The 144179-nt window shown below is 38.8% G+C and overlaps 1 long non-coding RNA gene across 1 annotated transcript; it reads left to right on the forward strand.

Moving 5' to 3' along the window:
* Positions 1 to 11751: 11751 nt before the first annotated feature.
* Positions 11752 to 101203, forward strand: LOC122452873. Its single transcript, XR_006272875.1, has 4 exons — positions 11752 to 11933; positions 54806 to 54880; positions 100878 to 101003; positions 101096 to 101203. It is a non-coding gene; the product is annotated as an uncharacterized LOC122452873 (long non-coding RNA).
* The last annotated feature ends 42976 nt before the right edge of the window (positions 101204 to 144179 follow it).

Here is a 144179-nt window from a genome sequence, read left to right on the forward strand (position 1 = left end):
AAAGTATATATATATGTATAACTGAATCACTTTGCTGTACATCACAAATTAACACAACATTGTAAATCAACTACATTTCATTTAAAAAAAAGATGAATGAGATTAGATACCCTACATCCATCCATCCATCCTTAGCTAACTGTGTGTTAGGCATTGCATTAGGTACTCAGTTCAGTTCAGTTCAGTCGCTCAGTCGTGTCTGACTCTTAGGTACCAGAGGTATAATAATGAGAAAGCAGTCATGCTTTCTGCTCTCACTGAGGTTACGGACTAGTGTGGAGACAGATGAATGCGTATTACAGCATAGTATAGTGACTGCTGTGAAAGCAGCACTCAAACCCATGATCTGTATATAAGTGACCTTCCCCAAACTTAAATCCGATTTTGTTCTTCCCTATTTGAAATTCTGCAGTGGCTCACAGTTCTGGCTTCAGGGTGAAATGCAAGATCTATCGCATGACCTCACAGGATCTTTCATTATCTGCCCCTGGCCATTTCTCCATCCTCATCTCATCTTTCACCATGATGTTGGCCCTCCCTCTTCTTCCATCCATTCACAGGGAACTATCTGGAGTTATTTAAAGACCTTGTTATTTCAAGACTTAGAGATTTAATACTTTTTGCCACCGACTTAATACTTTTTGCGACCTCTGCCCTCCTCCATCTGGCCATCTCCAGCTCACTCATTAGCCTATTCTACCACCATTATGGCTCAAGCACCAAATAGTAAATATACCATGCCAGTATCTTTATGGTTTGTTGAGAAATCGGCTGTTAATGGGCTTTACCTGATTGCTCTAATAACCCTCCCTCCTCCCCTGCCCCACCCCTTGTTAGAGTTTATGCCTTTGCTTTCTGGCTTCCATAGCTCCCTGCATTTTTCTTTGCCTTGCTGGGTTTGCAGTGTTTGTGGCCAGTACAGTGCAGAGAAATGACTCAGGCTTCCACTTCTCTCGGCTCACGTGGTCAGATACAGTGCTGTGCCCCCATCTCAGGCCATCCGGAGTTTCTATGCTCTTCCCCTGCTCATTCTTAATCCTGCTAACCTTTTTGCATTTTATATGCATGACGATGTGGTCAGAGTGACAGAAATCTACCCGGCATGAGATGGTGAATCGGCTGTCTGTACTGACTGAATCGTTGGGCATCTCCTGATGAATCTGTTTTCCTGCCCACGTGGATAGCTTCAGTAAAGGCAGTGGGCAGACAGGGACTTGGGAATGGGGAACACAGTGATTAAATTGGGGCCATTGATATGAAAGTTTAAGAGTTTCAGGTCATCAACTCAGGTATGGATGCCTGAGAAAAAAGTCAGAGAAAGGGAGAGAGGACATGGGTAATCTGGGCCATAATTAAACTTGCCAACAAAATGAAGGCCTAATATTCTAATATCCACATTTAATAACCTTGTACTTATAATCTTATCATTTATGTGATCAGCAAAAACTGAAAGAACTATTTACAAAGCCCAAACCACCTGCCATCTCTTGATTTCTAAACAGACATTGCCTTAAAAAAAAATGCAGACCTTGTTCCATATCTGAACCAGAGTCCTAAAATGGAAACTGTTTGCAAATACAAAAGTAATCTTTTCATTTAAAAGTGAGGGCTCTCTAGGGAGCATATCAGTCATTGGTGAAAAGCCAGTAGGACACAGTAGTGCGGAAGACTTACTAGTCTGCTGTTTGCAGATATCTTCTGATTTCCAGGCAATACAGCGAGACCTTTGCCGATTCAGCCTGGTTGCGATTTTTCCGCCCGCGGTTGGTCTTTCATTGTTTTAATCAGTAGTTCCTTTGTAGTTTCCTTTCGAAGGAGGTAAGGCTGTGAGTCAAAACTTTAACCTTTTGCTTATAGTTCAGAATCGTGATGTGAAGAATAAAGTCTCTCTTTCAACATACCTGTCTACTTGATTGGAATTCTTCTGAGCAAACTTAGAAGATCACAAAGCCCCTTTAGTTACTAAGTGAACAAAGCAACATTCAGAACAGTGTGTGTTTGTGTATATATGTGACTCTATACACATATATTAAAAACTCAGTCCCTTGTGTATCAAGAAGAAGGGGAACTAATATTCAGTTTTATGTGCTTGTTTTTGTGTTAATAATAAAATATGGGATAAAATAAAATAATAAAAATGTGGGAAAGATTGAAAAGAAACTATTAAAGGTAATTACTGACAGGGGTTGGAGGTAATGATATCGCAAGAACTGGGTGTGTATGTGTTTTTTTATCACACTGATAAAAAAAACATGAAACATGGTATATACCACTTTCTTCAAAACTGAAGTAAAATAATGGGAAAGCGAAGTCCTTTCAGTGCTAAAACACGTTAGTGGTGTGTCTGTTTTCAGGGGATGTTACATCTGTTGAGCAGTGTAGAGTGTTCCAATCACTCTAGAAAAAGTTGCTGTGTTCAGAGTGCCAACCCCATGCCAGTGCCTTCAGATGCTTGCTTCATTTATCTCCTCAGCAGTCCTTCTAGGAAGCTGATAATGTTCATGTTTTTGCATGAAGAGACCAAGCCTTGAAAACATTAACTGACCAAACTGAGATCAGAAACTTCAGGTGTCAGAACCTGCATCTTGTGGTTTCAGACCTAGTGTCTGTCCCCTACACTGAACTGCCCACACCTCCGCTATTGCAGTTGTGATGATTATATCCAGGGTCCAAAGTACAAATCTATTCAGTAAACATGTATTCAATGCTGACCATGGACTGGGCAGAGTGGCAATCCCTTGTGATTCAAGAAAAACAAGAGTAGTGAAGACAGACAAGGAAATAATGGCACCTAGTACTAGGCCAAAAGTGCTTTTAATGGAATGAAGCACAGAGGGTGGCATCCCAGAAAGAACTTTTGATTGAACTGTGGAAGCTCATGGCAGTTTTCCCAGAGATGAGTCTTGGAGGACGCATGGTATTTAGTCAGGAGGAAAGGGGTCAAGTGTACTCCAGGCAGAGGGAACAACATGTACAAAAACACACAGTTTTGAAAGAGCACTATCCCTTTGAGGAATTGAATAGTCAATAGTTGGGCATGTCTAGACCATAGAATAGTGGACAGAAATTAGGCCAGAAAAGGAATGGGTCTTATAAGTCACACTAACATATTTGAACTTCATCCTGTAGCAGTGGGAGACCATAAAGAATTTTTAATAAAGGAGTGAAAAGATTAAACTCAGAGCTTAGAAAAATCACTCTGACAGGAGCCTGTAAATTGATTTTCTGTTTTAAAATTTTTATTTATTTATTTTTGGCTTTGCTGGGTCTTCATTGCTGTGCACGGGCTTTCTCGCAGTGAGCAGGGGCTGCTCTTTGCCGTGGAGTGTGGTCTTCTCATTGCGGTGGCTTCTTTTGTTGCAGAGCATGGGTTCTAACCGTGTAGGCTCAAAGGTTGTGGTGCACAGGCTTTTGTTCCTCTGAGGCATGTGGAATCCTCCCAGACCAGGGAATGAACCCATGTTCCCTGCACTGGCAGTCACAGTCTTATCCACTGTAGCACCAGGGAAGTCCTAAAAACTGATTTTTAGTTTCTGAAAATTGAAGTACAATTGATTCACAATATTGTGTTAATTTCAGGCGTACAACAACGTGATTCAGTTATACACACACATATATGGATATATCTATGTTTGGGGGTTTCCATTATAGTTTATTATAAGATATTGAATATAGTTCTCTGTGCTATGTAATAAATCCTTGTTTATCTAGAGACTATGAAGTGAAATGCAGCCAGGTATGATGTTGGACAACTGGTTGAGAGAATGTCATATATTTTATTGTTTCTAGATGCATATATATACAAATATATATATATATATAGTTAATCATGTTTTCTGACATTGGGAAACATCTTACAGTCAATGGTATGTCATAATTTAATTGGCAGTTTTATTTTCTCTCTTATTGGCCCCCAAACACCAATATGTCTTATCACTGATGGGTCTCAAGTTAGATGAAATATACTGATCTAGGCAAGAGGTAATTAAGGGTCCTACCCATTTTCCTGGTTATGGGATAGTAAAGAGGGGAAAGAATTGAGTGGTATTTAGATTTTGATATGGTGCTAAATATTTATTAAGTAAAAAAAGAAATGTGCAGAACACTACAAGTTGTGGAATAAAAGCTAGGGGCGTATGTGTGTGTGTTGGGGGTAGAATACACACACAGATTTCTGGAGATGCATGTCTCTAGAATGATGCAAAAGAAACTAGCAACATTGCTTCCAGAGAGAGGCTGAGGGACGACAGAAGAAAAACTTTCCACTGTGTTCCATTTTATACCTGTATTTTGAAGTATAATATATGTATTATACTCTTGAAAGATTAAAAAAAGAAGGTGCCTGATAGGAGAAATTGATGAATTTATTGACAGAATGGGATAGGAGATAAAGGAGAGAGAATGTTTTATATTTCATGTTTTATTCTTTTAATGATTCTCTAGGTCTAATTTTTAAAACAACTTTATTGAAATATGACTTATATACTATAAATTTATCCATTTTAAATGAACAATCCAATGATTTCTAATAAGCTTGCTGAGGTGTGTAACCATTTCCACAATAGTTTTAGAACATTTTCATCCTCACACTCATTTAATTAATCACCATTCCCATCCCAGCTCCAGACAACCACTCAAGTCTGTTTTTAAGGTTTTACCTTTTTTTGGGCATTTCCTATAAGTGAAATCAGATAATATATGGTGTTCTGTGTCTGGGTCTTTTCACTTAGTATAATGCTTTTTAGGTTTATAAATGTTACCATGTCTTTCAGATGTATTTCATTCTTTTTTATGGCTGAATAACATGCTATTATGTGATATACCACACTTTGTTTATCCATTCACCAGTGCGTGGGTGCGAAGTCCCTTCAGTGGTGTCCGGCTCTTTGCGATCCTATGTACCATAGTCCATTATGTTCCTCTGTCCTTGGGATTCTCCAGGCAAGAATACTGGAGTGGATTGCCAAGCGCTCCTCCAGGAGATCTTCCTGACCCAGGGATCGAACCTGCATATCTTACATCTCTTGCATCGGCAGGCAGGTTCTTTACCACAGTGCCACCTGGGAAGCCCCATTCAGCAGTAGACGGACATTTTGGTTGTTTCTATTTTTTTGCTATTATTAATAAAGCTATTTTGAACACTCATGTTCAAGTCTTTGTGTGAGAGTATTGTTTCACTTCTCTTGGGTAGACACCTTGGAACAGAACTGCTGTGTTGAATGGAAAATTAATATTTAACTGGTAAGAAACTATCAAATTGCCTTCCAGAGAGGCTGTATCATTTTATATCCTCATCAACAATGTATGAGGTTTCTAGCTTCTTCACATCTTCATCAATACTTGTCATTGTCTATCTTTTTGACAGACATGATCCTAATGGGTGTGAAGTGATACCTCATTATGTGTTTGATTTGCATTTCCCTAATGACTAATTATTATTGAGAACATTTTCACATGCTTGTAGGCTATTTATATACATCGTCTTTTGTGAAATGTCCATTTACATCTTTTGCTCATTTTAAAACTGAGTTGTCTTCTTTTTGAGCTGTTAGCGTTCTTTGTACCCTTAACTTTAATTTGGCTAAAGATACTTGTCTGCCAGTAAGGAGACTCATTTCTCTATCCATTCCTGAAAATCTTAAATTCCTATACCTTTTAGAGGGCACTTCGAAAATTTCCCCTATTTACTTTGAGTTTATTTCCAAGAGAACACAGGGATCATTCATTAAAATTGGTCACAACTCTTTCTCACTGCAGACTCAATAAGAATTATAATATAAATTTTTGTATTACTTTCATTTTGGTAATGCTTCCAAAGCTCTTAACTATCTTCATAATCATTTTCACAGTCAGACTGAATTTAATCTAGTTGAGCTATGTCTTACTTTGCTGTGCTCCAAAGGACACTGACTGTATGGAATTAGGAAACAGGTCACTCTAAATGATCACAGAAGTAGCTACCTTTAGTAAACTAAATATAAAGGCTGTGTCAATGTTAAGCTATATTTCAGTTTTATATCTCATGCTTTATCTGACTTAAATATTAATCTTTTAGTAAAATATATTTTAATGCTCTGTGATAAAATAACCACCAAAGAAGCCTTTTGATTTTTAATTCCCCCTGATGGATAATTTTTTTCTTTTATTTTTCCTTCTAAAGTAATCACACATTGCAGAGTCTCTACCCCAATTCTCTTAAAACCTCTCTCTCTCACACACATATCTCCTAGGTTTCACATGGTTAGGGGTAGAAAAATTCCTCTGCCTACACCAAAGGTGGGAGAAATTTTGAATGCAAGTGGCCTAGGTTGGCAGGCCAGGTTCAGTAGAAAAAAAGGCCCTGCTCTTAGATTTGTCTTGACTGGTCTGTGGCACATGCTTTAAATACTGTTAGAAGGGTCAATTGGCTCCAGAGGCAGCAACTGGCCGCTTGTGGTCATAATTCAGACCTCAAGCATATTTGGTTGGGCCCACAGAGTGCAGTTTGCCTGTTTGATTTTTGAACCAACACTTAAAATGCAGGAGATTTAAAATAAAAAAGGCAATAAAAATGGGAAGATCTGGCCATACTGGCCTTATTTTCACCTATGACCAACTGGATGGCTCTGAGTGATGTGCTGTACTTCTTTTGGCTGGGACGTTTGTTTTCACTTTTGCTACAGACTACTTGGCGCTTTCTGTTGTTTCCCTGCTTTGAGACAAAAGTTCTAGGGGCTGTTAAAACTAGAATTTCCCCAACTAGCCTGCTTGCTCATTTCATTATTTGTATGATTCCTACAAGGCATTTATGTTTGTAAATGTATTTGTTTTCTATGGATGCTGTAACAAATAACTGCAAACTTGTTTCCCTTAAAACAATATGAATGTATTCACAGTTCTGCAGGCAGAAAATCTGAGATCAAAGATGTCAGCAGGGCCCGTACTCCCAGTAGAGGCTCTGGAGAAGAACCTTTTTCTCACCTCTTCCAGCTTCTGGTGGCTCCAGGAGATTCGTGGCTTGTGGCTGCATCACTCCTCTTCTGCCTCCATCTCTGTAGAGGCTATCCTCATCTCCCTGTGTCTCTTTTCTCTATGTTTCTTACAAGGATAGTTGTCATTGGATAAAAGGACTGCTTGGATCACCCAGGACGATCTCATCTCCAGATCTTAACTTTTTTCCAAAAGAGTTCATATTCCCAGGTTCTGAGGATTAGGATGTGGTCATATTTTTTTAGGGATTATAAATACCACTACAGTAATCAAACTGGAAGATCCTGGAGGACATTCAAACAGGATGGGGAGTTAACGGCTGGTGCCATCTATCAGGATAAAGAAATAGAATGAGGACAAGACTGTAGAGAGCATTTCTGCCTCAGGTCTCAGTGTAACAAGGGAATCAGACAGCCTTAAATCTGGGCTACCTACCCTTCAGCAAGTTGAATTGACAGACACTAAGTTTCAGAGATTCATCAGTTTCACCTTGGCTTAACTATACTAGTTTAATTGGCTGCTTGACCTTGACAATGATGATGTTAACTAGGTATGTGATCTACCATCTGTGTAAGCTTTCAGTTGCCTAAAACTATAAGAATCATTGAAAAGGTAAAACAAATATGATGAATATTTTAATTAACTTACAGCCAAGTCTCTTTTTTTCCTGCTCAGTGGAAAGATCGTGGGAGAAGAGATGTGAAACTAGGTAATACATAAAAATAGGTACTCACAGGCTAGTTCCTGGGGGGCAGGCAGCTCTGCCACATCTCATGAGTACCAGAAAGCCAATCCTCTCAGAAAGCTCCTAGTTGTCTAATTTCTTGGGGTCATAGAAAGGGTATAAAGGGCTTCAGGGATAGTTCTAGAGGCTTCAGTTGAAACAGTCAGAAATATGGGGAAAATTGAGGCAGATTAAATGTGAGGAGTAAAAACTGCACACAATCCGTCTAGAATCTAGAATTTTTTCTAGTGCCTGTTTACAGATTTCTTGGTGTCTCACTTATAGAGAAAACTTGTATGAGTGTGTGTGTGTTAAAGAGGGGTGCCTGGGAAACCATACTTCGTCTCCCCAAGAGCCAGACCTTCACTGAGCAGTTATATTGAATGCTCAGACACACATAGCTGGGAGAGTTTAGCGTTCCCCTGCAGAGAGTGGGGGTTTTCTTAGAAGGAGCATGGTAACCAGGGCAGCGAGAAGCCCTGGAGGCTGGTCAGAGGCTAACCCAAACAGCTTTGCTTAATTCAGGGCTACTGCTGGGGGCTAGGGGGAGCGGCTGGCAGAGAGAGGCGTCTGACATTCTTGCCTGCTGACATCAAGCTACAAAACTGCTGCCCTCTGGTGAGTCAACGGCAAAAGGCCCACATCGTCCGAGATCAGCTGACCAATCAGAGAAGATGGTGCCACACCTCAGAAATCTTTCCAACCCTCAGCATTCTGCAGCCTTCAAATAGTTCCTTCCAGAGAAAGAATGCAGAAATGATTAAACTCGTAAGCAGCATAGAATCTACAATAATTACAAGATAAACTCCATGTTCACTTTTAAAGTAATTTAGGACAGCCAGCACCCTGGTTTTCACTCATTTTAAAAATATTTAAACTTTCCCTTTTATGCTGAGGCAAGAGGGCATACTGAAGGACCCACAGGGGCTTTGAGGTCTTCTGGATATTAAAATTGAGATGTGCTGGAATGACATTGACATCCCTGGCTGGCATTAAGTTCCAACTGGAACTCAGCCAGCATATCTAGATTTTTTTAGTGTTATAATTAGAATTTTATGTATACATTTGTATATATGTAAGTTCTATGGTGAAAATGAAAGTTAAGTGTAGACTATCTCTTCTCATCTTATTTTTTAAAAATTTATTTATTTTATTCATTTGGTTGCATCAGGTCTTAGTTAAGGCTTGTGGGATCTTAGTTTCCCAACCAGGGATAGAACCCGTATCCCCTGCACTGCAAGCTGGATTGTTAACCACTGGACTACCAGGCAAGTCCCCTCTTCTCATCTTATTAATCAAGTTTGTATTGCTGTTTAGTAATTCCTCTCAATTTCTCTCTGTTGAGCAGAAGTCAGTGGGGCAATGTCATGCACGAGGCCAGAGGTGAACTATTTGCTTAGTGCAGCACAAACCTGCTTGTCAGCTAAGAGCAGAGTCCCTTCCACAGTGTTGCCACCATATGGCACTGGCATATTGTGGAGTCCATAAAAGGGACTGACATTGTAAAAGATTAACTGGTTTTATTTGGCAAGGTCAGGTATCTGGATGGCATGCTATAAAATGGCTAGAAGAAGGAAGGGAATCTGTAGTTGGAGGCCACCTGAGATTTTGGCACTGGCTTTCCTTACAGTCCTGCCATCTGATTTGGATTTCAGGGGTAAAAAGTTTTACTTAGTCAAGTGAGGATGCTCTCTGCATGGCCGTGGTACGACAGCAACACTAGGAAGGGAAAGAAGAATTGGACTGGAAGAAAAGCATGCACTCAGCACTAGGACTGCTTCCCACAGGGTGGGAGATCTCTATCAATTTTTCCTCTCTGCCGTGTGGACAAAAAGAGTTGAAGGGAGGCTAGATTATGCATACTTATTCACTCATTTGTTCATTCATTTATTCAATTAATAAAAATATTTCTTGCATATCCTAGGTAGCAAGCATGAGAATATACTGTTCTTTTTCAAAAGAGGAAGCAGAGAAAGAAATAGATAATTTCAATTAAACACATTTAGTTTTCTAATAACAGCAACATGTATTGAACTCTTATTAAATACCAGGAACTTTGCTTGGAGCTATAAACCCTTAGATTACCAATATAGGGGTTTGGTCATTACTTCCTTTTGGAGGATCAAAGGTTGAAGAGATTAACTCCTACAGCTTGGAAGCAGTGAACCAAGGACTTGACACTTGGTTCTTAACCACACATTTCCAGATTTGGGGAAAGATGACTAAAACTACAACAAAACTACCCTACAATGACTCTTGAAAGCAAAATAACTCTCTAAATGAGGATATAGTTGGGCTGGCTAGGGCGTTAGGGGCTGGTGGTGATTAGTAGGCAGAGGCAGCTGCATATTTGAAGGCCATGGGAGATGTGTTGTCAGGGGAAATGAAAATGATTAAATAGTGTTGGAGGTTTCTGTGGGTGATCTGGTTTTTTTATTGGTGCATAACAAAACATTCCCAAACTTAGTGGCTTAAAGAATCATGATCATTTCGCTAGTTCGCAGATCTGCAAGTTGGTCAGGGTTTGGTGGGGACAGCCCCTTTATAGTCTATGCAGTGATTGCTGGGGCTGCTTTAAGTATGCCTGAACAACTGGGGCTTCTTAAGAATTTGAATCTTTCTGTGATCACTTCATGTAGTGTCTCAGACACAGCAGCTTCAAGGAACTGAACTTACATGGAAGCCTAGGGCTCTAAGGCGTGTGCTCCAAAAGAGACTGCCAGATGGAAGGCATGTTGCCTTTTATGACCTAGCCTCAGAAATCATATAGCCTGACTTATCCCAGACCTCATTAGTTGAGGCAGTCAAAAGATCCTGCCCAGGTTCAAGTGGAGGGGACACAGACTGGACAAATAGCAAGGTTCTGGAAAAGCATAGGGACAGAAGTACTGTTGCAAACTTTTTTCTTTTGGGGGAGTGGTGGGGCGGAAATAGAGGAGGATAAAAGGCAGCATAGTTGGTCCTAAAGAGTAGAGTTGGATTATGATGCGCTTGGATTCAACGATGGGCTTCACACTTATTAGCTGGGTAACTTTGGCCAAGGTGCTTAACTTTCTTGAGCCTCAGTTTTCTCATCTGTAAAATGAGGAAGCTAGGACTGATCTTACAGAATTACTAATGATTAAGAATATATGTAAATCATTTGGCATTGGGAGTTGGCACATATTTCATAAGACCTGTGATTACTGATGGGCTAGTAGCAAGAGAGAGAATTGCAGAGGGAGAAGGGGTCATGTGGGGGGAGGGTTTTCATAGCTAATAGTAAGCTGGTGAAACTATAATAGTACTCATAGCCCAAAAGTTACTGAAAACTAGCCACAGTGCTAAGCTCTTTCAAAGGCGTATCTCACTGAATCTTCACAACAAACCTATGGTGAAGGACTGTTGTGACCCCGTTTTATAGATGAAGATATTCAGGATCAAAGAGGTTAAGTAATGTTCCTAAGTTGGTAAGTAGCAATGACAGGATATGAATCAAGGTGATTGTGTTACCAAAGCCTATACTAGGACAGTTGGGATTTTAACCTGAAGGCTATTGGAAACTACTAAAAATTTTTAAACTTGGCAGTCCTGTGGTCAAAGTTGCTCCATAGACATCAGCATGGAAAACAGGAAGGAACATTTAACAGATGATTGCTCTAGTTCAGGTGAGAAATACTGAGACATGTAAAATATTGAAGATAAAAGTAGTGTGGGAGACACGAGAAATGGAGGAGGTCCTGTGAAGGTAGTGGCAGTCAGCCTTGATTTTTGATTGGATGTGGAAAGAAGGAGAGGGAATTTCTGTTATCATTCGTCAGCCCTGAGTGCAGGCACTGGCATGTGCGATATTACTCAGGGCTCTAAGGAGAGAAAGAAAACAACCCCCCGGGTGCCTTCTAACCTAAAGCATATTTCCTAAGTCCTTCCACTCTCAGTCTAGACTGAAAACAAACAAAACAGACTCCTCTTGAAGCTCTCAGATCTCTCACCTTGCAATTCTAGCTTTCAAATTCCACGCCAAGCTTCCTTTCCCACACCCTAAACCCTTGTCCTGGGGATTACAATGATCTTTTGTGTGTACTAGGTGATTGTTCCTTCCACATCAGGGGCCTTGGGAGGATGACCTAAGGCTGCTTTCTCCTGTCCTTACTTCCTCCACACAGTGCTGTAACTACACATGCAATCAGCTGGTTGTTATAAAGGATGCTGACCAGTGCTGTGATGTTGTCTTCAGGAAGCAGGGGGATCTCCAAACAAGGTACTTACTGACTGTGTCATTTAGCTTCATGTGAATTTCCTTTAGAGGGACAATATGTGCTTTGAAAGACAGAGACAGAATATGTGTCATTAGATAAGGCATTCCAGGTCTCTGATTAAGGACTTTTATCTATTGCTGGGTCAAGGTCTGAGAAATAAACTGGCCCTTGATGAAAACTAAAACAAGTGAAGAAACCAACGGACAACCCCCTAAACCTAGTTTTTCTGTATTAAAACATGTCTTTTCAAATTACTTCCTTAAAATTGGAATAATTTTTGAGATTAAAAAATATTGCCATAATCTTTTGTGATAGATATATTTACTCTTATTTACTTGTTTGTGTCGCCTCCTTCTCTGTTTCCTTTATAATAGGATTAATTTCTGAAAAGTAACTTTATTCTGATGCTACATTTTGAGTAAATTACTGCCTCTCTCAATGAACAATGGAGGCTGGCATTTGACTGAACAGCTTTTGTCCACTGACTGGAATATTTAGGTATAGTGGGAGCTCCATTTAACTCAGGGTTTCTGACAATAAATCACTTGAGGAGAGAGGATTGCTCTCATTGTTTGAACACTTGTCTATGCACGTTGCTTGGTCATTTACTAGATAGTTATTAAGTCTGCCATTTGTTGTCAGTCGCTGAAGGTGTAAGCTAGCACAGGTGTACCAGCGCATGAGGTCACTAGCTGCACACACAGTTTGGTCACAATCTTGCTTTAGGATCTCCAATCCCTTCCCTTAATAATCAAGCAGGCTTAAACTTGGCTTTGCCCACTAAATTGTTCATTTTGAGAAATCATCCACTGCACCTCAATTACAATTTAATGTTTTTTTATTTATAAAGAACAACAACAAAAAAACCGAGCTATTTTATGATTTAGAAACTTCCCCTAAATGGGAGTTTCCAATGAAACATTAAATTGGTGAATGGCAACGAGTGAACAACTAATGCGGTCAGACTTTCTTGTTAGGAAAGTATGAAAGTATGTTATTATGAGCACTGTAGAGTGGCAACAGATTAGAATATAAAAGTTAGAGAAGGGTCTAGTTTCTGCCTAGAGGTCTTTTTGATTGTTTAATAAAAAGCTCCCAAACCATCAAACATCAGACAACAAAAGGCACATTTTCATAATCTAAGCAATTTTCCCATTAATTAAACCTTATGTTTAGGAGATTACTTTTCTTTTGTCCCAGAAGGAAACCTCTTGCTTGGGACAGCTTCAACAATTTAACCACATTTTCCAAGCATATAGGGCAAATAAGAGGCAATCATTCATCGGTTATAAAGATAAGCCAGGGAATGGGAATACTTTTGTAGGTCACGTCACCTGATAGAAACTTTGGACTGATCCTTTCCTGGTTCAAGAGTTCAACTATAAGACCTACTTTCCCTATCAGCTGGCTCAGGCTGATAAGGTCCTGAAGTAAGCAAGATTTTTTATGACTTCTATTTAATTGTCTGTGTGATATAGGGTTGGGGGTTAGTCTGCACAGAGTTACTTCTCATTGGTCTGTTTTTCTTTTGAATAAATCATGGTCTCCCTGACTGGACAAGGTACAAGCAGTTTGAGTAAATACTTTTCATCAAATTTCTATTAGCCAGTACAGAGCCTTTATCCCTAACAGGTTTCCTGTAAGTACTATTGAAGAAAATAATTATAAACTTAGCCTTAGATTGTTGATTGGTTAGGGACAAACATAATTCAAGAGCAGAATAAGTAAGAGCAAGTATTGTATTGTATATGCCCATCAAGTGGATTAGTTGGAGGTGATGGAGACAAGGGTAAAGTTGAAGGTGCCAGAGCTCACTGAAATTGCAAATGAGATGTTATCTGCTATTAGAATGAGCTGAGCCTGTCTTCTTCCCAGGAATTTGGCTCAAAAGGAGTTCATAAAAAGGTGTTATCCCCAAAGTGGTATGCTAGGCCTGTAACCTAGGGAAGTTTCAATGGATTCCAGTCCTATGCTCCTTTGAAAGGAACTAGGTGTTTCTGATCTCTCTTAGTTTCCCTTCTATTCCCATCCTCCTACCATCTTTCCTGCTATTTGGTCTGGTGAACATCAATAGTAGAATGTTTTTTGCAGCTTCCATCTTAACTTGTGTTCTAGATCTGAGTGTGTCACAAACTCATTGTTGACCTTGAAGAAGTCAATTAACGTCCCTGAGCTTTAGCTTCTTCAGCTAAACAACAACAAATAACTGTACAACAAATAACTGGATGAGATGATGGTCAAGGTGCTTTACTAATTCTATGATTTTATTATTCTTTGACTAGACCCTAGTTAGAATACCTTAAGTTCAATACTTAATCCTCTAATAAGATGCAGATATTAATCAATCACTTTTTCTTTAAAGATTGGGCTTAATTCTCTGGTATTAGGTAACTAAACACCTCATATTCATTAGTAGAGATATCCATTAGGTACCTGATATTTAATCAAGCAGAATGCTCACCTGTGGCTGAGAATCTAAGATTCCCTCTGGCATAATCCCTTGGGTTTAGTGAAGGTTAAAAGCCATCAGGTTTCATTTTCTAAGAGGACTGTGCTTCTAACATAGATGTTCAAGTACTTTGGAATATAATAGTGTAAACAGATGAAAACACACTGTTTGGTATTTTCTTCTTCTAAGTGGTAAAAACATCTCCATGTCATAACATCATTATGGCTCCTATCACTTATTGAGAGCTTACTATATGCTAAACTGCGGCTAAACATCTATGATCTTGTTTAGTTCTTAAAATGTGGTGACAGTGAAAGTTGCTTAGTCGTGTCTGACTCTTTGTGACCCCATGGACTGTAGCCTGCCAGGCTTCTCTGTCCATGGAATTCTCCAGGCAAGAATACTGGAGTGGGTAGCCGTTCCCTTATCCAGGGGATCTTCAAAACCCAGGGATTGAACCCAGGTCTCCTACATTGCAGGCAGATTCTTTACTGTCTGAACCACTTTACTAATACTTTTGTTTTGAAATTATCATGTATATATGATTATCATAAATACATAAAATATGTAGAAGAATTAGAAAGCAAATACCCTATACACATTTCTTAGTTTAAAAAATATAACTTTATCAGTCCTTAGGTGTCCCTGTGTGCCCTCTCCACTGACATTCCCCTCTTACCTCTAAAAGCAAACACTATTCTGGATTTTGTGTAAATCATTACCTTGATTTTCTTTAGTTTTCCATCCCTGTATGTATCCCTAGATTTAGTTGTTCTTGTTTTAGAACTTGATGGAAATGGATTCCTATAGAATGTATTCTTCTAGAATGTACTAGTTTCTCAATATCTTATTTTGAGGTTTATCATTATTGATGTGCAAAGCTATATTCATTGTTATTATTGAATAATATTCCACTGGATGACTTTGCTACAATAATTTATTCTACTGTTGGTGGATATTTGAGTTGTTTTCATTTTATTTATTTTTTGGCATTATGAACAATGTGGTTTTGAATATTCTTATACATGCCTGGTGTGTATAAGTACATATATACATATACATATACAACATATATATGTGTATATATGTGTATGTGTCTGTCTTAGAATGTATCTTAGAACACACTAGAAAACCAAGGCCCACAGTCACCAAACAACTCAGAGTGATAAAGGTCAGAGTGATGAGGACAAAGTATGAACCAGAAGTCTGTTGTCAGAGTTTGTGTCCTTAGCCACAACACTCTGTGGATCCCCACTTTAAGGCCATGGGGAATTTAAGTCACTTGCTCAAACAGCAGAGACTCAACAAAGTTCAACCTAACTAATGCTTTTCATTATTTCTGTATCATCTAAAGCGCATATGATTCATATGTGAAACTAACCAATCACAGATGAATGAAATTATATTGGGTTGGCCAAAAAGTTCATTTGGGTTTTGCTGTTACACTGTACGGAACAACTCGGATGAACTTTTTGGCCAACCCAATACTCAGCACCCTTATCTCTTCTTTACAAAGGATCAGATGTCAAAATGTAAAAATATAATTTCATATTATCCATATATATTTGACATGAAATTATTATAGTATTTTTCTTTTAAGAATATGAATAGAGATGAAAAGAAAAGCAGGTTTTTTAGTGGAATAGTTCTCCCTCTCTGTCTCAGCCTGCCAAATCTCTTTAGCAATATGTAGCACTTGTAAACATTTAAGTTCACTGTCAGTTAAAGATATGCAAAAGTAGGTGTACTACATAAGGGAGACATATATCTAATACATGTTTATGATGTGACACTGACAGAATATAGGCTGCTATAATCAAGAGAGCAGCAATAACTTAAAAGTTCTTTTATATGTGCAAAGCATTTGGGAAGGAGTATTTGGTGTAGTGAGCAAAAACAAGCAAGCAAGTACAGCAGCTGGTGATATGAAAGGAATCAAACTGTAAGCCCTGCTGAATCACCAGTGTCCTGGAGACACTTGAATAAGTTTCCTTGCTAGAGGTTTTTCCCGCTACATGATGATAAATGTTCTCAAGGAAAAATGAAATGAAGTTTCTCCGTTCTGTGAGTCACATCTCTCTTGGTTGCAAATGACTGAACTCATCTTGAACTTGTTTAGGTAAAATGAGAAATACTGATTCATGGAATGTCATGAAGACTTGAACAATCAAACCATGGGAACTTCAGGGATGCAGCTGGATGGTCCAGAAAAACTGAAATATCTGGTCAAAAACTCCTGGGGACTCTCTTTCCAGAAGTTCCTGCTGCTTCTCTCTCTGCAATGGCTCCTTCTTTTTCTCTGGAGATTGGTTTCTTCTGCATGGCAAGAAACACTGCTATCACACTTCCCGAGTTCTACATCCTGCAACTTCTACTATGGGTGATGGATTAAATTACACTTTCTTCAGTGAAAAGTTAAAAATTACCAGGGGAGGGAGATTTGTTGCCTCAGCTGGGAGATTTTGTCCATTTCTAGACCAGTTTACTGTTCTCTGGGGAAGGGAGGATGGAGTTATAGATGAACATGGACATTTTCTCAGAACCACTTGGTTTGACTGGGGGAAGAGCATTTCCAAAAGAATGGGAGTAAAATTTATAGAGAGAGGTACAGTGGACAGATAAAATAATAGTTTTTCACTAGTTTAAACAATCCCCATGATATTTTCAGTATTTTATAAAGAGGGTAAAAAATGCTCCCAAACCATGACAACAAATTTAATCTTGTCACATTTTCTCTTTGAATTATTTTACATATAATCTACCTGAAATATTTTCAAACAAACAATCAACATGAGGAAATGGGTGTTCTGGCTTCTTGAAAATGAGTTCTGATGCAAAGAATTAACTTTCTGATTTATGCTCTCTAACTACGCAAAACCCTGCAGCTAGTAAGCAAGAAACTCCAAAGTAAAAAAAAAAGTAGTTATTTTAAAAGGCTCCAGCCCACATATATCAACTAAACTATCCATGTTTCTGAAAGACAGTGAAATCTCTCTAAATTCTCAAATTGGCTTTTGGTCTTAATGTAGCATCAGATACGCAAATTAATAACTTCAGACCCTGATTATTCTTATCACCACTCCCACCATCCAGTCCTCTGAGAAGCAGGTGCTAAGATGAGATTAGACATGCAAGGGATTTGCTGAAGGAGGCCTTGTGGGAGAAAATGAGGTGGGAGCTGGTGGAGGCTGGGAGGGCTGACAGAGCACAATGCAGGACTGATCCCTGTGAGGGAGAGAGGCAGGGAAGGCAAGGAAGAAAGACCTGAAGAGTTCAATTCTGAGAAAGTTCTGGCAAGGCTATCTGGAGTCCTTAAGCTAAAGTTGCCCACCGGAGGAATCCTGCATCTTCCAGGAATGGGCCTGCCTTAGCAGCACGGCTGTGCTTAGTCATGGCTGGGGGCAGCCACAGAAAGCATGGCCTCGGAACAAATGTGGTGATGAATTTCAGAGGGCAGCAGCTGGAACCATCAGCCTACTATGTTTCCTGCAGTGGCTACCATAATTACTATCCTGGCAATCCGTTTTCTGGTACATCCACGGGATAAGGTTCTCCTCTTTCATCCCTTCAAATGCTAGGTCATTGAAAGGCTAGGTCATTCAAATTCATGTGGCCTCTCTGACTGACTGAATACTTTCCATTCATCACATTTTACCTTATTTAAAAATACTTTTACTAATTAACCCAAATCACCATTGTCATCCTGATTGCTCCTTCTGTCTCCTTGTAAATACTTTTGTAAGGCATGCACCGGAGCCTGGATCCCAAACCTCTAATCTTCAGTGAGCAACCAGAAGTGAATACAGATTCCTAACAAATATAGCAGACAAAAAATTTCATTAGTAGGAACTTGGATTTGGACCCCAAATTCTTTTGGGATTTCCTTAATGGGCAAAATGGACAACTGATCTGAGTCACAAGGACTCCTTTTTGCACGTGGTCTGACACTGATGTGGGAGAAGACTTACATTCTATTGTCTATGATTCCTTTAGTTTGGTTTCTTCTTGTCTTTTTAAGGGGAGGGAAGAGCAGGAAAGCTGTCCCTTAGAGTGACTGTACATTGCACAAGTTAAAAAGAAGCACTATTAACATTGCCAGGACAACAATCATAACCAGGATGGTTCTGAGAAAATTGGATTAAAAGCTCACTCTAAGGTCTCTCTTCTCAAGAGTGAAGGAGACTTGAACCTCTTATCTCACCTAGCACGTGGTAAGAAAGAGAGCAGTGCAATACTTTAAGAGAAATGTCTGAAAAGAGAGATGCAGAAAGAAAGAATTTTTATCAATTTTTCCTTTTCAAGATATGACACTTCTTGGAACTCCCAGCTCACAGAGGTGATTTTGTTCCAGAGCTCTTCCTTGTTGGGGCAAAGATGGGAAAAGTGGGTGGGCCATCAAGGGGTGGGTGGGGGTTGTGCTCCCTTCAAGGCTTTTCCAGTGTCATTTCTAAATGGTTATCATCTTGGACCATATGTACTTGGGGATTCTTGGTTGTTTTCCAGGGTAAACAGGACACATCTTGAAAGGCACTTTTTTCCCCAGTAATTTGAGGGGAAAATTCTTTTATATTAAATCAAACCCAGATATATACTGGTGGATTAGAATGTGAAATTCATCTGGATAAATCATGAGACTTCAAAGATGTACTGTCCTTAGGGGCCACTTTATACTCCTGTTTAGATCTTCCTGTAAGTATTATTATTCACTATTCTAAGCTATTATATCTTATCAGAGAAGTTTGAGAAGACCTACCCAAGAAATTAGAGTGTGTCTTCAACATTCTTTCAGCTCTTCTGTCTCTTTCCAAAATTGGATGACATTGGATAGTACCAGCTTCCTACAGTTTTGACAGCCATTTGAGGATATTATTATAATTGATAATGCAGTCCGGATTATCCAAAGTGTAACAAGACTCAAGGCAGCCAGAATGCCCCAGGATAGATGGAAATGGGTTGTAAGTAGGTGTGGAGATGAGCCACAGTTTAGTCCTTCAAGAGTATTTATTGAATGCCTGTGTACCAGCAGCTCTTTTGGAAAGTGTGACACAGCAGAGAACAAGCCAGATAAAGAGCTTCTTCTCACACAACGTAACAAACCCGAGAGAGAACAGATATTGATAAAAACTAATACATAAGAAAATAAAGCATTCCAATAGTTTTAACTGATGGGGTGAAAATAAAGCAGGAAAGTGTTCTAGCCTCTATGGTGTGGTTATACAGTGACAGCTTCTCTGAGAGAGTGACATTTGATCTTAGACCTAAATAAAGAGAAATAAGCAGTCAGTCGGATGAAAATGAGAGAAGAGTCATTCAGGAAGTAGCAATGGTGAGTGCAAAGAAATGGAGACAACTGGACCTGTTGGAGTGACAGAGAGGACGCCTGCGTGTGGGGCACAGTGGATGAAGGGGAGCTTAGTTGTAGAGAAGGGCTGGGGCTCAATCTCACAGAAAACAGTTTGGCTAACATTCTAACTACATTGAAAACTTACTGGAAGGCCTTAGCTGGGGAATGTCATCGCTGTCCAAATTACCCAAATAGTAAAACCATCTCTTCCTGAATTACTTGGCAAAAAAGGATATTATGGCTATGGATATACATGACAATTAAGTGGAACATGGAAGAAGGGCCTCCAATTAAAATTGACCTCACTTCACCATGGGAGGAAGATGAAATGATAGCTAGCAATGTTTAAAGGATGTAAAGATGACTTTCAATAATGAATAAAATGTTAAATTTTATTATGGAGAAGAATGTTGTGTATGTTATACAATCCAAAAGGAATTCTCATTCAGAATAACTGGAAAAAAGTCTAGGATGTTTACAACAATGAGCCTTTTAAGATAAATGGAAAATTCACATATCTAGAGCCTGACTTCTAAAGAGCTCAGACTTCATTGTATATAATATGTTAGGAAATTTTGTTTATTTATAATTTAACCTGCTTGAGTCAAAATCACAAGGAAGTTTAAGGAATCTGAGTAACATTTAAAATGACCACTTAAATAGATTCAAAGTCGAGAGTATCATCACAGTTTTTCTTTGACATGATCACCCCTCCTCCCCATGATATTAAATAAGAGGAGGGGGTGAACTGTGACCTGAACTCTAACCTGCAATCATGTTTCCAAGGAAAGAGAAGTGAGATGGGAAAAACAAAAACAAAAATCACCAAAACTCATTTAGAAACTCATGAAAGGCAGAGTAGAGTTTGCACATATCAGACCGATTTGCCTTGGCGTGTGAATCATTTAACAGGAAAAAACATGGACTGACTCAGCTTGAGTGAGCTCTTTCTGTCTCTGCTGAGGTCCTCGCTTAGTGTGGCCCCTGTCGCTCTCTCAGACCTTGCTTCCCTCCTCCTTTCTCACTGGAGAGAAACAGGAAGTGTTGTTTATTAATAAGCCTGACCAGGGTCACACCCAAGGCAGTATCAGGGCTTTACCTCTCCTGGGCTTGGGGAGAGGTTCAAAGATCAGGGATATGCTCCTGGTTAGAATGAGAGGCAAGGCCAGACTCCAGAAAATAAACTCACAGCTGGTACTTGACATAGACCCTAGATGACTTAGAGTGTATCTGCCTGTGTGACAGCTCACCGGTTCCTCCCAATCCTCTGGTGACACTTTCTCCCTTGTAACAGAGAGACAGCTGGCACCTCAACCGAGAAGCAGCTTGCCTAAGACCAGGGCGGGGGAGCAGCACTTGGATCTAGACTTTCTGACTCCTACAGTTGTGTCATCTTCCATTTATCACTACACCTTGGGAGACGTTTACAAGACAGAGGAGAGTTGCCCAGCGTGGGGTCTCCTAGCTCGCTTGTCATGAGCTGTTCTTTCCCTTTGGCCTTTCAGTTGTACCTCATGGCTACCTTCAGTCAGCTCCTGGACTGGGGTCATCTCTGTCTGACATAGGTTGAGCCACATTAAACTTGAATAAGGGGAGGGGGGTGAGGGAGAGAGAGAGAATGCCTGACATTTTATGACAGGTTCCCTACCTCACCCCACCCCACTCCTTCTCAACAGGGAGAAAGTACCAAAAGAACATTATTGTTCTGAGGGGCATAACAAACTCAATGGGTATTACCTAGCCTGAAAAATCTTAGCGATGTCAAAAAGCCACTTGAGACAACAAGGCACCAGCTCTTCTGTCCTCATTCCTTATCAGTCCTTGGCTTTGGGAAGAGGAACTTTCTGAAAGAAGGACCTTTGTGGAGGAAAAAAGGAGGGGAAGGTGTGTGCACTCTCGGCTCTGAAACAAATCAGTGACAAGTTGTTCCACAGACTGACAACTTTCCCCTCATCTTTCTAGCAGTTGTACATCTCATTGTCAGAGACATAGAGGAAAAGTAATGGTTAAGTATATAATGTAATCCCTGAAGTACATTGACCATCACATAGCTCCAACCATACTAAAATTGTCCTCGTGATTCCAACTCAATTGTGGTCTGTGATCCAACAGGTAAATGACCTCACTGAGAAAATTCACTGGTCATGGTGACTTTGGCTTTCTTAGCATACATGAATTTGTTATGTTCATTTTCTTCACACCAAATACTTAGTACAGAGTTAAGTGGATTGGGAAATCTCATGAAAACCATTAACCTAAACAGTTCCTGTTTACAGGCATATCGGACCATTGTGATCAGTAACTTGCTTTGAGAAAGCCATGGGCACTGGAGTCAGGTTGGGGGAGGTTTGAATCCTCAGGCTACCAGAGTTACACTCTATGGCAATGGGAAATTTACATAACATTTCTGTGCCTCAGTTTCCTCATTAAACATGGGTGTAATTGTGCAAACCTCATAGGATTACTGTGAGGCTCAAGTGCAAAATAATTAGTGCACCCTGCCTGGTACTGTTAAAATGACACCAAAGATAATGCAGATGTTCTCTTAACACATAATTGCAATTTTGCTTACTCAAGGCCAAGTATCTTAATAGAATTGAATTTTCCAAACAAAATGAAGTCTCCAGGATGTCAAAACCATAGCTTTGTTGCTCCCTCATTTATACGCCACTGCTTTTAAACAGGCCAGCAAACCCCAGCTGATGACTCAAGACTTTTCAGTAGGTATACATTATGCTGACCTCACCCTCATGTGCCCTCAGGCTTTCACTCATAAAATCGTGGGAGCAAAGAAGTGTGTTGGTGAGAAATAAATGAGGAAGAACAAGGACAAAAAAAAGTGTCATGAGTTTATTCACTGGTAATATTTATTATACAGTGATCATTCTTCAGATGTATTTGCTCTCTGTTCAACTGTAACTATGGGAGAAATACCATTGCTCAACAGCTGTCTTGGTCTCTTACCAGGATCTGTGAGGTACAGGTGTCTAAGGGTGCCTTCAAAATACTGTGCCATTCCTGCACTGAAGCTTTCATGATGGGTGCCAGACTGAGTTAGTCATGATTGAAAGACAGAGCCATCTTTATTTTAGACTTGTTGTTCATAATAAAATAAATTCCCTTACGGCATCATGTTCTTGGGATCTTTACCCAGCAGAGCTTTTCAGTGGGCTTAAAACTTAGGAAAAGAATTAAAATGATAACCAGTATTGCAGTCTCTGTAGACCTCAAGTCTCAGTGTGGCAGCATGAACATTAGCTTCAGCTCAAGCTTTGGGCTCAGTCAGACTTCCACTCAAATCCTGGTTGAAATTTGCTATATGACCTTGACACTGGTATTGAACTCTGTGAGGATATTATCTCAGAAATATGGGCAATAAACTCTTCTCCTGAAGAGGTAGTGAGAACTCAGTGAGATTGATAAACTGATCTGTATTGTAGGTGTTCAACAAATGTGAACGCCTTTGTTTTATTCTTTCCTTATCTCTTTCTTCTTAGTCATGTAGTGCCATTTGCGAGTCCAGCTTTTATAGGCCTAAGTTATTTTGTTCACAGCAAGTCAGACACTGGAGGAGACACAAGCTATTTGAGAACTTTGAAGCTTTCTGCTAAATGAAGGCCAGAGATCAGAATCAGTATTTGTACTTTGCAGTACATGGGTCAGGAAATCAGGTTCACTGAGACCGTGGGGGATCCTAATGAGTGTTTCCCAATGAAAATATGAAGCCTATGGAAATGCTTCGTTGGATGTCGAGGGCTCTGGATTGTATGGTATTACCATCACTACTGTCACCACTTATGTTTTCCTTCACATTCTGCAGGTTAGGAATTGAGATCTAGTAAGACAAAAATTGATTTTCCTGAGCATATATATCATTCTCATCCTCTTTCTAGCAGCAAATATAGTGTTTACCTAGTGCCAACTACTGATCTAGACACTTTATATGTATCACCAGTAATTCTGGTAAATGGTAATCTTCATAATAACCTTATGAGGTGGTTACTATTATCCCATCTTACAGATGAAAAAGCAGAAGCACAAAGAGGTGCTGGGATTGTCAACTGGCTGGGATTTGAACCAGGCAATGTGATTCCAGAGTGATCATTTTGACAATGTGGCACTAGTGGTAAAGAACCCTCTTGCCAATGCAGAAGATGTTATAGACATGGTTTTGATCCCTGGGTCAGGAAGAATCCCTGGAGGAGGGCATGGCAACCCACTCCAGTATTCTTGCCTGGAGAATCCCATGCACAGAGGAGCCTGGCAGACTATAGTCCATAAGGTTGCAAAGAGTTGGGCACAAATGAAGCAAATTATCACACAATGCACTTGGTATGTGTATGTGTATGGAGTACACACACAGACTTAAAAATAAATATGGGCTCAGATGATGAATACAGTTTTCTTGTATGTTTCCTTTTTTTTTTTTTTTTTTTGGCTTATGGGATCTTAGATCCCCAACCAAAGATCCAACACACACCTCCTGCAATCAAAGCAGAGTCCTAACCACTAGATTTCAACAGAATTCCCTGTTTGAGTCTTTCTTCACTTCACAACATATTCTAGTTTACTACTTAACTATTTCAAAAGTTTTTTTTTTTAATGTGGATCATTTTTTAAGAGTTTTTATTGAATTTGTTACAATATATATATGGATGTGCTCAGTCATGTTTGACTCTTTGAGACCCCATGGACTGAAGCCCATCGGGCTTCTCCGTCTGTGGGATTTCCCAGGCAAGAATACTGGAATGGGTTGCCATTTCCTGCTCCAGGGGATCTTCCAGATCCAGGGATCAAACCTACGTTTCTTGTGTCACCTGCATTAGCAGATGGGTTCTTTACCACTGCACCATCTGGGGAAACATTTGTTATAATATTATTTCTGTTTTATGTTCTGGCTGAGAGGCTTGTGGGACAAGGATTGAACCTGCATCCGCTGCATCAGAAGGTGAAGTCTTAACCACTGGACCATCATGGAAGCCCTTATTACTTAACTTTTGAGAATGTTTTAAAAATTAAAATGATTCACATTATATGTATTGGTTACATAAAAAGAGGAAATAGCTGCTAAAGTCAACCAAATTAATTTAGAGATAGCTTTGAGATATTTTCCTATGAGGCTGATGATGGCGGAGGTGAAAAGTAGATAGAAGGTTTGTTCCAAAAGAATTACAAGACATATCTTCTATAGTCAAATTGAGTAGAGAAATGAAAACAAAGTCAAGTCCAGTTGAAGTTCAGGAAGAGAGGTGAATTTACACTGAACAGGTAAGAGCTTCAGGTGAGAGATGGGACTGGAGGAGGCCTCAAGAGGTGGGAGAGGCTAAAGAGTTGGCATGTGCTAATTTTAAGTAGACCGAGGACCCAGAAATAGTGTCAGATGAGAAATGGATAAGGAAATCCCCAAAGCCCAAGCATGTTTAAGTTAGAGAAGAAAAGAATCAGCTAGATACAAAGGTTTACTTTTAATATTTTATGGTTGTCATGTGGCAAGGGGATTAGATTATCTATGTTGTTCTAGGGGACAGAAGTAGGGAAAATGTATGCAAGTAGAAGGTGGAAGATTTAAAATCAAAATGGAGAAGAACCTTCCAATATCAACTATAATATAGTATAATAACAACAAGAACAAAAAGGATTACCTTTGCAATCATATTCCTCTTGATCCATAGATAGATATGTAAACAGAGACAGGATTACTGGTAACATTGTAGAGGGAGATAAACCAAACTGCATAACAATAAATACTATATCATATTCCCATTTTAAATATGTTCTGAATATTCATTGAAAGGCCTGATGCTGAAGCTGACACTCCAATACTTTGACCACCTGATGAGAAGAACTGACTCACTGGAAAAGACCCTGATGCTGGGAAAGATTGAAGGCAGGACAGAGGATGAGATGGTTGGATGGCATCACCAACTCAATGGACATGAGTTCGAGCAAGCCCTGGGAGATGGTGAAGGACAGGGAAGCCTGGCATGTTGCAATTCATGGGGTTGCAAAGAGTCGGACATGACTGAATGACTGAACTGATATGTATCATAAGCATGTAAAAATACTCCAAACTCAAACACTTGCCTTGTGTAATCACTTTTCTAATTTTTAATGAATATATATTAAATAAAAATTTAGAACAACATACAATATATATTTTTTTAATTCAGGAAATCTTAGGAAGGTTAATTACATTTCAGTTCACTTCAGTCACTCAGTCGTGTCCAACTCTTTGCGACCCCATGGACTGCAGCACGCTAGGCGTCCCTGTACATCCCCAACTCCTAAATTCATGTTCATTGAGTCGGTAATGCCATTCAACCATCTCATCCTCTGTCGTCCCCTTCTTCTGCTGCCTTCAATCTTTCCCAGCCTGTGGGTCTTTTCAAATGAGTTAGCTCTTTGCACCGGGTGACCAAAGTATTGGAGTTTCGGCTTCAGCATCAGTCCTTCCAATGAACACCCAGGACTGATCTCCTTTAGGATGGACTGGTTAGATCTCCTTCCAGTCCAAGGGACTCTCAAAAGTCTCCTCAAACACCACAGTTCAAAAGCATCAATTTTCTGGTGTTCAGCTTTTTATAGTTCAACTCTCATATCCATACATGACTACTGGAAAAACCATAGCTTTGACTAGACGGACCTTTGTTGGTGAAGTAATGTCTCTGCTTTTTAATATGCCGCCTAGGTTGTTCATAGTTTTCCTTCCAAGGAAAATTCCAATGGATTTTGGCAATTTGATCTGTGGTTCCTCTGCCTTTTCTAAAACCAGCTTGAAGATCTGGAAGTTCATGGTTCATATATTGCTGAAGCCTGGCTTGGAGAATTTTGAGCATTACTTTACTAGCATGTGAGATGAGTGCAATTGTGCAGTAGTTTGAGCACTCTTTGGCATTGCATTTCTTTGGGATTGGAATGAAAACTGACCTTTTCCAGTCCTGTGGCCACTGCTGAGTTTTCCACATTTGTTGGCATATTGAGTGCAGCACTTTCACAGCGTCATCTTTCAGGATTTGAAATAGCTCAACTGGAATTCCATCACCTCCACTAGCTTTGTTCGTAGTGATGCTTCCTAAGGTCCACTTGACTTCACATTCCAGGATGTCTGGCTCTTGGTGAGTGATCACACCATCGTGATTATCTGGGTCGTGAAGATCTTTTTTGTATAGTTCTTCTGTGTATTCTTGCCACCTCTTCTTAATATCTTCTGCTTCTGTTAGGTCCCTACCATTTCTGTCCTTTATTGCGCCCATCTTTGCATGAAATGTTCCCTTGGTATCTCTCATTTTCTTGAAGAGATTGCTAGTCTTTCCCATTCTATTGTTTTCCTCTATTTCTCTGCACTGATCACTGAGGAAGGCTTTCTTCTCTCTCCTGGCTATTCTTTGGAACTCTGCATTCAAATGGGAATATCTTTCCTTTTCTCCTTTGCTTTTGGCTTCTCTTCTTTTCACAGCTATTTGTAAGGCCTCTTCAGAGAGCCATTTTGCTTTTTTGCATTTCTTTTTCTTGGGGATGTTATTGGTCCCTGTCATTTACTGAAGTCTTAACCAAACGCCAAGATTTGACTTCATCTCTGACTTAAAGTCTAATCTTTTTTTTTTTTTTTTCCTTCAGGAAACCACAATCCTACCTTTTATGGAATTAAGAAGGGAAAAAGTAGACAAGATGTGGAGGTAGTAGGTATACAATAATATGTTGTAGGAGCTTAGGAGCATTTCAACAGCAAATAGCAGATTTGGGGAGTATAACAAGAAAGTGATAAAGGAGACAGTTAAGTCAGTTGGAACTGAATGGTGACCAAGCAGGGCTGCTGATGGCTGAGCAGCCAGGGTGTGACCATCCTAGCAAGCTGCAGATGCGGAATCAAGATAGAGTGTGGCCTTCCTCCTTAAAGTCCTTATAAGAAACAAAAATGTCCACCATCCAATATTACGCTTAATTGTGTCTTCCCTGATAGCTCAGTTGGTAAAGAATCTGCCTGCAATGTAGGAGACCCCATTTCGATTCCTGGGTCAGGAAGGTCTGCTGGAGAAGGGATAGGCTACCCACTTCAGTATTCTCGGGCTTCCCTTGTGGCTCAGCTGGTAAAGATTCCGCCTGCAATGTGGGAGACCTGGGTTTGATCCCTGGAGAAGGGAAAGGCTACCCACTCCAGTATTTTGGCCTGGAGAATTCCATGAACTGTGTAGGCTGAGGTAGCAAAGAGTCAGACACCGACTGAGCAGCTTTCACTTTGTATCTTTTAAGCTACTTTGTTTTTTAGTAATTTCTTATCCTTTAAGAATAGTTATTCTTTTGAAACAAAAAAATACTTTCTGTCTTCTTTTTCGATGTAAATTAGAAGTCATATTTGTTATGTGGGAATAGACATGGTCCAGGCTACTTGGGTCCAGAGTGGAATCTAGCTGTGTTAGTGTCAGAAGTGGTCTTAGCTGAGTTAGAACCTGACACCACTATTTACATAACAACGGTGGTCTGCCTCCAAGGTAGAGTGAGGTGTTTTACAATCACCAGCTTTAAGAGTTGCAGCTATAAAATAATCAATCTTTTAAAGCAAACATACCACAATGTCTACATCCAAAAGCAACTTGTCCTTCAGAGCTGTGACCTTGGGGAGCTTTTCACATATATTGGCATAAAATATTTAAACTCTTTACTGAAAACATCCTTTGGGCCCTCTTTCTCTCTTTCTACCTCTCTCTCTCTCTCTCTCTTACACACACACAGTATTTTAAGGTATACTTCATTTTTAACCAAAATGTTTTATCTTGCTTGATAACCAATGTTATTTCCCAGAGAACTGGCTGTGAATGTCTCTGGCTATTAGAAAAATCAAATCCATCATTAAAAGACTATTACCACCAAAGAGGGAAAAGGTAATGTGCTGACTACAGAGACCATATCCAAAGAAGAGCTGCAAAGATATTTGGAATATTGGTAGTATCCTTAGTATAAGAGAATAGCCTTATAAGATGCTGGCTTAAAACTCAACATTCAAAAAACTAAGATCATGGCATCTGGTCCCATCACTTCATGGCAAATAGATGGGAAAACAACGGAAACAGAGACAGGCTTTATTTTCTTGGACTCCAAAATCACTGCAGATGGTAACTGCAGCCATGAAATTAAAAGACGCTTGCTCCTTGGAAGAAAAGCTGTGACCAACCTAGACAGCATATTAAAAAGCAGAGACATTACCAACAAAGGTCTGTCTAATGAAAGCAATGGTTTTTCCAGTAGTCATGTATGGATGTGAGAGTTGGACCATAAAGAAGGCTGAGCACCGAAGAATTGATGCTTTTGAACTGTGATATTGAAGACTTGAGAGTCCCTTGGGCTGCAAGGAGATCTTACCAGTCCATCCTAAAGGAGATCAGTCCTGAGTACTCATTGGAAGGACTGATGCTGAAGCTGAAGCTCTAATACTTTAGCCACTTGATGAGAAGAGCTGACTCATTAGAAAATTCCCTGAAGCTGAGAAAGATTGAAGGCAAGAGAAGGGGATGACAGGATGAAACAGTTGGATGGCATCACTGATGCAATGAACATGAGTTTGAGCAAGCCCTGGGAGATGGTGAAGGACAGGGAAGCCTGGCATGCTGCAGTCCATGGGGTCATGAAAAGTTGCACATAACTGAATGACTAAACCAACAAAGATGCTATTTTGAAGGATATATTTAAAGGTGTAATTATTCAAATATTTATAAAATGAAAACTAATCAAATTCACTTCGTAGTCCAACTTGTTTAGGGCACTTTTCATGGTATCATTTCATTCCTGATCAATGATCACTACCCTCTTGTTGCTTCTCTCACTGAAAACATGATCAATAGTTCCACACCCAGAGGTAAGGAAGATATATGGTAAATCTATGTTGGTGAAGATATGAAAAAGCAGTCACATTTATACACTCACTGTAGGAAGTGTGTATTGGAGAAACTTTGGAAGGGTAAGTTAAGAATATCAAAATTCAAAATGCACTTACTGTTCTATCCAACAATTGTGATTTGAGCCTTATGTTTCTATAGATATGTTCAAAAATATATACAGACATATATGCAAATTAAGTTTCTTAATATTCAGGAAATATTAAGAACAAACCAAATATCTACCAATAGGGAAATTGATCAATAAATTATGGTATATCTGAAGAATAGAATAATACACAACAATGGAAATAGTAAAATACTTTTTATATGCAGATCTGTAAGACATATTGTTAAAAAGCCAAGTAAAAAACTATTTATATTTCTCAATTTAGGAAAAATCACATACATGTATGTCTATATTCATGATAAATATCTGGAAGTGTACATAAGAAAATGTGATGGCAGTTACTTTGGGGGAATAAAATAAAAGGTCTATTATAGGTGAGAAAATAACTTTTTACTGTATACTTTCTTGTATGTTTAATTTTGTTTAATCATGTGCATTATTCTTTTCAAAATAATAAAAGCAATTTTAAAAGATGAAATATACAGTGGAGGAATGTATTGATGAAGATATGGTTGAGAACAAGATTTAATCTTCTTTCAAAAGTGTAGAACTAAATTTTGATTCTTGTTTTTGGGTGTACTTTGGTGGAGGGGAAGATGTGAGTTCTGGGAAGTACTGAAAACAGTGATCAAATCAGAATGTGAAAGAAGTGTCATAGACTTTTATTTGAAGGTGAGTACTGAGCCTAGAAATATGACATTTTGTGTCAAATCTTTCACACTGCCTGATCTCTTTTAAACACTAAACAAACAAGAAATTCTTATTTTTGGACACTTGACCAATTATTAGCTTTTTGGTACTAGACGTTTTCTTTAAAAGTAAAGTAGGTGTGCCTGGGACATTGTCACATAGTAAATATTATGGATGAATTAGTTTCATTAAATTACCTCCCTCTCTTGGTTTAGTGGTGAGATGCTGAGTTTATGAGAGCTTTAATGAGGAAAGAAAGGAGGTCATTTTAGAGGAAAGGATGGATTGGGGGGCACTTCTGTATTTGGGGGCTAAGCTTGGAGGGCATTTAGTGTCCTGCATAGAGCCACTGAGGATCTTGGGTAGAGAGGGGGGAAAAGAAATACAGTGAGGAAGGGAGGCAGGAGGAACAGTTTTGACCCCATCTTGTTTTTAACAAGGGTGGGTTATCAAGGCGAAGGATTGTGGATTCACTGAACGAGATGCTGAACAATGAAAACTCTCTGTGGGGCACTTGAAACTAAAGTGAGATGGCTTTCAACAGCAGAAGCCTTTTATCTACTTTTCTAGTCTCTAGTATGAAAGAGAACTGGGTTCAAAAAAGGGTTAGGACTTACAACTGATTAGCCTTGGGTGAATTATTTAATCCTTTCATGCCTCAATTTCCTCATTTGGAAAATGCTGATCACATTACCTCATGGAATATTTCTAAACTAAGATATAATACAAAAAAATTTTCTGATTCCTATCATTTTATTGGCTCAATACATATTTTGTTATATCGGAAGAACTTCTTGCTTACAAACTTGGTATTGTTTTATATGTCATTGTTTACTTCCAGTGTAGTATAAGTATTATTATTTTTGTTATTACTATCATTCCTTACAGAGTATCTAGTGTGTTTTAAACCTTGGTTTAAGTGTTTTATCTGAAACATTTCTAAACCTAATAGCAATTTTGGGGGCATGGTCTAGCCCATTTTGTAGATGAGAAAACTGAAGGTCAGAGAGGTTAATTAAGGGAATAAGCAGGAAGTTCAAGTTTTTACTTTCTTCCAGATAACTGGAGGCATAAGGCAATGAAACAGATTCCAGAGTGACAAGGAGCAGCATTCGTTTGGTTAATAGGCTGCAAAGCGTGAAACTCTGGGAGACCCACAGACTCTGGAGGAAAACTATGTTTGAGAGCTGGGAAGACTGAACGATCTGCTCATCATTAGACACAAGTTAGAGAGAGGCAGATATATGGCTATTAGACTGAGCTGAGAGATATCATGGAAGGGAGGAAGAGGATGCTGAGAGATTTCTGGAAGTGCTGAGAGTTACAGCCAACAGGGAGACAGGATAGGATAAGATAGGGCAGACCTCTTCAGGATGTGGAGTATGGCTGGTACATTGTCCTTTTTCCTTACTCTTCATTATTCTTTGAAATATTGTTTTACCTTGGTTAGATGTTAAACACTTCTTGTTGCTTAGTAAGGCTAATTACAAACACTAAAATTTCATTTTTTTACATGTAATTTCTAGAGGATTGTAAGATTTCCAGTGTTCCATGGTTTTCCATATTTCCCTGCCCTTATTGATTTATAAAATGATTTGAAATTATTGTCCCTTTTAGAGTTTCAAGAGAGAAACTGTACTCAAGGTACTTGGAAAAGAGCCGTCTCTAGGTAACAAAGAGCTACCCTTTTCTAGTTTCAAGTTCAGAGAAGCAAAACTGTCCAGTTTTCATAGGTATCAAATTGGAGCTGAGCTGACTTTAAATGATTTTTCTCTTTCATCTATAATAAATAATGGTGCTTTGAGCAATGCATGTTTACTGGTAACAAATTCCACCAATGGGTGTGGTGCACAGTTGAGCATTGTGGACTATGCAGCTTCTGCTATTGTCTGCAGCCTTTCCTCTCTTGTCTCAGAGACTCATGCTTTCTCAGGCCAGGGCAGTGGCAGGTCCAGATAAATGTCTGGGTTTTCTCACTCCAAGGCTGAGGTGGTGGGGGTGGTTGTGGAGCTGTCTTTCTGGCATGGATTCTATTGTGGGGAAAGTCTATCTTTAAAAGAAATAGTAAACTGGGGCAACCAGTCTCATCAATTAAATGATTTCCTTGCTGATATGAGGTGAGGAAAAGATGAATAGCTTTTGGGGAAACAAACTGTGAGGATATAAGGGCAGAAGAAAAATGAGAAGATAACATTGAGAAAATGAGATAGATGAAGTGCAAAGGTAGATAGTTCCCTTTTTCAATTTGGAATGCAGACAGTGACATAATCTTTTCTTTCCAAATCAATAAAGCCCTAGTGTCTGTTCTGCTCTGGGAGCACCAGTGATTTTATTGAGCCCCCTAAATAAAGATAGCCAACTTACGTAAGTGTTCTAAATCTCATCTTGCGGTGAGAGGCCTGAAAAATTATAATATCCATAGTCAATATTTGTAGTGTGTGCCTAAGAAGTGGTGCTCTTGAAGAGCATTAAGGCCTGTCTTGGTCACCTTATGTTATGGGCATGTTTCTCTGTGAATGTTGTGTCCTGGCACCAGCTTACCTGATTTTTCTTAACAAAACTACAGGCCATCTTTGAGAAATAGTCAACCTAGGTAATGGGAAAATACACTCATTTGCAACATTTAATTTATGTATATCTAAGTCAGTATCCACCACAAAATGCTTTGGATACTAACAATACCTTGTCCTTTGTTTCATTCCACTATGATGATGAAAAATGTGGTGGTCGGGGAATGGTTGGTTTGGGTTGTTCTGGGTGTGGGTCTGCTTCTTCAGGTCATTTGGGATTTGGTTCACCTGCTGAACTGTGTCAGTGTCAAGAGTGCTGGGTCACATTCTGCATTGTCCAGGATTTAGGGGTCACTTTCTTGAATCAATGCTGATTTTCTCATGTAGAATTCTGTCTCCTTTGACAATTGTTCCAAATGTATCTTCTCAAATATAGACTCTTCAACTGTACTCAAATGTATCTTAGCTTTGAATTATCTAGATAAGTGATATGCTGGAGGTGAGATTCCTGTTATTCAAAGGTGATTTGCAAATTGTCTGGATCAATGTGCCTGCACAGGTTGACTGTGACAGGGTCTGTGTTGGGAAGGGCTTTGGAGATATCTGTGGCTTTTGATGGAAGGACGTTTCCTATTGAGAATCACCTAATCTTTAAAACTCTTTAGTCTGTCTGAGTCCCATGTTGCCTCCCAGACTGATCAGCCTTCCTGAAGACTGTCCTACTACTTTGTAAAGATTTTGCCATTTTAAAAGCCATATAAATGTGTAATCTCTCTCTTACACACACAAACACACAATGATGAATGATGAATGACTAGTGGAAATTCATGAAGAAATAGATTCTTAAGCACTTCCTAATTGTCAAGAACATTTTACCTATATCCTCTCATTTACCAACTTTTAAATATAGATATATCTTTAAAAAAATTAATTAATTAATTTTAATTGGAGGTTAATTACTTTACAATATTGTGGTGCTCTTGCCATACGTAGACATGAATCTGCCATGGGTATACTTGTGTCCCTCCATCCCAGATCCCCCTCCCACCTCTCTTCCATTCCATCCCTCAGGGTTGTCCCAGTGCACCAGCTTTGAGTGCCCTGTTTCATGCATCTCACTTGGACTGGTCATCTATTTCACATATGCTAATATATATGTTTCAATGCTATTCTCTCAAATCGTCCCACCCTCACCTTCTCCCACAGAGTCCAAAAGTCTGTTCTATACAACTGTGTCTCTTTTGCTGTCTTGTATATGGGGTCAACATTACCAACTTTCTAAATACCATATATATGTGTTAATACACTGTATTGGTGTTTTTCTTTCTGACTTACTTCACTCTGTATAATAGGCTCCAGTTTCATCTACCTCATTAGAATTGACTCAAATGTGTTCTTTTAAATAGCTGAGTAATATTCCATTGTGTGTATGAACCACAAATTTCTTATCCATTCAACTGCCAATGGATGTCTAGGTTGCTTCCATGTCCTAGCTATTGTAAACAGTGCTGTGATGAACACTGGGGTACACGTGTCTCTTTCACTTCTAGTTTCCTTGGTGTGTATGCCCAGGAGTGGGATTGCTGGGTCATATGGCAGTTCTATTTCCAGTTTTTTAGTGAATCCCCACATTGTTCTCCATAGTGGCTGTACTAGTTTGCATTCCCACCAACAGTGTAAGAGGGTTCCCTTTTCTCCACACCCTCTCTAGCATTTATTGTTTGTAGACTTTTTGATAGCAGCCATTCTGACTGGCGGGAGATGGTACCTCATTGTGGTTTTGATTTGCAGTTCTCTGATAATGAGTGATGTTGAGCATCTTTTCATGAGTTTGTTAGCCATCTGTATGTCTTCTTTGGAGAAATGTCTGTTTAGTTCTTTGGGCCATTTTTTGACTGGGTCATTTATTTTTCTGGTATTGAGCTGTATGAGCTGCTTGTATATTTTTGAGATTAATTCTTTGTCAGTTGCTTCACTTGCTATTATTTTTTCCCATTCTGAAAGCTGTCTTTTCATCTTGCTTATAGTTTCCTTCATTGCGCAAAAGCTTTTAAGTTTAATTAGTTCCCATTTGTTTATTTTTGCTTCTATTTCCAATATTCTGGGAGGTGGGTCATAGAGGATCCTGCTGTGATTTATTTCAGAGAGTGTTTTGCCTATGTTTTCCTCTAGGAGATTTTTAGTTTCTGGTCTTACATTTAGATCCTTAATCCATTTTAGTTTATTTTTGTGTATGGTGTTAGAAAGTGTTCTAGTTTCATTCTTTTACAGGTGGTTGACCAGCTTTCCCAGCACCACTTGTTAAAGAGATTGTTTTTTCTCTGTTGTATAATTTTGCATCCTTTCTCAAAGATAAGGTGTCCATAGGTGCATGGATTTATCTCTGGGCTTTCTATTTTGTTCCATTGGGCTATATTTTTCTCTTTGTGCCAGTACCATACTGTCTTGATGACTGTAACTTTGTCGTATAGTCTGAAGTCAGGGAGGTTGATTCCTCCAGTTCCATTCTTCTTTCTCAATATTGCTTTGTATTTCCATACAAAATGTGAAATTATTTGTTCTAGTTCTGTGAAAAACACTGTTGGTAGCTTGATAGGGATTGCATGGAATCTATAGATTGCTTTGGGTCAGTTCAGTTCAGTTCAGTTCAGTCAGTTGTGGCTGACTCTTTGCGAGCCCATGGACTGCAAAATATCAGGCCTGCCTGTCCATCACCAACTCCTGGAGTTTACACAAACTCATGTCCACTGAGTCAGTGATGCAACCCAACCATCTCATCCTCTGTCGTCCCTTTCTCCTCCTGCCTTCTTTCTTTCCCAGCATCAGGGTCTTTCCAGTGAGTCAGTTCTTTGCATCAGGTGGCCAAAGTATTGGAGTTTCAGCTTCAGCATCAGAACTTCCAATGAACACTCAGGACTGATCTCCTTTAGGATGGACTGGTTGGATCTCCTTGCAGTCCAAGGGACTCTCAAGAGTCTCCTCCAACACCATACTTCAAAAGCATCAGTTCTTCAGCACTCAGATTTCTTTATAGTCCAACTATTACATCCATACAAGACTACTGGAAAAACCTTAGCTTTGACTAGACAGACCTTTGTTGGCAAAGTAATGTCTCTGCTTTTTAATATGCTGTCTAGGTTGGTCATAACTTTCCTTCCAAGGAGCAGTGTCTTTTAACTTCATGGCTGCAATCACCATATGCAGTGATTTTGGAGCCCCACAAAATAAAGTCAGTCACTGTTTCCACTGTTTTCCCATCTATTTCCCATGAAGTGATGGGGCCAGGTGCCATGATGTTAGTTTTCTGAATGTTAAGCTTTAAGCCAACTTTTTCACTCTCCTCTTTCACTTTCATCAAGAGGCTCTTTAGATCTTCTTCACCTTCTGCCATAAGAGTGGTGGCATCTCCATACCTGAGGTTCTAGATATTTCCCCCGGCAATCTTGATTCCAGCTTGTGCTTCCTCCAGCCCAGCGTTTCTCATGATGTACTCTGCATATAAGTTAAATAAGCAGGGTGACAATATGCAGCCTTGATGTACACCTTTTCCTGTTTGGAACCAGTCTGTTGTTCCATACCAAGTTTTAACTGTTGCTTCCTGACCGGCATACAGGTTTCTCAAGAGGCAGGTCAGGTGGTCTGGTATTCCCATCTCTTTCAGAATTTTCCACAGTTTCTTGTGATCCACACAGTCAAAGGCTTTGGCATGGTCAATAAAGCAGAAATAGATGTTTTTCTGGAACTCTCTAGCTTTTTTGATGATCCAATGGATGTTGGCATTTTGATCTCTGGTTCCTCTACCTTTTCTAAAACCAGCTTGAACATTTGGAAGTTCACAGTTCATGTATTGCTGAAGCCTGGCTTGGAGAATTTTGAGCATCACTTTACTAGCATGTGAGATGAGTGCAATTGTGCAGTAGTTTGAGCATTCTTTGGGATTGCCTTTCTTTGGGATTGGAATGAAAACTGACCTTTTCCAGTCCTGTGGCCACTGCTGAGTTTTCCAAATTTGTTGGCATATTGAGTGCAGCACTTTCACAGCGTCATCTTTCAGGATTTGAAATAGCTCAACTGGAATTCCATCCCCTTCACTAGCTTTGCTCATAGAGATGCTTCCTAAGGGCCACTTGACTTCACATTCCAGGACGTCTGGCTCTCAATGAGTGATCACACCATCGTGATTATCTGGGTCATGAAGATCTTTTTGTATAATTCTTCTGTGTATTCTTGCCGCCTCTTTTTAATATCTTCTGCTTCTGTTAGGTCCATACCATTTCTGTCCTTTATTGTGCCCATCTTTACATGAAATGTTCCCTTGGTATCTCTCATTTTCTTGAAGAGATCGCTAGTCTTTCCCATCCTATTGTTTTCCTCTATTTCTTTGCACTGATCACTGAGGAAGGCTTTCTTCTCTCTCTTGGCTATTCTTTGGAACTCTGCATTCAAATGGGAATATCTTTCCTTTTCTCCTTTGCTTTTGGCTTCTCTTCTTTTCACAGCTATTTGTAAGGCTTCCTCAGAGAGCCATTTTGCCATTTTGCATTTCTTTTCCTTGGGGATGGTCTTGATCACTGCCTCCTGTACAATGTAATGAACCTCTGTCCAAAGTTCATCAGGCACTCTATCATATCTAACCCCTTAAACCTATTTCTCACTTACACTGTATAATCATAAGGGATTTGATTTAGGTCATACCTGAATGGTCTAGTGGTTTTCTCTACTTTCTTCAGTTTTAAGTCTGAATTTGGCAACAAAGAGCTCATGATCTAAGCCACAATCAGCTCCTGGTCTTGTTTTTGCTGACTGTATAAAGCTTCTCCATCTTTGGCTGCAAAGAATATAATCAATCTGATTTTGGTGTTGGCCATCTGGTGATGTCCATGTGTAGAGTCTTCTCTTGTGTTGTTGAAAGAGGGTGTTTGCTACAACCAATGTGTTCTCTTGGCAAGAGTCTATTAGCCTTTGCCCTGCTTCATTCCATACTCCAAGGCCAAATTTGCCTGTTACTCCAGGTGTTTCTTGACATCCTACTTTTGCATTCCAGTCCCCTATAAATGAAAATGACATCTTTTTTTGGGATTAGTTCTAAAAGGTCTTATAGGTCTTCATAGAACCATTCAACTTCAGCTTCTTCAGTGTTACTGGTTGGGGCATAGACTTGGATTACTGTGATATTGAATGGTTTGCCTTGGAAATGAACAGAAGATCATTCTGTCATTTTTGAGATTGCATCCAAGTAATGCATTTCGGACTCTTTTGTTAACTATGATGGCTACTCCATTTGTTCTAAGGGATTCCTGACTGCAGTAGTAGATATACAGGTCATCTGAGTTAAATCCACCTATTCCAGTCCATTTTAACTTGCTGATTCCTAAAATGTCGAGGTTCACTCTTGCTATCTCCTGTTTGACCACTTCCAATTTACCTTGATTCATGGACCTAACATTCCAGGTTCGTATGCAGTATTGCTCTTTACAGCATTGGACCTTGCTTCTATCACCAGTCCCATTAACAACTGGGTGTTGTTTTTGCTTTCGGTCCCTCTCTTCATTCTTTCTGAAGTTATTTCTCCACTGATCTCCAGTAGCATATTGGGCACCTAGTGACCTGGGGAGTTCATCTTTCAGTGTCCTATCTTTTGCCTTTTCATACTGCTCATGGGTATGGTGCTTTGGGTAGTATACTCATTTTCACTATATTGATTCTTCTGACCCACAAACATGGTATATTTCTCCATTTATTTGTGTCATCTTTGATTTTTTTCATCATTGTTTTATAGTTTTCTATATATTGGTCTTTTGTTTCTTTAGGTAGATTTATTCCTAAGTATTTTATTCTTTTCATCACAATGGTGAATGGGATTGTTTCCTTAATTTCTGTTTTCTCATTGTTACTGTATAGGAATGCAAGGGATTTCTGTGTATTAATTTTATATCTTGCAGCTTTACTATATTCATTGATTAGCTCTAGTAATTTTCTGGTGGTGTCTTTAGGGTTTTATATGTAGAGGATCATTTCATCTGCAAACAGTGAGAGCTTTACTTCTTCTTTTCCAATCTGGATTACTTTTATTTCTTTTCCTTCTCTGATTGTTGTGGCTAAAACATCCAAAACTATGTTCAATGGTAGTGGTGAAAGTAGGTACCCTTGTCTTGTTCCTGACTTTAGGGAAAATGCTTTCAATTTTTCACCATTGAGGATAATGTTTGCTGTGCATTTATCATATATGGTTTTTATTATGTTGAGGTATGTTCCTTCTATGCCTGCTTTCTGGAGAGTTTTTATCATAAATAGGTGTTGAATTTTGTCAAAGGCTTTCTTTGCATCTATTGAGACAATCATATGGCTTTTATCTTTCAATTTGTTAATGTGGTGTACACATTGATTGATTTGTGAATATTGAAGAATCCTTGCATTCCTGGGATAAAGCCCACTTGGTCATGATGCATGATCTTTTTAATATGTTCTTGGATTCTGTTTGCTAGAATTTTGTTGAGGAGTTTTGCATCTATGTTCATCAGTGATATTGGCCTGTAGTTTTATTTTCTTATGGCATCTTTGTCTGGTTTTGGTATTAGGGTGATGGTGGCCTCACAGTCCTGAATATTCATTGGAAGGACTGATGTTGAAACTGAAACTCCAGTACTCTGGCCACCTGCTGCGAAGAACTGACTCATTTGAAAAGACCCTTATGCTGGGAAATATTGAAGGCGGGAGAAGGGGATGAGAGAGGATGAGAAGGTTGGATGGCATCACTGACTCAATGGACATGAGTCTGAGTAAACTCTGGGAGTTGGTGATGGACAGGGAGGCCTGGCATGCTGCAGTCCATGGGGTTGCAAAGAGTTAGACACAGCTGAATGACTGAAGTGAACTGAACTGGCCTCATAGAATGAGTTTGGGAGTTTATCCTCCTCTGCAATTTTCTGGAAGAGTTTGAGTAGGATAGGTGTTAACTCTTCTCTACATTTTTGGTAGAATTCACCTGTGAAGCCATCTGGTCCTGGGCTTTTGTTTGTTGTAAGATTTTTGATTACAGTTTTAATTTCCATGCTTTTGATGGGTTTAAATATAGTTATATCTTATCTTAGAGGCAAGGCAACTTAGGTTCTGAAATGTGAAGTAACTTGCCAAGACTATATGTCTTGGGGCCTGCTATGTCTGACACCTGAGAGCCCATACTCTTAATTAGTCTCTGTGCTTGACTTTAGTTAATGTGCAACTGTTCAGTGATTGCATTAAATTTGTGATGCTGCTTTCATCATAGTAAAAGCATTAATAATCACACAACACACACAGCATGACAATTTGCAGTGGATTCTGGCAAGGTCACTGATTCAGAGTCAGAACCTCACATTTGTATTGTGTTTGTCAAACTCAAATAAGTGAAGTTTTAATATCTGAGGAAAACCAAAGTGATCTTTATTTAATATATGACATAGCAAATTCTTAATTTCACGTATTTCAGTCAGTCTCTGTGCCCACTATTCTTCAAGTTTTAGAAAGTGGAGAATTTAAAAGTCCTTTTGAGAATTATTCGAAGGATAAGGGTTGATTAGGTATTTCTTTCCAAGGCAACAGCTTCTTAGTGAGAGAGTGGAGATGATAATTCAGGTCCTTAACAGAGAGCTCATTGTCCTTTCTAAAACACCAAAGAATCTGGTGAAGAATCTGTCTAAAGATATGGGTTCCTCATCTATTAATAGTCCTTCTATTAATAATGTTCAGTGACTGGATATCCTTGGCTCTTGCTGGTATTTTGGAGAACTGAAAATATTTTCAAAGCTATATCCAGAAAGTCTTCAGTGTTTCTCAAATACGTTATGTGGTAAGCAACTGAAACTATGGCAGGCAGGAAGGAAATAAACATGAAGAATCTATTATTTGCCAGACGTATCAGAATGTCCTTTACATATAATGACTTTGTGAGGCTGATATTAACTCCACTTTACAAGGGATAAAAAGTCTGAGAAATTAGTCATTTCCTGTAAATTATATGGACAGAAGGATTTGAATCTAGTCTGTCTACCACCAAAGTCTTCACACTTTTCTTTACCTGGCCTCCATCTTGGTTGAAAATTAAATATATAGCTTTTTATGTCTGGATCACCTGAACAAAACAATTGGGTACTCTCTCACTGAAGTAGCTCACACTAAAAATAAATACCCTTCTTCCTCCCATGAGCTTCCCAAGTTTGAAGAGAGGAACTCAGGATCTCTGCTAAACCTGAGTGCTTCCTAGAGTAATCTGAACTCAGAGACTCTAGTTAAGATCACTTTCCCCCCCTTTCTGAGACTGTCCCACTGATCTCTTATAAAATTTTGAAGTTTTATATGATAGAGATTTTCAAGCATACACTAAAGTAGAGGAAATAGCATTGTGAAAAAACTGGGTACGTTGACCTGGCTCCAATATTATCTGCCCTGATTTTATGCTCTGTATAATACTGCCATAAATTATGGTGTGTCTGTCTCTGGTGGTTAGCCTTGGGTTCTTCCCCCAGGACAGGATGAATGTTTTTCCTTTCAATACCAAGTCTTAATGGTGACTAGCACCAACATTTTAAAAAGCACAATATGTGAGATAACAATAACTCAGCTATCAGAATAAGATACAGTAGGGATGTAAATATTTCACCTTGAAAAGAAAGCAAAGTCAGGAGAAGTGTGTAAAGACTGAAAATTAGGAATGTGAAAACAAAAGATCATTATAGCTATTCTGTTCCCATGAGTGTATGTATATTGGTTTCATTGAAGGTTGGGAAGGACAGTAAAAGGGCACAATGATCAGGTTAAGACCACTGGATTACCTGAGAGACATAATTATCTTTGGTTACATGGAGTGTCTGTCTGCGTTGGGTACTATATCTGCCCTGAGAGAAATAGAGACTTAGGAAAGAAATTTGTTACATTATTTTTCAATTATCCACCAAAATGCTTGGGAACATTGGACTATGAAAGATAGAAGATAATAAAAAGCATTTGTATTCGACTTTGGAATGTACTGCTGTACTTACAATTGTCTAAGGGGTGTGTCTATCTGGCAAGTCTCTTCACAGAACAGGAGGCCATTCTGTTACAACTAGGGCCTGTTGGAGCTGTTTTCTTGTTTCCTTTAGCTACATGTCTCTTTCTGACTCTCTCTGTCTATTTCTGTCTGTCACTCTTGTGTTACCTTAATGACAGGGTTTTAAAAGGTCCTAGTCTTATAAAGTAATGCTCAAAATTCTCCAGGCCAGGCTTCAGCAATACAGAACCATGAACTTCCAGATGTTCAAGCTGGTTTTAGAAAAGGCAGAGGAACCAGAGATCAAATTGCCAATGTCCGCTGGATCATCGAAAAAGCAAGAGAGTTCCAGAAAAACATCTATTTCTGCTTTATTGACTATGCCAAAGCCTTTGACAGTGTGGATCACAATAAACTGTGGAAAATTCTGAAAGAGATGGGAATACCAGACCACCTGACCTGCCTCTTGAGAAACCTGTATGCCGGTCAGGAAGCAACAGTTAGAACTGGACATGGACCAACAGACTGGTTCCAAATAGGAAAAGGAGTATGTCAAGGCTGTATATTGTCACACTGCTTATTTAACTTCTATGCAGAGTACATCATGAGAAATGCTGGGCTGGAGGAAGCACAAGCTGGAATCAAGATTGCCGGGAGAAATATCAATAACCTCAGATATGCAGATGACACCACCCTTATGGCAGAAAGTGAAGACAAACTAAAAAGCCTCTTGATGAAAGTGAAAGAGGAGAGTGAAAAAGTTGGCTTAAAGCTCAACATTCAGAAAACTAAGATCATGGCATCTGGTCCCATCACCTCATGGGAAAGAGATGGGGAGACAGTGGAAACAGTGTTAGACTTTATTTTTTTGGGCTCCAAAATCACTGCAGATGGTGATTGCAGCCATGAAATTAAAAGATGCTTACTCTTTGGAAGCAAAGTTATGACCAACCTAGATAGCCTATTAAAAAGCAGAGACATTACTTTGCCAACAAAGGTCTGTCTGTTCAAGGCTATGGTTTTTCCAGTGGTCATGTATGGATGTGAGAGTTGGACTGTGAAGAAAGCTGAGTGCCGAAAAATTGATGCTTTTGAACTGTGGTGTTGGAGAAGACTCTTGAGAGTCCCTTGGACTGCAAGAAGATCCAACCAGTCCATCCTAAAGGAGATTAGTCCTGGGTATTCATTGGAAGGACTGATGCTGAAGCTGAAACTCCAGTACTTTGGCCACTTCATGCGAAGAGCTGACTCATTGGAAGAGACCCTCATGCTGGGAGGGATTGGGGGCAGGAGGAGAAAGGGACAACAGAGGATGAGATGGCTGGATGGCATCACTGACTCGATGGACATGAGTTTGAGTGGACTCCAGGAGTTGGTGATGGACAGGGGGGCCTGGCGTGCTGCAATTCATGGGGTCGCAAAGAGTCGGACATGACTGAGCAACTGAACTGAACTGAACTGAGTCTTATAGACATAGCTTTCAAATATTAATATTAACAAAGTTGCAACTAAATAGATGAGATTTGGAGAGTTAAGCTTGGATTTTCCAAGTCAAGTCTGTCTTCAAACAATTACTAGGGGATGGCAACCCACTTCAGTATTCTGGCCTGGAGAATCTCATGGACAAAGGAGCCTGGTGGGCTACAGTCCATGGGGTCGCAAACAGTCGGACATGACTGAGCGACTAACACACTTTAGACACCATGAGCTTTCTGGACCATTTTCTATGTCCACAGGGGTTCCAGTTCTATCAACAGTATCCCTCCAGATTTGGTTCTCACATGATAGTAAGTCTATTTCCCCCCTGTTTCATGTGCTGACCTCTTCCACCCTGGTACTGGGAAGATTTTTCTCCTGATATTGTCCTCATAACAAATTCTGGTAAATGAAGATAAGGTCTTCTCTAAGAAAACTGCCCTGTGTTTGCTAATGATCTCAATCCTGAATCTCATGAATGGCTAGTGCACAACTGTAAATTAAATTAAGTGAACCAAAAGGTAAAAGTCTTTAACTTGGATGGGAAAGACTTCCTGCAAGGACCAGTCAGAGAAGAGTTAATGCAGCAGCTGGGACTACTGTCAAAAGAAAGAAAACACTCTGTGCACATTGTCATGAATTTGCCAGCAAAGGCTATTGAGTTTCTCAGCACTTTCAAAGCACTCTTAGATGGACAGCCATGTGGCAGTGAACTCCTTCCCATTGTGCACTGTTACAGCTTTTCCAAAGATGCTAATCGAGCTAAGGATGTTCAGCAACAAGCTGGAACTGTGTTAGGCATCTCCTTGGAGGCATGCAGTTCAGTTCACCTAGTAAGAAAAGTGGCCCCTAACAAGGAAATGTTATGCATCTCTTTTTGGATTCCTGCTGCTATACTTTACAAGAATCAGACTATAAATTGAAACAATCATGAAGATCCACCTCTTCAATGCCAGAGGACAGATAAAGAATTTTAAGAAGAAAAAACACAAATTGCTTCAGTCACTTAATTGGAAATATTTTCTCCATTTCCTCACTAGACTTTGTGAAAGTAAACTATCATTTGTATGATTTCTAATATTTTAGCATTCAGTTACTTTGAACCCTTTTATTTTACCCTAGCTGGCTTCCCTGGTGGCTCAGATGGTAAAGAATCTGCCTGCAATGTGGGGGACCTAGGTTTGATCCCTGCATCATGAAGATCCTCTGGTGAAGGGAATGGCAACCCACTCTAGTATTCTTGCCTGGAGAATCCCATAGGCAGAGGTGCCTGGCAGGCTACAGTCCATGGGGTTGCAAAGAGTCAGACATGACTGAGCGACTAACACACTAAGAACAATAGCCTGGGGCTTTCCAGGTGGCTCTGTGGTAAAGAATCTGCCTGCCAATGCAGGAGACATGGGTTCAATCCCTGCCTCAGGAATATCCCCTAAAGAAGGAAATGGCAATCGCTCCAGTATTCTTACCTGGGAAACCCCATGGACAGAGGAGTCTAGCAGGCTACAGTCCATGGGCTAGCAAAGAGTTGGAGACAACTTAGTGACTAAATAGCAGCAGCAAGAACAATAGCCTAGTACATTGCATAGGTGTCTATATTTATGCACCCCAAGTTGGAAGGAAAACAACTTGTCTTAACTTGCCTGTAAATTTAAAAAAATCTTGAATTCAAAAACTTGCCTGTAAATTCAAAAACCCCAAACAAATCAGTCCTGTATTTCACTTGTGTAGACCTGGCATGCTTTTATCTGAGGACTCAATCTATTAAAAAAGCAAAGCACAAGACTTACACATACAGTGATTTTCCCACCCTGAGTCAACTGGTACTGTTCTCATTTCAATGCTTCTATTCCTTTGCCAATAAGTGTATGCAATCGGTGGGAGCATTTGTTCAGATTTCAGTTCAAGTAGTGCAGTCACCATACTTACAGGATGATACAAAGTTATATGAATTACTTTGCCTTTGCACTGAAAAGAATTGCCTTTGTGTTGGTGAAATACTAGAAAAGACAATAATAATAACCAGTATTGATTTGTTCTCTACCAGCACTGTACTGAATGCTTGCTTTACTTTCATTACCTTATTTTGTCTTCGCAGTATCCCCATTAGGTATTAATAAATTGTTATAGTCTTCACTTTATAGGTAGGGGCACTGAGGCTTAATGGAATCAGTTAACTTGATTTCCAGTAGTTAGAGCAGAGCTGGAATTTGAGTATAGGCAGAATAGCTCCAGAGCTCAAATCTTACACATACCCACAGAACCACTTCTGAAAGTAGGATGCTTAATCACTCAGTCATGTCTGACTCTTTGCCACCTCATGGACTATAGCCCGCCAGGCTCCTCTGTCCAAGGAAATTTTCAGGCAAGAATACTGGAGTGGGTTGCCATTTCCTCCGCCAGGGGATCTTCCTGACCCAGAAATCGAACCTGAGTCTCCTGCAACTCCTGCATTAGCAGGTGGATTCTTTACCACTGAGCAACCTGGGAAGCCTCTGAATGTAGACCCAAGGCAAAATATCTTTGAGTAGAGGAGCAGCATGTGAAAGTGAAGCTGTAGTGGTTATGTGACATAGACATAAACAAGGTTGATTGGGGTTAATCAGAATGGGCTCAGTGTGCAAGATCAGCGAAGGAGGTAAAGGTCATGGGAAATTAGTGGTAGAGAGGAGAGGAAGGGTAGTCAGGGGTAAGTTAGATCAAGGTGGAGGGCCTTCAAGGTCTAAGAAAGAAGTTGGGGACAAGAGATGACACTGGAAACATCTCTAGGCTACTAGTCAGTTTAAGAGAAATAGTGGTCTATTGCTTTACTTTTTAGTAGCAACATTCTTACCATATAGACTAATGAGAAGCTATATGATACATATAATATATATAATATACTGTTTATGTTCCATTTCTGTGATAGGTTAGAACTGGATTCTAACTTTCTTTCTTTCTTTTTTAAAGATTATTTACTTTTGGGCTGTGCTAGGTCCTCACTGCTGCTCACAGGCTTTCTCTAGTTGCAATGAGCGGGGGCTACTCTTCGTTGCGGTGTGTGGGCTTCTCATTGTGGTGGCTTCTTTTGTCACCTAGTGGAGCATGGACTCTAGGGTGCTGGGCTTCAGTTGCGTCACGTGGGCTCAGTAGTGGCTTGCAGGCTCTAGAGAGCTGGCTCAGTAGTTGAGGTGCACGGTCTTAGCTGCTCTTAGACGGGATCTTCCCAGACCAGGGATTGAACCCATGCTCCTGCACTGGACCACCAGGGGAGTCCTGGATCTAAATTTCTTTCCTGAGGTTCTGATCAGAGAAGTTTTCTTCCTATTGTACTTTTCTTCTAAACACCTGAAACTTACTGAAGAAAGTGAAACATGCCTCTGCTTTTGACTTTGATGACTAACATTCACTGCCATTCTAAAAAGTGACAAATTTTCCTTTTTTTAAAGTCTTGTTTGAAAGTACATTAGGCATGTGTATAAAGATAATAACCATGAAAGTATGAAGGTGTCCCCTGTAGTTAGTCCTATGATATTTTACCATTTAACGTGTACTTGACCTTCAATAAAGGGGTTTATCTCTTACGGTTTTATTAGAGTAGATAACTTATCTTCTGTTTCAGGTACATTTTTCCTTGGTGCTAGGGTAATTGATACTAAGGCAGAATGTTAATACTTAAAAAAAAAAACTAAGTAGGAAAGAATAATCTTTGCAAGTAGGAAATGTGGTATATAATTGTATTTAGAGTTGAATCATATTTTAAAATATATTCTATAATATAAGCCTAGCACATTAAAAAATCACTTTACCAAACTCTTTAATAATAGCTGCTTGCCCTTAAAATCTTGGACTATGCCACAGAGGACAGGTTATTATGCTTTTAATTGTAGAGCCTTCTGATCATATGAATTCTTTTCATGTTTCATTGTAGTCCAATAAAACATTATACTTCAAAGGAAAAATGCTATGAATTTATAGTGCTTTTAGAATTCTAAAATCTGTTTCCTATTTTGTTGATTAAGACAGAAGAGCATTGATTGTGAATAAAGAACATGCTATGTTGAAAAGAAAATTAAGGATTCTGATGTTTCTCTGCCAGATAGCACAAAAACTAAGAACACCACAGGAATTTTTCAACATTATTAACCTCCTGACAATGTGTGGGTCGTATAAAGGACAAATGAATGTTTTGGAGGGACTGAGAATGCCAATTTTAACAGACTGTCCAATGACTGTAGATAAATATTTGTGTTCCTGGGGATTATTTGATTTTTATCAAAGCAAATTGAATTGGAAACATGGCATGTATTAAGTCATTGGTACTTATTGTCTAATTCTTTTTCCCATAGAAGTTTCTATGCACTGAAAGAGCACTAAGTCATCAGTTAGACATACCATGTAATGATCCTTATCATATCCAGACAAAATAAAAGCCTTTTAAGAAGCTACTTCACAAGACAACTGCATAGCTTTCCTCACAGGAACTTGTTAAACAAATAACGATTATTAAAGCTATTGGGTCAATCGCTTACACCAGTTTAACAAGAACAATTCCAAGATGTCTAGCCTATTCCACATTCCATGTGACTAACTATGGTATCCAGAGCTTGGAAAATATCCAGGCAACTCACAGTAGCTTTTCTTAAATGCTTTGTAGACACTGGATTTTAAGGAAAGTAGTAAAATTAAGTTTACAGAGGAGAGTCTTCAAGGCATACCCACTGTCAATGCTATAAATGGTCTCAACTGTATCAAGAAGTTGTTTAAAAGCACCCAAAGCTGAAAATGTTACAGATTTAGCTCCTATCTATATCAGAGTTGGCAAGTGCATAAATCCTAATTGCTGATGTGGAGGTTTATTGTATCCAGTGAGATGAGTACATGGGGGTTTGCACAAGCCTCTAATAGAGAGGGTACTGTGAGTTGGAATGACTAGCTTTTAAAAATGTGTCACATTAACCCCTTGCTTATTTTTATCGTCATGCCACTATCAGGGTAGAAACAGAAGGAAGATTTAGAGTGGAAAGACAACAGATGAGAAAGACAGGAAATCAGTCCTTGTCTAAGGAGGATTTGGGCAGCTTTGGGGTCATTCTGTGTTTGTACTCTAAAACAGTAAGAACAGCATTTATTGTAATAACACGGAAGAGGTCAAATTCAGAAATAGTAAGTGAGAAGACCAATTGATACTCTAGGTCCCTTTTCTTGAAAACAGAGTCTGGAACACAAAACTTTGAAACTAAGTTAAATGCCCAAGATAAGAGATTTTAGAATACTGTGTCAGTGATCTAAATCCAGGCAAAAAAAATCTGGGTCACAGAACCACGGGCCTAGGACACCAGCACTAATAGGCAACACAGTCAACTGTTTCTACATTTCCTGCTTAGAGTCCAAACTTCTGAAGATTTTGAAAGATCTGAGCCCAAAGTTTTCTTTTTTCATTTGATTCATATTTATTAGATACTTATTACATATCAGGCACTGTATGCACAGCAGAGACTATTACTGAACTAGGCAGACATACTATCTCTTTTTAAAAGAGACACACAATAAATCAGGAAATGTAGAAATGGACAAATGACTCTAGAAGAAATAAAGGGCTTGATAAGTTTGAGAATGGAAGGAAGTTATTTTAGATAGGATGGCCAGAGAAAACATCTCCAAAAAGTGATATTGGAGAGTGAGAGGGAAGTTTGAGAATGAGCCGACTTTTGAGGAACTGGAAGAAGAACCTAGTGGAATGTCCTGGAGGTTAAAAAATAAGAGGTCTGGTTAAAAAAGGTCTTGGTTGAAAAAAAAAAAAGAGGTGGGTTTTGAAGATAGTGAGCGCAGGTGAGATGGGGGGATAGAAAAGTTGACAAGAGCTAGCCTATACAGTTAGAAGAGAAAAGCTTTTTGTTAGAATAAGGCATGTGCCAAGTAGTTTAAGAACTGACTTGAGATAATATGCTATTTTTATAAACTAAAAGATAGATCATGAGGGACTGAATATTCCACCTAAGAAGCCCACACATTATGAAGAGTTTAATAAGGAACTTTCTAAAAGTAGAGATGCACATATGAGGCAGACCGCTGGTACTGGATCGTGGTGTTCAAGTGAGTTTCTGAAGAAACTCAAACTTAAAAATCAACTCCAGGGCAAAACACTGCCATTCAAAACAGCGGTGGTGGAAGCCAGAGGTTTTTTCCTTTGGATGATGAAACTGTTCTACAAAAGACAGTAGGGCAGGATGGTGAGTCACCCAGCGTGGGCTGGTGTGAGGCAGAGCATTATGTGGCTAAACCTGAAAGGCACATGAATGGGGGACAAAGGAAGGACAGAAAATCTGCTCTTCATGCTTCTGCCGTTTACTGGGAAAACATGCTCTAAAAGTAGCTGCTGGTGTCAGAAGGAAGAGGCGTGTGAAGCCAACCTGACCCAAATCTGACTGTTAGCAAGCCTTGGAGATCCCCAGAGAACCTGCAGACTTGTGAGCAAGTAAAATGCTTTCCAATGTAGGTCGCTGAGATTTGTGGTGGGTGTCACCCAGCACTATTAGAGTGGGAACCTCATTAATAACAGGTTGATGGTCCAGCCAGAGTAGAACACACCTTGTCTCTAATCCAGTAATCCATAGCAATCTAGTGTTCCTACTAAATTAGCCTGCTATTCATCTGTGCATTCACCACATATTTATCATATATTTAATACGGAAAACAGAACAACAGCAGCAGCAAAGTTCAGACAGACTATGGTGTCTGCCTTTGCAAAGAAACTATTTCTAGTGAAGGAAGTGGACAAAAACAAGTAAATTTAAACCTAATCTAATGTGAAACTCTTATAATAGCACACATGTCCTTCTGAGAGAGAATAATAGATGGGGTGAAGGACAGGAGATGACGACCTTGGTGGTGGCCAGGGTGGGGCTCTTTGAGGTGACGGTGGAGCTGACCAAGCACATCTTTCTCTCGCTTGAACGGTCTCAGATAATGGTTTCATTTTTTTCATTTTTCTAAACGTATGTAGTGTCAGCCCAACTGTGTGCCTTTGCTCTAGGCTAACTAGTTATCCATGGTTTGCATTCTGTGTGTTCAGAGCTACTGAGCTGTTTTGCAAGTTTGTAGAAAGAAAGGCTGAAAAAGGCTTCATTTTCCCTTTTCCAAAGGGAGCAATTACTTACTCTCACTAGAACAACAAACTTAGGTCCTAGGTTGTGAATGAAATTTGATTTCTCTCAGGTGAGAAGTATTCTGTATATGGCAAATCCAGAGAAAAATGTGATTTTAGCAATACTGCAGGGACTGTGGTCAGCATGGAGCTCATAAAGGCCTTTGTTTTCCATGTTTTCCTTGGCCCCGTGAGAAGCCTGGAGCAGCTCACACACCCATCTGTATCCATATTAGTGGGACTGAAAAGTGCTGACACAGGATTGCAGATCAGGGCCGGTGGCTTGCCAGGGTAAACTTGTGTAATACACTGTACATCCCTCCGAACAACAGTGGTTCTTTTGTCACTTAAACAGAGGCTATTAGAACATGAGTCATTAAAAGAGCTTTAGAAAAATAGGCAACATTTTCCAATATTGTGGCTTTAGGCGATCCCTATAAAGTATCAGAAGCTCTGGAAGAGGTGAAGCATTTTCATGAGTAACTAACAGTGGATTCAGAATCCTAATCTGAATTGATTAAAAGCAAGTAATATTTTAAAATGTAATTTCTGAATGTCAAAGAAGCCCATTATTATGGAGAACTGGATGAAGATTAACCAGAATAATTTTTGAATGTACATAAATAACACGAATAAGAATACTTTCAAATCTTAAACGGGTCTGGGAAATTCTAGCTTACTGATAAAATACAAACTCAAATAAATGACTTTAGGATTTTTCTCATTTTTAATACATGCAACAGTGGAGTTGTAGGAATGAGGAAGGGAAAAAGTCCTTATTCCGCCTTTCAAGAAAAAAATCTGGTTAATATTTTAATGCTGTTTCTGCTAGCATTTTTTTTTAAATCACAAATGCTTTTTTACATAGTTGAATTCATAAAGTTCAGTTCAGTCACTCAGTTGTGTCCGACTCTTTGCGAACCTGTGAATCGCAGCATGCCAGGCCTCCCTGTCCATCACCAACTCCCGGAGCCTACTCAAACTCAAGGCCATCGCATTGGTGATGCCATCCAACCATCTCATCTTCTGTCGTTCCCTTCTCCTCCTGCCTTCAATCTTTCCCAGCATCAGGGTCTTTTCAGTGAGTCAGTTCTTTTCATCAGGTGGCCAAAGTATTGGAGTTTCAGCTTTAGCATCAGTCCTTCCAATGGATATTCAGGACTGATTTCCTTTAGGATGGACTGGTTGGATCTCCTTGCAGTCCAAGGGACTCTCAAGAGTCTTCTCCAACACCACAGTTCAAAAGCATCAATCTTCAGCACTTAGCTTTCTTTCTAGTCCAACTCTCACATCCATACATGACTATTGGAAAAACCATAGCTTTGACTAGATGGACCTTTGTTGGCAAATTAATGTCTCTGCTTTTTAATATGCTGTCTAGCTTGGTCATAACTTTTCTTCCAAGGAGCAAACGTCTTTTAATTTCATGGCTGCAGTCACCATAGGCAGTGATTTTGGAGCCCCCCCCCCCCCCCCAAATAAAGTCTGTCACTGTTTCTGGTGTTTCCCCATCTATTAGCCATGACGTGATGGGACCAGATGCCATGATCATAGTTTTCTGAATGTTGAGTTTTTAAGCCAGCTTTTTCACTCTCCTCTTTCACTTTCATCAAGAGGCTCGTTAGTTCTTCTTCACTTTCTGCCATAAGGGTGGTGTCATCTGTGTAACTGAGGTTATTGATATTTCTCCCAGAAATCTTGACTCCAGCTTGTGCTTCATCCAGCCCGGCTTTCTCATGATGTACTCTGCACATAAGTTAAACAAGCAGGGTGACAATATACAGCCTTGATGTACTCCTTTCTGATTTGAAACCAGTCTGTTGTTCCACGTCTAGTTCTAACTTTGCTTCTTGACTTGCATACAGATTTCTCAGGTGGCAGGTCAAGTGGTCTGGTATTCCCATCTCTTGAAGAATTTTCCAGTTTGTTGTGATCCACACTGTCAAAGGCTTTGGCATAGTCAATAAAGCAAAAGTAGATGTTTTTCTGGAACTCTTGCTTTTTCGATGATCCAACAGATGTAGGCAACTTGATCTCTAGTTCCTCTGCCTTTTTTAAACCCAGCTTGAGCATTTGGAAATTCAGGGTTCACGTACTGTTGAAGCCTGGCTTGGAGAAATTTGAGCATTACTTTGCTACCATGTGAGATGAGTGCAATTGTGAGGAATTCATAAGGTACGTGTAATTTTGCTTCATGCATTTTCTTTCACTATGTTATTCCTTAGGAGAGACCACAGGTTGGCAAATTATGGGCCAAATCTGGTGCACTGTCTGTTTTGACGGAACACAGCCACTCTCATTAACTTCCAGAATTGTCTATGGCTGCTGTCATGCTTCAGGGAGAGTTGAGTATTTGCAACAGAGCCTATGGGGCCCACAAAGCCAAAAAATATTTGCATGCCAGCTCTTTCCAAAAACAGCTTACCAACCCTGAGGATAACTATTAGAGTCACATGTGAACAACATTTTAAGGCTCTTGTAAACATAAACTAAAAGTTTATGTATCTATGGGCACTTTTCCTAGAATTTGTCTGATGAGACTACTGTTTGTCTGTAACCAGCTATACATATACATTAAATATAAATATACGCAATTTTAGAATTTAATAGGCAATAGTATTGTATCTCTTTTATGCTTTAATTTTTATTTATTTGAGTAGCAGTGAAAATAATTTCCCATTGCTTTTTAAGCACTTTCATTTCCTTCTCTCTCAATTGCTTTCTCTTGGCTATGGCCCATTTTGAAACAGAGATATCCTTTCAAAAGTAAATTTGCAAGGGCTCTATATCAATTTAGAATATCAACTCATTTATTGTTTTCACTTTGAATATGTTTTCTAGGTTTTGCTTTTTTTCCCTTTGAGAACCTATTTTGAAACTTTTGAGTTATTTAATCAATATAAAATTTGCTCTGTGAGTTATTTCAAAGCTTCTGAGTTTTAAGTTTCTCTAGTATATCATGTTTAGGAAGTATCTTGTTATTTTTTAATAAAAATTACTTTTTAATCCAGGCATCATCAACAAGCAAGCAACAAAATTTTATTATGGACTATAGGCCTAAGGATGGAGAAGGCAATGGCACCCCACTCCAGTACTCTTGCCTGGAAACTTCCATGGACGGAGGAGCCTGGTGGGCTGCAGGCCATGGGGTTGCAATGAGTTGGACACGACTGAGCGACTTCACATTTACTTTTCACTTTTATGCATTGGAGAAGGAAATGGCAACCCACTCCCAGGGATGGGGTCAAACAGAGTTGGACACGACTGTGACTTAGCAGCAGCAGCAGCAGCAGGCCTAAGGAACCCTAAATTGATACTACATTGTTGGCATGTTGCAATTACCTAAAACAGTCTAGATTTTTTCACAAACTGAAAAGATGAATAAAAGAGAATTTAATAATATACAAAATTCCACTACCAGAAAAAATACATATATAAGAAAAAGGATTCTAAGTCTCAGATAATAACTCCACTTGTTTCAATGAGTCAATATATAAAGAAATTCTTCTTCAAAGAATTATAATATCTCTTTGAAGTCAGTTTAATGAGATTTTGTCAATAGTTATAAAAAACCTTTTTTTAAATAAAATTTGGGTATCTATTTAAATAATTTTCAACATGATACTGATTTCACATCACAATAAAATGAGCCTAATGAAAAAAAATTTTTTTAATGGAAAAGGATTTATATTTAAATTTATCAAATGTCTTTTCAGTGTGTGCTGAAATAGATTTTTTAATCTATTTTTATAGATCTATTTTAAGATCTATTTTCATAAATAGATTTTTTAGGAAAAATTTTGGGCTTGCAGAAAAATTGCAATGATAGTACAAAGAGTTCCCGTAAACCCCACATTCAGTTTCTCGATTATTAATATCTTACATTAGAATTGTATGTTTATTACAATTAATGAACCAATATCAGTACATTATCATTAAAGTCTATATCATTAAAGTCTATGGCTGATTCATATCAATGTATGACAAAACCCACTGAAATGTTGTGAAGTAATTAGCCTCCAACTAATTAAAAAAAAAAAAGTCTATATTTTATTTGCTTTCTCTAGTTTTTATCTGATATTGTTTTTGTTTCAGGATCTCATCCAGAATGATGCATTACATTTAGTTATCAAGTCTCTTTGGCTTTTCTTGGCTGTAATAGGTTCTCAGACTTTCCTTGATTTTATAACTTTGACAGTTTTTTTAAAGGAACGTTGATTGGATATTTTATCAGATGCCCCTCTATTAGAATTGGCCTGTTTTTTTTTTTTTTCAGAGCTGGGCTGAGTTTATGGAATTTGGGAGGAAGATCATGGAAGTAAATGAGCATTTTCATCACATCGTGTCAAGGGTACATACTATCAAATGACATATCATTGTTGATATCGACCCTGACTACCTGCTGGGGTTGTGCTTGTCATGTTCTTTCATTGTCAAGCTACTCTTTTTTCCTCCTTTGCATACTGTATCTTTAGAAAGACGTTTCTATGTGCAGTTCACATTGAAGGAATGGGTGGAAAAAGTTAAACTCACAGAAACAGAAAAGTAAAAAAACAGTTGTCAGGGGTTGGAGGATGGGGACATAGAGATGGATAAAAGCGTATAAACTTTCAGTTTTAAGATGAGTAAAATTTGAGACTAATGTAAAACATTGTGACTATGGTTGTTAGTATTAAATTGTATAACTAAAATTTGATAACAGAGTAGAACTTAAATGTTCTCACCAAAATCAGAAAATGATAAATATCTGAGGTATTGGATATATTAATTAACTACGGGGGGGGGGTGAATCCTTTCTCTCTCTCTATGTATATATATACATACATATGTGTGTATATGTGTATATATATATATATATACATATATATATAAAATCACCATAATGTACACTTTAAATATCTTAGTTTAAGATGTCAATTATACCTCAAAAAAGATGAAATTTAAAAACTCAAAACATTAAAAAATAAATAAAAAGGAATATGGAGTTATTTTCCTTTTCCTTGAGGATGGAGTACTTACATAAATTATTTGGAATTTTCCTGCGTGGAATATTTTTTTCTACTTCGGCATTTATTTATTTATTCAATCATTTCTTTATAACAGTATGTACTCATGAATATTTATTACACTTTGAGTTATAATCTAACACTTCTATTTATTTTGTAGCTCAAATTGTTTCAGATTTGGCTATTGGGAGTTCTTTCAGTTGGCTCCTGTATTTCTTTGACATACCTCTGTCAACATAGGGCTTTTTGCTTGTTTGTTCTGTGTTTTAGAGAACTTTCTTAATTTCTGGCACAACAAGAAGCTCCAAGTCTATCTTGCATATTTGCTGCCTTAGCAATAGAATCAGCCATTTCTCCAAGGAGCTCCAATTTCCTTATAATTAGTTTCCTTTTATTAGAAAGCAAGATCTGATCATTAGACATGGTTATTGCTACTAGGTGCAGTTGCTTCTAGGACCCCTCAGCTGACAGGGCAAGGTAATGCATGTGTATCTACTAAGCTGTATAACACACACATATATAAATATTTCTATATGTAACCCACTGGTATCAAAAGTAACCTAAATGTAAGTTTATACATACATTTCTAACTCTAATCCATTACCCTTTGTATGTTTTAGTTTCCTCTTGTTAATCTATATGCTCCCACTCCAACAATGGGAAACCTTGCTCCCATGATCTGCCAATTACACCATACATGTATCAGAACTGTTAACCCAAGATCCTTGTGGAAAACAACTTTATCAAGTAGCATAGAGTGTATATGTGCAATATCCTTCATGTCAAGTCTTAAAGATTCCACTCATTCCAGTTATTTGGTCTGTCCACTAACTTTTAATTATTCTACTGCATTTTCTAATAAGACTTACTTCCTGTTCCTGCTTGTTAGTCTTGAAATTGACATGATGGTAAAGAGAACAGGTGGTATCTGTGAGAGATTTTCAAATTTCTTGAGGTCATGAAGTATGTATGTGGACATATTTATAATAAAGCCTTCAGTTCAGTTCAGTTCAGTTCAGTTGCTCAGCCGTGTCCAACTCTTTGTGACCCCATGAATTGCAGCTGGATATTAGATTGCAGATAACAAATGGTATGAAAAATGTTTATGTAGAGTGAATCCTACCAACATGAGTCAAGAAGTAAGGTTGGTTGGAAGTTGTAGGCTTCATAATAAAATATTTCTCGTCCTTTAAATTTGTTGTCATCAGCAAAATGAGTGCAATCTCTCTACCATTAACTTTCTGCCAAGGCTATTGCTTATATTACATGTTATAATGTAAAGATACATGTGGGATTTAGTCTCAGAAATCAGGTAATGCAAATATCAAAACAAATATCACAGACATCTCACGCTAAGTCATATTATGAAATGCTCCACAAAATTCCAATGAACAAACAGTTTGATTATCAGTGAAGTGTCTGGCTTTCCTGAAGTAATCCTCACATTAAAAATGTTAATAAGGGTAATATAAAATTATAAATTAACTATATTTCAATAAAAATTTTAAAATGTTAATAAGAAAATGTGAATATATGTGATTCTGAGATAGCACATTTCAAAATCATCCCCTCAAATTTCCTATCATCTCATATTGAAATATAAAAATGACACAAAGATAATAATTTAGAAAATGAAAGTGCAAAATCATACCAATTCCTCCTCTACGCACCTCCTTGGATATAACCACAGTGAACACATGAGTTTATTTTTTCTCTATCTATATACCATGACTGGCCTCATGAACCATTCACTAGCCTAAATTTGAAACCACATTGATTCCATCAATGAACTATTACCATTAAATGACTTGTAACAGCTAAAAGCTGATACTTCGTTATAATATCTTTGATCAAATTATCAGTGTGAAGTTTTTCTCAACTTTAATTTATTATTTCAAATCACTCATTAATTCTAGCCTTCTCCCATCCCCACTAACACTGCAAAATTAGCTATAGGTTAGGACCCCAAAATTGTCTCCTGTCCTTCATCATCCCATTCTCTTCCTACTTCATCCTCCTCAGTATTTCCAGTGTAATTTTCCTGCAATACAAACATAATTATGTCTGTTCTACTTAAAAGTCTTTGATATTTGCTATGTTTTACCAAATTCAGTCCAAATTACCTGAGAAGCTTTTAAGGCTGTACCATAGCCTTTGGACCCTAGTTCACATCTTCTCAGCCTCACCTCTGATTCCAGCCTGGATGAAATTGGCATTCTGGCTTTGACTCATCTCAACAGAATCTCATCTCAAATGGACACAATGTGTTTTTTACTTTTTGCTCTAGGACTTCTCCAGTGCCATAGCTGGGAATGGGATTCTACTTGTTTGAGCTCACTCATGGAGCCCCCAAATTTATGAAAGTTAACTCTGAGGGAAATCCTCAATTTCTGAGGGATGAAATCAGCTCTGAGACATTTTGAGCTGGTGTTTCTTAGAGGCCAGAATTAAGCCAGAGGGTCTCAAAGCTGTGATATCAAAAGTACACCTTTATTGAGACTTTTCCTCCTTCCCTCATTCTCTCTGGTTCCCTATTTGTGCTGTGGGATTATCTCCTGGACAGAGGCTTTGATTTTTGGTAGAATCAAAGCTGAGACATATATTATTAGATTCTCACTGGAGGTAAATTAGGATGAGAAGATGTCAGAAACTGAAGCTTTGGGCAATTTGATATAGCTAAAGCATCAGCAAGGTGTAGGTCAATCATTAGCATTTTCTGGTGCTCACATGACCAGTGATAATGGTGAATGGAAATTTCAGCAACCATGGCCTGAAATTAGCCAAGGGCTGAAGATAGCCAAGGGCTCAACCTGCTTGGGGATGAAGGTAGGTATCATTCCATGGGGATAGAAACCTAGACAAATAGGTCTGATAACTTCAAGGTCAGTTTCAGCAGTGAAGACTACAGCTTGTTCCATTAATCTTTATCTATAAAGTCACTTGTGAAGATTATGGCTGGCCATCACCTTGAAGACTGAGAGGCAGATGGGACTTTTTACAGGGCATAGCTGTATCTGAGCGGTACAGAGGATACAGATTGCTTCTGAATTCCTAACTCACTTAGTCTTAGTCTTATCTCTGATGTCAACACACATTAGTTTGGCTTACCTCATGCTGACATCTTCTTTCAAGTACTGGATGTTTTGTACTTTTGCCTTCAGGTTTTTCCAGTGCTACAGTTGCCTCTGGGAAGCCTTCTGTTCGATCAGGCATGCTGAGTCTGGAAGTATATAGAAATTTATTTAACCCAAAGTAGATCTCAATTAATGAGGAAAATGAGCTATAGACAAAAGACATCAATCCTCAGGTACACAGTTCCAAAAGATATTCTACATCCTCTTTAGACGATTCCATGCAGGTTTGCGTACCAGTTGCTTGCAATAGTGATTTGAATAATGCATCTGTGTTTGCTTTTTGCACTGTTCCTCACTCCTGCTCTCTACATACAAGTTTTTACCTGAGGCACTACCTTTGGGAAAACTTGGGCTAAAAAAAAAGTCCTTAAATCCCAATATGGCTCTATCATCTATTTTCTACCCTTCTTGAAGACCTGAACATCTTGACAGGATAGCATAACCTGTGTGTTTCCTTTTTTGATCTAAGAAATAGTGAAAATGGACATCAATTATTTTTTACTTTAAAGAAGTAGCTGTATGTTTGGTTTTGGGAAATACAATGCATTATTTTTAATATTTGCTATTTCCTGGAATCTAAATCATGGAATATACTATAAACAACATTTACAGGTGAAGAAACTGAGGATCAGATCTGAAGAGTAATTGTTCAAGAATACTATGGTACTGCAACCAGTTTTTCCTTTCATGTTTTTGCTCTCTTAATAATATTAGATTGTTTCATCAATTAGTAAGTGAATCTTCAAGTCAGACTTACCCCAGAGTCACCTGATCCTTATTAACTATCTTTTTCGTCAGTTGTACAAACTTGTCATTTCATTCTGGTAACCAAAGCTCTTATAATTCACAAAAGATTTGGGAAGCAGCTACCACTGAGTTCAGCCTTTCACCGACATTCCTTCTACAAAGGCCCAACTAAACATTGGATCAGTTCAGTTCAGTTCAGTTGCTCAACTGTGTCTGACTCTTTGTGACCCCTTGGACTGCAGCATGCCAGGCCTCCCTGTCCATCACCAACTCCTGGAATTTACACAAACTCATGTCCATTGAGTCAGTGATGCCATCCAACTATCTCATCCTCTGTTGTCCCCTTCTCCTCCCACCTTCAATCTTTCCCAGCATCAGGGTCTATTCAAATGAGTCAGTTCTTTGCATCAGGTAGCCAAAGTATTGGAGTTTCAGCTTCAGCATCAGTCCTTCCAATGAACACCCAGGACTGATCTCCTTTAGGACGGACTGGTTGGATCTCCTTGCAGTCCAAGGGACTCTCAAGAGTCTTCTCCAACACCACAGTTCAAAAGCATTAATTCTTTGGCACTCAGCTTTCTTTCTAGTCCAACTCTCACATCCATACATGACTACTGGAAAAACCACAGCTTTGACTAGATGAACCTTTGTTGGCAAAGTAATGTCTCTGCTTTTTAATATGCCGTCTAGATTGGATATAACTTTTCTTCCAAGGAGCAAGTGTCTTTTAATTTCATGGCCGCAGTCACCATCTGCAGTGATTTTGGAGCCCCCCAAAATAAAGTCTGTCACTGTTTTCACTGTTTCCCCATCTATTAGCCATGAAGTGATGGGACCAGATGCCATGACTGTAGTTTTCTGAATGTTGAGTTTTAAGCCAACTTTTTCACTCTCCGCTAAAAGCAACAGTTAGAACTGGACATGGAACAACAGACTGGTTCCAAATCGGGAAAGGAGTACGTCAAGGCTGTATATTGTCACCTTGTTTATTTAACTTATATGCAGAGTACATCATGAGAAATACTGGAATGGATGAAGCACAAGCTGGAATTAAGATTTCTGGGAGAGAGATCAATAACCTCAGCTATGCAGATCACACCACACTTATGCCAGAAAGTGAAGAATTAAAGAGTCTCTTGATGAAATCACAGAAACACTGGATAGTACCAAGTACTCTCTCCTAGGTGCTCTGGCCTAGATAGTGGTAGATGGTAGCTGGTAGAAGCTGTAGCAATTTACCCACAGCTCCTGCTCCTCCAGATCACCTGCTGGGTGATTCCCCTATTCTGGCTTCTTCAGGGTCAACCCTCCCCTGAAGTCTAGCTCTCTCAATTGACCCTATAAATTTATATAGGTATTGGGTTGACCCCAAAATTTGTTTGGGTTTTTCCATAAGATGTTGGATTTCCAACCCAATATATGCAGTATAGGTAGATGCAGGAATCATCTACACAAGATCTTTTTCATTCTAATAGGTTGTGTGTCTTGTAATGATCTGCTTGTGGGTAAGGACTGAATGTTAAAAGTTTTGACTCTTTAGAACCTAGCAGAGTGCTTCAGGACTTAGTAATCAATCATTTAATTCTATTAGACAAAGGAAATTCCTCAAATCATGAACTTTATACCAACATCATCAAAGTTCTAATGATAAGCTAGCTCATTCTAGGCATGTTCTGGGTAGTGACACTACGGGAGTAATTTTAAAACTTGGAATAAACATAATACAATTATACATTATGGTTACAATGATGTATGTATATGTAATTAGGAGCAAGAACAAAAAGTTAAAATAGGCTGTTCTAGTGCAGTAAGGTTAATGAATAATTTTTTATTTCTTTTGCTTTCTAAAAACATTATTTTCAAAGGATAGTGAAATAAATATAAGGTTGGAGGAAGAAAACTTGGAAAAAAATGATAGAAGAGTATGACAATAACTAAAAAGCTATAATAAAGACAGTTATAAATCAAGTGGTTTCTGGCTTACAGAATCTGAAAAGAGCCTTGTTGGTTGGTCTATGAAGGTTGGTTGATCTATGAAGGATGATGACCATCTCATTAAGGGACCAAGTTAGAGGCATAGGCTTAGGTTACAGTGTGAGGGATTTAGATAAGAGAAAAGGAAAAATTTTCAGACAGTGAGATTTGATAGACACTGGAATGTGTAACTGGGGAAGCTTGTGGAATTTCCTTCTCTAGAGGTTTTTTAAAAATAGAACAGCATCTCATCTGCCTGAAGGATGGACTCTGTTTGACCTCTCAGAGTATCCACTGAACCCAGAAGGTACACACACCTTAGAGAAGAACGTGAGCTTGAATTATCCTGGGTAGCTTGGAAAATAAAAATAGGGTGAATAAATTTCATGTTTAATTTGATTTATATATATCATATATGTAAATTACAATAGCTATAGTTCTTTCTTTTCCTGTCAGTTGGATATTTCAGTTTTTAAGGCCTGGAGTTTAGGGCTTAAGAAAAAATATTGGAGGGAGAGAAGGAAGAACTTATCTTACTTTAGAGCCTATTTTTATAGGGAATAGTTAAGGAGAAAAAAAACATTTTGGATATTTTGATTTTGAGTTCACTCCCTATTTTAAATAATTTTTTGAAAAAACATCAGCCTTTCTGTTGGCTTAAATATTTTTAGTGTAAAATTTAAAAATATAACTTAGTCTACATGTTTCTGTTAGTGATTTTGGCAGAACTAGTATTCCAAACTGGAAGAGGTTCTCTGTATTTAATTTCCTCTCCGGAAGTTTACCTTCAGAAGTCCAAGTGTGAGGTCAAGCCTTGGGTTGCCGGAAATGTAATGTCCTTTACTGTCTGAGCACCCAGACAGCACTTAATGAAACATCCTACTTTGTGGACATTGGTAAGGATTAAAGTGCTTTAACTATTTCCTCTTATTTTGTGATTTCTATATTCAGCCTTCTAAGATTCAAATATAATTATATGTAAGTAAGAGCTATATTCTTACTTATGTTCTCTATATTCAGCTATAACTGCAGATTTCTAGTTACAGGTGACATTCCTCTTTTCTTTCCTAAAAACCAAAATGTTCCGCAGGTCAAAAGGAATGTAAGTTGTAGAACTCATTATATACCTCAAGCAAAAACAATTCCAGGGTATTCTAAACTTGATTTCTTTCCAACTCTGTTTTGTTGACCTGAGGACACTTAGAGTTTAAAGCAGTGAACCATTTTCTCATATTCATAGAGCTCTTCATATTTGTCAGACGGCTTACTCAGTTAATATCTAATTTGATTGTAATAAGAACTTCATGAATGTCACGATCTTATAGATAAGAAGATGGAATCTCAATAGGGAGATGTCACTTGCCCAAGATCACAAAACTTGCAAATGTAGAGTTGGAACACTTCTGATTTCAAAGCCTGTGTCTTTTCCATTGTATGCTGTCTGTGAAAAATCTTTGCTTTCCTGGGGTTTTATTTTTTCACCATTGATGAGCTCTTTCCCTCTGATTTATTCTGAACCAAATTATACTGAGACCATTACATAATGTTATTATCACCAAATAGAAAATCATTCTATCATTCTCATGGAATAAAATCAAAGGTTTAAAAATTTTTTTTGCCAGTCCACATATAAGTCATGTAAATTCTGATGGAGATTACAACCTGTCCTAATTCATACTAGCTATTGATTATTAAGCAGCATTTGCTTTTATTACAGAACTTACTTTATTATGTCAGTTTCTAACAGTGTTGAACACAATTTCTACATCCCCAGCTCTCTGTCCTGGGTGTCTTCAGGGTACACTGGCTTTATTTCCTTCTCTAACATTTCGGAAGTTTGTTTAATACTGACTCAGAGGAAGCATTCTAGCTGAGTCCTCACATGGTGTTGTTTACAGCTCCGGAGTGCACATAATAGATAAGCTACTGATTTCCACAAGACCCCCCGCACTTCCTGGGTGTGTGGGTGTGTGTGCTTGCGCCTGTGAATTAAGATTGTGCAATCTCCCGGGTAGCTGCATCAAGTTGCAAAGTCATTTCACATCTCTTCAACATTTCTCTAGCAAGCCTAATTTCATAAACCAAAAACCATTGTATTTCATAGGAGGTGTGCTGGTAACTGATAATTAACACTGCAAACCCCATGAGTTTACAACAAGATCAAACCTGATATTGAGGCAAGGAGTAGAGAAATTTGCCTAAGGAAATATTGTGAAATAAAGTTGCAAATGGCCATAGATGAACAATGTTCCATCTGCGGGATTTCTTTCCTTGATCATAATTATAACCACTACTTATAGGGAGCCTAGTTATATGGCAAGAACTTTGTTAGGTCAGTATCATTTTATTTGATTCTAATGCTTACCCTGAAAGATAAATATAGCTAAAGCAATTTTATGGAAGATGACCAGAGAATTCAAATAATGTGTCCTATGTTGCCCTGATCTCTCTTTGGTTCCTTTTTTGATGTTACTCTGGATGAACTTTAATTGTAGGTTACATAAGGTATAGTAGAATTTATTAGAAGAACTGCCTCTGTATATTAAGGGGTTTGGGCTAAAGATGTTTGGGAAATGATGGTAGTGGGCTGAGAATATATCCATCAAACTCTTGAATACTTCAGAGAAGGTGGATCTAAGGCAGAAAAGTCACATAGAACTCAGACCATTTTCATGTGGAGATAGACTACACGTACATGGCTGTGCATATAATCTGTCTTGGGCATAGTTCTAAAGTGACTAAATCCACCACGAACAAGTCCCAAACATTAAAAATCCAGAAGCAGATTTTCTTTAACCAATAACTGAGCAACATTTATTATCTCAAGATTGTGCTCGCCAAATTTAGGCATTCTCTGTGACTCTTAGTTTTTAAAAGCCATCATAATTTTTTCCCTTTGTTTTCTCTTTCCAGCTGCTGCTGCTTCTGAATTATGAGGCTTGCCATACTTCTCTTCTTCAGTGGATAGTTTTATTTCTGCAAAGTGCATAGAATGAAGTTGTAGACTGCAGGCACTGAAAGACCTAAATGAATGTGTAAGAATGACCACCAGGCACCAGGCGTGGGTGTATTTATCCGTTTGTCTCATTACTAAGAGGTTTTAGTTCCAAAAAATATCCGGAAGGATTTAGTTTTGGGGAAGTAGGGAGGGAGAAGGAGTGGAGTAAGATTTTTAAATTTTTAAACAATTTATTTGAGCTTCCTATTGATATATTCTATTTTCTTTACATCAGAATCAGAATTTTTTAAGGGACTCTTAAAGATTTTCAAACCAGTGTCCACAGGCATTAGAGAGTTGATTTTGGAAGTTTTTAGTATGTTAACAAAAAGGCATTTTATTTCAAAGATAATTGGAAATTGCAAAGTTTAAATGCAAGTTATTAAAACAACAATTAAGACATTTTGTGGCCTAGAAACACGCTGGTCTTGGTGGCACAAGCTCTGCTCCATTCGCAAGCTGATCCGTTTACATACGGCTAGCCAAAAAGTTTGCTTTACATTGCATCATACAGAAAAACCCGAACAAACTTTTTGGCTCACTCAATAGTTTTAGCTGATATTTTCCTTGCCAAGGAGGTCATGTGTTTTTCATTGATAGAGGAAAAACGAAGCCACTTTCTCTCTTTGCAGAGCCAGCGTAGGACAGCGGTAAAAATATTCAGTTCTAGAGTCAGACTGCTGGGGTTAAAATCAAAGCTCTGCCTCTATCAAATTCTGTGGCCTTGGCAAGTTAATTAACCTCTCTGTGCTGCTGTTTTATTTGTATTATTAAAACAGGGATGGTAATAAAATGACCTATTGTGCAGGATTATTATGAAGATTAAAATGAAAAAATCATGATAAGCATTTGACACATGAGATCAATACATGTAATTCTTCAAAATTTACATTTAGTCATATTCACCTTTTTCTGGTGCACAGTCCTATGACTTTTAATACATGCATATTATAATCACCAACACAACAAGGAGCAGAATAATTTCAATACCCAAAGAATTCACTTATGCTGCCTCCTTCTAGTCAGATGCTAGTGACACTCCCCTCTCTCCTCCAGATCCTAACCCCTGGCTACAACGGATGTGTCTTATGTCCCTGTGGTTTTGCCCTTTCTCAAAATGTCATATAAATGGGATCATACTGTATGTGACCTTTTGAGACTGAAATTTTTCATTTAGCATGATGCCTTTGTGGTACAATCTGATTTATACAGAATCTTATCTGAAGGGCTGACTTCATGGAAAAAGGATTAGGTGAGAAGTTTTTGTTTTTTTTTAAAGGATCATTAAAGGGAAGAAAAGCTCAGATTAATCTTATCCAAAAGGAGAGTTTGGCTTAGTAAGAGAAAGGAAATTTTCAGAGTTATCAAAATAGGATACACCTTTAAGAAGAAATTCTTTCCCTGCTATTAGGGTCTAGAGACCTAAGTCAAAAAGCCACTTGGAAGGGCTGGTATAGAAATATATGAGTCAAATATGAATTAACTGAGACGAAAGTGTGTTTGGGTATGGAGGCTTGGAATGGGGTAAGGTGTTGGAAGGTAACAAACAATCCCAAATAATCAGTGAATGTAATCATACTAGCTCTGTATCTTACAGGTGCAAATTAACTATTGTTTGGTACAGAGGGGACTTGGACCTTAATCACTTCCATGGCTGACCTGTATAACTGGGCAGGTTAGGTAGCTGCTATTATGAAACAGAGAAGTAATCTTAACCAGGATTGGAAGAGAGAATGCAGTGGGGTGGGTGGGGGAAATAGCATGGAGGCTGAACAGATAAAGCTGCAACTGGTGAGGCTGGAGTTGGAGGTCAGTGTCAACTGGTGCCAGGGGCAGCAATTATCATATGCTACAAATATCATGTGCCTTCTAATTTACACAGACACACATACACATATTATGCATATGAACGTGTTTTTAATTTGATCTATCTTTATTCTGTAAATCAGCTAACTTGCTCCTAGAAAATGTAATGTTAACCATATTAACTACAGTTTTCTGGGCATATACCAGGGTCATTTATATGCTATTTAATTTAATCCTTGAGTCAAGACTCTGCAGGAGAAATAACTTTTTCCATTTGATAGATGAGGAAATTGAGGTTCTGAGATGTGAAGTGACTTATCCAGAGAAACAGAGACAGTGAATGAAGGCACAGTCAGATTTTGTTGTGTCTGTTTAGAGCTTTGCCTTTGCTGGGCTTTTTCTTTACTCTGGTTTCACATGATGAGAGTGTTTGGACTTGGAATCTATTTGAAAATCCATGATCTATTTTTAAATATGAGGTGACAAAATATCTTATATTTTAAAGTGTATTCTATAATGACACTTTCTCTTTGAATGTTTGTTGTTATTTTTTAGTGGTGATGATACCTTTCAACCACAGTTACCAATTGAGCTTAGTAAGAAGTTTAGGAAAGGAACAATAAACTATGAAAAAGTCTGAGAATCAGAAGACCTAAGTTAAAACTCCAGTTCTATTCCTTATAACTGCCTGAGCTCTCTCAGCTTTGTGTCCTTTGGTGAATTTAAAGTGATAATACAGGGATTCCCTGCTGGTTCAGTGGTGAAGAATCCACCCGCCAATGCAGGAGACACGGGTTCAATCCCTGTTCTGAGAAGATCCCACATGCCTCAGAGAAACTAAGGCTGTGTACCACACCTATTGAGACTGTGCTCTAGAACCTGGGGGCTACAACTACTGAGCCCATGTGCCTCAACTAGAGAGAAGCAGGCGTGCCCTAGAGCCCGTGTTCTGCAACAAGAGAAGCCGCTACAATAAGTCTGCACACCACAGCTAGAGAGTTGCCCCTGCTTGCCACAACTAGAGAAAAGCTGGCACAGCGATGAAGACCCAGCACAACCAAAAGTAAATAAATAAAAACTTTTAAATCATGATAATACCAATTTCCCAGGGTTATTATCTGATTTAAATGAGGAAATGTATGGGTAAAGGCATAGCTATGCTTATCACATGGTAGGCATTTAATAGAAGTTTGAGAAATTAGATGAAAATATAAAGGACTTCTAATTTCAAGACTTAAAGCATAAGAATAAAAGATTTATTTACTTCAGTTATAGTCAATTTGGGGCTCTGGTCTATGCTTGGTGATTGTAGAGTAGACTATACACGGCTATTTTGTTTATATTCAACTAAATATTATGGATATAAGTATAAATTTACTATAGTTAGATCAACAAGGTATACATTGAATGAATTAAATTTAAGTATGGGATGATATATAGATTTCCATGATAGTTCACACCTAAAGATATAATAAACTTTACACCAATCTTCTCTCCTTTTAATTGTGCTCATATTGAAATTAATAAATACCTCGAGAGATCTCATTACTAAAAGTGAAAAAAGCCAAGCTGGGCTGAGAATTTAATTGTACTGCTATAGTAAAGTAGATATGCTTTTCCCTTAAACCTCTTCTCTCTGATTTGAAAGATATGTAAATATGAGTAGTCAAGAAATCTATGTTCCACTAGAATTCAATGCTCATAAATTTTACTGGCGGTAGCTGTATGAGGCTGTATTATTCACTTTAAGACTGGCATTTTCTGCTGGAGAGGGTGTGGAGAAAAGGGAACCCTCTTACACTGTTGGTGGGAATGCAAACTAGTACAGCCACTATGGAGAACAGTGTGGAGATTCCTTAAAAGACTGGAAATAGAACTGCCATATGACCCAGCAATCCCACTCCTGGGCATACACACCGAGGAAACCAGAATTGAAAGAGACACGTGCACCCCAATGTTCATCGCAGAACTGTTTATAATAGCCAGGACATGGAAGCAACCTAGATGCCCATCAGCAGATGAATGGATAAGGAAGCTATGGTACATATACACCATGGAATATTACTCAGCCGTTAAAAAGAATTCATTTGAATCAGTTCTAATGAGATGGATGAAACTGGAGCCCATTATACAGAGTGAAGTAAGCCAGAAAGAAAAACACCAATACAGTATACTAGCACATATATATGGAATTTAAAAAGATGGTAACGATAACCCTATATGCAAGACAGAAAAAGAGACACAGATGTATAGAACAGACTTTTGGACTCTATGGGAGAAGGCAAGGGTGGGATGATCTGAGAGAATAGCATTGAAACATGTATATTATCAGATGTGAAACAGATCACCAGTCCAGGTTGGATGCATGAGACAAGTGCTCGGGGCTGGTGCACTGGGATGACCCAGAGGGATGGGGTGGGGAGGGAGGTAGGAGGGGTGTTCAGGATGGGGAACACATGTAAATCCATGGCTGATTCATGTCAATGTATGGCAAAACCCACTACAATATTGTAAAGTAATTAGCCTCCAACTAATAAAAATAATTGGGTCAAAAAAAAAAAAAAAAGACTAGCATTTTCCACCTTTCTAGTAGCACTTTTTATGCTATTCATTTGAAGTTCAGTTCTACTCACCAAGTATATTTATTGAAAGCTTGCTCCTACTCGCGTTCTACATGCTAGAACTTGTTGACAACAGGGAGGAAGCCAGGCACATCAAGTGAGGACAGAAGTTTGGGAAGCCAGCTAGGAATCAGCGCCCGGCTGGGTGAAAGAGAAGACAGCCAGCGTGGGTAAAACTGGGGATTGATGATTATGAGAGCAGGGCTGTCAGCGGTAGGTAGCCACAAAGTTGTTAACGCAGGAGGAGGGAGGGCAAGCACTCCGAAGTACTGCTGGCAACCTGGCCGCTTCCCCAAGTCCCAGCTGCGTTTCACCCCTCCTTCCTGAACTGAGGCAAGGGTTGTGGGTCTCTCCATCTTTTTAAAGGCACAGACCACAGCTTCCGATACCAAGGAGAGTTTATACAGAGCTCGCTTGTTGAAAGTATCTTTAAAGATCATTTTAAGCGCAGTATCTGACCCATTTGTTTACAGCTGTGGTGGGGATTTTTTCCTCTTCTACTTAGAATGCTTTAATATACAGGTGAAGCCAAGTCTGTAGGTAGTTGCCAAGAGGCACAAAGTAATGAAGCTAGATTTTCATCTATCCCATACGTCAATCAAATTGACCATACCGGATTGAAATTAATTGAAAATGTTTAATTCCATTAATGATGTAGAATTTCAAAAAGCCAAAGAAAGTCTTTTGTGTGTTTTTTTTAAACCCACTTCAGCATAACTGGCAGACTGAATAATACCCATTTGTATTAAAAGTGGACATCTTTACTGCAGAAATTACTGAAAAAAACATGTCAAGTATCTTCAGCATCTTCCCAATGAAATCATTGTTACTTTTTTTAAAGTACTCTGGGCATTGTCAACATTTAATTTAAAAATACACTGTGTTTTATGTTTTATAAGGATGTCTCACATGGTGTAGATGTTTTTATGTTCATTTTGCAATGGAGGAGACAGAATCAGAGAAGTTAAGTGCTTCATCCAAGAACACACAGCCAGTAAATAAATAAAACCAGACTGTGAATCTTTGTATACTGACTCCAGAGTCTTTGCTCTCTTTTCTATAGCACACAGACTTTGTGTAGATGCTAACAAAATGCTGGATGATATAGATGACACACTCTATCTGATAAAAATCTACTGTATACATTATATACCCTCTTCTTGTTTCTCTCATTTCTTATCTAGTTAGTTTAACAAGTATATTCACTAGGTACAAAGTCATAATAATATGGTATAGGCACAAAATTCAACAGTAAGAGGGAGCCATGTTACCAAGAGAACCAGGAACATATGAGAGTACTCTATGGAGAGACTTATTATGTGTCAGATGGTATATTAAAAGAAACAAAATTTAAATGAAGAAGAAAAAAAATGATTGGCTTATTATTTCGGAAACAATAAAGTAAGCCTATAACTCATGCCTACCAAGGTGAAATCTAGATAAAAATTTTAAAAAGTAGTCATTTAAAAAAAACTTATGAGAAAGTGAATCTACCTCATCTTAGGGAGGACAAGAATTTTTAAGCTTGAACATAATGAAAGAAAGCATAGACCAAAGTCTATAGATTTGATTACATAAAAATTCATTTCTGAATATTCAAAACATAAAATAAAAATCAAATAAAGGAGAAATATTTGTCATCAGATTAAGAGGAGCTGTTATTTAAAAACACCTTACAATCAAAGAACAAAAGTCACTAAGACTTAAATAAAAAATGGACAATGAATATAACCAGACAATTCGGTGAAGAAGAAATACATGACTAATTACAGTTAAAAGATTTCAACCCATTTCTTGAGAAGACATTAACTGAAACAATATACCCTTATCTATCAAAATAGGATGAATGTTTTAAAATGTATTTTCAGTTTGATGATGGTCTGGTGAGATGGACACATACATATTAGTGCAGTTAATAAACTGGTACAGACTTTCTGGAGAGCACTTAAAATTTTTTTTCTGAGAACCTCAAAGAAGCTCATGCCATTGACCCCATAGTTTTCTTCCTAGGAATATATTCTGTGGTTTCAGTAAAAATTTCAAAGTTATACACACAAAAAGATTTTTATATAAATATTCTAGAATTTTTTTTTATTATGGAAAATTTTATACCAAAATAAAGATACAGAAAATATTACAAATCTCTATGTACCCATTATCCAGTTTCAACAGTTGGTGATATTTTCCTAGTCTTGTTTCATCTATTTCTGCTCTATTTCTGTCCCTGGTTTCCTCTCTTTTTTCTCCAGGAGTATTTTAAAGCAAATCCAAGAAATCTTATTTTCTTTGTAAATACCTGAATATGATAAAATCTATAAAAATTATTCAAAGGTTGTTATTAAGTCTAAGAGAATTGAACAGGTTTTATGCTAAAATTTCTTCATTGTCCCAAGAATGTTATTCTCCTGTTTTCTTCACATTAGAATTCAAAAGAGGTCTGCACAATGCATATGTTGACATTATGTCTCATAAGTTTCTTCTAATGTATAACAGTTGCCCCCTTCCTCTTTCCCCTTTATTTATTTGATAAATAAAATAGGTTATCTGTCCTGTAGAATGTCCCTCATTCTAGATTTAGCTGTTGTTTGCTTCATGGTTTCATTCATTTTTTTTCTAGCCCACTTATTTCCTGTAAAGTTGTACTTAGGGAGAGGCTGATAGAGAAAGGCTCATTTTTATTTTTATTTTTTGGCAAGAGTACTGTATGTGTGGTGTTTTGTACTTCCTGCTGTATCATGCATGCATAAAATTTCTGGTTGCCCCACTTTTACTGATGATTTGTAGGTTCTGGTGAGGACTCCCTTTATTTTTATCAGTTTCCGTATTGATTTTTTACATAGTTGCTAGTTATAACTTTCATTAATGATCATTGCCTACATTAATAATTTCATTAGATTTTTTTTATCAAAGTATAGTTTTTTTACAATATTAGTTTCACGTATGCAACATAGTGATTCAGTATTTTAAAGAATACACTCCATTAAAAGTTATTACAAAATAAAAAGGTTAAAAAGAGTTATTACAAGATAATGACTATAATTCCCTGTATACAGTATATCCTTGTTGTTTATCTATTTTATATATGGTAGTTTGTATCTTAATTCCATACCACTAATTTGCCTCTCCCCTTTGGTAACTATTTTGTTTTCTAAAGATATATGCACCCAAATGTTCTTTAGAATACAAAATGATATTTTTCTAATTCTGCCAATTCTTTTGCATTAATTAACTAGAAATTTTCTACAGAGATAAACCTCTCTTTTTCAACAATTTGGTTACCCTAAAGTAATTCATGCAGGACAGGTATGATACATGCTTGATTCTTTCTCTTATTTATCAATTTTCAGAGTAATGTGTTAATGCTCTTGCTACTTCCATTCCTTGGTTTATAATGGTGCGGTCTAGAAACAACATAAATGTCCAGCAGTAGAAGATAACCTGTGATATATTTGTGCTATAAAACTGCAATCTTTAAATGTAAAAGAATGTTTAATAATATAGAAAAATATTTCAGATGAAATATTAATTGTAAAAGGACATAGAAATATACATGTAGCATGATCCAAATATCTATAATACATACATTGCAAAGTCCTATTCAGTCTCAAATATTAGCATGATGACCATAGGATAGTGAGTTCTAGGGTCTTAAAATTTCTACATTTATTTTCCATAGAACTTCCTATGCAATACATTACTTTTGTCATGGTAGGGGAGTTTGAAGGAGAATGGATATATGTTTATGAATGGATACACATATATATATGTGTATATACATATATACATATATCAGTTCAGTTCAGTTCAGTCACTCAGTCATGTCCGACTCTTTGTGATCCCATGAATTACAGCATGCCACCCTCCCTGTCCATCACCAACTCCCGGAGTTTACTCAAACTCATGTCCAACGAGTCAGTGATGCTATCCAGCCATCTCATCCTCTGTCGTCCCCTTCTCCTCCTGCCCCCAATCCCTCCCAGCATCAGGGTCTTTTCCAGTGAGTCAACTCTTCGCATGAGGTAGCCAAAGTGTTGGAGTTTCAGCTTCAGCATCAGTCCTTCCAATGAACACCCAGGACTGATCTCCTTTAGGATGGACTGGTTGGATCTCCTTGCAGTCCAAGGGACTCTCAAGAGTCTTCTCCAACACCACAGTTCAAAAGCATCAATTTTTCGGCACTCAGCTTTCTTCACAGTCCAACTCTCACATCCATACATGACCACTGGAAACACCATAGCCTTGACTAGATGGACCTTTGTGGGCAAAGTAATGTCTCTGATTTTTAATATGCTATCTAGGTTGGACATAACTTTCCTTCCAAGGAGTAAGTGTCTTTTAATTTCATGGCTTCAATCACCATCTGCAATCACCATCTGTAGTGATTTTGGAGCCTAAAAGTCTGACACTGTTTCCACTGTCTCCCCATCTATTTCCCATGAAGTGATGAGACCAGATGCCATGATCTTAGTTTTCTGAATGTTGAGCTTTAAGCCAACTTTTTCACTCTCCTCTTTCACTTTCATCAAGAGGATTTTTAGTTCCTCTTCATTTTCTGCCATAAGGGTGGTGTCATCTGCATATCTGAGGTTATTGACATTCCTCCCGGCAATCTTGATTCCAGCTTGTGCTTCTTCCAGCCCAGCTTTTCTCATGATATACTCTGCATATAAGTTAAATAAGCAGGGTGACAATATATAGCCTTGACGTATTCCTTTCCCAATTTGGAACCAGTCTGTTGTTCCATGTCCAGTTCTAACTGTTGCTTCCTGACCTGCATACAGATTTCTCAGGAGGCAGGTCAGGTGGTCTGGTATTCCCATCTCTTTAAGAATTTTCCACAGTTTATTGTGATCCACACACTCAAAGGCTTTGGCATAGTCAATAAAGCAGAAGTAGATGTTTTTCTGGAACTCTTGCTTTTTTGATGATCCAATGAATGTTGGCAATTTGATCTCTGGTTCCTTTGCCTTTTCTAATTCCAGTTTGAACATCTGGAAGTTCACGGTTCACATACTGCTGAAGTCTGGCTTGGAGAATTTTGAGCATTACTTTGCTAGCGTGTGAGATGAGTGCAATTGTGTGGTAGTTTGAACATTCTTTGGCATTGCCTTTCTTTGGGATTGGAATGAAAATTGACCTTCTCTAGTCCTGTGGCCACTGCTGAGTTTTCCAAATTGTCTGGCCTATTGAGTACAGCACTTTCACAGCATCATCTTTCAGGATTTTAAATAGCTCAACTGGAATTTCATCACCTCCATTAGCTTTGTTCATAGTGATGCTTTCTAAGGCCCACTTGACTTCACATTCCAGGATGTCTGGCTCTAGGTGAGTGATCACACCATTGTGATTATCTGGGTCATGAAGATCTTTTTGTATAGTTCTTCTGTGTATTCTTGCCACCTCTTCTTAATATCTTCTGCTTCTGTTAGGTCCATACCATTTCTGTCCTTTATCAAGCCCGTCTTTGCATGAAATGTTCCCTTGGTTTCTCTCATTTTCGTGAAGAGATCTCTAGTCTTTCCCATTCTGTTGTTTTCCTCTATTTCTTTGCATTGATCGCTGAGGAAGGCTTTCTTATCTCTCCTGGCTATTCTTTGGAACTCTGCATTCAGATGGGTATATCTTTCATTTTCTCCTTTGCTTTTCACGTCTCTTCTTTTCACAGCTATTTGTAAGGCCTCCTCAGACAACCATTTTGCCTTTTTGCATTTCTTTTCCATGGGGATGGTCTTGATCACTGCCTCCTGTACAATGTCACGAACCTCTGTCCAAAGTTCATCAGGCACTCTATCATATCTAGTCCCTCAAACCTATTTCTCACTTCCACTGTATAATCATAAGGGATTTGATTTAGGTCATACCTGAATGGTCTAGTGGTTTTCTCTACTTTCTTCAGTTTAAGTCTGAATTTGGCAATAAGGAGTTCATGATGTGAGCCACAGTCAGCTCCTGGTCTTGTTTTTTGCTGACTGCGTAGAGCTTCTCCATCTTTGGCTGCAAAGAATATAATCAATCTGATTTCGGTGTTGGCCATCTGGTGATGTCCATGTGTAGAGTCTTCTCTTGTGTTGCTGGAAGAGGGTGTTTGCTATGACCAGTGCGTTCTCTTGGCAAGAGTCTATTAGCCTTTGCCCTGCTTCATTCCATACTCCAAGGCCAAATTTGCCTGTTACTCCAGGTGTTTCTTGACATCCTACTTTTGCATTCCAGTCCCCCATAATGAAAAGGACATCTTTTTTTGGGATTAGTTCTAAAAGGTCTTATAGATCTTCATAGAACCGTTCAACTTCAGCTTCTTCAGTGTTACTGGTTGGGGCATAGACTTGGATTACTGTGATATTGAATGGTTTGCCTTGGAAGCCAAGAGATCATTCTGTCATTTTTGAGATTGCATCCAAGTACTGCATTTCAGACTCTTTTGTTGACTATGATGGCTACTCCATTTCTTCTAAGGGATTCCTGCCCACAGTAGTAGATATACTGGTCATCTGAGTTAAATTCACCCATTCCAGTCCATTTTAGTTCGCTGATTCCTAGTATGTCAACGTTCACTCTTGCCATCTCCTGTTTGACCAATTCCAATTTGCCTTGATTCATGGACCTAACATTCCAGGTTCCTATGAAATATTACTCTTTACAGCATCGAACCTTGCTTTTATCACCAGTCACATCCACAACTGGGTAATGTTTTTGCTCTGGCTCCATACCTTCATTCTTTCTGGAGTTATTTCTCCACTGATCTCTAGTAGCATATTGGGCACCTACCAATCTGGGGAGCTGCTCTTTCAGTATCATATCATTTTGCCTTCTCATACTGTTCATGGGGTTCTCAAGGCAAGAATACTGAAGTGGTTTGCCATTCCCTTCTCCAGTGGACCACATTCTGTCAGACCTCTCCACCATGACCCGTCTTGGGTGGCCCCACATGGCAGGGCTTATTTTCATTGAGTTAGACACAGCTGTGGTCCTGTGATCAGATTGGCTAGTTTTCTGTGACTATGGTTTCAGTGTGCCTGCTCTCTGATGCCCTCTCGCAACACCTACCGTCTTACTTAGGTTTCTCTTACCTTGGACGTGGGGTATCTCCTCACGGCTGCCCCTCCTGACCTTGAACGTGGAGTAGCTCCTCTCGGCCCTCCGGCGCCCGCGCAGCCGCAGCTCCTTGGACGTGGGGTTGCTCCTCTCGGCTGCAGCCCCTGACCTATATATATATATATTGTGTGTGTGTATATATATAATCTGACTTAAAAAAAGAAAATGTGAATTTATTTAAAGGAAAGGTCTCTGGGAAAGTCATACTTGAAGAAAATTATGGCTGGTGATCTAAATTCTGGCTTTGACTTCTATTGTAACTTTGGATCTTCCTTCCTGCATCTAAATGAGTCTTTACGGAGCTAACCAAACAATTGTAGGGATTCTAAATGTGTTAAGTTCTGTAGACTACTTTTTCTGTTAAACATAACACTCTCTGTTGACTCACATAGTCAGTAGAAAGAGGTCTATTAAAGTTGAGTCATGCTCAACTTAATTTGATCAATTCAGAAGACGGCCAAACTGAATTTCCTGGTTTTGTTTCTTGCACATGGTGGTGGTGGTGGTGGTGGTGTGTGTGTGTGTGTGTGTGTGTGTGTGTGTGTGTGGTGTGTGTGGTGTGTGTGGTGTGTGTGTGTGTGGTGTGTATGCGTGTCTGTTTTATCAACTGGTCCAGTGGTTTGTATTAGATTAACAAATGGACCACAGTCTCAAGATTGCATTTCTCATTAAGGCCTATTTAACATAAAATTTGTTTGTTGCTTGGTTTCAAGATGAGTGAAAGGGAGCAGACACACTGTCTTTGATTTTGACAAGTTCTCAGTGATCCCCTAGAAAGTACTTGTTTCTACAGGGACCTCCCTGAGGCCTAGTTTCTACTTCTGTAAAATGGGGATTAGATGGTTTGACTCATAGGATTGTTTCCAGCACAATGTACGTAAAACTCTTGGCACAGTCCTCAGCAATAAGCAGGTGCTCAACAATGCTGGTTTACTCTTCTCAAAGAGAAAGTGAAGCAGTCTTTTCTCCTTTTAATATATTCTAATATTAGAGAGCAGATCCTGGGCTAGACTCAAGTCCATCTCCACTCTTGGCTTTGGGCAAGTGATATAAATGCAAGTTTTGTCCCTCAGTTTCCTTATATGAAAATATGGATAATAATACTTCCTATTTATAGCCTGCTATGCATATCAAATGAGTTAGTTAGAGTGCTTAGAATGTTTTCTGCCCCAGCTCAGGAACTATATGGTATAAATTTTTATCTTTATTTTCTGCCTAAAGGAATGAAATTTCCAAGTCCAAAGTTTAAGGCATTTCCCCTTTGGATGATGCGTGAGATACACTGACCACTTCTTACTTTTTACTTCTCTTTTACTAGGTCTTATATAGACCTTCTTTCTTCTGTTGATATATTTAATACAGTCACATAATCAGGTCAAAGTTTCATCCTGTGATTATAATTGATTAGAATTATGTGAGGTTTATCCCCCTTTTCTTGTTCCTTTTCCTCACTGCTGTTGCGGTGGTTTGGTGGTGGTGGGCAGCGTCATGTGACCCTGAAGTATAGTGTTATAAACACCCTGTTGGACTTTCATGCAGCCCAACTTTCTACACACTCATTTTATGACTAATCTTTTGTTGGAAAATTTCTACAGATTTCTGCTTCTGTTATGGGACATTTTATTACTGTCTCAAAAGGTAAACAGTGTACAATGCTTAGTGAGGGGTGTGAATGGAATATCCCAAGTTCTTTCCAACATGTTGACAACAGAGGATTACTAGGTTTAGGACTAGGATGCTGAATAACTCATACACAGGGACAAATCACATGGCCAGATTACTCAGGAATAGGACAGCTTAAATAGTGCATAGGAACCTCAGATACCAAAAGGGAACATTATTCTCAGATTGTAGGGACTGTGTCAGGAAACGTTTTCCACTCACACTGAAAAAAATAATAGAGCCAAAGTAGATATACCCTCTATGGCAGTAACCAAAGAGATATTTTTAAATGTGTTGCTAATGGGACCAAGGAGCATCCTGGGTGGCTCAGTGGTAAAGAATCTGCCTGTCAATATAGTAGTCGCAGGTTCAATCCCTGGGTTGGGAAGATCCCCTGGAGAAGGAAATGGTAATCCACTCCAGTATTCTTACCTGGGAAATCCCATGGACAGAGGAGTCTGGTGGGCTACAGTCCATGGGGCTGCAAAAGAATCAGACACCACTGAGCAACTAAACAACAACAACAAATGAGAGCAAGGCATCTTCTCTATTTATTTATAGGCACCAGAGTGTTTTTCAAATTGCATCAAAGTGACCAGGGTGTATACCCTAGAAAAACAGGACAGTAAGTATTGCATCACATCTAGGGAAACGTTGTACTGTGAAAACAGCTGGAGTTATAGAAAGTGAGTTTGAAGATATGAGCGCCAATGGTTAAAACCTTCTCACTAGGCAGCCAGCAGTCCTCAGAGTAGAAAGTAATCTGATATGGAGGGTAGACCCCAGTTGTCTGGGCAGAAATATCTAGTACGGGCTAGAACAATCTACTTAGACACTTTTCTGAAACTATTAAAAGCATCTATTCCCAGCTGTTTTAGTTCTGTGTTCACAAGGGCACAGACTAGGGCATTCTTTTTTCCATTGACTGTTCAAGCCCAAGAGAAGGAAGTGATTTGGTAAATGCTTGATGCTGGTTATCTTGTGAGATGAACCTTCTGTCTGGGGGCAGAAAACACAGGGCCTTGTGAGCCACGCTAAAGATGTTGGGGGCTGGAAAGCCATTTGTGGGTTTTATAAATAAGGAAGTGAGAGAAAATGTGGTGCTATTTATAGATTTATAAAATATGAAATCAGAAAAAAATCATCTACTTTAGCTATTTAAATTTAAGAGTCACTTGACTTCCATTCATGAAAACTTTGGAAACACTCAAAGATAGTGTATTAGTCAGGGTTCTCCAGAGAAGCAGACCAATAGGATATATATATATATATATACACACATATATATATATATAATACATATTTCACATTAAGATTATATATGTCTAAAATTTATACATTCAATTATTTACATATATGTATTTACATATTTTTACAAATATTTACAATATTTACATTTATATATATATAACTGGATTGGCTCTTGTGATTGTGAGGAGCAAGCCAGCAGTCTGGAAATTGAGATAAGAGTTGATGTTATAACTTTGAGTCTGAATTTCACCAAGCAGCAGTATGGAGATTCAGGAGGGTTTCTATGTTGCTGTCTTGAAGAGAAGTCCTTCCGTTCAGTCCTTGCTCTTAAGGCTCTCAGCTGATTGGATAAAACTCACTCACATTAGGAGGGTAACTTGCTTTACTCAAGGCCTACTGATTATTTTAAGCTTCCCTCATAGCTCAGTTGGTAAAGAATCCGCCTGCAATGCAGGAGACCCCGGTTTGATTCCTGGCTTGGGAAGAGCTGCTGGAGAAGGGATAAGCTACCCACTTCAGTATTCTTGGGCTTACCTGGTGGCTCAGCTAGTAAAGAATTGGCCTGCTATGCAGGAGACCTGGGTTCAATCCCTGGGTTGGGAGAAGGAAAAGGTTACGCACTTCAGTATTCTGGCCTGGAGAATTCCATGGACTGTATAGTCCATGGGGTCACAAAGAGTTGGACATGACTGAGTGACTTTCACTTCACTTTGGCCAAAAAACTGGGCCAGGTTGACACATAAAATTAACCATTGCTGATAGTAAAGGTTTATGATGTTACGCTTTGCAAGTGATTTTATTAGCCCAGGTAAGTCAATTGACCATTTTGCTGCAGGCTTGCAATCAGTTAAGAGAGAGGACCACTCTTGTTATCGCTTCACACTTGGAAGGGGAGGCGTAAGGTAACAGGAGTATTTGATAGCCCTCTAGTATTTTACAGCCCCCTTAGAATCCAAGGTGATAATACCACTATTTGAACACTTCCCTTTTTGTCCTATATCACACAATCCTTTTATTGACAACTTTATGATAAGGGCTAATGACTTTTAGCTTCATCATGGACATTGTGGAAACCTACTAGTTGATGTTTTGTTAATCAATTGGATCGAATCCAGGTCTCCTGCATTGCAGACAGAAGCTTTACCGTCTGAGCCACCAGGGAAGCCTTAATTAATTGGAAATTTTCCATGTTAAAACGAATGTCTCTATTTCTAGTGAACAAATGTTTTCTTCTAAGGAGGAAATATTTACAAAATATCAATGATTGTGTTTTCAGAAGATGAAAAATGATACTTGGATGGGTTCTGGAAGATTGTTAACAATCCTGCTTGGTGACATAAAAGGGAGAGCTTTCTTCCTATTTTCTAGTTTTGAAAGTCTTGCCCTGTACATCTTGGAGTCATGGTGGAAATACACCAACAACAGAAAAGCAAAGATACAGTCCCAAGCTCATTACATATCATCTACAGTTGACCAAAAAATTCTAGTTTCTTAGAAAAATTGACTCATTACTTAGTTACATAAAATTTAAAGGTCACTTGCAATTAATTATTTGAAATAAAAATAGTCATAACAGTTCTAAGAATCTTCCATAACTTTTCTTTAAACTCTGACCCTAAAACTTAATTTATTTCAGATTTTATCAAAACAAACACCACCAAGGCTGTTATTAATTGCTAGTGTTCAATGCTAATAAACATGAGTTTGGGTTTTAAGGGCCATATTTTAGACTACATCTCAAGGTTTTAGACTATATCTCTAAGTCTTTGAAATATATCCTTACTCACTAAGGGAACCTGGTAAGAAGTTGGCTAAATCAATATACACACAAGCTCCTGTGAGAAAACCATTCAGAATTGTAGGTTGTTGGGGTGTGGTATCAGATAAATTACGTCATTGCCCAGTTAGGGATGGATGTGAAGGGCCAGAATCTTTATGTATCTTATTTAATTTTTAAATGATATTTTGAGTTTTTTAAAAACCAACTAGCCAGGAATAAATCTATTGCTGCACATGTCAAAGTACACAATAAAGTTTATCACTCTTGTTTGCTACATTACTCACAGATTCTAAAGACTGAAAACTGAACTTTTAACTAATTTGATGCATCATCTAATTCTGAATTTAATCATCTATATGCAGGATTCATACAAATTAGTATTCTTCCTTTGTTTATGGGACCTAACCCATAATGGTTCTACTGAAACTTTATTGCATGGTAAAATGGAAACCTTTTTGTGAGTCTAAGACTTGCAGGAGAACTCCCTATGTGACAAGTACTGAGGACAAATATTCAAAGCAGCCCCCTGCCTGCAAGGAGTTCATAATGTCATGGGGGTCAAAGATAAAGGAACACTTGTAAAGTATTCTGATCAATGGGATAAAAGAGATTTGCCCAGAATTGGGTATTCTCCTGTACCATTTCTCGCAACACCCACAAATACTGTGTCATGGACTCTGTGGTTTTTGCTTACTCAGACTTCCTTACTCCTTCTCTTACAGGACCCCCACTTTCCCTGGTAAACCCTGCCTCCCAATACAACCTATCATTTGAAACTATCATTCAAGGTGACTGGACTCTTTTAACCAAGGGGGCAAGTATGTGATACAAGGTAGGCTAACTCACACTCTCTCTTAGGACTTTGAATCTTCGAGAATGTCTTAAGGAAAGAAATAGTTGGAGGCTTCATTCCTATGGTCATGTCCTGAAGAGACTATCCAACCAGCCAAATGACGGGTCTTGCCTTCCCTACCTTCTCTGTCGTGCAAGAAGCTAGTTATTCAACTTTCCCTTGATTCTGTGAGCTATTTCATCCCATATCTTGCCAATAAACTCATTAAAAAATGTGGTTTATGCTGTTTAAAAACCAAAGAATTCCTGATTTGGTATCATTTAATATGAACAGTTCTTTCTGGCCCTCCTTAGTTTTCTCCTACCTTTATCCTCTCCTCACGTAAATTTTACTCTTTTTTGTCATTCTTTACATCTTTCTTTAGGGCATAGTGATTGCCATCTGAGGAAGATCCTGGGCTCAACTGAGGCAGGCCTGCATTTTCCCTAATTACAGTAATCACAATGGGTGGGCATTTGACGAGCTATCATTTATTGAGCATCTGTTGTTCAGTCGCGAAGTCGTGTCTGACTCTTTGCCACACCGTTGACTGCAACATATGTGACATCAGTTCATTATTACAGCAAGCCTATGTAATAGTATTATAGTTACTTAGAGAAGCAGAGTTCAAGCAAGTTAAGGAACTGGTCCAAGTTTACACAGCATAAATATATCAGAGCTCTGATTTGAACCCATATCTACCTGACTTCAAATCTCAGTATTTCATTGAGGCTTCTCTGCTACCCTCCTCCAAGTCATCACAAGTTTGATAACTTGCACATATTACTTTAACTTTGTGAACCTTGGTTTCTTTATCTACAAAATTGGTATATGAATACTATGTCATATAGTTGTAATTACTAAATGGGATAATGCACAGGAAGCCTTTAGCTTTTACAAGTGGTCAAAAAATGTGAGTGCTTTCTAGTTCAATTTCAAATTCAATATGTAAATCTGAATCTCAAGGACTACAGGAATTCAAAATCTTAGTTGAATCTGTCATTTCCAATTATCCCTAACAAACTTCTCACCAGAGTGTAGCTGTGGAAAAGTACTGAATTCTATTTTCTCCTTTTATTTTTTTCCCCTATCCTCACACCTTTCCAACTCCTGGAAGAAATGCTAACAAACAATGAAATGCCTATAGTAGGACATAAATGGCAGAGACTGTTTATGAATTCAAAGTCTAAGTAAATGGGCAGTAGTCTTCTGCACATTTGCCTCTAAGATTACATATTTGCCTATTTGTGTTTCACATGTCATTCATCAGTTTGATAAATATATTTTGACAATACTTTAGAATATGTCTAAATTTAATTGTCTAAGGTTTTATAATTTTATAGGTAATTTTTAGTTTGGCAGCTGAAAATAGCATCCCCTCTGTCTCATAGTGTTGTTATGAGAATTAAATAAAATAATATATGGCAATTGTTGTACCTTGAACAGAGTAAGCAGTCAAGAACTGTTAGCTATACTTACTATGACTCGTTTTGCATTTATAATATTTTGAAAATAATTGATGCCTACCAAATGTTTGCTGAGTTGAACAGAGTCATTAGGCGAATATGTTTCATGGAAAAGTGAATAGCTGAAAAGAAAGGATTTTAAGTTACACAATGTTTGAATGCAAACTGGGGGAAAAGAAGTAAAATTCTAATTAAACAAAAAAAAATCTGGTCAACTTTTTTAGTGTAGTATTTGGTTATGGCAATGTTAAAAACCATTGACTCAAATGAAACTTTTGTTTTTAGCTTCAGGTTTAAGTTTTACTCATTTTCCTGATTATCAGGAAGCAATATCTGAACTTAGTGGGTGAGACGGAAGTCATACCTTTGAAATGCACCAAATTCTAAAGGTGCTTCATTGTCCCCACAACTGTAAATGAAGCCCACATCCTTTCCTCCTGGCCAAGGTGATGGTAAAAACACCCTAGAAAATACATCTCATCAGAATTTATTTTATAAATTCTTGTCAAAGTGATATGGCTGTGAGAATCACTGGTTTAGAGCTGGTAGATGAGCCTTCGTAAGTCTGTAGCCTTGGGAGCACCAGATACCCATGTTCCTCTCTACTGGGTTGCAGTCAGAGTGGCTGGGAGAGTGGCCTGAAAGCAGAGAGGCTAGAAAAACTAGGAGTGGTGGTGTACAATTTATTAGAGCAAGGCAAAGGCCGAGGGGAATAACTGAAAGCATGATAAAACAAGGTGTGTTGAGAGAAGTCGAAGGAACAAACAGTAGGGAGGGAACTTACAAATGTCAAGACCTATGGAGGTACACGGAGATTCCCTGGTGGCTCAGAGGTTAAAGCGTCCGCCTGCGATGCGGGAGACCTGGGTTTGATCCCTGGGTTGGGAAGATCTGCTGGAGAAGGAAATGGCAACCCACTCCAGTATTCTTGCCTGGAGAATCCCATGGATGGAGAAGCCTGGTGGGCTACAGTCCATAGGGTCCCAAAGAGTTGGACACAACTGAGCGACTTCACTTTCACTTTATGCAGGTACAGGCAAGGCTGGGTCATAGAGTCAAGAGTTCGGAGCTGAGTAAGGATCATAAGGATGTGGAAGAATCAAGCAAGCTTGATGGTCTCAAATTCCATTGTACTTGCAGATCATGCATGGCAAATCTGCCACTAAAACAGACTAACTAGTTTAAGAGAGACTCCAGGACAGGGCTCTCTACTAACAAAGACAAGGCTTGCCATACATAAGCAGAAATCTCATACCACTTTGGAAGTGATGAGAGATTTTCTTGAGCAAGATTTTTCATCTTTTATAATGATATATTTCTATCTGCCTTATATCCCAAATCTATGGTAGAAGACCAAAATTGAAATAACACAGGAGAAATATCATTCCATCCTATCTTAATGGTCTCTCAAACTTTGTCCTCAGCTCTGGCAATGAGAAATGTTACAGGATATAGCATGGTAGGAGCAGGTTTTTGCATACTGACATTGACCACAGTTGTGTGAATGAATCTTTACTTCTATTTGTAACTGATGGGAATACTGACTTATTTAAAAACATATAGCTTTAAAAAATCTATAACAATTTAATAAATACACAATATACTTATATAAAATATACTTTTCATAAATGTTATATATTTAAAATATAAGATATGTACATACATTTATATTTGTTGTTCAGTTGCTAAGTTGTGTCTGACTCTTTGTGACCCCATGGTCACAGCAGCACGCCAGGACTGCAGCATGCCAGCCTTCCCTGTCCTTCACTATCTCCCAGAGTTTGCTCAGATTCATGTTTATCGAGTTGGTGATGCTATCTAACCATCTCATCCTCTGCCATCCCCTTCTCCTTTTACCTTCAACCTTCCCCAGCATCAGGGTCTTTTCCAGTGAGTCACTCTTCACATCAGGTGGCCCAAGTATTAGAGTGTTAGCTTCATCATCAGTCCTTCCAATGAATATTTAGATTTGATTTCCTTTAGGATTGACTGGTTGAGTCTCTTTGCAGTTCAAGGAACTCTCAAGAGTCTTCTCTAGCACCACAATTTTGGAACTCAGCCTTCTTTATGGTCCAGCTCTCACATCTGCACATGACTACTGGAAAAACCATAGCTTTGACTTTGTCAGCAAAGTGATGTCTCTGCTTTTTTTTTTTAATTTTTTATTTTTTATTAGTTGGAGGCTAATTACTTCACAACATTTCAGTGGGTTTTGTCATACATTGATATGAATCAGCCATAGAGTTATACGTATTCCCCATCCCGATCTCCCCTCCCACCTCCCTCTCCACCCAATTCCTCTGGGTCTTCCCAGTGCACCAGGCCCGAGCACTTGTCTCATGCATCCCACCTGGGCTGGTGATCTGTTTCACCATAGATAATATACATGATGTTTTTGAAACATCCCACCCTCACCTTCTCCCACAGAGTTCAAAAGTCTGTTCTATACATCTGTGTCTCTTTTTCTGTTTTGCATATAGGGTTATCATTACCATCTTTTAAAATTCCATATATATGTGTTAGTATGCTGTAATGTTCTTTATCTTTCTGGCTTACTTCACTCTGTATATGGGCTCCAGTTTCATCTATCTCATTAGAACTGATTCAAATGAATTCTTTTTAATGGCTGAGTAATATTCCATTGTGTATATGTACCACAGCTTCCTTATCCATTCATCTGCTGATGGGCATCTAGGTTGCTTCCATGTCCTGGCTATTATAAACAGTGCTGCGATGAACATTGGGGTGCACGTGTTGTCTCTGCTTTTGAATACACTGTCTAGCTTTGTCATAGCTTTTTTTCCAAGGAGTAAGTGTCTTTTAAATTCATAGCTGTCATTACCCTCTGCAGTGATGTTGGAGCCCAAGAAAATAAAAGCTGTCACTGCTTCCACTTTCCCCTTCTATTCCAGATGCCATGATCTTCATTTTCTGAATGTTGAGTTTTAAACTAGGTTTTTCCCTCTCCTCTTTCACCCTCATAAAGAGGCTCTTTAGCTCCTTTTTACTTTCTGCCATTAGAGTGGTATCATCTGCATATCTGAGGTTGTTGATATTTCTCTTGGAAATCTTAATTTCAGTTTGTGATTCATCCAGCCTGGCATTTCACATGATGTACTTTGCGTAGGTGCTAAATAAAATGATAATATACAGCCTTGAAGTACTCCTTTCTCAATTTTGAACCAGTCAGTTGTTCCACGTCTAATTCTAACTGTTGCTTCTTTACCTGCATACAGGTTTCTCAGGAAGCAGGTAAGGTGGTCTGGTATTCCTATCTGTTTAAGAATTTTTCATAGCTTGTTGTGATCCACACAGTCAGAGGCTTTAGCGTAGTCAATGAAGCAGAAGTAGATTGTTTTCTGAAATTCCCTTGCTATCTCTATGCTGCTGCTGCTGCTAAGTGGCTTCAGTCGTGTCTGACTCTATGTGACCCCACAGACGGCAGCCCACCAGGCTCCCCCGTCCCTGGGATTCTCCAGGCAAGAACACTGGAGTGGGTTGCCATTTCCTTCTCCAATGCATGAAAAGTGAAAAGTGAAAGTGAAGTTGCTCAGTCGTGTCCAACTCTTAGCGATCCCATGGACTGCAGCCTACCAGGCTCCTCCGTCCATGGGATTTTCCAGGCAAGAGTACTGGAGTGGGGTGCCATTGCCTTCTCCGCAATCTCTATGAGCCAACACTATAAACAAAAATATAAAAATATGATAAGCAGCATTAAGATATACTGAGATTTAAAAAATGATTTCCACTGTGGTTCTTGACCCACTTCTAGCACTCATGCAGTGACATGAACTGTTATTAAAAAGGAAAATAATGTGTGAGAGGTCCAAATGAAGGGAGATAACTCAAAAGCTGGAGATGTTTTACATTTTAACAAGATGTACTTGTTAAAATAGAGTACTGAGAAAAAAATTCTACTGCTTAGAAGGTGTCATTCTGTATGATTTCTCTAGGACAGTGTTTTTGTCTCTGTAATATATCTTTATTGGTAGCTGATAAAACTATTCCACTGACATTTAAAAAAACTTTTTATTGTGAAAAATCTAAGGCATACAGAAAAGAAGAGAATAAGTATAATAAATTCTCATGAACCTATTATCCAGCTTCAAGAATAATTAATATTTTTCTCATCTTGTTTCATTTAAACCCTTACTTTTTTTGAGGGAGGGGCTAGTATTTAAGCAAATTTCAGACATTGTTTCATTTCACTCATACACACTTCATTATGCATTGCTAGCTGAAAGAGTATGTCATTATCCCAATTTACAAAATTAACAATTTTAACTTTCAACCCATATTCAGATTTGCTTATTTCACATATTTTTAAACAACATATTTCACTTATTATAATTAGGCAAAAATGTGAGAAGTTTTCAGAAATTATAATAGACTTATTTGAAGAAACATGTCTAGTAATAATATTTTGATAATAATGATGGTGGTGATAATGAGAGATGTGATCTACTACAGGAAAAATAAATATTATCTTTGAGATTAAGTTGCAAAATGTTTACTTTTAATTGCATATTATTTTATAAAGTCAATTTATAGGTTTTGCTTTTTAATTTGTGTAAAATTTATTTAATTCGATTTCCTATAATAGAATTATGGTGTTCAAGAGTGTGAATGCTTGTAAGATTTTTTAAATCTATTCCCCAATTATCCCCCAGAAATTGTTTTCCAATTTAATTTCTAGAAACTGAGTACTTATTTTAATTCAACTTCATTAGTATAAAAAATAACATGTAACTTTTAATAAAATGGTATATGAAATATTGCATCTTTCCTTTAGCTTTTTGTGAGAATGAATTATCTTTCAATTTGTTTTTTTTTTAAATTATTTTTCAAATGTTTCTATCTATAATTTTAATTCTTTGCCTGGCATGATTCTGAACCAACTTTCTATTTCAGGGCTCATCTTACTGATTTGTAAAAACTTTGTCTATAGTAAAGACATAAACTTCTTGTGTACCTTATGTTGTTAAGTATTTTCTTCTAATTTCATTTGTTTTTTCCAATGAAGTTTTACATTTTTACAGTAAAACCTATCAGTATTTTTTATTGTTATTTCTTTAGAAGTTTTACTCAGAAAGTCCTCCCCATCCTAAGGTAATATATATTTAAATTTGCTTCATGTTGAAATAATGATTTTTTAAAAACGCTTAATTTGTTATTTCTTCTGAATTAATTTTAGGAGTATGGTGTAATGGAAGACGCTGACAGGACTTCTTCCAATCATTTCATCTCCATATCATATAAAAAGTAACTTTTCCTTTCCTTACTGATTTTTTTTAACTAAGCTTTTATGTCCACTGTGGCTCATAATGGTGTATTGATTTACAAGTGAATGGGTTGTCTACATATTTTTTCCCTAGCAGACTGTTAAAGGACCCTTTTGTAGTATTCCTTTGTATCTTTTACACTGCTTTGAGCGTGGTAGTCAATAAAATTTGTTGTATGAAATAAACAATTAATGAGTCATTAATATATCTGGGAAAGTATTAACTGTAAGATAAATGAATGTCTGTTTTGACTGGTTTAAATATTTAACTTTTGGAAAAAAGAGCATTGGACCTGAAGGGTTCTTTAACAAATCCCCCAGTTGATGATTCTTTCCTATAACTTAAGTAATGCAGTCACCTTCCTAGTCAGAACATCAGTTTCTCATGGTCCCTAGGATCAGGATTAATATGTGGGTTCAAGGCATTTGAATTCATCATTCTTCTGAAACAACTGTGATGCAGCTGAGTTGTTATCTCTCAAACCCCTAGTAACCTACAGACATTTTTTTACTAAACACCTTTGAAGATTGCATTATACCTTGACAATCCAGCAGGATTTCCATATATGCCAGCCAGTTCTGGGACATCTCAACAACATTCTCCTAAGAATTTGCTTCCGGGGACACACACATCTTTAACTCCACTATAAACTCCATCCTCATAGGGACTAGAGCTTCCATTTTTGCAACCTCCTGCGGTATTGCCTTGAGTGACGGATACTGCCGCTTGCTCCATGCATGAACCCGCACCTTGCTGCGCTCCCTGGCTCCGGGCCGCTGGGCGGATCGGGCCTTGCGGGCACCTCCCAGGCTCCTGGAGGCCGCGGAGTCGCGCAGCGTCGCTCTGACGCTCGGTGGCTGCCTGACTTCGCTAAGCTCTGCAGGCTCGCCGGCCTTGGTCCGGGGCTGAACGCCCCGCGGAGGGCTGGGCACAGCTCGCAAGGCTCGGAGATAGACCCTTTCCCCGACTTCTTCCCCATTCTCGCCCCTCCCCTGCTGCCCTCTGCAAAGTCGTAAGAATGGATTGACAGAGTCTTTTTGTTTCGTTACTTCATTAAGAAAGCGTCTTTGCTTCTTACCGAGCAGCCCTGGTGTCTGGTCTTCAGTTTCCTTTTAGTAAAACAAGGAGACTGAAATAAATGGGCGTTTTCAAAATGCGGTTGAGTTCCTAGGAACGAAAAGGTGCTTCTGGGGCCGCTGTTTGAAAACAATCTAAACCAAAATATAACAATAGAACACTTCTCCCCTTCCCCCGAAAACTAGCCTCAAAAAACCCAACAGCAAAAAACCCCTTGTAAAATCTTTGAGGCAGATAACCGTCCACTGTTTTTTCACAGCTAACATGCTATACTTTAAATTTTCTTCATTTTCTTTACAACACATTGGTTTTTCGTCTGTAATGATTTTCATAAGTTGAGAATTTTACTTCAATAATTTCTTCATATAAATTTAATAACTTGTGTGCCTTATATCCACTAGCTGTTTAAAGCAGCTTATGTCAAAATCATCACCACACAACTTCTGCTTCAGAGAAAATTTTAGAATCTAAACCAAAGGGTTTTAGATCTAGGTGTGCCACTGTTTTGTCTTGAGCAATTCATTTGAGCAACCTTACTTTTGATCTCTGAAGAATGAGCTAGGACCTGAATGACATCCAAGTCTCTTTCCTGTTTTGAATTCTCAGGACATCCATGCTTGCTGAACTGTTGGCAAGCTGATTATAGTCAACTTGATTATAGTCAGATCCTCAAATGAATATAGGTTTAACAGCCTAGGATGGTGCCTTGGCTGCCACTTTCAGATTTTTTTCCCCCTGTTGGGGCTTTGGCCACTCCATTCTTCATTGACCTTACCAGTAGGAAGCAGGATGAGTCATTTGTTGATGGGTTAGGGGTGGGGGTGGGGTGGGGGTTGGGGGATGGGTGTGTGTGTGTTTCACAAGGCTGGCTGCTGATAGCATCTGAACCTAGGTCCCAGGAAGGAACCCGTGGCCATACCTCATTACAAGGATTTCATTACAAGAAAATCAGGCTAAGATCTTATACTTATTTATAAGAAGCCACTCTTCAAAATGTACTGGTCTACTAAAGCCGCTAACTATTTTTGACACAGAAAACTTTGAGAAAGAAAAAGTTTGGTGCCAAAAAGTTAAGTCAAGTGAGGTAGGATGCAAAATAGGAGGTTGCCTGGGGTGAACAAAAGGTGTACAACTGGAATCTTCTTATAGGGTCAACTTTCTTGGACTAAAAGAAATGTTCACTTAGTATTGTCAAGGAGGTCAGGAAAAGCATTAGTGACAAACTTTTGATTTAACCCACAAATCTGAGACCTTCTTGAATAACTTCTACTTAACCAGCAAATTTGGAAAACTCAGCAGTGGCCACAGGACTGGAAAAGGTCAGTTTTCATTCCAATCCCAAAGAAAGGCAATGCCAAAGAATGCTCAAGCTACCGCAACAATTACACTCATCTCACATGCTAGTAAAGTAATGCTCAAAATTCTCCAAGCCAGGCTTCAGCAATATGTGAACCGTGAACTTCCAGATGTTCAAGCTGGTTTTAGAAAAGGCAGAGGAACCAGAGATCAAATTGCCAACATTCGCTGGAACATCGAAAAAGCAAGAGAGTTCCAGAAAAACATCTATTTCTGCTTTATTGACTATGCCAAAGCCTTTGACTGTGTGGATCACAATAAACTGTGGAAAATTCTGAAAGAGATGGGAATACCAGACTTCCTGACCTGCCTCTTGAAAAACCTATACGCATGTCAGGAAGCAACAGTCAGAACTGGACATGGACCAACAGACTGATTCCAAATAGGAAAAGGAGTACATCAAGGCTGTATATTGTCACTCTGCTTATTTAACTTACATGCAGAGTACATCATGAGAAATGCTGGGCTGGAAGAAGCACAAGCTGGAATCAAGATTGCCGGGAGAAATGTCAATAACCTCAGATATGCAGATGACACCACCCTTATGGCAGAAAATAAAGAGGAACTAAAAAGCCTCTTGATGAAAGTGAAAAAGGAGAGTGAAAAACTTGGCTTAAAGCTCAGCATTCAGAAAACTAAGATCATGGCGTCTTGTTCCATCACTTCATGGCAAATAGATGGGGAAACAGTGGAAACAGTGGCAGACTTTATTTTTGGGGGCTCCAAAATCACTGCAGATGGTGATTGCACCCATGAAATTAAAAGACGCTTACTCCTTGGGAGGAAAGTTATGACCAACCTAGATAGCATATTAAAAAGCAGAGACATTACTTTGCCCACAAAGGTCCGTCTAGTCAAGGTTATGGTGTTTCCAGTGGTCATGTATGGATGTGAGAGTTGGACTGTGAAGAAAGCTGAGCGCCAAAGAATTGATATTTTTGAACTGTGGTATTGGAGAAGACTCTTGAGAGTCCCTTGGACTGCAAGGAGATCCAGCCAGTCCATCCTAAAGGAGATCAGTCCTGGGTATTCATTGGAAGGACTGATGCTGAAGCTGAAACTCCAATACTTTGGCCACCTCATGGGAAGAGTTGACTCATTGGAAAAGACCCTGATGCTGGGAGGGATTGGGGGCAGGAGGAGAAGAGGACAACAGAGGATGAGATGGCTGGATGGCATCACTGACTCGATGGGCATGAGTTTGAGTACACTCTGGGAACTGGTGATGGACAGGGAGACCTGGCGTGCTGCGATTCATGGGGTTGCAAAGAGTCAAACATGACTGAGCAACTGAACTGAACTGAATCTAGGAAAAGTCTCTCAAAAAAAAAGATAGATATGTCTTTCACATTAAGATTACTCAATTTACAAGTTAATTTCCTAAATAGTTTCTTGGTGACAAAGGTGTAGACAGTATACTGTGTCTGTAAGCATACTGACATTTCTGTTATTCCGAAACCCAGGAACCATACTCCAATAATTTTTTTTTAAAAAGAGTTCAAAATGTGTCTACTGTCTTCTACCCTTTGCTTTATAGTTTGCCCAAGACTGTGATCATGTCAAGTGTCAAATACTAATATGCCAAATACTGTGATCATAACTAAAAGTTCTTTCCTTGCCATCTCATCCTTACAATGTTATGTTTTTCTTTTGAAATAATATTGAGTTCACTTGTTTTGGTTTTTTTCTCCTTATCCTTTTAAAAATATATATGTTCATTCTTTGAGTATGTAGAATATTAATGTAATTTCAAGTCAAAACTAAGAAAAACAGAAATTCACTGGGAAATGTCACTGCTTTGCATATCCCTTCTACTCTGTTTCCCTCACCCCTTGTAGGTAACCTACTTCATTATTTTTAGGTTTCTCCTTTCTATTTCTTTTTGTGAAGTATGCAGGCATGTGTACCATTTCTTACATCCTTGTCTTTTGTTACACAAAAGTAGCATACTATATATTCTTTTATGCTTTATATCATCAGTCACTTTACAATGTCTTTGGGATATTACTTCACGTGAATTCACAGATATCTTTCTTATGGCTTCATGGACTTTAGAGAGTAGCAATGAGCCAGAGATTTAGAGAGAACTAGAGAGGGAGAGAGAGAGAAAAGGAGAGAGACAGGGCTACTGCTGTATGGTGTACAGACATGGGAGACAGAGATGTATTGAAAACATTTTTTGGAAGTTTTTCTCTGGGTTGTGAGGTGTGGTGGTGGTGGTGGGGGTTTAGTCACTAGGTCATGCCTGACTCTTTGCGACCCCATGGACTATAGCCTGCCAGGCTCCTCTGTTCATGGGATTCTCCAGGCAAGAATACTCGAGTGGGTTGCCATTTCCTTCTCCAGGTGATCTGCCCAACCCAGGAATCGAACCTGGATCTCCTGCATTGCAGGAGGATTCTTTGCCAACTGAGCTATGAGGAAGCTGGAGCTGTGAGGTGTAATTCACTTTATTTCTCTATCCTCCAAGAAAATTTTCAGAAAAGGTCACTTTCCTGTTTTACTGGATATGTCATTTTGCTAAAATACCTTTGAAAGTGTAACAAGAGGTTAATTTTATTTGAGTTTCAGGAGAGGATCAATGCTATTATACAGGGGGTCATTTAACAGCCCTGTTTCAACTGTGGCTAATGGCATAGATCCTTCAAGATCTGGTTGGATTATAGGAAAAGAGGCAGAGAAGCCCAAAGCCCTGTGCTCTGGGAATTTGAAGGCTCATCCCAGACAGGATTAGCTAAGTGAGCAGAGCTGCAGAGTCAGAACGGCAAAGCATAAGTATTTTGGTAATGGCCTGGGATCCAGAGGGTTAGATGCTGACGTCAGGGCTGGGTTATTATGCCAGAACCTGAGAACTGGAGAGGAAAGGAGGCCCAAACCTTTCAAGAGTAAACAGTGGGGGTGAGGGGACAACTCGGGATGATCTTCCAGTTAGAACAAGTGCTGCTGTTCATAGCTTCTTTTGATGTTCTGGTTGGGGTGTTTAATGAACCTGAGACACAAACATGAAGAACTCCAATGACTACGATAGAATGCCATAGAAAAGGTCCAGAGAGGGAGCTGAGGTGGGTAAAATATCAGAGTGAAGAGAAAGTATTTGAACTTTATATTTTATGAAGAACCTAAGATGGAATGAGATAAAGCAACCTTGTCAAATTATAAGATACCCAAACTCAGACTCTTATGTTGAAACCTCTGAAAACTAATATTTTAAATGTCAGATAGTATATGCTAATGATTTACTTCCTCAAGAGGTTGAAAATTTGCTTTATTTCTGGTATAAATTCTTAGATGAGTGACTTGAAAACAACTAAAAGAAAGTAGAGATATTCAAATATTCTTTTTTCTTTTTTAGTAAGATAGGAGGTAAGTGCAAATAGCTTGATAAATTGCAAAACAAATCTTTCACTTCTTCTTTCTTCACTCCTTTCCTCTTTCACTATTAAAACTGTGACAAACATTTATATTAAAACTTGAAAGCCCCCCAAAAAATATACTTAGTAAAATTTGTCCAAGGACTATATTTAAGGCGCAATTTTAGAGTTAAAAAATACAAAGGGAATTCACTTTAATTTAAATTTGCAGATTGTCATAAAATTTTTTTCCTGAGTTTGTTTATGTGGTATTATTCTAACCTTGCTTATGCCACTGACACCTTTGTCTGTCCCATGCAGCCTAGGGACTTCTCTAAATAGTGATTTTTAAAAACAGGTAGGATAATATACAATAGACTATAAAAGAATTCAATTATATTAAAATATAATTATCAAAAATATAAAAATTATGACATAGTAATATACTCCTTGGAAGGAAAGTTATGATCAACCTAGATAGCATATTAAAAAGCAGTGACATTACTTCACCAACAAAGGTCCGTGTAGTCAAGGCTATGGTTTTTCCAGTGGTCATGTACGGATATGAGAGTTGGACTGTGAAGAAAGCTGAGCGCCAAAGAATTGATGCTTTTGAACTATGGTGTTGGAGAAGACTCTTGAGAGTCCCTTGGACTGCAAGGAGATCCAGCCAGTCCATCCTAAAGGAGATCAGTCCTGGGTGTTCATTGGAAGGACTGATGCTGAAGCTGAAACTCCAATACTTTGGCCACCTCATGCGAAGAGTTGACTCATTGGAAAAGACCCTGATGCTGGGAGGGATTGGGGGCAGGAGGAGAAGAGGACTACAGAGGATGAGATGGCTGGATGGCATCACCAACTCGATGGGCATGAGTTTGAGTAAACTCTGGGAGTGGGTAATGGACAGGGAGGCCTGGTGTGCTGTGATTCATGGGGTTGCAAAGAGTCGGACACGACTGAGCGACTGAGCTGAACTGAACTGAAGATACATATTTTCAAATTAATACATTAAGAAACAGGGAAATATATAGGACTATCACAATGAGTAATGTGATTCTGTGAGATGAAAATAGATAACATTTTGTGACATATGAAGTAGTGATTGTGTGATATAAGAGTATCTGAGATTTATATTGATAAAAAGTCTAAGTTATTACTATCGATACTATGGTTTGTTGTTTACACTCTGAAAGCCATGCTTAATCATAGTTAATGAAAATAAATATGTAAATTCTTTCTAATTCAAGTTTGCAGACTCCCTGAATTCTTTGAGTTATGACCCCCGTTAAGAACCCTTGCTCTAAGTCCATTAAACAGAGTGAAGCAAGTCAGAAAGAGAAAAACAAATATTGTATATTAATGCATATAATGGAATCTAGAAAGATGGTACTGATGAGCATTTTGCAGGGCAGCAATGGAGACGCAGACATAGAGAACAGACTTGTGGACACAATAGGGGAAGGAGGGGGTGGGATGAATTGAGAGAATAGCACTGAAACATATATGTTACCATATGTAAAACAGATAGCCAGTGGGAATCTTCCGTATGACACAGGGAGCTCAAACTTGGTGCTCTGTGACAACCTCAGTTCAGTTCAGTTCAGTTCAGTCGCTCAGTCGTGTCCGACTCTTTGAGACCCCATGAATCGCAGCATGCCAGGCCTCCCTGTCCATCACCAGCTCCTGGAGTTTACTCAAACTTATGCCCATCGAGTCGGTGATGCCATCCAGCCAACCTAGAGGGGTGGTGTTGGGTGGGAGGTGAGAGAGAGGCTCAAGACGGAGGGAACATATGTATTAAAATACCTGTGGCTGATTCATGTTGATGTATGGCAGAAACCAACACAATATTATAAAGCAGTTATCCTCCAATTAAAAATAAATAAGTTGAAAAAGAACCCTTGCTCTAAAAAATCATTATATTTCATTTCTCAATGAAAAAAGTGTGGATCACACTTTCACATTCACTACAGTATTATTTAAAATAGTCAATATATAGAAATAAACAATATGTCTATCAACATATGTATTAAAATACCTGTGGCTGATTCATGTTGATGTATGGCAGAAACCAACACAATATTATAAAGCAGTTATCCTCCAATTAAAAATAAATAAGTTGAAAAAGAACCCTTGCTCTAAAAAATCATTATATTTCATTTCTCAATGAAAAAAGTGTGGATCACACTTCCACATTCACTGCAGTATTATTTAAAATAGTCAATATATAGAAATAAACAATATGTCTATCAACAGATGAATGGATATACATACATAAATATATATTTTATATACATAAATATACATATTTTATATACCTAAAATATTACTCAGTCATAAAAAAGAGGGAGAAATCCTGCCGTCTATGATAACATGGATAAATCTGGAGGAATTATGCTGACTGAAATTAGCTAGTCACAGAAAGACAAATACTATAGGATTCCACTTACATGAGGAATCTAAAAGTCAAATGCATAGAAACAGAAAATATAATAGTGGTTTCCAGGGGCAGGGGCTGGGATGGGGAAAATGGGCAGTTACTGTTCAATGTGCAGCAAGTTTCAGTTAAGAAAGATATGTAAGTTCTAAAACTCTTCTGCACAACATAGAGTGTGTGCGCTCAGTCATGTCCGACTCTTTACGGCTCCTTGGACTGCAGCCCATCAGGTTCCTCTGTCCATGGGATTTTCCAGGCAAGAATATGGGAATGGGTTTCCACTCCCTTCTCCAGGGGATCTTCCTGACCCAGGGATGGAACCAGTTTTCTCTTGTGTCTCCTGCAATGGCAGCTGGATTCTTTACCACAGCCCTACCTGGGAAGCCCCGTAACATAGTCACTGTAGTTAACAATACAGTATCCTGCCCTTCAAAATTAGTTAAGAGGGTAGAGCTCATGTTAAGAGTTCCTACCACAAAAAAAGGAAAAAGAAGAGTGAAAAAGCACACGAGAAAATTTTAGGAGATGTTGGATGTATCTAGTCCCTTGATTGTGGTGATGATGTCATGGGTGTCGCCCATCTCCAAACTCCTCAAACTGAACAACATTAAACATGTGCAGTTTTTTGTATATTGTTTATATCTTAATAAAGCTGTTGAAAAGAATAATTCTAAAAAAATATGGATCAATGATACAAGCTTAAAGCTAAACATGTCCCCATGTATTGCCTGTTCATGTCCCCCAGTGCATTTCTAATTTTTAAATGATTATATTTTTCATTTCTAGGAATTTTATTTTTCAAAAATCTGCCTGGTAATTACAGTCTCATTTCCTTTTGAATATTTTTGTACTTATTTATTTCTTTAAAGTGTTTATCACACATTCATATTTTGACTACTTGTTAAATTAAAATTTAATATTTCTACTGACTTTTATTTGTAATGCCTGATTTTACTGTGTGCAAACACCATATGCCTTGCTATCTTATTTGTGGGAATGTTTTGAGGCCTGACTTTAAAGTACTTTCCTCTAGAAAGAATTTATCTTTACTTCTGTCAGGTGTGAGTGGATGGGGAGGATCAAGGAGAGGTATCACCAATCCAGAAATCTCATAAATTAAATATTCAGTTTTATTTTTATTTTTAAGCTTCAAACAAATGTGAACCTTTGTGAGTGCAGGATTATGGCTAGTAACCTTCTGGGTAGATACATATTTTATCACTCAGATTTAAAGGTGATAGGAACTATCTTAATACCCCTCTGAAGGTGATTTTGAGAATCCTGGATTTAGGTTTTTGCCCCACCTTGCTGGTTCTCTGATCGTGGATCAGAGAAGAAGATGCCCACAAACAAATGCTGTCTCAAGCACCTGCATCCCTCTTTGCATACGTGTTTTCTCATTTTTTCTGGCCTCTGAGGATTTCCCTGGCTTTTTTGCATACTCAGAGATGCATTGTGTGTGTGAGCTCAGTCGTGTCCCACTCTTTGCAACCCCAAGGACTGTAGCTGCCAGGCTCCTCTGTTTGTGGGATTTCCCAGGCAAGAATACTGGAGTGGGTTGCCATTTCCTTCTCCAGGGGATCTTCCTGACCCAGGGATTGAACCCACGTCTCTTGAGCCTGCTGCATTGGCAGTCAGGTTCTTTACCACTAGCACCACCTAATGCAGAAATGCATTAGTTAAAAAAAAATTATAAGCCTATGTGCAGGTGCACATGTGTGACTGTGTCTGTGTGTGTGACATATTCTACACAGAGAGGATTTCTTTGGACACTGACACCTAGAACACTGTATCGTCAGGTCTAGTACTGCCAAAAATCCAGGCTTTAATCTTCTTTAATCTTCACGATAATACAATGAGATAACTCTTATGTCCTCCTTTGTTATAAATGTAGAAAAGAGAAGCAGCATGAGCAGGCTAACTTTCTACATTAATTCAGCAAGTCAGTGGCAGAACTGAGATTAAAAACTGTATCTGCCAGGCTACCAAAATTCATGTTCTTTCCTTTTTGCTGCCCTGGATTTTATCCTGTGCCTTGACATAGCATTATATTAGAATGTTAGGTCCATTATGGAAGGAGCTATAGGTTCAATCCCTGGGTCAGGAAGATCCCCTGGAGAAGGGCTAAAGTCCAAAGGGTCTCAAAGAATCAGACGTAATTGAGTGACTAAGCATATAAAATTCATAATGATGATTTTTGAGGCTATGTAACTTTCTAATGAGGGGATTGATTTGGGACAGTGCATTTTAAACCTTATACTAAGATATTGTACTATCTGTCTTCAGATAGGCTGTTGGGCTCTCTGCTCCTGGTTTTGAGGGCTCTGGAGGTGGTTTCCCTTTCATCTCCTGCACTATTCTTTGTAGAGATTAGTCACAACAGCAACGTGATCCCAGGCATTTCTTCTGCTGCTTAGCTGACCCTGAAGCAAAGTAAAAGGGCAAACTATGTATAAGTCAAAACGGTTACAGGTGCAGAGGACAGATAAGAGTTTATCTTTGTCCAGGCTGGACACAGAATTGAGCTTCATAGGCTTGTTTTAGATTTAAGATGTTAATACACAAAAAAACGATACCGAAGTGTTTATATTCATGGAACAGATTGCTGATTAGTCACAGGTTTGGGTTTTTTTTTTTTTTTTTTTTGCTTCCGTTTTCACTTCCTTTCTTGCTTCTCTTGCAAGCCCATATTAATTCTTTTTTATTTCTGTAACAAAAGCCCCCAGATATGTATCTATGCTCCCAGCACTTTGCAAGCACAGAGTGTGTACAAAGTAATGACAGGGAATCCACGATGGAAAATGGGAGGACATACTGTTTGAAATATCCAGAAACAAGAGCTGGTTCTATGCTGTTTTTGTCCAATACATATTTCATGACAGGTTTGACTCTTTATTTGATATTTAAGAACCATGTATTACTTGGGGAGAATTTTGTTACTGATTCAGATTTTCTGCCTTGGAACCTTAAGCTGTTATAGCAGATGTTGAATTTTTTTTATAAACCTTGAATAATATACAGTATCTGCATTGAGGCTGATGAAGGCAGTGCATTTGAGAAAATTGGTTTTTCTGTAAGGAAACAACCCGCTATCATCCTGACCCTAGGCAATGAGTTTTAAGATGCATTTAGGAAATACAGTAATCCTTGCTTCCTATTATCTCTGAGTATGACAAAATAGAGTTGAATAAATATTTATTGAAAGCCCACAGAGAAGAGTCTCCCAGTGTCTGCATTAGGTCTGATACAGAAGCTGGCTGTAATGGAGGAAGAGAACAGTCAGAAGAGACAGGAGTAAGTTCATAGTGACAGGAGATTTTAGGAGTCTGTGATGGCTACAGGCATAGAAATATTTCAGGGTATAGTGGGGAAGCAAATTGGTGGACTATTTCTGAAAGGGCCTGGGATACTTGGCTGGACCTGGCAAGTTACACATGATCAACACTATTAGGCCTTGGCTTTTCATCCAATAATGAGTAAGTGTCAGGTGAGGCTCTGACGCAGTGAGAATGCTGTGCCAGCAAACATGTGCAACCCTGAAGGGCGGTCTCCATCTGATCTTCATTTGTGACATGATCAGAGTAAGTAGTCTGCACAGTGGGGATCCCTAAAGTTTTTAAGCAGAGTTCTGTTCAGCAAGTTTTCTCCTTGAAGGTGTGAGGAGCTGTAAGAGCCCATACCTGTCCAAACCCACAACCTATTCCCGAATCACAAAACATTCCCATTTATTTCTTATGGTGCTTCAAGAGACAAATGGAGTACAAAGGTCATGTGGATATTTTTTTTTCTCTCTCTTTTTTTTTTTTAATTAGTTGGAGGCTAATTACTTCACAACATTTCAGTGGGTTTTGTCATGCATTGACATAAATCAGCCATGGAGTTACATGTATTCCCCATCCCAATCCCCCCTCCCATCTCCCTCTTTTCTCTTGTTTTTGGAAATGATGTCTATTGAGGGTAGGGAGTATGGTTTCCAAGGTCCTTTGACCACTTGGTTTCAAATTGGGGTTAAAATCACTCACAAAACTTTTAAGACAGTACAAATGTCTATTATTTGAAAAACAAATGATGAGTTGGGAAGAAGTTCTTTATCTATACCACTGTCATCATTTTAAGCTTTTTATTAAGGAGCTAACGACTATAGTCATTTAACACTTGGAGGCCATCAATGGAGGGGCCTACATCTGTGATTTTCAAATTAGGTACTATTTGGGTGGGAGTAGGGATATAGTGGTGTCAGTTCGGGACTGGACACAATAAATCCTAAAATCTTTCATTTGTATCTTATTTATTATTTAAACAAATATGTGGTAAGCAGTTTCTGGCGTGCTGCAGTTCATGGGGTCTCAAAGAGTCAGACAGGACTGAGCAACTGAACTGAACTGAACTGTGGCGGGGGAGTTAGTGCTAATTTGCATCAAAAGAATTTATAGTATTTATAATAAGGTAGTCTCTGTCTACTGTTCCCATTTTACAGATGGCAACTCAGAGTCTGAGCAACTTACTATAGCTGGTCAAGCGGCAGAGCCTGGACTGAAAAGGGGAGTCTGATGCTCCTCCCATTGCACTAAGCTTCTTCCACGAATGTCAAGTGCAGCTGGAGGTTGGCATTCTTCTCAAACTCTAATCAAGGTGACTCTTTAGTAATTGGGGTTGTTGTGTATAATATTTTTGTTTTGTATCCTTCCTCTACAGGAAAAGGGAAGGATGACACATCAACATGGCTGCAGAGCACAAGTACCTTGACCTGTAAAGACATCTGCAAATATTCTAATCACTTTGTAAACTATCTTAAGTGTTGTGTATGTGTGTGTGTGTGTGTGTTTAAAGTTTGGGTTGCTTTTCTGGATCAAGTTTTTAAAAACTGTCACTGTTAAAAAAATGTCTGTCATTGTTGACATTTATTTTAGTTAAAAAAAATTTTTTTTTTTGAAGAACCAGAGCTTTCCAATTTGGGGGTGGTAGTATTTGTTGATTAATTATTATGTGCCAGGCACTGCTACCTGTATTCTTTTTAAGCTGTTACAACCCTGTGATAAAAGAACTATTATTATCTTAATATTATAGATAAGAACATTGAAGCACAGAAAAGTGACCTGCTGAAGGTGATGCAGCTAGCAGATGGGAAAACTGGGGCTTGAACTTGGGCTGACTGGCTCCGGAGACTGTATTTAACCACAGCTTTATAAAATGCTCTGTCCTGGCACTTGACTGATGAGTGTGACCCTTCTTAGGTCAGTTAATGGTTGTGGTCTTCAGATTCCTTGTTAGTACTAGATAACTTATTCACTTAGCAGTACTCTTTGTTTACATACACGTCTAACAATAGCATCATTATCATCCTCACTTTACATATAGGGAAATTAGAACTTGGAGGGTTCAAGTAACTGCTACAGGTGGCATATCTGAGATTCAAACCCGTTTTAAGGGCTTATGCAGACTTAAAATTCTATACATTGAATCCTTTATTTGTTTTAAATTTCAAAGTTAAACTGATAACATGCTTGTTCTATTAAGCCGTTAGTGACAGTTTTTCCAATATATGACCTTAATCTACAAATGGTTACAAATGTTTGGGAACCACTGACATAGATAACAGCAGTCTTAACAATGAAACACTGTGCTATTAATATTATATTATTATTTTTTTGAGAAGTCACATGTAGCAAACAGGATGTTGCCGGACATGTTAGGCAAGCTGTTGCTAACCCAGAAGACTGAAAGGGATTAAATTCTCATTATTACTCATAGTTAGTCCCCAAATATCTGTGTATGTTCAGTTTCTTCAGTTTGGCAGGAAGTTTTAAAGAACCAAACAGCATGCCCTTCCGCCCTTGGCATATTCATAAGCTATTTTGGGGTGAGTCATCGGAATTCTGTGGTTTGTATATCCTGAAGGGAGAGAAGAGACACTGTATGGTTAGCATTTATTTGAAACAGCTAGTTGGAAAAAAAATTCTTTGATAAAAGTTCAGTGTTAGGTAAGAAATGCTTGTGGAAGGACTGTTTTGTTATGAAGATTCAGCTTATAGCCATGTCTCTGAGAATATAACATAAATCATATTTTCTAGCCTGTGCATATTCACAGCTTAACCTAGAGCATACAGAAGCCCTGATCTCACATTTAGTTGGGAGTAATACATAGAGACATACAACTGGTTAAATGACTCTTCTTCTGTCCTGGGGAGTCTCTGCTCCCTAGTGCTAAAGTAACGCTCTGAGTTGGTGAGAATTGTAGCCATGTGAAAACAGATAGCAAACTAAATCTCTGGTCTGTTGGATGATATCACCAATGTTATAGTTGTGGATTATGATTAAATAATTACAACAGTAAAAAAAAAAAATACAAGTGGGAAAGAATTAGTTTTTCTCCCTTGTAGCTACAAGGGAGCCCAAGGGGGAATTTCCATCATTAACCATTTTTTTTTTCTTTTTTTAAAAATTTGATAAATTTGTTTTATTTTTAAAAACTTTTTTGTTGGGTATTGGAGTATAGCCGACTAACAATGTTGCAATAGTTTCAGGTGAAGAGCAAAGGGACTCAATTATACATATACCTATTCTCCCCCAAACTGCCTTCCCATTCAGGCTGCCACATAATACTGAGCAGAGTTCCATGTGCTGTAGATCCTTGTTGGTTATCCATTTTAAATATAGCAGAAACACATTTTTTTTAAATCAGGAAAAGAAACTGGTTATTAATGGAAGAAGGAAGGAAATACAAATCTGTTTGATACTTATGGTATGCCAGATGCTGCAGTAGAACTCCCCAGTCTCAGAGGTACTGTTTACATCTGGGGAAAATATTATTTTCAGAAGTTGAAGTGAGCCTATGGTCCATAGCATTAGTTGTCTGTAAGACAGGTACCAGGAAAGGAAGTGGTGATATTTGACACCGATGCTCAATCACAGTTACCCATTTGATTATGAGACCACCATTTGATCCCTAAAATGGTTTAGATGGCACACAAATAGTGTATTACGCAGCACTGAAACACATAATGAGTAAGGCCTTCTTTTTAATTTCCTCTTACTTTTCTGATTATGTCAAATAGGAGATTTCATTTTGACATTGGTGAGATTTGAAATCTCAGAGCAGGCAACCGCATCTCCCTAGACTTGAATAACTACTTACTCCAAGCACTTCTTTATACAGTTACATTTTATTATGGCAAGTGAAATTGTTTTTGTCATCTACATGGAGAAGTTTAAAATGTATCCATATGAAAGAGTGAGTTGATTTTAAAAATATTAACTAAGTAATAATACATATTGGTGAGCTAAATGGGCAATGGGTAATTGACCTGAAGAGGTTACACAACATACAAAACTTTATAACTTTGGTAAGAGGTAGGTGGTTTCACAAATGAACACAGAAAACATAGCTTGCTTAAGTCCTCCCTGCTGGTCCAGAGTAGTCCTCCTCAAAGTGTGGTCCATAGATCAGTGATTGAGAACCTTTTGTCCTCCTGGAGGAGATAAGTACAGAAATTGCAAGTGATCATTTAGAAACTTTTATAGCTTATTGACATTACATTGACATCCAACCTCATGAGCTATTTTTCTAGTAACTTATTTTTATTGCATTTAATTATATTTTCCCTGTATTTTGCAAAAGTATTAGTCTGGAATGGATTAGAAAAGAAACCCAATAGTTTGAGAAGCACTGATGAGAGGGTATGTTTAGAACAAGTAAGTGGCAGCCTAAGCAATTATGATAAAGGACTCTGTGTTGGTGAAATGTACATGATCTTCATGGAATCTGGAATCAGAGTAAGGCTAAGATAATAAGTACATCTGAAAGGTATAGGACTATCTCAATCTTTTCATGGTTGTATCCCCAAGGTCCAGAACAGGTTCTGGTATATATTAATAGTAAGCACTGTATATCTGGCGAATGAATGAATGAGTGAATGAGCTGTGGTGTTTTGCAAGTAGGTCTAATGCAATCACCAAAGAGTATGCTCTATTACAATGCAGTCCTAGTTCATTGTGCTTCTTCAGGCATCGTACAACACCCTCTAGTTCCTTTTGTTCTGATTATAGAAACACCAGGACAACTTCTGCGTATTAGTTGGGTTGTCAATATACACTGAATCCAAGTAGGGTTAATTTAAAATAATTTTAAATTCTGGGCTATGTACCACAACAGATAGGATAGGTTGGGTTATGTTTCTGTAATAAACAACCTTACTATCTGAGTGGCTTGATCCAGCAATTACGTTTTTTCTTTCTTTCACACACATGCACTCAACAAAGGTTGTTTTAGGGCATGGTCATTGCAAGTCACCAAAACCTGTACATCCACAATAACCAAGCTGAGGAAGTGGCAAATCACACTCTGTTTCTTAGAGCTTCAGCCTGAAAGTGACACATTTCACTTCATTTTTTTTTTTTTTTTAGCTAAAATACTGAGCATGGCTAACATCAGTAGGGTGGGGAAACAGTCCTACCACATATCAGAAAAGTGGAGAGCCAGGAATATTTTGTGAGGAGTGCTGTATTTTGTGAGGAGTGCTGATTACCAGCATATATACCCACCTATTGTGAATTACATTAACAAGAGTTATCCTTTCTTTGATCTTCTGTGATTGTGTCATCTGCATTGAGGTGTGGTACTTTCTGAGATCTGAGGACCAAATCTTGCATGTGATGACCCTATAAAGGGAGGGGTCATTTGCATCCTCTGCCTCAGCCATCAGCTCACTTACTCTGGCAGTTCCATTTTCTGTTCTTTCTATAATAACAATAGTGACCTCTGCGAGAGAATACCAACTCAGGTTCAGATTCTCTCTCTACCAACCAAACTTTACTGTTGAATACATCCTTTGCATCTTTCCATAAGAAGGCAGGTAGTTGGCCTTAGATCTTGGTCAGGGAGATTTCTTCTAGGTTATTTTTTTAAATGATTTTCAATAAAATTTTTTAAATAAGTATTTTTGTATGAGATTGTTAGACTGAAGCAGCTTCCAAAAGGCTCATCAATCCTAAGAAAATCAAGCATATCAAGTTTCTATATTTGCAAACCAGAGCAGTAGGTCCCTGGGCCTAGTGATGTGTAGATTTCCTTTTCTTTCCTCCCTTCTCTCTCTCCCTCCTTCCCTCCTTTCCTTCCATCTGTTACCTATCTATCTATCTATCTATCCATCCATCCATCCATCCATCATCCTCCAAGGCAGGACATATCTACATATCTAGATTGGGCTAGAAAGGATACTTCTGAAGTTCATGAAAACTTTTACTTTCTAATGGAATATAAAGCATTTTTGCCCCTTACAAATATTTTTATATAATCTGCTTTTGAATTTACCAGGAAAGAAAAGATTGGCTTTAAAAAGATGATCTTTTTGCAGCTATTGTTAGCATTACTTGGACTTCCAAAATTAGTGGAATCTTAATCAAGATGGGTGAAATTTGACAGCACATTTGAAAAGCCCATGACTTTGGAAATTATAAATAGAAATAAAAATACCAATATCTGCCTCTGTCTATAGACAACAGAGGGAGGTAGAAATTTGAGACTGCAAAATGTGATTAGCATAAGCAGCCAAATGAGATTACTGAGATTCCCCCAAAGCCACTTTGAAGAGGCCTATGCCCGTAGTTGCCTATGTTGAACACATTAGCAGAGTAATTTTCAGATTTTTACAGGATTGTGCCAGTGGACACAGATAAATCACCCAGCTGAAAGGTAATGGGGGAGGGATCTTTTATTACTCCTCAATCAGCTGTTGCACATCTAGACATGTAACTAATCATTTATTAGCCTCTAATTTTGGAGGCTGGCTCTAGATGATAAGCCTCATAAAAAGCTAACAAGGAGATTCCTTTGGTAAGGTGGTAAATCATTAAATGGAGAAATGACCAGTTGATTTATGGCCTACTGGACTACTTTAGACTGTGAAAGATAAACCTCAATTTCTGTTTTGCAAGTGATACCCCCCTGTTCCTTAAAAAAAAAAAAAAAATTAAACATAGACTACACAAAGCAAAAAAGAGCACATTTTCCTCCAGTTTCAGAGATTCTGGCTGACTGGTGAAGCTCAAGTTCTATGTCGTCCTATTTACAGAGGCTGCTCTTAAGTTCTTTCAAACAGGGTCTGCATCTTTAGAGTAATCAGCCTGGTTTTGGCATAGTAGGTGCTTGGTGACAATCTTTTGACTGTGTGCACCAATCCTGAGTTAAAAATGTACGATTATATGACAAAAATATTGCGAAAAAGAGAAAGGATTAAGTCCCCTAAAAAAAAAGTGGGACTCATCCTTCATTACTCCTGTTTCAGGGTCTTTGCACTGATTCCTTCTGTCTGAAGCCTTTCTCTCAGATATTGCTTTGGCTTGTGTGGTCAGTTCTTTCAGGCTTCCTTTCAAAAGTCACTACCTTAAAGATACCATACCCTGCCATCTTATACACAGGTATCACTCTTCCCACTGTAGCTCTGTTATTTTCTTCATAAAACTGGAAACTACCTTACACATTCCTATTTATGGTTTTTCTTTGCTGTTAGAATGTGAACCCCATGGGATGGTGGGGGACGGGTAGTGTGAGAAGGACTTCATGTTGTTTACTTCTGTCTTTCTCTAGTACCTAGTTGTGGGCCTACATCCTACCCAATGAGTGCTTAATACATATGCTTGAAAATGAAGAAATGGGTAAATGAAAGATGAGTCAATCAATTCGTAAAACTGGAAAATGACTGTGACTCGCAGGAGCAGGATTTTTTTCTCTAAAGTTAGTTGCTTGCATGCATGGTCAGTCGCTTCAGTCAGGTCTGACTCCTTGCGACCCCATGGACTGTAGCCCACCAGACTCCTCTGTCCATGGGATTCTCCAGGCAAGATGACTGGAGTGGGTTGCCATGCCCTCCTCCGGGGAATCTTTCCAACCCAGAGCTCAAACCCACATCTCCTGTGGCTCCTGCCTTGCAGGCAGATTCTTTACCACTGAGCCACTGGGAAGCCCCAGAGTTAGTTGATTGTACTAAAATCAGAGGTTGAAATAAATTCTCATAATCTACATTGCTATCATAGTCATATCATATAGTCCTCTACTCTTATGAAGACAACTATTTAAAAGTTCTTTTCTTCTCACTATGTTGTAATCATATATGTACTAAAATGTATTAAAAATAATTTGATTTGGGGAGCATAAGGATTTTATAATAATGAAGTAAATTCAGGTACCAAATGCTACTTCTTGTCAGTCTGTAGTTGGGAAATGCTAATTTATTTTTTTTTTAATTTGCAGTCTATATTAATTCATTATTTTAAAATCAAGTCACATTTTATCTATAAGGTTTATCATTAGAAAATTGGGCCAACTTTATTTTAAATACTCATTTTGAATTAAAGAGACATTTAAAACAATCAACTAAATGCTGTTGATAGGTGAAATAAAAATCTCAAACAAATTTTTGAAAGCATACAGTTCTAACTAAACATAAAACAACTAAGGCTGACTCATGATCAATGTGGATATTAGTAAAGTATACAGACATCACTTTTTCAGAGTTTAGTTAGATACAGTAAAATAATTTCAAATGCATCACTGTGATGGATTTAGTTTGTATTTGATTGTGCTACAGGCTGCAAATACTAAAATGTCCCCAGACAGAAAATGTTAATTTCTTAAAGAATAAAGATGGGGACTTTTAGTCATAAGTAATTGTGTGTAATTGCTAAGTTGTGTCCGACTCTGTGTGACCCCATGGACCGAAGCCCTCCTGACTCCTCTGTCCTTGGAGATTCTCCAGGCAAGAGAGTGTTGCCACTCCCTCCTGCAGGGGATCTTCCCATCCCAGGGATCAAACCCAGGTCTCCCACACTGCAGGCAGATTCTTTACCATCTGAGCTACCAGGGAAACCCAAGAACACTGGAGTAGGTAACCTATCCCTTCTCCAAGGGAACTTCCCAACCCAGGAATCAAACCAGGGTTTCCTGCATTGCAGGCAGACTCTTTACCGACTGAGTTACCCAGGTAGCTATAGGTAGTTGGCGACAGCTAAAAGTTCTCAAAGTAAAGTTCTAAAATTTAGATTTTTTTTTAATGTAAATCAATTTTAAAAACTTATGAAAAAGATATATTTAAAAAATAATGTGAAAAAATTTGACAATGAAATCACTTTCCCAGTCCAAAAAGAATTTTTCTAGCATGTTGAAGGCTCAGATTCTTGAAAGGTAGTACCTCTCCTCTTCCTTAGAAAGTTTCTTTTCTATAAACAAATGGACTTCTAAAGAGTCTTCCTGAATTCCAACTGCAAGTTCACAGAAGCACTTCTAAACTGGGCAGGAGAACAGGACAGATGGCTTCGAATATGAGCTTTGGAGAAGTGCTGAATGTATGTTGCATGTCATATCTCACAGTGTAACTACAAACCTTTGGAAAAAAATTTGGGAAAACATTATTCAATGCAATGCCTTGGACTTTAGACACACTCAGTTAGGATAAATGCTCATTACCTAGTTCTGGTATCCAATTTCCTCCTCTGACCATATAGGTACAACATGTGAAATGCTGAGCTGATGAATCACAAGCTGGAACTGGGATTGCCAGGAGAAATAGCAACAACCTCACACATGCAGATGATACCACTCTAATGGCAGAAAGCAAAGAGGAACTAAAGAGCCTCTTGATGAGGGTGAAAGAGGAGAGGGGGAAAGTTGGCTTAAAACTCAACATTCAAAAGACTAAGCTGATGGCATCTGGTCCCATCACTTAATGGCAAATAGAAGGGGGAAAGTGGAAACAGTGGCAGATTTTATTTTCTTGGGCTCCAAAATCACTGCACATGGTGACTGCAGCCATGAAATTAAAAGACACCTGCTCCTTGGAAGGGAAAGTATGACAAACATACGGTATTAAAATAAAGACATCACTTTGCCGACAGACGTTCGTATAGTCAAAGCTGTGGTTTTTTCAGTATTCATGTATGAATGTGAGAGTTGGACCACAAAGAAGGCTGAGTGCCAAAGAACTGATACTTTCAAATTGGAGTGCTGGAGAAGCAAGGAGATCAAACCAGTCAATCCTAAAGGAAATCAAGCCTGAATATTCACTGGAAGGACGGATGCTGAAACTCCAATACTCTGGCCACCTGATGTGAAGAGTGACTCACTGGAACAGACCCTGATGCTGGGAAAGATTGAGGGTAGGAGGAGAAGGGGGGAACAGAAGACGAGATGGTTGGATGGCATCACTGACTCAGTGGACATGAGTTTGAGCAAGCTTTGGGAGATGGTGAAGGACAGGGAAGCCTGACGTGCTGCAGTTCTTGGGGTTGCAAACAGTCAGACATGACTGAGTGAATGGACAACAATCACCATATAGGTAGGCAGTTCAGAAATATTTGCACCAATATTTCCTTGAAAGCAGATAAAAATGGTAGAAATTCTGAAGAATAAGTACACAAGGGCAATATCATTTTGTGATGAAATACAACTTACAGCAGTGTTTGGCTGAGAATTGTTTAGGGATATACACAATTTTGCCCTAATTTAATGAGGTGTACATAATAAGAAATTCCTGTAAATTACTATAATTGTTATTTACACTCTCAGATCAGGTTCTTCAGGGCCTACTTGGGGGAGAGGTTTGATGAGAAAAAGCAGGAATCATGTGGAAGACATGCTATGTAGACATGGTATAACAACAAATTGGTGGAAACAGGAAATGAGTCCTTTCCCCTAAGTAGACTTAATAACCCGGGAAGGAAAATTACTCTCTCTGATCCTCATTTGCCTTAGGTGTACAGTGGGGGATTTGACTTAATATAGCATTTCCATGCCATTTAAACTGCTATGACATGGAAATTCCCTGTGGCCCAGTGGTTAGGACTCTGTGCTTCCACTGCAGGGGGCATGGGTTTGATCCCTGGTCAGGGCTTCCCTGATAGCTCAGTTAGTAAAGAAGCCACCTGCAATGCAGGAGACACTGGTTCCATTTGGAACCCCTGGAGAAGGGATAGGCCACCCACTCCAGTATTCTTGGGCTTCCCTTGTGGCTCAGCTGGCAAAGAATCTGCCTGCAATGTGGGAGACCTGGGCTCAATCCCTGGGTTGCGAAGATCCTCTGGAGAAGGGAAAGGCTATCCACTCCAGTATTCTGGCCTGGAGAATTCCATGGGCTGTATAGTCCATGGGATCACAAAGAGCTGCACTCAGCTGAGTGACTTTCACTTTCACTTTCAGGAAACTAAGATCTGTCATGCAGTGCGGCATGACCAAAGGCAAAAAAATTGCTGTGACATATGACTCACTTTCTGAATTTTTATCCAGGTGAAAATAGGTTGCTTTCTATTTTTCCTTGATTTTATAAGGTTTATTTAAGAAGAATTCACTCTGCTGAGTGCATTAAAAAAAAAAAAAAGAGCTGAAAAAGAGATACAACTAGAGGAAAGAAGCTGAAGAAGATAAAATGATCAGTTGCCGATAACTTGATACTGATATTATGCTGAAGATAATAAATAAAAAGTTCTTAGAATTAGTAAAAGTTTAAACTGAATTAATACAAAATAAATATTCACAAAATGATTTCTTTCTTCTTTTATACCAATAATTAGGAAATAAAAGGTTATGGGGAGATGCCCATATACCATAGCAGCAATAAAAATAAAACATCCTAAAATTAGCTTGTCAATAAATATGTAGAAATGATACAAAAACTATAAAATGTTGCTGTGATTTATAAAAGAAGACAAGAAAAGGGACATATCATGCTCAAGTGAGAAGACTCAATGTTCTAAAGATGTACATCTTTAATCTGTATATTAAGAGTGAGTGAGTGAAGTCGCTCGGTCGTGTCTGACTCTTTGCGACCCCATGGACTGTAGCCTACTAGGCTCCTCAGTCCATGGGATTTTCCAGGCAAGAACACTGGAGTGGGTTGCCATAATGTCAATCAAAATCTCAATGGAACTCTTTGGAAAATATGCCCAAATGATTCTGAAGCTCATCTGGGGAAAAGAAATGGAAATAATTTCTCCTACCTGTCCTCCTGGGGAGGTGAAGGTCTGGGCGGAGTGGCAAGACATAGATGACAGGAAGGCGAGGAGGCAGACTGGGGACAGAAGACTGCCATCACCTGGGTCCTGTGACCCATTCTCCAAGTGATCCAGAGCAACTCCTAAACAAGACTTTGGGCATTTCTTACTGGGAAATGAGTGTATTTTAGTCATTAAACAAAGATTCATTGAACATCAGGAATTAGGGGTAGAGCAGTGAATAAAACAAAGTCTCATCCTTGGGGAACTTAGGTTCTAGTGGAGAGGCAGACAACCAAACTTAGGTTTTGCTGAATGATTCATAGGCTTTATAAGGGAGACCTGGAGACACCTACAAAGACCCTAATGAAATAAATGTTTCTTAAACTGTTTGTCTTGAAGGACCAATTGTTTCCATTTCCAATCAGTGGCAGACAGATAATTTTGAAAATATAGAATTTTTTGGTTGGATGATGTGGATGTTGGATGATAAAATTTTTGTTCTTTTCTCATTCAGAACCTTGGCACACACTGAGTTATACCAAACTCAGGGAATGTGTTTCAAATGGGATATAGTACTACAGACAGGCTAGTTTCTAATGGAAGTCGTCTGTGGGAGTAGTTTTGCTCCATTCTTTTGTCATTTCACAGTTGTTCCTCTTCATTCACACAAGAGGACTCATTTCTAAAAGTGTCAGTCCTCTACCCTTCAACTTGGTCTCGGTAGTAGTGGCATGGGAGAGGGGCACAGTGAGCTGCCAACAGGCTGAGTCAGCTGAGAAAAGAAATAGGAGTCCAGGTGCTGATCTGAATCTTCCTGGATTCAAATCCACTAGCTCTGTGCCATTGAATGGTAAGTGGGGTCTACTGAGAAAGAATATGGATAAAATTCTAAAAAAGAGAAAGACAAAAACAGGGGATGGTGAGAGAGTATGTTTCCCTCTATCGTATATTGAGAAATATCATTTCCATTTTTGAAGATTCAAAAATTAATGAATGGTCTAATCTCCCATCTAAATGCTAACTGAGTGTCTCCTAATTCCCAAGTTTTCAAGGCTCTCAGACAGTGTGAGGACTTCAGTCAAATTTTGTCAGAAGAAATTGCTGTCTACTTAAAAAAAATTTTTAAATCTCTCTGAGCAAAAATTTTCTTGTCAATGGAGATAATAATGATACACAATGGCAATCACATTGCAATATATAAATGTGTATTTATATATACTGTACACCATAAATTTACACAAAGTTGTCAACTATGTCTCAATTCAAAAATTGATATATATCTTGTAGGTCTGTTGAGATCATTAAATTAATTAAAGTTTGTAGAGGTCCTAGCACCAAGCCAGGGATATTTTAAGTGCTTGATTAATGTTAGCTGTTCTCTTAGACACAAGAGTTGAATAGGTGGTTATTTCTTTGTGTGTATGGTTTGCTTCTACTTCTAGGGTTTCTAAATTCAGGACTCCTGAGTTTCAGAAAAGTATTTTCTTGGTTCCTTTTCCCTTCTGATTCTCATATAAAAAGAAGGGACATGCTGCTGTTTATAATAGCCAGGACATGGAAGCAACCTAGATGCCCATCAGCAGATGAATGGATAAGAAAGCTATGGTACATATACACAATGGAATATTACTCAGCCATTAAAAAGAATACATTTGAATCAGTTCTAGTGAGATGGATGAAACTGGAGCCCATTATACAGAGTGAAGTAAGCCAGAAAGATAAACACCAATACAGTATACTAATGCATATATATGGAATTTAAAAAGATGGTAACGATAACCCAATATGCAAGACAGAAAAAGAGACACAGATGTATAGAACAGACTTTTGGACTCTGTGGGAAAAGGTGAGGGTGGGATGATCTGAGAGAATAGCATTGAAACATGTATATTATTAAGTGTGAAACAGATTGCCAGTCCAGGTTGGATGCATGAGACAAGTGCTCAGGGCTGGTGCACTGGGAAGACCCAGAGGGATGGGATGGGGAGGGACGTGGGAGGGGGGGATCAGGATGGGGAACACATGTAAATCCATGGCTGATTCATGTCAATGTATGGCAAAAACCACTACAATATTGTAAAGTAATTAGCCTCCAACTAATAAAAATAAATGAAAAAAAATTTGAAGCAAATAAAAAAAAAAAAAGAAGAGGTGTGCTGGTATATGATCATTTCTATGGGTTTAGTTAACACTTAGGTTATGGGATTAGACTCTGTGGATCATACTTTCTCTTTCCCTGATTGCTTGCTTTCAGAAAGACGTTAATCACAAAGATCATCTCAGTTATCCTTGAGGGAGACAGAGAAGAAGACATGTCCCTGAAATGCAACTGGGGCCCAGTGAGGTGTATGAGGGGAGGGTTGGTCTGAGGGGCAAAGGGCAAACTTCTGCCAGCAGACAGGGTATGCCCACCACAGAAACCTCAGTTCTTTCTGGCCCCAAATAAAGTCATCTTTGGCTCATTTTAATTTCCCTCCCCAGGCAGAAGAAAGCTTTAGTCCGTGCCACTTTATCACTTAATTTGGAAATTGTTTTCAACTGTCAGACACAACTATGTCTGAAATCAAGATTAAAGCCTGTGAGTCTTTGGTGAACAAAGTGCAAATAAATGCTGAAAATTCCCCTATTCACCTTGAAAGGCTAATGTGGAATGAGAGATTGTTTTCTTGGTCAGTTTTATCTCTCCAGGTGTTTTGTAGAAGCCTAAACAGTCAGTCAGTGTGTATGAGTCACCTGGCTGTGGTCAGATTAGAAATTCCTAAAACATGATATAGAAGTCCAGATCTGAGGGGAAAGACGAAGGAGGGAGCTCTCTATGGCTTCTATCACCACCTCTACCCCTTGGAAGCCTAATTTTCCTTCTTTAGTTTTGGACATGTACAGACTGAGATGCTGCTTGTTTTCTACTTTTCCCCCTTTCCTCTTCTGTTATTCCCCCTTTCCTGACTTTTAAAACCAGACACTTATTTATATTGCATGTATAGCAGACCATCATTAGGAAATTGATTTTTTATGTAAAAATGCTTAAAAGAGGGAGAAGATGAAAGAGGAGAAACAGAAGAGGTAGAGATGGGCAAGAGCAGGGGAGGAGGGAAAGTGAGGAGGATGAGGACTCGGAGCCTGCAGAGCCCAATGATGAGAAGCGAAGTCTGTGTTCCTTTAAAGGACGGACTGATGACGGCATACTTTGCTAAACAGTAATTTTCTGTTTGCCCATGCTACAACTAAAGAAAACAAAGGCAATTGTTGAAGTTCACCTAATTTAAGTTTTAAGGTGTTTTGACCTTAAACATCTTCCAGAGCAGTTTCTGTAGTCTTGAAATTGCTCAGGAGCTCAGAGCCAAGGCTAAGCTGGCCCCTGGGTGTTTTCTATTCTGAAGAGATCTCCAGAAGACTGTTAGGTTTGGGGAGAACAGTGTTCCCACTGAAAGTCTCCGTGGTCTGCTTGTCTGAAGCAGAGTAATACAAAATATAATTGGAAATGAAAGTCAGCAGCTGAAATGTCCTTTTTCTTTACAGAACTCCATATCATTCACAGCAGTCAGAGGTTCCTGGTTAACTAGTAAATGCTGTGCTCTCCCTTAGCACTGAGGAGTCAAAGAACTTGCATGATGTTCTTTTTTTTTTTTTTTTTTTGAGTTTAGCCCAGAGAAAGGTTTATTGCAAGGGTCATTCAAAGGAAAACAGGTGGCTTGAGTCACGTTCCTTCTTAAAGGTCCTAAAGTACTTTTGAAGTCATGATTATTTTTACTTTGAGGACACCTAGCGGCAGTTCATTGCCTGTGTCCTTTAAAGGCGAACTGAAAGAAGCTACAGGATGTAGTAACCACAGGGGAGCCTGTTTTTTTTTTTTTTTTTTTAATTATTTTTTTTTTTTGTGGAGGGAACCTGTTTTTCTTAACACCTTCAAACGGAAGACAAACTTGCTCTGGCCCTTGGGTGATAGGCTGGCCCTTGCCACCTTCTGCAGCCAAATCCCCACCCTCAACTTTCACAGTTATCAAAAATCCCCTGCCTAATTGTTTCACAAGTGGTTTTTAATGAGCTCATTGTTTATTTGCCACCAATGTCCTCTTTTTAAAGACTACAGGATGACCGCAATCTGGTCAATTCACCAACTAATGAAAAGATCCTGACGGTCTGTTTTAGACAGACATTTTGAAGAGTTTAGAAATATAAGACAAAGATCTAGGTGCATGGTTTTTTTTTTTTTTAATCTCTTTACTTCTGATGGTGAAGTGCTCTTTCTCAGCTGTATTCACAGAGTCCATGACTTCATCCCTCTTTCCTTTTCCTCATCTCTAAAATGGAGGTGAGCCGTGCTTAGGTTAGAAGGTGGGTGTGAAGATTACAAGAAATCCCGCGATAACTCACATAGAACCTAGTATCTGGTAGATACTAAATAATTGTTAAGATCCTTCCCTTTCTACTCATCTGACTTTACCCCTGACCTGGGGCATGGCCCTTGCTCTGATTGTCTTCCCGACAGAAGACAGCTATTCACTGCTGCACCCTGATTGATCCCCATCTCAGTCCCAGGAGCTTAACACATCTCACCACGTTCATTCTCACTTGCAATACAGATCTACTGACTTGCACTGGATCCATCTTACAACCCTATTCTGTTAGATGGAGATAAATCACACAAAGTTAAATCTCTATAGGCAGAGTTTCCTGTTAGTTATGATATCCAGCATCAAAACTGACTGTTTTAACAGTAAATTCCCTGATGGTCAAGAAGAGATGATGTGATTAGCTCTTTGCCAAGAAGCCTCTCATCCCCTACCCCCTGCTTTTTTTGGCTTAAATTTAGACAGGATAGTTTCTACAATCCTCACTGCATTTGGTATGAAGTCCAAGCATTTTGATATGGCCTTTAAGGAACTACAAAGCTGTCTCTACCTACCTCTTAAGCTGCATCATGAGCCACTCTTGGCCTTGCTTATTACATTCCTACTCATTAATTAAAAAAAAAAAAAAAACTTCCATAAATCAAGTGAGCTCTTTATTGCCTTGTGAAATTAGTACATGAGTGTTCTTTCTGGACCTCTCATTCTCCTACCCTTTGTCTGACTAACTTCTTCTTAGAGGATTCATACAGGTTGCTTCCCTGGAGAGTTCTTTCCTGACAGTAATCTAAATTTAGTCTCTTCCTTATACTTCTCTTCTTAGCACCTATCACAATTTCTAACTATGTTGTTTATGTTTATATTTTGTTTATTGTCTGTGTTCCCACCAGAAGCAGATATTCAGTGAAAATAGGGACGTGGCATTTTTATTTATTTCATTTACCTAGCAAGATATTGGCTCATGCAGAGCACTCATTATTGAATGAATGAATCCAACGCTATTAATGAGGAAAGTCCATTTTCATTTCCACACACTAACCTGCCCTACATTTCCATCCACAAAGCATTTTTGTTCAGCAGCCTTCTGGGGATTCCCCTTTGCCTCAGAGGTTATTTTTGGCTATTGATAGTCTGAATGAACAAAAATTGTTTCCTAAGAAGAATATCTATATTTTTACCATTCAAAAGATACTTTTCCCCCTTAAAATAGACAATTCAGTTAATGCTCCTTATATATCTTTTTGTTTAAACTTACAATAGCACAAATTCTTTTTGGACAAATTCCCACCAAAACAGGTAGCTTTGTGTAATGAAAAGATTTTTTTCATGCCCTGAGTTTGTGGGTTGAGAAGTAATCCAAAAATCCAAGTCTATTTTTCAGTCATTGATTCCAGAGTTTACAATTTCAGAGTTCACAGTTCCATAGTTCTTTTTCTTTACATGTGGCTAAACCTAACTTACAGGGGCTTCCCAGTTGGGGCTAGTGGTAAAGAACCCACTTGCCAGTGCACGAGAACTAAGAGAGGCAGGTTCGATCCCTGGATCAGGAAGATCCCCTGAAGGAGGAAATGGCAACCCACTCCAGTGTTCTTGCCTGGAAAATCCCATGGGCAGAGGAGCCTGGCAGGCTGCAGTCTATAGGGTTACAAAGAATTGGACACAACTGAAGCAACTTAGCACACACGCACAGTATGAGGAGCAGTATATTTAGATCCAGCATTATAATTTTTCAAAAACTAACCAGACCTTAAGACTTGAAATCTTTATAATTAAAATATGAATCATTTTGTCTTATTTTGGCTTCCCAGAAAGCAGATTCTGAAACACAGATTTCTGTGCCAGTAGCTTATTTGTGGAGTGATTTCAAGATTAAGACAGGGAAGGAGGGAAATCCAATTGAGGACATTATTGAAATTATTTTGTGATCAATAAGGGCCTAGGTTCCCCTGAAAACTCTTGAGAATCTGCAAGTTTCACCCTAGGCAACCCTTTGGGTGATTCCTTTCTACCCTCCCCGACTTCCTAGATCACCTGGTAAATGACCGTTTCTTATTTGAGGATTGACTCCTGGGGCTCAGGGGCACTTCCGGGTTGTGCAGCACAGAGTCAGTGAAGGTTCTGAGACAGAAAGAAAGAAGATGCACAGGGGGTTTGATGAGCTGAGTCTGAGGTTACGCTGAGCTGTCCTTTGCTACTTGGCCGATGTCAGAGGTGATCCAAGGGGTTGTGCTGCAGGGCACCAAAGGCTTTAAAGATATTTGTGTAATATAAAGGGAAAACCCCTTTCTTTTGTCTAAGAAAGTGGGGCTATAAAAACATTTCTGACTCAAGTGGTTGGGCATCTACAGAACTGTTTTCTATTTAAGAAACTCGACCTATAAAAACAACAATGACAAGTTGCTAGGTGTCTGCAGACAGCATTTATTTTGCAAGTTTTAAATCAAAATAGTGACTCAGGCTGTTTGAACAGAAGTGAGAAATGAGCAAACATGTATATAATGCACTTGATGAGTCAAATTAAATTTAGAGTAAGAAACCAATTTTGAAAGCCTGCCTAGTCACTGCCTGCCTGGGTTCTCTGTGATAGAGGCAGCAGCACCTGCAGAACAAAGCTATCTTGATGTGTATTGGGTGGACACAAGAGTGTGACCTTGCCTGTTGCAAAATGAATGTTTTGGATTGATTACATTACTATGATTTTTGTGAGGCTATTGGTTTCATATAATCATTCTTGATACTTATTTCCATTTTCTTTTTTCTATTTTTGTAGCTCAGCTTTGGAGAGATCAGAAATGCTCTTATAACACAAATCTATATTTTTATTTTTTACTATATTTTTTAAAATTTTATTTATTTTTTATTTATTTATTTATTTTACTATATTTATATTTTATTACCAGAAAAAGTAATATATAGAGATTCTTAGGGTCAAGTACAAAATTCTTCTTTCTCTTAAATTTTGAACTATCATTTTCTTTTCTTCCAAATGGGATTCTTTAACTCTCCTGTAAGTCTGACCTTTTTGTCCTTCTAGGAAAGGATTGTGCATGTTAAGAGATGTCTTGAATTTTTAGAGTGGGGGGAGGGAGGGACAACTTTGTATTCTGTAGTAAAGTTGAGGCTTATGAGGTGATTCCCAGGAGAAGTAGCACAAAAACTTCATTGCATATGAAGTTGTAAAAGGCTAATATGTATATTTGAAGTAGAGGATGATTTTAATTTTAAGGGTATTAGTTGAGGATAATGAAGATAAGAACTTGTACTCCAGAAGAATATTTATGGCCAATAAATACTAAATAAGGTATGGGTTCTCAAGAAAAAATGAAATTTCTTTAGCTTTTATTTAGGAAAAATTCAAATTAACAATCCATTCAAAAGTGATTCATTGGAAAAGACCCTGATGCTGGGAAAGACTGAGGGCAGGAGAAGGGGGAGACAGAGGATGAGATGGTTGGATGGCATTACTGGCTCAGTGGACTTGAGTTTGAGCAAACTCTGTGAAATAGTGAAGGACAGGGGAGCCTGGCGTGCTGCAGTTCAAAAGACAGCAAAAAGTTGGACCACAACTTAGCAACTGAACAAAAACAACAAATTATAGTTTTTTTTTTTTAATTGCCTATGTATTTTGAAAGAATAGCTATTTAGACAGTGTTCTGGGTGGGGAGGAGGAGAGAGAATTTTGGAGCATGGAACCTCTCATGAAGAAGGCAAACCTAGTTGGCCCATTATGCTGATGGCCTTCAGAAAGCATAAGGGTACATGGAAGACTCTAAGTGTGGTGGTTTAGACATATTAGATTACCAACCTCACCACATGCCAGCTCTGTGAGTTTGGGTAAACTACTTAATCTCCCTGGGTCTTAGTTTGTCTTCTCATTTGTAAAATGTCAATAATAATAGTATCAAAAGTCTCATAGGACATTGTGCTAATTAAATGAGATTAGTACATAGGAGATGCTTAGGACATAAATAATCAAAAAATATTAGTCTCTGTCCTCCTCTTCTTCCTCCTTCTTCTTTTTCCTATTTTCTCCTCTTCTTTTCCTCCTAGACCCTTGGTGGATGAGAGATGAGAGCGTACCGAGAGGCAAGACACATCAGAAGAAAAAGGCAGACAAAAATGAGATAGCGCCAGTGAGCCATGGTCTTTGTCTCACATTCTCTGTCCACCCTGTCAACCATCCTCTGTCCTGACGTGAAGGAGACTGCAGGGACCACAAAGGTCTCTACTTTGAGACTCTTAGTCTCATGTAACCACTGAGCCTCTGGTAACTTTGAGGAATGTAGGGAGGTGCTGGCAGCATTTTCCTTCATACTAGGACTGAAAGGTCAAAGTGATCACCTCTGAGGCAGCTGGTTCCCTAGACTCCCCCTCAGAGTCCTTAGAGAATGCAGGCAAATGTCTGTCTGGGAGCTTTCCTGGGCATCCCTGGGCTGACTCCCCTACAGAACATGTGTGGAGGGAGACGGAGTCTCAGCTCCATTTGTACCTCACTTGATGACTGCTTCCCTTTTCAGTCCTTATGAGTTTATACTCCACCCAAAACAGCTGCGGCCAGTAAGTGTTGAGCATTTGCTGTGTGCCAGGTGCACTTCTAAGTGCGTTCTCTGTGTTAACTCCTTTCATTTTCACAATCACCCTATGGGAGAGACATGGTTACTGGCTCAGTTTGATGAATGAGACAATCAAGGCACAAGGGGGAAAGGAGAAGAACTGAGATTAAACCAGGCTGTTCTGGCTTCAGAGTCTACTCCTTAATGACTGTGCCTCTGCCTCCTACTATAATCAGTTCCCTGAAGGCCTTCTAGTCTGTGCTTTCAGGCTATCACAAGGCTGTTATTTCTGCCTGCCTTTCTCCTTAATTCTTCATTTGGAAGTATGGAGGCAAATGTCTGCTTGTGAGCATTCCCGGGCATCTTAAAAGTCATTCTTAAAATTCAATTCAGGCTGTAAATACTGATTACACTCTATTGTATTTGATTCCTTGTTTCTCTTCTCTACCAGACTGTTAGGTCTTGTTTTTCATCCCTAGCCCATTGTACAGTGCCTGGTACAAAGTTGGGATTCAATAAGGCCAGTGGGATGAAAGAATGAATTGTGTATTGGGCTGAATTTCTTTCAGGATATGAGTGTGTAGATATATACAACAGTCTATGGTTGCTACAAACACTGAGGTTTGCAAGGAGCTAAAATGCTTCACAGTTTCTATTTGTGGAGAAGAGGCTAATAATTCCCCAGATTGCTTTTCTAAGGAAAAAAAGAAACTGGCAGTGTATGCTCTGAATTACAAGTCATGCTTATCCTGTAATTTTTAATTGCTTGGCACTAGGTGGAGCCAGGGAACCTTGGAGAGAAGCTCAAATGAAATGGTGAACTACTGTTACCAACCCTCAGACTGTGCTCAAAATAGTTTTAAAGGTAATTATTTTTTAAGATTTGTAAACTGGTGCATTATTTGAGCCCATATATAATGACATTCATTCTCCATTTATTTTTTGCTTTCCTGGTTATTTTATTCTTTAAATGGAAAGGTCTTATAACTTTATTTCTTTCAGTTTCCCAGTGCATGCATGTGTGCTCAGTCACTCAGTTGTGTCTGACTCTTGCAACCCCATGGATTGTAGCCTACCAGGCTCCTCTGTCCAAGGAATTATCCACGCAAGAATACAGGAGTGGGCTGCCATTTCCTTCTCCAGGGGACCTTCCCGACCTAGAGATCAAGCCCACATCTCACGAGTCTCCTGCACTGACAGGTGGGTTCTTTACCACTGTGTCACCGGGAAAGACTCCCACTTTCCCAACACTCAGAGTCAATTTCTAATTATTTAGATGAAAGCTGTTTTTTGTAATTGAGATCCAACATCAACATCTTTCTGTGCCTCAACCCCTAATGCAACAGACACCAGAGACCTGGGGTATTGTGAAAAAAAAACAAAAAAAACAAAACAAAAAAACCCACAAAAACCTGGAGTAGCAGTAGGGAGATTCTCTTTGCTTTTTTCCTCTCTCTCTCCACCCACCTCCTCTCCCTCCTTCTTCTTCTAGCTTTTTATAGATCAAAAACAATACCAGCAATTGCAATAGGTTCAGTCTATAGTTTGACTCCTGACCTGCCTCTTGAGAAACCTGTATGCAGGTCAGGAAGCAACAGTTAGAACTGGACATGGAACAACAGACTGGTTCCAAATAGGAAAAGGAGTCCATCAAGGCTGTATATTGTCACCCTGCTTATTTAACTTATATGCAGAGTACATCATGAGAAACGCTGGGCTGGAAGAAGCACAAGCTGGAATCAAGATTGCCAGGAGAAATATCAATAACCTCAGATATGCAGATGACACCACCCTTATGGCAGAGAGTGAAGAGGAACTAAAAAGCCTCTTGATGAAAGTGAAAAAGGAGAGTGAAAAAGTTGGCTTAAAGCTCAATGTTCAGAAAATTAAGATTATGGCATCTGGTCCCATCATCTCATGAGAAATAGATGGGGAGACAGTGGAAACACTGTCAGACTTTATTTTTTTGGGCTCCAAAATCACTGCGGATGGTGACTGCAGCCATGATATTAAAAGATGCTTACTCCTTGGAAGGAAAGTTATGACCAACCTAGATAGCATATTAAAAAGCAGAGACATTACTTTGCCAACAAAGTTCCATCTGGTCAAGGCTATGGTTTTTCCAGTGGTATGTATGGATGTAAGAGTGGGACTGTGAAGAAAGCTGAGCGAGGAAAAATTGATGCTTTTGAACTATGGTGTTGGAGAAGACTCTTGAGAGTCCCTTGGACTGCAAGGAGATCCAACCAGTCCATCCTGAAGATCAGTCCTGGGCGTTCATTGGAAGGACTGACACTGAAGCTGAAACTCCAGTACTTTGGCCACCTCATGCAAAGAGTTGACTCATTGGAAAAGACCCTGATGCTGGGAGGGATTGAGGGCAGGAGGAGAAAGGGACGACAGAGGATGAGATGGCTAAATGGCATCACCGACTCGATGGGCATGAGTTTGAGTGAACTCCGGGAGCTGGTGATGGACAGGGAGGCCTGGCATGCTGCGATTCACAGGTTCGCAAAGAGTCGGACACGACTGAGTGACTGAACTGAACTGATAGTTTGACTCTGCCTTTGACTTGCCTTGTGATCTTGGTTAAGTCACCTATTCTCTTTGGGCCTTATTATTTTTATCTGTAAAATGGGCAGGAATGAGTATTTGTCTGAAGGACCACTTATATTTTAATTTTTCATAATTTGCCAACTAAATTCTGTGCTATGGTTTTGACTGGTTCTCCATGTCTTCGCCTACCATGTAGTCTTGACTTATCTTAGATGTTGGCTAACTATGAGTTTTATTAAATATTAATTAGTTATGAACTGCCAGAGACCTGAAATGAGCCCATTGTGCCAAGTTATTGGTACTTTCCTGGAAAAAGTTCTTTACAGGAAAAAAAGTTGCTATTCAGCCTATTTAGCCCAATAAAAAGAATATAATAATAGAGATTCATATTTCATTATATTGTCACCCTAGGTTTTTCCCTTTATAATTTAGTTTGGGGAGGCAGTTGATGTGGCCTCTAATTATTTCTGTGAAATATGTGATGATTTCCATGCAGACAAGCATTCTACTCTGGAACTTTTAATCTTTCATAGTAAAATTATTACTCGGGAAAGTTGAACCAATTTTTCGTAGTATCATTATTTACCCTGGGTTGGAGGTTGGACGAAATAAGTTCTAATAGCTTTCCCAAATTTCAATGTTAATAGCAATTAATAGATGGCTTTTTATACCATCTCCATCTGATACTTTATTTTCTCTTGTTCTTAACATTTTATACAAGGCAAGTGTTTATTTTAACTTCCTATAATAGCCAGTATCAATATTAACCTCAGGACCAAGAAAGAATACTCAGAATTTAAATACTCTTTGGATTTATTTACTTAGTAGTAAATCAAGGTGAAATTATAGCTGGAAACGGTATTTTGAAATTGTAGTTTCTTTTATTTTGAAGAAGATTTTCATTCTTTCATTTTCATTCCAAAATTCTTGACTGCTATTAATGGGCCAGATAGATCCAATTTCTACACTAAACAGGATGGAGGAAGGCAATTCTGAAACTAAACCATGATAAAATTTATCCATGTTTCTCATTCCCCTGATGCTAAAACCTTTTTTCTTATATTTAATTGAGATGGCTTCTATTGTCAGCTAATCCACGTCTGAATTTAAGTCCTGACTCCCTGCTGTGTACCTTTCTACGAGTTAACTAACCTCTCTGTGCCTCATTTTCCTCATCTGTAAAAGGTAATATTAGTGTGTCTGTTACGGGGTTGTTGGGAGGATCAGGTGAATGAATTCACAAAGCACAGTGCTCATGGGGCACTGCCTGGAAAACTTTCCATGATGTGAGATTTATGATTAACGCTAGTGATGCTGTGTTTAGGTGGTGACAGAGAGGTGATGTGTTTCCCTCTCCCCAACACCTGCATCATCAAGATATAAGATTTTTTGAGAAATAAGGAAATCATAGGCTCCAAATAATCAAGACAAGGATTTCCAGATCATACTTTATTTTTTGGTCAGAATTCTGTTTTATTTTCTTGTCTGTGTTTTTAAGATTAATTTATTACTCACTTATTCATCCATATGAATAGTAATTGAGTGGCTACTGTTTTCTAGGCACTATGCTAACTGTTGTAGATACAGTGTTGAATGAGTTATATGTGGTTGCTGTCCCCGTGGGCCTCAGAATTATATAGGGACAAGCAAAGAGCATCCTGGGTGCTATGAGACAGGAAGTGATGAGAGCTGACAGGAGTTACCCAACTTGGGGTGGAGCATATATGGAAGTTTTCATGGAGGAGGTGACATTAAAGTTGAGATCTTAAGGGTTAATCAGAGCTACCCGTTTGGTGAGGTGACTGCAGAACAGCCTAAAGGATAATGAGAGGGAGCAAGCCATGTTCAAAGAATTCATAGAAATTCCACAAAGCCTAAGGATGAAATGCAATGTTGGAGAAGAGGTGTGTGTGGTGAGAGATGAGGTTAAATGCACATTATTTTTGTGAACTGTAAGGTAGAGTGAAATCTGACCAGATGTTATCTATTCATAGCCAGGCATGAGATTCTCCTTACAATACCTTCCGGATGGCAGGCTGTTTCAAGGCAATGATTTCTGATTGAGTGCTTAATAACCATGTTGCTATCTATAATCTATAATATTTACTTGCTTATAATTTTGCTTAGAAGTCAATGTACATAAACCTATAACCTTGATACGGCATGTTGTAGGGGAAAAAAAGCCTTGAATTCTTAGTGAGAGTTTTTCTTTTATTTTTCTCCCCTTTTAAGAGTTTTTCAATAAGCTTGTAACTCTGTCATTGAAGTTCAGCAAAACTGGCCTTCACAGGGTGAAGTCATTTGTGGTAGTTAGCTGAATACGGCAGCTGGCCTAGCTTATCTCAGTGCTTAGAGTCAAGAAATGGCAAAACCTTTAAGACTGTGCTTCTATCAAGGATTTGGTCAGAGAGCTTTGATCTCCCAGGTGCCTTGGTAGCTATGGAGGATTACAAAATGATACATTATCTCCATTGACATTTTTCCCTAAAGAGATGATTTCCTTTGTTTTAATTTGAGATAAGAGTTGAAAATTGCTTCAGAGTCTTAGTGCTGGGCCGTATTTAAAAACCAATACATGAACCTTAATTTTAGTCACTTGCAGCAAATGTGCTCACTCCACTTCCTAGTGTTTTGAAGTGCAGTTATGAAAAATCAATCAATAATGAAACTCAAGTTTCTCCAGGCTGTGGTGTATGACCATCTCATGGGGAATATAGTCACAATGAAAGTAGCAGGTTTTCTCTTTTTTCACAACAGAATTGTAGTTCCTCTTCTCTTTTATTATGTTGATATTTCATCCTGAAATGTTCTTGCTTGTGTTGTACATCTTGCTGCTCCTGTGGCTCAGTCGCTTCAGTTGTGTCCAACTCTGTGCGAGCCTATGGACTGTAGTCCACCAGGCTCCTCTGTTCATGCTATTCTCCAGGCAAGAGTACTGGAGTTGGTTGCCAGCCCTCATCCAGGGGCTCTTCCCAACCCCAGGGATCGAACCTGAGTCTCCTGCATCTCAGGCAGATTCTTTACCACTGAGCTACCAGGGAAGTGCGTGTTATTCATCTTAAGCCCTTGCAAAAATTCTGCAATTCTTTTAAGCATTGAGTCTTTACTTTTTACATCACAAAGTGAGACTTAAAACATTTCCTGAATATGTCTTGCAAAACATCTGAGAATTCTCCTGAATGACTTAAAATAACTTTGGTTTGTTTAAACCAGGATGCAAGCAAACCACTTGCCAATTTATTTCACTGAAGACTTTTTAAGTCTCCTTTAATCTGGAATAGTAGCTTTTCCTCACTCCCCTTTTCATGGTTGTGTTGGTCAGTTGTCCTATAGATTATTTCACTGTAGCAGATGCTATTCGTGCCCTGCTTATATTCCTTCCGCACTCATTGTTCTCATGTACTCTGACCCAAAAGACTCCAAAAGAAAGCAGCTTACTATGACTCTGCCCTTGGGCTTTCTTGTCTCTTTCTACCATCAGCCATGTACCCTCTTCCTGTTACCGAAAGTGGTAGAATGACTGCTTACCACTCAAAAGCAAATAAAGAGGCAAGTTAGTGGAAAGGAAAGTTTGGTTTATTTAGGAGCCTGGCGGGGAAGTGGAGGAGGGTGGCCTCCTGTCTAAAGACCAACTTTCCCCACTGACAGTCAGTGGGGAAGATGGAGGGAGGGGGCTATATGCCAAAACAGCACAGTCAGCTCTGGCAGTCATCTTGATATTAGTCATGCAGTGTTCTGATTAGCATCATCTTGATTGGTTTAAGTATAGGTAAATCTTTCATTCCAGGATTGGTTTGTTACCATTTCTTAGAGACAAGTTCTCAGAATTGTTGCATATTATGTCATGGCTTCAGTCTTGTCCTCCTGTAGTTAACTTCTTCCACCTGGTGGAAATATCTATACGACAGCTCACAGAATATGGCTCAGAATATTATCTGTCACCCTTGAGAAAGAACTAAAGATCTTTTTTTTTTGGAACTAAAGGTCTTGATTTTACTTGATTTAATGACTAAACTCGTTATTTGGTCTCATTTGACTGTTTTCCTTTGTTTCTGCATTTTCTCACTTCTTTGATTAACCTTATTCTTCAGTTAAAGTTTTTCTACAGAAGCTGGGGACCTGCGGGGCAAGGACCATAGAGTCCAGCTCCATGTCACTCCCACTCCACCACCCCAAGCAGCCTTCAAGCAATGACTGAAGTGAGTTAATAGAGGATATATCTTCCTAGCCATTTGGATAACTCTGAGATTAAGTTCATAAACTATTGATGACAGGAGCATTCAAATGAGAAAATCTTCTGAAGATGTAGGATCAGAACACAGGTGAAATCTATTCCCTCCTTCGTGATATGAAGGATAGCATTAATATCACATTGTTATTGTGAACACTGAGTAGAGAGAAAATTTTGGAAAAAAATTTTCCCATAAGAAAGTCCTAAACAATGTTAGTAATTACCACAGCAGTCTGTCATTCTGAAGACAAACATTAAATTGTAGAGCTACTTTTCCTTATATTTAATTTGAAAGTATTTTATTTTTAAAATTCATAGGTTTAAGTCATTATAATTTGCAGGTTCTATGAAATGCCATGTACAGGCAAAGAAGGAAATGCCTTTGAAAGGGAGAGATATATTTTTCTTTATCCAAAAAGACTTCATTTGCTGCAGTTCCAGAGAATCTTATTTTAACTTTAATTCACTGATGCTTTAATAGTGTTAATCTGAAGCAATGGAGACAGCTTTATTAATTGGAATCTTTCATTACAGCCATGATTTCTTTGCTAGGGGAGTAAATGGCCTATGTTTTTTAAAAACATTCATTAAAATGTCAATAAGTATCAATCAGAGAAATCATTTCCAAAATCTTTTAATCTTAAAAATAGGGTGAAAAGAACCTTCAGGCTCATTTCTTTGTGCCAACAAGGGCTGAGATGAGCAATGTCTTGAGTTAGAGCCCAGAACTGGCTGAAGAACTGCTGGCTGATTCAGTTTAATGCACAGTTTTTTATTGTCACTTGAAATTAAAGAGCTAAGCCAAAGTTTTAAAAAAAATACTTACATAAGAGAAGAGCAGCAGCTCATGCAGATCATTTGCCAAGTTGTCCTTTATAGGATAGAAGGCATACAAAAATGCAGTTTTTATAGGAGTTTTGACAGGCCTACCATCCTCATTCATGTTTGTGTGTCTTAGATCATTCCAAGGGTCTAGGGACAGAAATAGGTCATCTCCCCAGAAAAATGCTCATATTTACAAATATTTTTACACACTCTTTTGAAGCATTCTTGACATACTTCCTCCCCTAAAGTCCATAGATTTTAGGTAATGAACTGCTCGTTTAGGTGTTCAGTTCCCAGAAACGGTCATCAGAAGGGCAATTCAACTTTTTATCTTGAGTTTGAGCCCTGATGTTACGTAAAGCTGTGTTATAGTTTGGTTTGAAAGAGGTCTGAATTTCAAGGGATGATGTGATCAATACATTGGCTTCCATACTGGGATATATCCACTCATACTTATTTTACCTAATCATTCAGAGGAAACAAAGCAGTCTTTCAATTCAAAATTAGTTTGAAAAAACCTAATGAAAAAATAAGACTCCCCAGGAAATTGGATATAGGCATTAGAAAGCAGTTCAAGAAGCAGACAGGCATGGAATATATTTCCATGAATGTCCTTCTAGGTCCCAGCTGGATAATGAAAACCTGAACCCTTCACCTGAAGAATAACAGGAGGGGTTTGGATCAGAGAAGTACTGTGTTTGTTCTCTGCATCTATCTTCTGTTTCTAAGCACATGCTCTCTAATTCAGGAATTGAGTTTCTACTTTTTACCTTAGAATAGGTCTGGACATTTAATTTCTTGATTTTATTTTTAAAATTCAGCACATTTCTTTCCTTTATTGGGCACAGTCAGCACCATCTGAAGTTTGCTTCAGTGGAGCTGAGGGTAAGTATATTCCTAAGATGACTTATGTACTTGGGAGCTTCCTACTATTTCAAAGTAAATACATGTAGTTATAAGAAGGCACCCCTAATGATAGCCAATTAACTTCCCCACATTTGTAAGGTATATATAATTCATAAAAGGCTTCCATATTAATGACCTATGTTCTGAATGAAGGACAGGCATTATTATGTCCAGCTTATGGGTAAGGAAATGGAGGTTTACAAATATTTGAGGCATACTGTCAGTAAATGAGAGCTGAAATTACACCTTGGCTCTCTGACCTTTATGTGAATGCTTAAGTTCTTAAGTGTACTTGAAAGTCCATTTTTTCTTTTATTCATATGTTGGTTAATTGAATTTATTTAATCATAGTTATTGTTGTGACTAAATATTACCTCAGGCCCATTTCTGGCTGCATTTCCATCCTATTAGTCCTTGGATGGATTGGGTGGATTTTAGGCCAGAACTAGTCTGAATTCTGCTTCTGAATCAGTTTGTCTCATGAAGAAAGTAGTCCTTTTGTTTTTAAAGGTTTCTACATGAATTACTACATCTGTTTGATGTCATCCTCGGAAAAACAATTCATCCATGAAAGGTCATTTCACATCAGCTTTACAAAAGAGTAATCTTAATTCTGTATGAACTCATTGTATAAAGAGTTGTAGTTATAATAAAAACCCATCGTCAAGAATGCCAGAGGAAAAGCCTGCTGCTCATACCTGTGTCATTTTTACATTCTTGGTGCCTCAGAGTGCATGGCACTGGGCGGGTGTCTACTTAATTGAATATTTCAAAAAGTCACCACATTGGTCTTGTGGAAATAACATTTGAATTTAAGAAAACATTTCCCAAAGTTTCTAAATTTTACAGAAATCTTAGCCTCCATACAGGAGGAAAGTTCTAAAAGTGCTAAAACATCCTTCATCCTAGTATTGTGCATGAAACAGGACTAGGAAAAAGCAAAAGCAAGCTCACCAAACACATAAATACGCCATGCACTCACCTTGACTTCTCAAAGAACAGGAAAATCAAAACTCTCTTTTCCTGTTTGTGCATCTTTGCTTCTAAATGTTGACCGATTGCTTTTAGGTAAATTTGTGTGTGTTGCTGCCCATTGAAAAATAGCAACAAAACGCCTGTAATGCTGACAGTGGAAAATGCATGCCTCTGTGGTCTGAAGTGCTCAAGCGATACCTTTCTTTCAACTTTATGTAGAGTAGAGCTACATCCTTCTTCTACGTCATTAAGCACTAATTGCCTAATTACAGTGCTTCCGGACACTGTTAAAAATTGTGCCTGAGGCTTTTCAGCAAATTCAACTTTAAAGCAAATGATCCTGGTAAACACAGTACTAAACACAGTTCAAAGTTTCTTCTGGAAAGATTATTTAAGGCCTATTACACTTGCTAGATCCTTAAATTACAAAACACTTGAGAACTTAGTGAGCCTGTTGCCTCTTCTCATGAGGACTTTTTTTCAGCACCAAATTATAAAAGGAACATTATGTATTTGAGAAGAGTAGGCTCAGATCACTTGGCATGTGCACACGCAGGGGTAGGATGCTGGGAGTTTCCCCATAAACCACTAAGTAAGCAGATCTTAACCTGAAAGCAGTTTCCTTTATCTTAGGCCATTTTGAAGAGGGATAATGAGTTGTTCTTTATCAGGGCATTATTTATAAATACAGAGTTAAAAGTTTATCTTAAAAAAATACTCTCCTTGTGTTAAAATACAGTCATGTAAGCTATAAGGGATTTGAGTGCGTGCTAAATCATTGCATTATTTGAACATATTCCTTTCTTAAAATCTGTGTGGAAAATTTTATCAAACATTTTGCATTATTGAGAATATGTAGCAACCATTGAGGACTGTGAGGCATCTTCTCATACATTTCTTTTTAGTTTTTCTTAGCTCTCGGCTAGCATTTCCAGATCCATTTTACAGAAGAGGAAGCTGAGGCTTGGATGGACAAATACCCTTGTAAGATCACACTACTGGTAAGAGGCAGGAGCATGGGTGTTATGTATAGGTCAAGTTCTTGGACTCAGTTGCAATGTGTGTGTGTGTGTGTGTGTGCGCGTGTGCACACATGGCTGGGAGTTGTCCCACAAACCACTAAATAATTCTTGGACACCAGCAGGGTGTCTAAGAATCCCACTCAATTCAGTTCAATTCTGACTTTATCTGTTGTACCTAAATATAGCATCAGGTTCCACCATCAGTCCTATAAGATTGTCCTCCTGCCCCCATTTCAGACACCAGTTGCAAGCACAGGCAGTTACCTATACTTCTGACAACTGGCTGTGAATCAGAGTTTCCCACAGTCTCCTCCCCAGGTTTGAAAAATTTGCTACAGCAGCACACAACTCAGGGAAACATTTTGATTCCTAGGTAACCTGCTTATTACAAAAGGATATAATTCAAGAATAGCCAGATGGAAGACATGCAGAGGGAAAGGTATAGGAACGGGCTCAGAGTTTTCATGACCTCTCAGAGTGAGCCATTCTCCCCAAATCTCCATTGCTCACTAACCAGGAAGCTCTCCAAACCCTATCCTTTTGGATTTTTACGAAGGCTTCATTACACAGGCATGAAGGATGCAATCAATGGCCATTGGTGATTCAATTTCTAGCTCCTCTCCCCTTCTAAGAAGTCAGGGGATGGGACTAAAGTTCCAAACCTGTAAGCACATGTTAAGTTCTCCTGCTAATCAGCCCCTATTCCTAGGTTGAGGGGGGGGGTCCCCAAATCACCTTATTAAATATAACAAAAGACATCTTTATTGCTTCCATCACTTAGAAAATTCTGAACTCTGTGCCAGAAAAGAGGACAAAGACCGAATATATATTTCTTATTATAAATCACAATATCAGTTAAAAATAAAAACAGTGATGGTATTTATATAGAAGTTAGGGCAGAAAGGGAGATTTTAAAAATTAAAAGAAAGATCTATAAAATATGCTGATAAAAATTTGATTATAAATATATTTTAAAATTTGGGATATATTTCAATTAAATATTTTAAAAATCTTTTAGCAATTTTTAAATTTTTAGGCATACAACATAGTGATTTGATGTTATACTCCAGATGAAGTTATTATAAAATGTTGACTATATTCTGTGTGCTGTACATTACATCCTTGAATCTTATTTATTTTATACCTAGTAGTTGGTACCTCAAATCCCTTTCCCTATCTGTTTCACCCAACTCCTCTTGCCCACTGGTAATGACTAGTTTATTCTCTTTATCTGTGAGTCTGTTTCAGTTTTTGTTATATTTGTTTGATTCAGTTTTTAGATTCCATATATGTGAGATAGTATAGTATTTGTCTTCCTCTGTATGACTTATTTCTAAGCATAATACATTCCAGGTCCATCCATGCTGTTGCAAAGGCAAAATTTCATTCTTTTTTCTAGTTGAGTAGTATTCTATTTTTGTTTCCATGAAATTAATTGACACAGTTGCCTATCCTGGCCTCGAAGGCATGTCCTTGTGTGAGAGTGTTCCTATGCAGTCCGGGTGTTCCGATGGTTTAGGCGGAAGAGCTAGATCTAAAGTGAACACAGGCCATGTCTTCTCCTGGCTGTGCTGCAGCTGGTGTCTTGGTGCAAGGTGTGGCTAGGGATGGAGAGGCTATAGCTAGAGCCAGGTGTGAGCTGGGGCTTCTCTTGGGCTCAGTAATAATCTCTGCTGTGGTTGGGGGGGTGGCCAGGGCTCAAGGGCTTGGAGCTGGCCTCCTGAGCTGGCTTTGCTCCTTCCTTTGTGTATATGCACACCCGCGATGGCAGTTTCTGCCCTGGCTAGAGGCAGGGCTGGGGCCCAAGCTGGTTCCCGTCCTCCTCTGATGCATGCCCACACATTGGCTGTGGCAGCCTCCTCCTTCGTGGGGAGGCAGGCGGGGCTGCAGCGGGATGCTGATGTGCTGGGGGGCCTGTGGGCTGTCCTGGCAGGATGGCCAGAGCGTGAGGCAGTTTTCAGTCTGCCGCTTCTGTGCTGAGATGGGGAGTGAGCAAACCTGTGCATGCGTTCATTGAGAGTGAAGTCTTGGTTTTTCACACCCCTCTGTTAAGCCCCACTGATATTCAAATCAGTTAAGGTGATTTGACTTCCTGGTGTTAGACCAGTTGCCTAATTTGTTGCTCGAACCCCTCACTTCAAAGGGAAGCTCCCCAAGCCTGTGATATCCTCTTCCTCTTGTGGGTCACCTGCTAGGGGTGTGGGTCCTGCCTGACTAGATCACTTCTCCCCTTTCTACCATACTCAATGTGGTTCTTTCTTTGGAGCCTTGGCTATAGGAGAGCCATTCTACTAGTCTTCAGATCATTCTCAGAGAATGTTGCTCTGTATTTATTTGTAGTTTTGATATGTTTGTGAGGGAAGGTGAGCTCAGAATCTTCCTATTCTACTATCTTGATCCCATCAGTCTCACATTTATTTTAAAATGACTCTCCATCTTTTATATTAGTCTAGGTTTCAAGTATCAGATTTGCACAAAGTGGGATTCACCTGCAGCATTTAGAACTATACCTATATAACACTTGTTATATCCTTTAACATATATAATTCATATAATCCATTCACCTCTCTTGGTCTTCCTAGTTAATAGAGATTGTGGTGTCCTTCATCGTATTGACAATATATTATGATATTTATATCAAATATTACCTTTGTAATATTTCTTTCTGCCCTTCCCTGACCTATTTGAATTTATAGTTAAGTTGTACACATAATTATGTACTTCAAATGTAACAGAAATAGTCTTGATTTTCATCACCAATAGTTTCTCTTTTGGTGTATTTTTTAAGTTTTTTTTTTTTTTTTTTTAGTTTAGACTGTGAGAAAATCCAGAAGTAGGTAAATTTACTCAGAAGGGTCAGCTCAGAAGTTAGTGTTTATGTATATTTGATTGACTACACCAAACCAAATCAAGGAAAAAAAAAGAGTTAAAAAATCTCTCAAGGGAAAATCTTAAGAAAAAACTTACTTTTGGTGTAGAATTGCCTTGTCCATAGTAGGCATACAAAAATACTTCTTGAATTGAATAGATTATTCCTTGTTAAAGGCATTTCTTTGTTACAATCCTGACACTGATATATGATTTGACAATTCTGCAAGTTGGATTTTCTGAAAAGCATACTCAGATAGCAGTTGGTACCAACTTCTGGTAGGGAGTGTTCTTAGGGAAATAGCTAGGAATGGGCAGAAAGAAAAGTCAGTCTACAGTGTAATATCAAAGACTTCAGCCAACCCCTTAGGGAGCTTTGAAGATGGGTTGACCCTTCTGATTTGTGTCTTATTCTGGCAAGAGAAACTAGACCTTTATAATCTGGAACTGACCACTTATTTAGTATGAACTTCCCTACTTCCTTCCTAGTAAGAGTCTGACCTTGGCCAAAACAGCTGACTCCAGCTAAGGGCATTTTTCTGTAGAAATAGCAGTATTTCCAGTGGCTGGAATAATAGGAATAAATCCTGGTTCTTTGTAGGAGGATCTGAGAGGTACACACTGGATTCTGTAGAGGTAGGGAACTAAATTCAGCAAAAATGGCAAAAAGCAGTATTTTGACCTTGTCATTTCTTTTTCACATCCCACCTTTCAATCTCTAATTCTGTCAAAGGACAGGCATTTTTATTTGTTTCTTTACTTTCAATACACAGGTAGATTTGCAAGGTCTGACTTGACTAATTATTCTGACAATTTCCTATTCATTATTTCACAAAGCAGGGGGCCTCATTGGACCATCAAGCCTGTAAATTTATGATTGTACATCAATTGGTGAAATATAATTGCTAGCTGCTGCCTCTGGGCTTAGGGTGCACTGGATAAGCCAGGATGTGTACAGTTAGCCCCAAGGTTTGCTCAGGAGCACGCGGCCATCCGACAAGTAAAGGAACTTTGCAGTAATTGAGAAAATGAACACCTTGGGTTATTTTCTTGCTGGCAATAGTTAGAAGCTCTTATCATTGAACTGCCCTGTCTTGTTTCTCATTATCTATCAAAAGCTTTGCCAGGAAAGAAGCTATTTGGCACACATTGAATTTTAGCTTGTTTAAGGGTGAAGAAGGTGATTTACAAGAAATGTTAAGTTCTAACTCAGTACAGATTCAGGGCTTTCGATTTTTATATTTTCTATAATTTTTCATTACATGGGTGAGATGGTGGAACTTAACCTGCAAGTTCTAAAGATCTTCTAAAAGTTTACATACTATTTAGCTATATATACATCTGGACATTTTCTTTGCTTTTTTACTGAGCATATATAGCTGTAATTAGATGTTCAAAGTGACATACAATACCAGAAAGCTTAGAAATCATTGCACTAAAAATAAAACAAAATAAGACAGGATTCATTCATTCATTCTCTGATTTTTCAAAGCTCTTATCTCTATATCATGCTTAAAGATGTATTTGGACTCTCCGTAAGTACCTTCTTCAAGTTTTCTACAACTCATTCATCACAAGCAAACCCAATCACTGTTTTCTCTATTTCTGTTAATACCACAGTCATTTAATCCTTCAGTTTAAAAATCTAGGCATTATTTCCTTCTCTTTGGCTTTGTTCCCCACTTCTGAGATCCATGTCATGATGTGATTGAAAGACAAATTATCTTATTTCCTAGAAATCCACTTATCTTGGTGGACTCTTAGTACACTGCTTCTCACAGTGCTTCATGAAAATTTGCTCAATAAGAAATAGTTCTGGAACAGGATAGTTATAAGAAAAGAGTAGAAAATATTTCTTTATGTTAGGACAGAAAGAGCCAGTAAGGTCTAGTTTGTGGGGAAAGTACTTAGATAGTTTTTTGCTTTGTGGTGGATGAATTAGGAGAGGGCCTTTCAGAGATCAAGCTGAACCTTGCTGCCTTAGCTCAATTGATTGTACAGGGGAAGTTATGTGAACTGGAATCAGTCCCATGTAGGCTGGGTTTCAGAGGTCAATACCCTTTGAGAAGACTTGCTGTGAACTCTGCTCAGTAGCAACACTTCATACCTAGAGCAGCAAAAGGCTGCATTTAAATTCACAATTTGGAGGAAACACAAATGTGAAGTGAACAGTTAGGTCACACAGGCAAAAATTCTTGTCCCTAGCAAAGTTAGGCAGATTTTCCTGGTGTCTTATGAAGTTTACCACACATTCCTGAGCAGGAAGCTGCTCTTCTAAGACCTCCCTTTCAATTTCCCATGTATCCTTACAATGAATTAATTGTAAGCAATGAATTGGAAGCAATTTGCTTATCTCTTCCTTGAAACTCTTGAGAATCTTGCTAGGCTAATAAAACCTTTCCAACTTAGAGGAAATATTGCCCTGCCAATGAGCTTACAGGTGTTGATTGATGCCTGAGAGTCCAGTCACAAGGTAGAAAGCCTTTTATTCCACTAGGAAAGATGAGGAATAAGGGAGGAAAAGAAGGAAGTCAATTTTTATTTATTGGGAATCTATTATGGGACAGGCACTATACTAAGCCCTTTATTTAGATTATCTATTTGTATACATGACACTACCATCCAAGGTAGATGTAACTATTCCAGAACAGGAAATTAGTGTCAGTGAGTTTATGCAACTTGCCCAAAGTCAGTTATCTTTCCCTTAGGAGAATTTGTCATTTACCTATTTTCCCTCAGCTCCAAGTCAACTCTCCTATGACTTCTTTGTCAAGGATGTTCTCTTTTTATTTAGTCATTAAGTTCTGTCTAACTCTTTTGTGACCCTGTGGAATGTAGCCTGCCAGGCTCCTGTGTCCATATGGGATTTTCCAGGCGAGAATACTGTAGTGGGCTGCCATTTCCTTCTCCAAGGGATCTTCCCAAGCTAAGGATCAAACCTGCGTCTCCTGTATTGGCCAGGCATATTCTTTACCACTGAGCTACCAGGGAAGTCCCTGTTGTCTTTTAGGGTCTGCCAATAGGGGCACTGAGAGAGACTGGAAAGTAAGGAAGAGGGAGAGGACTTCTCTCCCGTTTTGCCTATTTCTACAGTGTGAAGTGGGCTTCCCTGGTGGCTCAGTGGTAAAAAAAAAAAATCCACCTGCCAATGCAGGAGATAGGTTCAATCCCTGATCCAGGAAGATTCCCCTGGAGAAGGAAATGGCAACCCACTCCAGTATACTTGCCTGGGAAATCCCATGGACAGAGGAGCCTGGTGGGCTACAGTCCATGGGGTCATAAAAGAGTCAGACATAACTTAGCAACTAAACAACAACAGTGACAACATAGTAGGAGGCCCTAGCAGCAAAAGTTGGTTCCACCCTCTAATTACTTTTAGCACCCTAAGAAGAGTGTCTTCATACCCTCTTGGGGTACCAGCCATGGCCAATGATGTGCCCTGTCCTTAGAGGGCTAAGCACCAATTCCTAAGGCTCCTGGTTCATGCTCATAGGTTCCTGTAAACTCTCTGCCTTTTCTTCTTTCAGTCTTAGGGTCGTAACTGCTTCTTGCCTAGTCTACCTCACAGCTCCCTTCTTTCTATTTTAGTCATCCAACACCTGTGGTACCAATTTCCTATATTAAGCCCTTTGTGTGTATTTATATATATATATATATATATATATATATATATATATATATATATATATAAAGGAAGAAGAAAGGGAAACAAGAAAACCCAAGACAAAGAAGGGGGAAGGAAAATAAACTTTGCCACTTCCCCTTCTTCTTTCTACCTCCTTGGCTAGAGTACCATACAGCTCACAATCTCTTCCCAAATACTCAGCTGGCTCCCAAGGCTGAAGCCTGGGATGGACAGGGAGCCCACGAAACTCTAACCAAACTGGAGGTGGGCAGGGAGAGATGCTCCGACTTACTCTGCTCACAGCTTACTCTCCTCACAGCGCTCCCTCCTCACCCTCTCCTCACCTGACAGGGGAGCCCCTGCGGCCTGGACTCTAGGCGAAGCCGCCACCAGGAACCCCTCTGCCAACCCCCACCCTGCACCCTGGGAAATGCAGTAACTTATTCTCAAAGGCTTTAAACACAGAGATCCTCTCAGCAGCCGTGGGCCTGCCCCTTGTCCCAACCCTGCTACATGGGGGTCCAGCCTCCGAGACCGGCGCTGCCCACCAATGGCAAACACAAAGTTCTTTTGAAAAAAACTGAAACACACACACAACCAAAAAAAGAAAAAAAAAAAAAAACACAAGAGAGAGAGAGCACGAACTCTCATGTGGGAGAGATGGAGAGACCAGACCTCTTGAGGAACGAACTAATGACAAACTTGGAAAACACAGAAAAAAAAAAAGCCTGAAAACTCTCCCATCAAACAAGTGTGTTTTTTTTTTTTTCCTGTTTGTGTCACTCCCCACCTCACCCCATTTTAAGGGTCTCTTTGAACCACCTTGTCTCTGGAAGAATGGCTTTAGTCCTTGCTTGGGTACATGGAGACTGCCAGCCATACAGCCCTGCCCTGGCTGTGCCCAGCCATAAGCTGGTAATGGGGAGAAGAGCCTGGAGGCTGGGAGAGACCCAGGACAGGTAACATCCCCTCATTCTCAGCTGTGGGTTAGAAAAGTCAGTGTCACTGAAAGTGGCTTGGCCATCTCAGGAGGAAAGGGGTGGACTGGACTGGGCAAAAAACAAAAAACAAAAAAACAACAGATATATATATATATTTTATATATATATATATATATTTTTTTTTTTTTTTCCCCCACACTGTGTGGCTTGTGGGATATTAGTTCTCCCATAAGGGATTGAACCTGGGCCCCCATTGTAAGAGCTCAGAATCCTAACTACTGGACAACCAGGGAACTCCCAAGTCCTTTGTGTTTTGAAATATCTCAGTGGTTTCTGTTTTCCTGACGAGATGTAGATTGTGTGTGTTTGTATGTCTAACTGTGGAGTGGATACACACGCAACTGGGAGTACCAAAGGCTGGAGGAAACTAGAATGATCTCTGATCTGGTCCAGTAAACTGCTGGCTGCATCAGAGGAGTGTTAGAGGAGGCGTTATCTTGACTGAGAGGCTCTTGGAAGAAAATGTCTGATTTCCACGTTATCCACAGTTAGAATATCTCTTAAAGCAGGGAAGTGTAAGGTTTAAAGAGATGCTTTAGATGACATATCTGTTTAAAGAGAATGCAAAAGGCCACACAGAGGAATCAGGTTTTCATATTGTGGCCTCTTTTCACTAAGTCAGGCTGTAAAAGAAACTCATTTACATATTGATCCATTTTACTGGAGATACCAAAATAGTCTGCCCTCATGTGTCCAATCCCTCTCTTACTTTCAGAGAGCTTGGGGTGAAATGGCATGTAAGATTTGTTCCTCCCCTCATCCGAAAATTACTCAGTTTTTCTTTCCACTCAAATGTCATTGAATGCTTTCAACTGTTTTCTAAGGGAACAAATTACCTATTTATTGAAATGAGTTAACTGTAGCTTGCTGACAAACAGTATTTCATTTTCAGGAGCAGCTGTCAGACTTTTAAAACATGAAAAGCCCATCAAAAACATTTTAGAAAGTACAGCCAAAACCTTATAAGTGCCTTTCTAAAATCTGTTCTGCTCAGATGTACTCAAGGTAATTAACTGCTGTAGTAGTTTTTGTATTCTGGGCAGAGGATTTTGGTTCTGTTTTTTGTTTTTGTGTGTGTGTTTTAGAAGTTTTCATGGATATATTCTTAAGTTCAACAAATGTACACTGCATGAAGCAGTGAAGATAAAAATGACCATATTACATTGGAGACCTACAATCTGCCCAAGGGTAATGAAAATTTCTTCCACATTGGGGTGGCATGGAGCACCCTTATTTATCCCTCTCTTTTGCTTATAATTCCCTTTTACCCAGTCCTCCAACCTTATTTTTGGGTAGAGCCCTTTGGGAGCACACCAGATGGAATGATCAAAAGCCCAGGTGGGAGTGAGAGGATCCCTTAATGCTAAGCAGTTTGGAGTAGAAAAAAAATTTCAACTGGATACCCATTTTCTGAAATGTATTTCATGTAATCTTGCCCCACAGTTACTCCATGAAAATAGCATTTCTATAGTCACTCACATGAGGGGAATGAGACACATTTTGACCCTCACTTGGAGATTTGGGGCTTCCCAGGCGGCGCTAGTGGTAAAGAACCTGCCTGCCAGTGCAGGAGACATAAGACACATGGGTTCAATCCCTGGGTTGGGAAGAACTCCTGGGGGAAGGCATGGCAACCCATTCCAGTATTCTTGCCTGGAGAAGCTCCATGGACAGAGAAGCCTGGTGGGCTGCAGTCCATGGGGTCGCAAAGAGTTGGACACGACTGAGCTGGAACACAGCACAGCAGAGTGACTTAGCACACATGCATACACTTGCAGATTTAGCACATAAGTCATAGGCTAAAGACTCTCAGACGTCCTTCAGTAAAGGAACTCATCTAACTTTGCAGAAGGAAGGAATTTCCACATTTATGTGACCATGGAGCATCTCATTCCTTTTACATTTTGTATGGTGCAACAATCCAATTATACTTGGAACACATGTTTGGGATATTGTGTATAAATGAAAGAAGGAAGAGGAAGACATTTAAAGGTCCTTCAGTTAGTGAAGCCAAAGGAAGATTAGCTTTATATATAGTCATATATACTATCTGAAAAATGGAAGACATCTTAGATCAGTTAGGACTTTCTGTTGAAAGGGCTAAGAAAATGGTTTTGAAGGTTAAAGAGAAAAGGAGAATTTAATATTTCACAATGCTGAAAACCTGAGGGTAGCTGTGGCTTCAGACGTGGCTGAATTCAGGGACTGAGCAGTTTTCCTTCACCTGCAGTGCTACCATTCTGCTCCGTGTTCTTGTATAGTTTCTGCAAGTTCATTGTCTCTGTTTGTGGGGGCATGGTAGCTACCGAGTCTCCATCCCTTCATGTTTTCAGAATAGAGCCCCCCTGTTTGGTGGAAATAGTAGTGGACCCTTTCAGGATAAATGAATTGAGAGGGAAGGCATTGAGGACTGTTAAAAAGAAACTGAGGATGGTTACTATAATAAGAGGAAATGGATGCTGGGGAAGACACACAATCAAAATGTCAAAATGATAATCTAGTGCATCTTCCTGCCCTGTTTTTTACTGTTCTGACAGGAAGAAAAAACCCTTAGAGCATGCTCTAAAGGTATGTGTGGTTATTTGAGTGACTGGAGAAGGGGAGAAGCTTGGAGTGTTGACCTGATTCTCAGACTGCGCTGGAACAGATGGGAAAGATATCCTGGTTAGGAGCAATCACTGGTGAAGTAAAAGGGGAAGCAGAGGCCCTCAGAAGGAAAGAATCTGTTGAACTATTAATGTCTCCTATATAGTTTGGAAATGTGGTCCTAGTAGTTTGCACTAACAGGAGCTCCCAGAGTCAAGGAAAGAAGAATCTGAAGAAGACACAGAAGGAAAAAGGAAGCCCATGATTGGCCCATTTTGAATATAATTCCTTTGGTTGCCATCCTCAACCCAGTGTCTAATACCTTACAATTCTGCATTGCTTAGAGGGTTACCCTAAGCTCTTCACTTTGACTTGGAAGTGAAAGCTCTTTGTCTTCACTTTGAAGACAAAGCTCTTCACTTTGTCTCTCTCCCTTCCATATCACCAAGAATAAGTCTCTACAAATGATCACAGAGCCCCTGACCTCTGTGGTTTGGATCTAGGAGTCTCCTTATTTTTGGTGACTGGTGAGAGATGGGATGTGAATTATTATTTATTGTAAACAGGGAAGATACTTTCCTTGCCATTCAAGGTGGTATTTGAGTGATTTCCCTCCCTCTATTCACATCAGTACTTGGTATGTATTAAAGTTCAATGAATGCTCCTGTGAATTTTGATGCTTTTGGGAATTGTTGCCCAAAGAACCTTGTTGGCCAGTCTATAAACTGGCTCCTCCCAATCTTACCAGTCAGAACTTACACTTTATGCTCCATCAATGCAACCCTTTGAAGTTCTCCAAGCATTCCTATGCTGTATACCACTGTCTTGGGTTTGGTTCCCTGGAAACAGCCTGAGATGTGGATTCTTGTGCCAGTATTTACTGAGGAAGTGCTTTCAGGAGAAACCTGGAGTGGAACAAGGGAAGCACAACAGGGCAGGGAAGGAGGCCAGGCCAAGATGTGGGTTCAGCTGGTCCTATAGGGAGATTTTGGAGCATGAATTATACCACAAAGCTTTCCTACCCTGAGATAAGGGGACTGGCCATATCAGTGTATTATTGGTGGTGGGCCACTTTTGGAAAGGGGAGTAACTTAGGCATTTCCAGGCAAGTTCTTTCCCATAGGTTGAGAACAATTCTCAGAAGAATGCAACTGGGAGCTCTTAACAACCCATTCTCAGAGCAGCTGGGAGATCTACTACAATCATTCCAAGTGTTTGCTTACACAATTCACTCCATGAAAAAGCAGCAGCCCCTCCTCCTGTGTTACTGCCTGAAAAGTTGCCCTAATATGGTAGTTTTCAAACCTTACCTATTACATCAGATTCACCTTCTTAAGATTCAGATTGCTGACTCCCACCCTCAGAGATTCTGAGTCAGTCACTCTGGTGTGGAGCCCAATAATGAATAATTCTAACAAGTTCTCAGATAACCTTGATGCTGCTGCTATGAAGTCTACACTTGTTGAGGATCAGTGGCTTAATAAACTCCTTACATCCTTTATAACTCAACTGAGCAGTCATCTCCTTTAGGAAACCTACCTATTCACTCATATCCTCATCACCCTTCCCCTTCATGGATTAGTACCCTTTTTCCTTCACTAACACTCTATGCACTTATTATACTGCTTTGGAATTATACTTGGGAGAGTCTTTGCTCCAGGTGGTAGGCAGAGGGATATGAGGAGTCCATGAGTAGAGTTAAAGGTGATACATGTTTTGACCTTTCAAGGAAAAGCTTTGAATGAATTTACCATAAAAATAAATTCTGTCTTGTTACCTTGCAAATCCTTGAGGGCAGCACTCTGTCTTATTCATCCTATTACTCCTGGCCCTTAGAACCTCACCTGATGCCTTGTAGGAGTTCCAATACAGGTTTGCTGAATTAAACAATATCAATCTTGTTTAGGATTGGTATCATGGAAAAATAAGTTGAACTTACCTAAGTTAAATACATACATAAATTAAAATATGTTCAACTTACCTATGGGAAAACATGTCAACCTAGAGTAAACTTTTTGAAACTAATTTATTTTCCAGTTGAAGGTTGCCTTCTCTAGTATGCTATGTCTGTTCCTAAACATACAGAGAAAGACATTAACCTGACTTTTTGTACACAAATGAGTCACTTCCAAAAATAAGCACTGTTTCTTGACCAACACTTACTTAATTCATCAACCTGTAATTTGCTTTTGGAAAAATCATCTCATAAAATGATGATGACTTGAGGTTTAAGAAATCTGGCGCAGAGCTAGAAAAGAAGTAAACTTTGTGGCAACATTGCAAAGAACAAAATGCAAACTGCAGTTAGTTTTGGTAGCTGTTAAATGCAAGCATTCACTGTAGCAGACAGTCTTTCTTTAGAAAATACAGGCCAATGACAGAAGATAACAAATAGACACCCTTCTCTCCAGAAGAAACATAATAATTGGGGGGGAAATTAGCGAAAGGTGACTTTGGAAGAGTGGCTGGAGAGTATATAATGTAATGACTGTTCAAGGTGTATATTCATCAAAGCTGTTGACATGGTTCTCTTATTAGCTAATATGTAAAATGTTGTTTTAAGGAAATGGTGCCTCTGTAAAATACCAGAGGCAAGAGGGTCTGGAGTAGCTGCCATTAAACCTCTTTGCTAATTGGACACACCAGCTACTGCTATCACATTAATCTGCGGCCTTACCTGACAGGCTAAACAGTCTGAGCTAACAGAACATTTAGAATTAATGTGTTTACTTTAAGAAACACAAAGTCTGATTCAATTAGCATTCAAAATCATAGAGGCTACAGAATTAAATGTTGGAGGCTTTTCTTTCTTTCTTTTTCTATTTGGTAGTCCAGTGTTTACAAAACTTACATTAATGATGAAGCGATGTAATTTTTTTTGTCTTGGAGGCTGAAAGCATAAAAAAATTGGATTAAAATTATGAAGCTACTCTGACATGATATATTAAAGAGCTCTGAATGATGCCCAGGGATGGAGGAGAGAAGAAAAACACTTGAGTAAGTAAACAGAGTTTATGAGACTTGTTTATGCCAGGAAAGCAGGATGAATATTTCTGACTAAAAGTTAATTAACTATTTTGCCTCAGTGAGCCAATTTGTCGTCCTAAACTTTGATTCATTAACTGCAAACTGAGAGAGTTGCTTGTTCCTTGGTGTACTCATATACTGCATTTGTGTTAAATGGTGCCATGAGATATTGCCTGCTCTATCCAATTGAAACTAACGGAAAAGGCTATTATACTGAAAGTAAGACTTTTTAAGTAGCAGTAAGTAGATGGGTACTCTTTCAGAGCTATGCCC

This window comes from Cervus canadensis, chromosome 14 (assembly GCF_019320065.1).
Source record: "Cervus canadensis isolate Bull #8, Minnesota chromosome 14, ASM1932006v1, whole genome shotgun sequence".
Lineage (NCBI taxonomy): Eukaryota > Metazoa > Chordata > Mammalia > Artiodactyla > Cervidae > Cervus > Cervus canadensis.